Here is a 105,637-nt window from a genome sequence, read left to right on the forward strand (position 1 = left end):
TGCTTTAAAATACCTGTTGTTCTCTTTCTTAAATCTACATCTTAATATTAAATGTTCTTATTGTTGGCTATTTTGTTTTCTCAGAATCACCCAGGGCTCAGATTTACTGGTAAAGTTTGAAAAATTCTATTCTGAATTTTCTGTTGATGTCTGACCCAAGTACTGAAATAAAGCAAATTCGCTTTATAGTCACATTATATATAGAATAAAACAGTTGCTAAGTTGTGGCGTCATTACACAAAAGGATACCTCCACAGAGAAATACGGTGATTTGTCCAAGCCATTCAGCTAGTTTAAAAAAATCAGAGAACTGGGCTTCCCTGGTGGCGCAGTGGTTGGGAGTCCGCCTGCCGATGCAGGGGACACGGGTTCGTGCCGCGGTCTGGGAAGATCCCACATGCCGCAGAGCGGCTGGGCCCATGAGCCATGGCTGCTGAGCCTGTGCGTCCGGAGCCTGAGCTCCGCAAGGGGAGAGGCCACAACAGTGAGAGGCCCGCGTATCGCAAAAATCAGAGAACTCAGAGCCCTAGTGTCCTGATTGTTGATCTCGTGATCGTCTCATGACACCACAGTGCAAATGTGCCTGAGAGTTTGGCATGTGTTTGTTGTTGGGAGTTGAATGAAGAGGCTGGAGTAATAGTAAAAGGGCCAAGCACCCAGGAGATGGAAGCAATTATTCTACTCAAAGCTTCGCAATAGTAAAAAGGCTGGACATTCACAAGAAAAATTATTAAAATACTTTGAACTCCAACAAACATCAGTGGTAAGTGAAAATCTTTCCAGGAAGCCCTTCTTGAGTGCTCCGCATATTGACTTTGGGGCACATTTTAGTGAGATAAACCAGTGTTGACACGTTTGAATGTAATCACAGAATTACCATATACAGACAGTTCTGTTGTTCCTCACCACAGTCCCCAAAATGAAAAGCAGCAGGTAACAGGTAGCCAAGGCCACCTGACTCCTGGCTTTTTTTTGCAAAATAACCAAATGCAAACCACTGTTTTTCTTTTTGATACTTAGCAGCAAAAGGAAAAAGAGGTAAGGAAGGAGGCTGCCACCAAAGGCTGCTTGTGAGTTCAAACACAGTGGGACCACAGAATTTCGATGCATGGAACCTGTACTGCCTTTCTTTCGATGTTCATTTTTTAAATGAAGCAAAACACATTAATAACTTTTAGAATATCAGCATAATGCAGCCTATGTTGTGAAACAATCTGTTGCTAAAACAATGTCCAGATGTTTTTTCCTACTCTATACTGAAAATAGGCTATACATCCACATTACAAGTGGTATAATTTGCTCCTCTGGTAGCTAGAGAACTTGGTAGAAGCCACACACCATCAAATGTAGACAGAATCATATCACACTATCTCAATTGATTCCAGTATTTCTAACTCCCAGACTGCTAAAAAATCTTCCCCACCTGTATAGCATGCTTTGCCCCCAAGATTCACTGCATTTACTGTTGAAAAGTAACTTCATGGTTTATGAAATTTAGAATACTGCAGGATCAAAATTAATTACTTCAAATAGCTTTTAAACCAATACTCTGTACCCCCTTAGTGAAACATGTTCCAAGAATAAGAACAATCACAACTTTTACACTTAAATTTTTGGTGGTGATTTTGGTATAGTAATTCTAAAATAATTTTACATGTCATGTAGAATCAAGCAAATAAGTCAATATTAATGTTCAGAACCAAAGTTCTCACCATGGGAGAAGGAAGATACAAATATGGAACAGGGAAGGGTGAGGAAGATTAGTGTTAAATTTGAAATCAAAGTATCAGAATGAATTCATGATTTATAAAAAATGCATTTGCTGGCTCTGTTCCCTGAACGGCCCTAGGAGCAATGACACCCCAGCAGCACCCAGATCTTGATTTCCAAATACCATTCCCCATGAAAAGAAACTAGGGCTCCTTGGAGAAGAAGCCAATTCCCAGGCTGGGGCAGGAAAAGTGTATGATAAATCTAGAACATCTTGATATGGCAAAAAGCAAGAATGTGCTCAAAGACTAATAGACACAGATCAAAATGACCCATAAGTAAGCTTAAAGGTGCTTCCACTGGCCAAATACAGACCATTTAGAGTAACTAATTGAATTTTTAAAAACAACGAGCCCATACTGATACTCAAAAAAGTGCTTCTTTAGTAAAAGAATGCCAGCCAATAAATGCAGACAGAATGCTAGATTTAGAAAGTTCCTATTTGCAGCCACCAATGTAACAAAATAATGGATTCCGGCAAGGATTATTAATGAATGCTAAAATCATTAAGTGAACAGGATATCCAAATGGTCTCCAAGTATCTCCTCCCAAATTATTTGCTTAAGAAAGGGATCTTAAAATAGAAAATCTGAAAGAAACCTAGTGAGCAAACATATATTGGCAATAATGTGACAATGACAGTATGTGCCTTGTGATGTGATGCGATGCGATGAATGGGACACACCACATGCCATCTATGGAGTCTTCTGCCAAAACATTTATCCTGAACCTACTCATGAGGAACAATCAGGGAAGCACAGAATTCTACAAGCTAACTGGCCTGCTTTTTCAAGTCAGTTTCATAAAAGATAAAAAAAGGTGGAAGGATTGTTCTAGAGTTTAAAAAAACCTACAGATGACAACCAAATGCCATGGGTTTGGATTCTGCATTTTAAACAAGACAAACGCTTTAAAGTACACTTGGGGGGAAACTGAGCCTCAGGTTTGAATGTGTACTATACATTAGATAACTATGAATAATCAATTCCTTGGGTGTGACAAGAGTATTATGATTGTGTAGGAAATGTCCTTATGTTTTAAGAGAGACACACTGCAACAGTAGCAGGTGAAGTACAACAATGCCATTTCTCTCAAAGAAAAATGCTTTTTATATAGAGAGATGTGACGCAATAACAATTGCTGAATACAGGGAAAGGATATATGGTTATTTCACTGTACCATCAACTTTTCTGTAAATTTGAAATTTTCAAAATTAAAAGTTGGAAGTAAAAAAAAGAAAAAACAGGGGAGGGGGTAGGACAGAAATAGCTTACAGATACCAGGAGGGTGCATTTGGGGGCTTGAGCAAACTGGAGCATCCCACTCTCAAATTTAACCAAACTCAATGAAAAGCCAGAAGTGGTGACAGGACAAACTGAGGAATCAAGCTAAGATGGCAAATTCCTAAACACCCACTTCCTGTTAATTTAGACATGTGGATGGCAAGTAATATAAAGGTGCTGGTGAACGGGTTCTAATGTACCTTTATACATTTTACCAGCAAAAGACATAAAATGAAAATAAAAGGCAAACACCTTTCCCTTCTAAATTATAATTCCAAGGGGGATGAAGGACTGTCAGGGGAAAAGAAGGATTATTTTAACGTTAATACAAAAAGTAAAAAGTTAACACACTGACATTTTTGAGAAGTTGGCAGAATGATGAAACTACCCTAGATGTTGTCTCATCTAAACCTACTAAACAAACATTTGTAATCAGACATATATAATTAGACTAGAGGACATATTGTTTTAAAATCTCCCAAACCAAGAAAAGCATCATCACCAGTGTGGTGTTTATCTTTTAACAGCAACAAAAAAAAACTACCCACCAAGACTTTTTTTCTTTGAGCTTATTTTCTAATAGTAGACACTGAGTAAGCCCACACTGTTAATTCCACTATCAGTACATAAAATGCTGCCTTACATATGCAGCAATCGCCACCTTAAACTATCTCAGAAATATGGTTGCATTTCAAATACTGCTGGTAGACTGCTGAACTAAACACAGTACTGGAATTTGTATATAGACATTCAACTTAAAAAAGTATTTTTACTCAAATTTTATTTTAGATTATGAAATTAGCCTCCCCATTCCCACCACTTCCTTCTGAAATCCCCAACAAATACAGCAAAGTTAACAACTACATGGTGGGATAGTCATTCAAACTTTTTAATCTCCCTTTACACATTATATTAACATTCATATTGCAAGGCATTCCATTCACAAATATTACAGTTTGATAAAAAACTTCACACACATACCAGATTCAGCCACTTTACTAAATCATTAAAATAATAAAAGTAATGAAAACATTATAATTCCTTTAAAGCAATAAAGGTCTGAGGCACTCTGGGAAAGATGTTCTCATACAAATGTAACATGTCAGTGGTATCGAATTATCTTAGAATAAACTTACCAGATACCTAGTAATCAAGTACTCTCTAATGACAATGACCTTGATCTGATATGTCTTCACTGGATGCACTCCCATTTGGACTGAACTACTGAAAGGAACACAGATGTTGGGCAGCTGAGGTCATTTCTAATGAGGTTCCCAACTATGTAAAGGAGAATTGTGGTAGCACACCAAGGACAGCTGCATCCCTGCAAGGCAACAGTCCAATTTCAAAGAAGTTCCTTTCTCATCCCCACAACGTTTATTAAACATTAGCATTTCCAGACTCCGCTCACTGATGGAGAGATTTCAGAACTGTCTTTCCCCATCAACTCCCACAGTGCAGCCTCCACCCTTCTCTGAATATCTCCAAGGTATGCCTTTGAAATAAGAGAGAAGGGAGCGTTTTTCCTACCATTATGACCAAACAGAGGTCTGAAATAGCAACGTATTACAAAAATCCCATTCTCTGCAACAGCCAGCTTCCGCTTGGAGCGTGGCTATTTTTGCCATAAACTAGATTTTTTAAAACCTGATCATCTTTTTCCAAAGTGAATTTTGCCGTAGCCATTCACGCACACAGAGTCCACACTGGAAAGTCTCACTGACCGAGTGCTTCCTTACACACAATTACGAGGGTAAATTAGCAGGGGAGGAGGGAGGCTAATTCCCAGCTGGGAATTAAATCACTGCAAATGACGGGTCCATTTACGACAGCATAGAACCCTGTCAGAATCAACACAGACCCCAGGTCACATAGTGTTTGGTAATTACATATATGGAATTTAAAATGTATACGTATATATTTCCATACATATATAATTAAAAAAAAATCGGGAGCAAAATATGTTGCTAAAGTTTCAGGGATTCTCATCTCCAACATTCACCTGGAAAGCAGGTGGCTCTGAAGGCCCGGTTGTGGCAGTGATAAAAGCAACTAGAAGCAGGTTTAAGTAAAAGTGCTCAAAGGGCAAATGAGAAAACAGGGGTGCAGAGATTTTTTGTGTGTGGGGAGAGGGGAGCATTGAAAGGAGTTGAGAAAGCTTCCTTTATTCTTCTTGGCTTTTTCAGACCCAAGACAAGTTCTTGAGGACACACATCAAATGCTGTAGTCCTTCCTTATCTATAGTCGAAACAAAACAAGTTATAAAAAATGTCCTCTTCCATCCTGTACTCTCAATAAAACGCCGAGTACAGCCAGAAGGTATCACTGAGATGTGCCATCTCGGGAGAAATTAAAATTGGGACATGAAGTGAGGCCGCGCGCTATCGAGTCGCCGGGTTAGGATTTCGCAGCCAGTGTCCGTGACCAGCAGGGTGTGCTCGAACTGGGCAGACCGTTTCCCATCTCTCGTCACTGCTGTCCAGCCATCCGGCCAGGTTTCATCCTGCCATCCGCCTTAAACAAACAAACACCAGTTCTTAATTCTATCACTCAGCTTGTTTTCTTAATAAACTCTCTAGGCAAGTGTACTGGCCTGTACTCCTATATCCTTGGATATCTCAGAAAACTAATTTTAAAATTCACTATTAAGATTTCTATTTACACTTCAACTGTTTAAGCTAAAGCCTTTTCTATTTCATTTTGGTCTTTAGTCCAACAAAGTAATAACAGTGTTTAAATTTTAAAACTTCACATTTTGTATACTTCCCAAATATTAAATCAAGTTGGTATTTCCAAAACAAAGGCACTCGGTTTCATTTTCAGAAACGTAACTGATAACCACTCATCACAGAACTACAAGGAAGAAACTGAATTAATGAATTTAGCTCTCTCCTGGTATAACTTTGGAATCTGACTGAACTATAGCCGATGTATATTGTGAAGGAAATAGAGTAACTTCTTATACTTTTATTATAGCATTTAATTCCTGATATAATTTTTAAATGGCAGGCACAAAGATGGTGAGAACAGATTATACTCTGAAATTGTTATAGGCCACACCCCTGTAACCAGAAAGAGGGCAGAGAAAAAGAGAGATTGGTGAGAAAATTTTAAAATTATTGGGAGTTCCCTGGTGGTTAGGATTCCAGGCTTTCACTGCTGTGGCCCAGGTTCAGTCCCTGGTCGAGGAACTGAGATCCTGCAAGCTGTGCAGTGCGGAAAAAAAAAAAAAAAATTACGATGAGGGAGAATGGGTTAGAGAGAGGATTAGAAAGGAAACGAAGGGACAATGAAAAGAGCTGGGAGACAACACAGGAAAAAGAGAATGGGGGGAGGAGCAGGGCAGGGGAGGAGAGGCAACAGTGGAATGACAAAGTTCTGCAATTCTAGATACTACTATAAAAATGTGTTTACAGAGACTTTCTTATCTCCAAATTAGATGTAAAAAAAAAAAATCAATATTCTTCATTCTGAGTAATCTTTTTTGCCTTGGGGGTGGGGGGCCCACACTTCGCAGCTTGTAGGACCTTAGTTCCCTGACCAGGGATGGAACCCAGGCCCACGGCAGTGAAAGCGCCGAGTCCCAACCACTGGACCGCCAGGGAATTCCCATTTTGAGTAATCTTTACCAAAGATTAGGTCTTACTGCCTCAGACACATCCCAGAGTACAAAGTCTGCAGTGAAGTAACCTACTTTTGCAATATTAAACCCCAGTCTAAAAAGAAAATATGAGGTAGCTTAAAGAAAGTTAACTCATGCTTTGTCAACCATCTAAAGATGAGTAAACAGATATTTCTCAATGTAACGAATGATCTTTTCACAAACGGATTTAAGACATAATACACTGGGGTTTTTTAATAAATTTTTTTTTTTATTTATTTATTTTGGGGCTGCGTTGGGTCTTCGTTGCTGTGCGCGGGCTTTCTCTAGTTGCGGCGAGCGGGGGCTACTCTTCGTTGTGGTGCGCAGGCTTCTCATTGCGGTGGCTTCTCTTGTTGCGGAGCATGGGCCCTAGAGCACACGGGCTTCAGTAGATGCGGCGCGCGGCCTCAGTAGTTGTGGTGCATGGGCTTAGTTGCTCCACAGCATGTGGGATCTTCCCAGAGCAGGCCTCAAACCCATGTCCCCTGCATTGGCAGGCGGATTCTCAACCACTGCACCACCAGGGAAGCCCGACATAAATACATCTTTAATTTTATTGTCATCTGCTAAAACAGATCCTTTACTAATGTCAAGTTAAATATATTAGACTACTATTCTAAGGAAATTCAAATTCTTCTTTGGATTAGAGACCTTCCACTAAGAAGCTGGGATTTAACCTAGCTGAGTTACACTGAGGTATATTTGTTATAATCTGACGATTGTCTGAACCAGCTCAACACTGTGTTATTTGCTTACTCCCGGAAATACCACTTCATGTCTCACCAGCTAAGTGCCAGTTAATGGAAATAGGTATGTAACCAAAATGACACTTTCCTCTCACTGTCTTGCCTTTCTCTGCTAATATACTCAATGCTCTTGCAATGGGTTACATATGATCATTATTCTTATTCCAGGGAATGACAAAACAATACCTTACATTTGTACAGCCCTTTAAAGGTACTTTGTGTTAATACAAATCATCTCACTTAATTCTTACAGCAGCCCTGGGGATTCAGCAGGATAAAGATTGTAACTTCCATTTTACAGAAAAGGGAACAAAGGACCAGGTTAAGAAGGCAGCCTCTAAAACAACCTCCAATGCTCCTCTCCCCTTGAGTGTGGGCTGCATTTAGTGACTCACTTCTAAGGAAGAAAATCTGGTAGAAGTGATGGGATATCACTCCGAAGATTAGGTTATAAAAAAGACTGGAAGGATCCCAAGGAGACGCATCCTTTAACACAGGGACCAGGACACAAGAGCCCTACTACTGTTGCCCCACTCTGCATCCTCCAATCCCAGCGAAGAACTGGCAGAGAGCAAAGGTGAAGGCCTCATGAAGGAGGCCCCAGTTATTATGGACAGCCTCAGTGGGGGGCTCCAATCATGACACCAACCATCACTGCCATGTGCCTGTCACAGTGACCAACAGCGAGGACACAGAACTGCCAGTGCTGAGTGTGTCTATGCTGTGCTTTTTCCACAGCAGTTGTATGACACCACCTGACGATATGAGTGCAGACCCTCAAGCGGCAGAATGGCTCATGAGTTTAGAGTCCCACAGATTCTGCCACATAACTAGCTAAGTGACTTTGGGCAAGTTACTTAACCTCTTCAAAAATCAGTTTGCTCTTCTGTATAATGGGGATAGCACCTACCTCATAAGTTGTGGAGAATTAAATTATATAACTCTGCCGCAAAACGAATAGCTTGGACTTCCCTGGTGGCGCAGTGGTTAAGAATCCGCCTGCCAAGGCAGGGAACACGGGTTCGAGTCCTGGTCCAGGAAGATCCCACATGCCGCGGAGCAACTAAGCCCATGAACCACAACTACTGAGCCTGCGCTCTAGAGCCTGTGAGCCACAACTACTGAGCCTGCGTGCCACAACTACTGAAGCCCGCACGCCTAGGGCCCGTGCTCTGCAACAAGAGAAGCCACCACAACGAGAAGCCCACTCACCGCAACGAAGACCCAATGCAGCCAAAAAATAAATAAATAAAAATTAATTAATTAATTTAAAAAACAAAAAGACAAAAAAAACCCCAAATAGCTCTAGCTTCTTTTTTCCTCCTCCTCCTCACCCCCATCAAGACAAGCAAGAACTTCTGCACAGGCTTGATGGAGGCGTCTAGTTATTACCATGCTCCCTTTGACAGGACCTTTATGAAAAGGGACCAGGACTCAAGCACTTCAGCATCTACGGACAGCAGGCAAATTACCGTGCAGAAGGTATTGCTTTCTTGCCAACCCTTACAATTTTCAGTTCTCTAACATGATACTGAATCAAGTTAGAGATAGGACGGGGAGTGGAAATGAAGCAAAAAGAAAGCAGAGCAGACTACTAATCTGATCATGAGTAACCAAAAGTAAATAAAAATTCAATTAAAGAATGTTACAGCATCCCTTTTTTCTCACCTTCACAAATCATTGGCTCAATTGTAAATACGTGGCCGGCCTTCATCACTCCAACTGCTTTATTTTCTGAAATTAAAGAAAAAAAATCTCAGAACACAGCAAAAAAACCTACAGCATATTGTTAAGCAGCTCCCTGGGAAAAGTACACAACTTATATTCCCATGAGTGATTCTTAAATTAATGACTTTCTCCTCTCCTGATTCCCCTTTCTTAAAGCAGATCATTCAACAAACAGGGATTTTACTGAAAACCACCTACTCTGGGGCAGATACTGTCCTAGGCATATTTCATTTTGTTTACGTCTTCTCTAGGAAAATACAGAGATGCCCTAGGCTGGATCTCAGATGTGGTTATCGCTTCTATAAAAGGAAAAGTGCCCCCCCATTTATGTTATAGCAGGGTTAGAATTGCAACCATGAAACCCAGCAAAGCGCCACACTCATGGAGGTACGACGCGTTAAAGAAGAAGACATTTCGAATTCCACCAGAAGCCTCCTACCTCCTGGGTGCGTGTAGGGGTGTGGATGCGGGTGGAGATGGGGGCACAGCCCAGAGAAACAACTGCACCATTTTTAAAAAGTTTTGTAAATTGTCTTATCTTCGGAGGGGGACAAAGCCCCGCACACTAACCTACTTTTCTTTAATGCTGACATGATTATTCCTTTCTATTGGAAACAAAAATTCCATTTCTCCCTCCATAGACTTTTTGTCCAAGTTCACCAATACAAAAGTTATTTTTCAGGATCATTGTGAGAAACTCAACTATCAGTGCCCAGGCGTGCCATCTCCCCAAGAAGGCCAAAAATTTTAAACGGGATAGGCCTTTTTAGACAATCTCAGACGAAAATGGAGAACCAGTTTAAAGTTCAAACTGTCAATAAAAACCAAAAACTGGTAAGAGCATCGGTAAACAGGTGACTGCACTTGCGCTGCCGGACCACCAGGTGGCGAAAGCACCGGCTTTCAGGGGTTTTCTGTGTAAGGCTGCGATTCTTCCGGATGGCAACCCATGGGTCGACAGAGGCCGACCCTGCTCAAGCTGCTCTGTCTAGGTACGGTCTAACCTCACCCGCACGTTTACACTCCTGCACGCCCTTCCTTGTGAATAGCTATCACGCTGCTTTCCGCTATCTTAGGTATTGCCAAAATACACTTATCCTACAGATTCCAAATCAGGAGTTTCTAAATTATTATAAAACTCTGAGGGGCAAAAATAATCTTTACTTTTTATTTCTAATTTCATGAACTTTCTCTCCAAATGACATGCAATTTACTACATATATAGACTTGGTCATATTCCCTTGGGGATATCAAACAGAAAATGTCAAAGAGAGTCAGTGTGGTGTCATGGAAAGAAAAAAGGATAAAGGAATTGATAGCTGTGCTGTCCAGTAAGGCAGCAACTGGGTGCATGAAGCTCGGCACTTAAAAAATGGCAAGTCAGAATGTGCATGTAAAAATACGCCGATTTCAAAGACAAAAACAGCATGTAATATATCGCAATTTTTTTTACACTGATTAAATGTTGAAATGCTAATATTTTTAATGTAATGGATTAAATAAAATATAAAATTAACTCCATCTGTCTCTTTTTACTTTTTCAATATGACCGCCAGAAATCTTAATATTACATATGTGCCTCACACACACTGGACAGCGCAATACAGAGAATCCAAGTTCCACTCCTGTTTCTGCCATGGATTCATGGTTGTAGAAGTTACAACTCGCAGCTAACCTTGACTCATGGTTTCAGCTTCTCAACAAGGCTCAAACATACATCGCCTAGCGACTACACTATAGCAGATACTACTGCTGAGTGCTTTTACAAAAGTGTGTACCTGCTCTACCGTCTGCCTCCCAGAATTACCGTGATATATATTCTAAAGATAGGGTAGTATCACCTTTACTTCCGAACCATAATGACAAAGAAGCACACGAAACTCTCATCTAACAAGGACTTCTCTTACACGGAAGGAGGTGGAGGGAAGTTACACAACAATTTCCTGGTTCTGTGCTCAGGTGCTTAGGAATGTGAAGTCACAAGCCAAAGCAGGGATCATTGACATTTCAAAAGGCCTCTGCAGTACAGAGACTCTCAGCAGCTTCCTTTAACACGTCCCTAAAGGGACCACACATATTTTGTTTTATCTAAACCCGATTAACACTTGACTTTTCAAAAACGTATCAGTTGGATGAAATGAAATATACCTAGGTCCTTGTTTCTTTTTTCAGAATTTTTATTTCTAATTAAAGAGTTTAACGTGAAACTCAAGCGCCATCTCTTGTGTATGGGTGGTATGGTATTTTGCTGACACCATCATCACTGACCTGTATCTCCGTCTCCCATAAATTCTATTTCCTTCAAAAAAAATCTCTCTTTATGACATATGCACACTACTGTGTATTGATATAAAATCGATAACTCCTCAGAGCCTACTGAATAGCACAGGGAACTCTACTCAATACTCTGTAATGGCCTATATGGGAAAAGAATCTAAAAAAGAGTGGATATATGTATATGTATAACTGATTCACTTTGCTGTACAGCAGAAACACAACAATGTAAATCAACTCAACTCCGATAAAAATTAATAGACATAGACAGATAGACAAAAAGTCTCTATCTAGTCCATTACCTAAACCTAAGTTTGTTACCTCTGCAAGTAAGGGTGCTTTTTTCATTCCCTCCCTTGCACACTCTTGTTCCACACACAAAACACACACACGTACACGTGTGGCACACGCCAGTGTCATCAGAATAGCTACTTCCGTTCTGTTAAAGGCAATGCACATCAGGTGATCACAGGGCTTACCAGGAAGGAATGAAGTTGGCTACCTATTTTCTATTGCTAGCTTTTATTTCAAGCACAATTCCAGCTGAAATAAAAAGGCCTATGTGGTCTGCTAATAAATGCTTATTGATTTATGTCCAATGCTGTGCCTTAAGTGCCTTCTCTAGCTTCTCCTGCTAGACGTTTCTCACTCATTTCCCTTTCTCCTCACCACTACTGACGTCTTGGATTTTACCTCACATCTGGATTACGACAACTGTGCACCAGGCTGCCAAGCCTGGCTAACTCACACCGGCAATACATTCTAGACACCGCTGCTAACTTTTCTTCCCCAAATGGCAATTTCACCCTGCCATTCTTCTGCCAAAAAATGTTCTACAAATCCCTAAAAGGAAGTCAACTATCCTCGATCTGGCACTGCCCATTTCTAGTCCTTAACACATAATTCTCAGCCCAAGCTTATCTTGTCTCTGTTCAGTCCCAACTTGAAGCACCTATTCATGCTTCCCCACCGCCTGGAATGCCCTTCCTCATCTCTCCAGCAAACCAAAATCTCAATCTTTATTTCTCCCACAAGACGCAGCGCCAAACTGCTTCAGTCCTTCCTAGGCAGCATGGGAAAGACTGCCTCTAGAAAGCCAGACAGAACCTAGGTACCAATCCTACACTTGACGTTTATTTACTAGTTTGTGTGGACTTGAATACACACACCACTTCCCTAAACGCAGAATCTGCTTTTTAAAAATAGGGCTGAGGGCTTCCCTGGTGGCGCAGTGGTTGAGAGTCCGCCTGCCGATGCAGGGGATGCGGGTTCGTGCCCCGGTCCGGGAAGATCCCACATGCCGTGGAGCGGCTGGGCCCGTGAGCCATGGCCGCTGAGCCTGCGCATCTGGAGCCTGTGCTCCGCAACGGGAGAGGCCACAGCAGTGAGAGGCCCACGCACCGCAAAATAAAAATTTTTTTTAAATTAAAAAAAATAGGGCTAAGAAATTATTCATAGAGTTGTGATGATCAAATGAGATAATGTATAGCATCACCATCATTATCATCACTCTAAAAGTTAACATGCATTATCTCACTTAATCCTAGTAACACTTCTAGGGTAGGTACCATTCCCTGCTATTGTGCATGAGGAAAAACGTAAGCACAAGGAGGTACATGAAAGTATCTACATAGCAGTGGCTCCTACATATTTGTTAAATTCCTTCTTAGGTCACTTATTGTGGACGGCTTTCCTTTCTAGCACTAAATAACAGACTCACCCCTGCATGTCTTAACTCTCCAAGAGAAAGGTTTCTGTAAGACATTAATCGCCCAAAACTTCCTTTGTTAATCTATCAGACAGCACTCAATTTGAGAAAAGGTACTTTTTTTTTTTTTTTTTTTGCAGTACACGGGCCTCTCACTGTTGTGGCCTCTCCCGCCGCGGAGCACAGGCTCCGGACGTGCAGGCTCAGCGGCCATGGCTCACGGGCCCAGCCACTTCGCGGCATGTGGGATCTTCCCGGACCGGGTCACAAACCCGTGTCCCCTGCATTGGCAGGTGGACTCTCAACCACTGCGACACCACGGAAGCCCGAGAAAAGGCACTTTGTCGATTCCCCTCTATACCAACAAAGAATACAGTAGCTGACAGGTACTGAGAACTCAAATCAAACCCAGCTGAACCAATTTCATTTAAGGACTCAGAATACATGTGGCAGAGAGTACTGGCTGTCCACCAACATTACTAGTCTCCTCGTCTTCCCGAGTACGCAGCTGGATTACATTTCCCCACCTCCCTTGCAGTTAGTGTAGCCGTGTGACTGAATTCCTGCCAATGAAAAGTAAATGTAAGTGATTTATGCCAAGTCCAGGCTGGCCCATTAAAACCTCCCAAGCATACCCCTCCATGCTTCTCCCCTCATCCCCAATATCTGTACGACTAGGAGGGGAACCCCCAAAGTGATCTTGAAAGCTATAGGTTGAAAGTGACAAGAGCCTGGGTCAGAGAATAACTGTCCCACCCCACACCCCCGGAGTGGCCAAACACATATGCTGTGGACTGTTATGTGCCTTGTGTTTACATTCTGGGGGGTCTATTTATAACAACTAATAGATTACTTCAATAAATACAAAATAGTAGGTCCTGTTAAATGTTTGAATATTTGTTGACTAAATAGTTAGCAAATACCAAATCTTTGGACAGTACTTACTGGCATAGTGGGGTACATTGGGGGCCGTATGAAAAAGCTTGTGGATTCCATGCCCACAATAGCTTCGAACAACTGAAAATCCATTTGCTTGGGCATGCTTCTGAATAATGTTTCCCAATTCTCTGTATCGAACACCAGGTTTCACTGAAAGGAAAAGAGAAGACTCATGACAAAGAGAAAGAAAAACTAATAATTACTAAGCAATCGCTGTCTATGCCAGGAACCTTTCTGAAGGCTTTACACACCTACATTCCGAGACTTTCAAGATGAGGAAACCGAAGCACAAAGAGGCTATACTGCCAGGAAACGGCAAAGCTGAGATCCAAGCCAGCAGCACCTGGGTTTCCTCCTTTGCTGCAGAAGAAGAGGGCGTGTGCAGCAGTAAGGGGTTGGGAGAGGCACGGCTTGCTCTCTGAATAAACAAGAGAATGGAACACACACTTCTCTTCCTCGCCTTCCCTAAGGTCAGTGTGCTTTCCATGAGAGCGAGCAGAAGAGATAAGAGAGGAAAGAGCATCAGGAGAAAAAGGAATGTCCAAAAAGGAACCTGACTTGTCCTCAGTTTTAGTCTGGTCAATTTCTCAAAGAATTACTTCCCCTGGGCTTCTTTATCCCCATAAAAGTGGTTCTCAAATTATTCATAGTTGCCTCTGCAGAAGGTCTTAGGAGTAGGATGTAGAAAGGTACTTCTCACTGTATACTTCCAGCCCCGTTTAATTTTTATGACTTTTACCACTGTTTAAATAAAAACCCAAAGAAGCGGTTCTTATTGCTGCTACAGCTCTCCTAGCATGGAGACTCCTAGGGAACCCGGCCACGGTTCTGGGGGTCCTCCCACGCCCTACAGTCCCCTACTGTGCCTCTCTCATCTCCAACCTGAGGCGCAGGCACAACACATCCTCTCCCATCAATCAAATTTCCAGGTGAACGGCTCAAGGCATCATTTTCATAACATTTACTTGCTCTTAACCGCATGTTCCAGCTTGACTTTTTTGGGGGGGGAGGTGGGAGGTTAATGATTTTTGAGGAACATGCTGACTTGCATAATGATTTTCTTGCATTTCCATCCAAGCCGTCCTATCAGCCCCAGTCAGCAGGGAGGAAAGGAAAATTTTAACCATGGTGCACAACACACAAGAAACTGTTCAACAACAATGACGGAGGGTGAGAGAGGACACTTCTCCCCTCATTCTCAAGCCAGAGGGAATTCTGGTCCCAGGGAAGTACACTTCATAATATCTGGAGACGTTTCTGGTTGTCACAACGAGGAGTGGTGGTGCAAACGGCCTCTGGTGGGTAGAGACCAGGAATGCTGCGTAGCATCCTACAGTACACAGGACAGGCTCCCACAGCAAAGGATTATCAGACTCAAAATGCCATGAGCATGTAGACTGAGAAGCCCTATTCTAGAAGGCTAATTTCATAGCTGGTCAAGCTCTCTAGTGCTCTGCACCAGGGTGGGCAGCCAAATTACTGGAAAACAAGAGGCAGGAATGATACATACAAAAGTGTTAATAGCACTTTCCAGAGATGAAGCAACTTCTATTCTTTCCTGTCTACCTTTAATGAAGACTTTGGTTTCTTGTAGTTTCTTAGCAACTTTTATTCCTGTGTCACTGTAAAACAACATTCCAGCTGTCTGGTTATTTCAATCAACTCACAGAGAAGCAAAAGGGACATAAACATTGAACACAGAAACCCTAAAAATGATTTAAAACTAAAGCTTCCAAAATGAGAAACTAAATATTAAAGTCCTCATCTCACAATACCACAGAGAATATCAAAGTTTTTAAGTATAATCAACAGTGAAAAATAAGGAAAAGAATATCTCACACATTGATATATAAAAATAATCACATGCTTTCATTTTTCATTCCTCTGACTTCATTAAATTAGTAAAAATTGCATCATATCCTATATTTTTGCCTAAGAACCCTGTCCTGTCCAATACATTGTTGATGATATATCAGATTTATTTAACAGGGGGTAGGGGGTGGATAATACACTGAACAATAAGGTTGAAATGCTGTGGATTTTAACTGAAAAGTTATTTGCCCTCAAACTGTCCTTTGTAATAGTCTGTTAACATTTGCAACAAGACTCTCCTTCTCTTTCCTCACAAGATATGGCATAAATTTTAAAAAACCTGGATGAACTGTTGTATGTGAGAAAAATCCCACAGAAATACACCTCTACCCAAAGATATTATTCACTGCAATAGCAAGATATATGGAAAACACCAAAATCCAGTAGGGGAACAGTTGTAGAAATTTTTATACTGTGGAATATAATATACAGCCATTAAAAGAATGGAGATCTATGCATACAAGTACGTACGTATTCTAATATGGAAAGACCTCTAAGATATTACTGGTTGAAAAGTACCAAATTATAGAATACCGCAAATCTTATGATTCCGTTTAACCTAACTAAACACATACATACAGTTATGTGTGTTTCTATGTGTGTACTAACATACTGCAGAGAAAAAAACCTAAATGTTAAAAGTGGACACCTCTGGGGACTTCCCTGGTGGTGCAGAGGTTAAGAATCCACCTGCCAATGCAAGGGACACGTGTTCAAGGCCTGGTCCGGGAATATCCCACATGACGCGGAGCAACTAAGCCCGTGCGCCACAACTACTGAGCCTGCGTTCTACAGCCCGCAAGCCACAAGTACTGAGCCCATGTGCCTAGAGCCCGTGCTCCGCAACAAGAGAAGCCACCACAATGAGAAGCTCGCGCACTGCAACGAAGAGTAGGCCCCGCTCGCCGCAGCTAGAGAAAGCCTGCGCGCAGCAACAAAGACCCAACGCAGCCAAAACTAAGTAAATTTATTAAAAAAAAAAAAAAAAAGTGGACACCTCTGGAGAAGAGAGATTAAAAAACAAAAAAGGAGAGTCAAGCGTAAAGGAAGATCACTCATTTTTCTCTTATAATCTAACACACTCTTTCCCAAAATAATTAAAAAGTAGAAGAAAAGTTGCACTCAAGAACTATCCACAAGTCAGAAAGAGAAGAACAAATACTGTATGTTAACACATATATATGGAATCTAAAAAAAATGGTTCTGATGAACCTAGGGGCAGGACAGGAATAAAGACGCAGACATAGAGAATGGACTTGAGGAAACAGGGAGGGGGAAAGCGAACCTGGGATGAAGTAAGAGAGTAGCATTGACATATATACACTACCAAATGTAAAATAACTAGCTAGTGGGAAGCAGCTGCATAGCACAGGGAGATCAGCTCGGTGTTTTGTGACCACCTAGAGGGGTGGGATAGGGAGGGTGGGAGGGAGACGCAAGAGGGAGGAGATAGGGGGATATATGTATATGTATAGCTGATTCACCTTGTTTTACAGCAGAAACTAACACAACATTGTAAAGAAATTATATTCCAATAAAGACGTTAAAAAAAAAAAGTATCCACGCATTCCTCCTCATTTATCAGCCAGAGAAAAGGAAGATAAATCATAGAAGAGTCAAAGGAATAAGCAATAGTCCGGTCCATCCTCATCAAGGGATTCCCAAATCATCCTTAAACCTACTACTGCCAAACCCAAAGCTAACTCAGGGAGGGTAGAGGCACAGCTGGGAGGGATAAGGCATGCACAGTATAGTGACAGGTCACTCAAGGCCCACACCACACAGTAGCTCCAGCGGGTGCCCAGCACTGAGCCTGACCTGCATCAATGGCTTGCATCAGGCACTCATACGTGGTCTGAACCAGTTTCCGAGCTCCCTCATCCACGTCTCCAACAAAAAACGTCTCATTCAGGTCCCCATGATAACCATTGCGATAAAGAGTGATGTCCACTGCAAAAGAATGTGCAAACATAAAGACCACACTTGTTTTTTATCTCAAAATTGAAGTTAACTTTCTCCAACATGACAGAATCAAGCAGCTTAATGAGAGATAACTTCTGCATTCACAAGTGACACCAATGAATACATACTTAATGCCCAAGAGACACTTCTTGTCTGTAATGCAACTGAACTCACTGTGGAAAACAGGTCCGTGGTCTCGCAGCACAAGCCAGACAGTGGGCTTTAATACTCTTACAGCAGTGGTTAGATCGTTTACGGCAGAAGAAAAATGTAACCCCGGATATATTCATGCAAGATCAATGACCCAAGTTAAGAACATTAAATGAAGGACTTTGCCACGTTTTGACATTAAACAGGAAATACTGCTTTCATTAGTTATCTTTAATGACTTTTTCCTCGTCCTAGTGAATCAATAAATAGAAACATTTACACTATTCTACACTTAGTTTTCAAAGACTCATTTGCCTTTCACTGATTTGTGACTATTCCCATGTTTAAAAATACAGATTACCACTACACCACTAAACTACACTAAATGTATCCTACGGAGCACATTAAATGAGTATTCTTAAACCATACATTTTCAATCCACTTAAAATATCACAATATAGGTGTGTTGGCTCTAGCACAACACTCACGTTCCTGAAAAACCTCACACATTATGTGTGTAATAAAAATAATAAGGCTTATATATGAAAAACAGCATTGGGCAGACCCCTCAAAACTTATGGAACTTTATAAACAGATACTCTAACTGAAGCAAAAACAATTCATATAAAAACAGTGTCAGGGCTTCCCTGGTGGTGCAGTGGTTGAGAGTCCTCCTGCCGATGCAGGGGACACGGGTTCGTGCCCCGGTCCGGGAGGATCCCACATGCCGCGGAGCGGCTGGGCCCATGAGCCATGGCCGCTGGGCCTGCGTGTCCAGAGCCTGTGCTCCGCAACGGGAGAGGCCACAACAGTGAGAGCCCCACGTACCGCCAGAAAACCAAACAAACAAACAAAAAAAAAACCAGTGTTGGTCAAGTCCCCACTACCATTCACAGCCAGCATCACAGCTGGTCCATTCTCTGTAGCCTTTAACACCTGGGCTCAGGCTTCCTTGTTTGATATATAGATCCTTGAAGATATCTGATTACTAAAGAGACCAAGTTCATCAATATTAAAAATACCATCGAGGGGAGCCTAATTCATCAACATTTTTTCAATCACAGAGGAAAATGTTTTTTGCAGCTTCTTTCTCTGCACTTGGAGTTTCCCAAAATAGCTTAACACAGTGGTCCCTAAAGCCACTTTCTGAACTTCTTACATCAAGGACAATACTTCTGCAGAATTTTTAGCTTTTTTTCTTAAGAGCTTCATATATTACTAATGATTTCTCTTTATCTGTAAGAAAGCCTGCCCTGACTTCTTCAAAACCAATAGTGGACTAAAAGGAATAAGCAAAAAAAAATCCCACTTGAATCAACATTACTTCCACACTTCACTGACATCTTTCCCCTATTTACCAATCACATAATGATCATCTGCATTAAAGAACCTGTATCAAGCACATCATACTAGAAGCACCTTGAAAGCAGTTAAACATCTTAAAACCATAAAATAGGTTTCCAGAGATTTTCAATTTCTTTTAAGTTTTAAATATGAAAAAAGTAAAAGACAGGAAGCAAGTGAAGAAAATGCAAGTCACTATTAGACTCCCAAAGCCTTGCTGTTTCTTTGCTAACAGTGACAAAAGTCACACTTATTTCTTACCATTAACAATATCACCTTCTTGCAAAGGCCGTCTGTCTGGAATTCCATGGCAGATCACTTCATTCACTGAAGTACAACAAGACTTTGGGAAATTATAATAATTCAGGGGAGAAGGATAGCAATTTCTTGCAATGCATGCCTATAATAAAATAAAAATACAGAGAGAATAATCTGGAATGTGCCAAAGAAAAAGTTAATCTGTATACAATTAATCATTTTAAAATTTGAAAAATGTGGAAAATTTTGTTGTACAAACGCTCCTAATGAAGAACTTATTTAAGATTTTATTTTAGAAATACTAGTAGCTATTACCTTAAACAGTAGATAAATAGTAGGGTTTGTAAGTCAGACCACAGGCAAACCAGTTTACTTGATAATCGCAAAGGAAAAGAAAATTCACATATTTCAAATATTTACATATACAGATGTCACTATATGAAGATTTTATTTTAGAATTACCTACTCCTTATTAAAAACATATTATTTAAATTTTAAATTAATGTGCACACTTAATGTAATTATAATTTCTTATATAGAAACAAGCCTCTATCCCTAATAATAAAATAAAAGTAATAAAAATAAAAATAAATACTAGTAATAATTAAGAGATAGTAAAGTATTCCCTGAGACATTTTAACCACTACATTCATGTGGAACAACAAAAGAACCTCTAAGAAAATGATCTGGTTCCCCATAAATAAGTCTTATTTTACTTGGATGTTTTTATACAGTGGTAGTCATAGCATACATAATTTCTCTTTCCACATTGCCACAGTCTTCCTACAAATAATTTTTAAATAGTTGCCTAGAATACACTTTGTGGAATGCACTATAATTTTATTGGCAATTCTAGTATTGAAAATTTATATTAGTTTCCTCAATTACAAAAAAAATATTATGATCAATAACTACATGCCTATCATTTTTCCTTATATTTAATGATATGCTTCTGTATTTCTTACAGCAGTATAAATACTAGTTAAGAGCACACAGAAGCAGATTGCGTTGACTGAAAATGCCAACTCCATTACTTACAAGTTGTGTAACCCTGGGCAACTTAACCTCTCTCTGCCTCAGTTTCCTTATCTGTAAGATGGAGATGACAGTAGCATCTATCTCATTGAGTTGCTGGGGAAATTAAATGAGTTAATAAAAGAAGCACGTAAAAGAGCACCTGGCCTATAGGAAGCATTCAAACTGCTATTAATGCATACCACATACAGCTGACACGAACAACCTGGGGCCACAGGGGGTGGGGGAAGGATGGAGGGGGAGGGGCACTGACTCCCTGCGCAGTCCAAATTCCACATATAACTTGACTCCCCCAAAACTTTACTAATACCCTACTGTTGACTTTACCAATAACAGACAGTTTAACACATATTTTGTATGTGTTATATACTGTATTCTTTATATTATATAATTCTTTGTATTATATACTGTACTCTTACAATAAAGTAAGCTAGAGAAAAGAAAATACTACTCTAAAAATCGTAAGAAAAAAAAGAATGCCACGTGGTGAGGCCAAAGAATTTTTTTTAATTTTTAATTAAATTTTTTTTAAAAATCGAAAGGAAGAGAAAATACATTTACAGTAGATATATATATTTATTGAAAAAAGATGAAAGATCTTTTTCATCACATGAAAAGATCCATGCAGGGACGTCCCTGGTGGCGCAGTGGATAAGACTCTGCGCTCCCAATGCAGGGGGCCCGGGTTCGATCCCTGGTCAGGAAACTAGATCCCACATGCATGCCACAACTAAGGAGCTCACCTGCCACAACTAAGGAGCTGATGAGCAGCAACTAAGGAGCCCTGGAGCTGCAACTAAGGAGCCCACTGCAACTAAGACCTGGTGCAACCAAATAAATAAATAAATACTAAAAAAAAAAAAAAAAGATCCATGCAGTTCAAACCTGTGTTGCTCAAGGGTCAACTGTACTTTATAACATGGAACAATATCCAAAAATCAGGATTTATAAAATTCCAAATAAAAAAATGTTCTAAACATTTTTATAGCTCAAGACACATTGTCAAATTTCCTTCCAAAAGGATAGTTCCAATTTACAATACCACCACCATGCAAAGGAGTACCAATTTCACCATCTTCCCGTAGGCAATGGACATAAACATCTTTAAAATACTTACTAATTTAGTAGGTCTTTATGACTTGCATTTGTTTGATTACCAGAGCAGGTTTAATTAGTTTTCCATGTGATTTATTAACTAATTATTGCTCTTCTACTATGAACAACCTAATCATATCATATATGTACTCATCTACTGTAGGGTATTTTTTTTTGTTTTTTTTATGATCATGAATATTTATTTACTAAAGGGTTTTAAGGTCTCTCTTTGGTAGATAAGCAATCTTTATTTTAAAAGTATACCTATACCATATTTACTACAAACATGTATCTGGTCTGTTTGTGGCCTTGTTATTACAGATATAAAAAGGAAGATGTTTTCCTACTAATCTAGTTTCAGAAGTTATATTCTTTTTTATTTCAAAATATTTGATGCATGTGGTAGCGTGATTTACTTAAAGTGCTAATAAAGCTAATCATCTTATAAAAGCTAAACTAAAATGTTATGAAATGTGAGGTTTCAGAAACAAGATATTTCAAGCTTACCTCAGACCCCAATACCACAGATACTTAAAGATGGGAATAATGACTGTTGAATACTTTCTATATTTGAAACAAAGTGAAAACTTTGCTTTCAAATTAGCCAAGTGTAGATATTCAGAACTTAGGTTTACTTAATTTTTTACTTTAATGTTTTAGACTAAACATCTAACAGTATGAAAAATTTTTTCAAAGCATAAAATTAAAATTCTTACTAAGTGTACAGCATGATCTATTTCTTCAGTAGTTACACCTGGTTTAATCATATCAGCAGCAATGTCCAGTACTTCTCTGGCAAGCTGTAAAAGAGAAACACTTCATACATTCAAGAAGAAATGAAATAGAAATAGAAATCTGTACCCTTTGGACTAACTTAGATTTTGTAGGATATTGATAAGACGAACCTCACTTTGCATATTATAATCCTGAATTTTCAGTTTACAACCATTTGTATGTATTTCTAACACCCATTAATAAAAGTGTATGCATGTGTGTGTAAACATATAAATAAAATTGGGCTAACTAGAAAATAGCTTAATAAGTACGTCTGACTGATTTCTATGTGAAAATGTACATCCTAAGTAATCTAAACAATAATGAACTGATGAAGTTTGAAGCTTCTCACAATTCTACAACAGGGAAGGGAAGGGAGGGAAATAAAAGAATAGATGAATGATTTTCCTCAAAGAACCACAGAAAATAACTATTACATGTAGAATGGATGAACAACAAGGTCCTACTGTACAGCACAGGGAACTATATTCAATATCCTGGAATAAACCATAATGGAAAAGAATATAAAAAAGAATGTATGTATAACTGAGTCACTTTGCTGTACAGCAGAAATTAACACAACATTGTAAATCAACTGTACTTCAAAAAGTAAATTTAAAAATAAAGTAAATATGGCTAATCACAGTTTTACTACGTAACATTTGCTACTTTTATAAATGAGCAAATCATTGACTTCATGTGTTATAACTACTTAAACATGTTCTATCCCAAGGGGGGGAGAAAAAAACTCTTACCCTACATACGAGTCGCATCCCTTCTATATCTTCAGATGAGAGTAACTTAATTTGAGAAGTACCCTTAAGAGCCTGCTCAGATTCAGACATTCCTGGTAAAGAAAATCAGTAAGTAAAACCAAAATGAACAAAAAGACGTAGTATATATTAGCATAATTATCCCCTAGATGATATAATAATAGTCAGGTCTCACTATTTCACACAATGGTATTTCATAATATGGGAGGGTCCAGGTCAGGTTTTCTGAAAAACTACTTGCAACATGAAATTTGCTAAACAAACTGAGAGAACAATTTTAAAGAACAAATTTCCAAATCTATGAGAAATCATTCAAGATGGAGTACTTATTATTTGCCCGGGAGTGTGTTAATAAGGTCAGTAAATGATTCACATTTGAAGAGCACCATACAATTTATAACTGTTTTCATGATCATCATCTCATGAAGCAAGTAGATTATCAACAACTGATAAATTAATTACACTCATTTCTTTTTTGAAACCGGAACCTAAGTCAGTGTTCTTTAAATGGCAGCTTGTGACCCTTTAGTGGCTATTAGTGGGCTATGACTAATATTTTTTTATAGTAAACAAATGGAATAGAAAATAATAGACTATATCATACAGGGTAAGTAAGTAAGTAAGCAAGTAAGTGCTGTTGTAAAATGTTTGACTGTTGATTTATACACACACACATATACACAGATCATGCTATAAAATACAGTTCTCTGGGTCATAGTCAAAAAAGTTTGAAAAATACTGCCCTAAGAATTTTCACTCATAAAATTAGTTTAATTGAAGTTATTCATACATTTAAAAGCATTAAACCCAGTATAATAATTATTTCAAAATCTGACAAAAAGAATATAACCATAAACTACTCTTTTTATAAATGCTGATATAACAATACCAAATAAAATATTATCAAACAGAATCCTAAAAACATAGTACAGCATGACTTCAGCGAGATTCATATTGGAAAGGCAAGGATGGTTCAATATTAAACTATTAATATAACTCATCATAGCCATAGATTAAGTAATGAAAAATAAATGATCATCTAGAAAGATAATTCTGATACCATAGCCAGCTACCACTTTTACATGATAAATGTAAATCTCAAGCCAAGAACCAACATCATGGAATGCCCACTCTCAGCACTAGTATTTTTAGCACTGTTCTGACAATACTAGCAGATGTACTAAACGAGAGAAAGAAACAAGACATATAAAATTAGGAAGAAAAGGAAAAACTCCTTATCAATTTCAGATACAATTATATATCTCTAGAACAAGGGAATACCTGGTAAATGACTAGAAATAAGAATTCGGCAAGTTGGCAGATAAGAAAAATATATAAAAATCAATAACTTTCCCATATACAAACAAGCAAAAAATACAGAAGATATTATATTCACAAGAATAACTTAAAAAGATAAAGTATCCAGGAATAACTTAACATTAAAAGGCCTAATGAAGGAAAGAAAAACATACCCTGTTCTTGGATAGGAAGACTCGATACGGTAAAGGTGTCAATTCTTCCAAAATTACTCTATAAATTTAATACTATCCCAATAAAAAATGGCAACAGGACATTTTTGGGAACCAGACAAGCTGATTCTAAATTTCACGTGGAAAAACAAACATGCAAGAACAGCCAGGAAAATTCTGAAAACGAGGAAAGGCGGGGGCAACAAGGCCTATCAAGTATGAAAACATGATATAGCTGTAATAATTAAGTTTGGCAATGGCATATGATTAGACAGATGGGTTAATGAAACAGAACAGAATCCCAAAACCTAAAGACGTGAAGATTTAATATAGTGATACAGCTTGCATTTTAAATCAGTAAGAAAGACTAATTTTTAAAAATAACTCGTGATGTCACAACCAGATATTCTGCTGGGAAAAAAATAAAGTTGAATCCCTACTTAACTCCTAAAGATAAATAAGTTTCAGATGGACCAAAAATTTTATCACACACACTCAAGAAGAGTAAAACCATAGAAACAGAAGAAAACATGGGAAAATGTTTTTATAATCTCTGAACCCAAAAGGTCTTTCTAGGTCATAAAGCCATAGGCACCTTATAAGAAAACACTGATGAATTTTACTACAGAAGAATGTTGAAAGTTTGTCATAAATGTAATGTTACAAAGACAAAAATGTAACTGCTTGATTGGGAGAAAACATTTCATAGTACATACATCAAGAGATTATTTTCCTTAATATAGAAAGAGCATTTATAAGTCAGTATGGAGAAAACTAAGTAATCTAACTGGGGGGAAAAAGTCTAAGGATATGAATAGACAGTTCAAAAGGAAAAAAAATACAAATGATTTTTAAAAATATAGAGATGCTCAACCTTACTCAAAATGCAAATTAAAAAAACTGCAAAATACCATTTTTCATCTTTCAAATTAGCACAGATCGCAAAACTTGATAAGATTCTAAGCTGGGGAAGATATAGGAAAAGAGGACTTCCCAGGTGGCTCGGTGGTTAAAAATCCGCCTGCCAACGCAGGGGACACGGGTTTGAGCCCTGGTCCGGGAAGATCCCACATGCCAGGAAGCAACTAAGCCCGTGTGCCACAACTACTGAAGCCCACGTGCCTAGAGCCTGTGCTCTGTAACAGGAGAAGCCACCGCAATGAGAAGCCCATGCACCGCAATGAAGAGTAGCGCTCCGCTCACGGCAACTAGAGAAAGCCCGTGCGCAGTAACGAAGACCCAATGTAGCCAAAAATAAATAAATTTATTTAAAAAGAAAAAAAGATACAGGGAAAGCGACTCTCATATGTTTTTATCTGGCAAAAAAATCTCTAAGATTTATAATACCTCTCAAAATTTTTAAAAATGCATGTATCCTGTGATCTAGCTATTTCACTTTAGGCAATTAACCTATAGAAATACTCTCAACATGTGTACAAATATGTAATTATAAGAACAGTTCCTACAGTCAAATTGTTAGAAGTAAAAACCTGGAAATAATCTAAATATACATTAGTAGGAGTCTGGTTTAATAAATTGTAACATGTCCACATAATGGAATACTTCAGTCATTAAAAAGAAAGAAATGGTTTTATATCGGATTATATGGAATATTTACAACATAAAATATAACAGAGCAAGGTGAAAAGGTGTATATAGTTTGTTCGTTTTGTGTATAATTGGGTGGGGGCGTGTTAATGTGTGTACACACAACAAATATCTCTGAAAAGTTCTACAAGAAATCATTAATAGTGATTACTTCTGGGGAAAGGTACTCCCTTTTCACTGTGCAACATTTTATCCTATTACAATTTACCTTATCTATGTACTCTTTAAAAATACAATTTAAAACTATATTCAAGAATATTAAATACAGTGTAATGAAATTATACATCCTCAACAGTATTCTATCATTCAGACTCTTTTCTTTCAATTTATCTGAAATAGTGGAGTTTAACTAAATTTTCAAATTATATTCATAAGGACTTAATACAGTTCCCTTTTTTTCTTTGAGAAAAAAGCAAAGGTAGCTTAGCTCAGTAGATTAAACCACATTCAACCATTTTTGACAAGCAAACTCAGTAATTTCACATAATCCAACTTTAGCCTATGCTGTAGAGTACCTATCTTCTCTGCATGTCTCACTATCATTAACCATAAAGGGAGAAGACAATAGAACCCACGCAAGGAGTGTTGAAAGTATTAAATGGAGTAATACATGTAAAGAGGTTGACACAGTGCCTGACACACAGTTATGAAAAAATATCAGTTATAGAATCATCAGCATCACCATTACTACTATTATCATCACCATTACTACTATTTCTATTACTGCTACAGTCCAGAGTCTTTAGTTAGGCATGCATTCAAGGCCTCTACCATCTGTTATTTCCTAAATGGATATTATTTAATTAAGGTTGGAGAACATGCTAAAATCAAAACTATTTTTAAAATCTAGAATTTGATATAACAACACTAAATACAATATTATGTTGAATGTAGCCTTTAACAGCCACATAAACAATGTTTTCACAATTGATTAGATTTCTAATGAGAGGAAAGAATCTTTAATGCTCTCAAATGTTCTAGTGTGCCTTGAAAAAACATATTTACATTTATTAGAAATCCAGCACTGAAACTTTTCTACTAAGAAAGCACTCTTTTCCTCTGTAGTAGTCTGCAAGCCCACAAACTGAACTATGAAGAAACAGCATAGCAGAATTTACCTAAAGGGTGATCAGCATAGTCTGGTCTTTGAATATAACTTGGCACTGGCCTTGTTGGCATCTGAAAAAAAACGAAGAGGCTACATGGATCCGATTCAAACATGAAAGTAACTTTCATTATTAAAATCTACTAACAGGGCTTCCCTGGTGGCGCAGTGGTTGACAGTCCGCCTGCCAATGCTGGGGACAGGGGTTTGTGCCCCAGTCCGGGAAGATCCCACATGCCGCGGAGCGGCTGCGCCCGTGAGCCATGGCCGCTGAGCCTGCGCGTCCGGAGCCTGTCCTCCGCAACGGGAGAGGCCACAACAGTGAGAGGCCCGCGTACCGAAAAAAAAAAAAAAAAAATCTACTAACAAAGAAAATAAAAGTGGGGGAATAAACACCAAATTCAAAAGTTCATGCATTTCATTGAAATCAGGGGTCCCCAACACCTGGCCACAGCCACGTACTGCACAGCAGGAGGTGAGCGGTGAAGCTTCACCTGCCGCTCCCCATCACTCACAGAAGCGCCTGAACCACCCCCCAGACCCGGCCCCGTGGAAAAACTGTCTTCCATGAAACCAGTCCCTGGTGCCAAAAAGGCTGGGGACCGCTGACTTAAATGAAAAAACAAGTTTTAAATGACATCTTAAATATCACAACATATCTGTTTTGTGAAGATCGAGCCTAGTGCTAATGCCACCCCCTTTCCCAGGATATGTAAGGAGTGGGGAGAGTGACAGAAGCCATTAAAGATTTAAGATTACATGCAGACAAGGAAGGTGCCCGTGTTGCTCCAAACAAATTGGTGAACCACAATCAGTAACAAAATGATGTCTCAAAGTAAATGTACACCAATATGTTCCTGGACATTATCTCTGGGAGCTACAATTAAATTTTCTTATATTTTTGACATTTTTCCAAATTTTAAAAATTAAAGATGTATCTTTTTTTGTGTGTGGTACGCGGGCCTCTCACTGTTGTGGCCTCTCCCGTTACGGAGCACAGGCTCTGGACGCCCAGGCTCAGCTGCCATGGCTCACGGGCCCAGACGCTCCGCGGCATGTGGGATCTTCCCGGACCGGGGCACAAACCCGCGTCCCCTGCATCGGCAGGTGGACTCTCAATCACTGTGCCACCAGGGAAGCCCCGATGTATCTCTTTTATAAAAAGAAAACAACAGTAAAAAGAATTTAAGTATTTGAGAATGACAAATAAATTTCAACTTAAGTCAATTCCTAGGTTAAGACTCTGAAGTCAGTCTGCCAAGAACGCTGGAAGGCACAGTAGTGGCAGAAAAGCCCTATCAAACTTAAGGTAGAAGAATATCACACTGAAAACATTTTAGAGAAGTAGTAATATACACTACCATTATGTTGGCCTAAAAATATCTATTCTACCTCATTCTTTCTTAAATATTAAAGAATCCTTCATCTAAAATTTTTCTACTTCATCCATGATTGCCAATTATCCCTACTAACTTCTAAATAATGTACCATAAAAGTTAAAAAGCTAGAATGTAAACTTAATCCTGATCACATGATTCATAATTGGAATACAAATTATAAGTATCATTTTTAGGAAACTGAAAATTGGTTTAAAAGAATGTTAAAATTTTATTACCTTATTTACTCACCAGTGGATAATGTGGTCTGAGTTTACCAGTATATCGATAACCTGCCCATGGGTCAGTGTTGATATCACCTTCTACAGTCCAGGGAGACACAGATTCTCGCTTGGCCTTTTCATCTTCTGGGAGATGGACAGATGAATGAGAGAAAGAAACGCCTCAGTGGTCAAGCTACTGAGCAGCAGCATACTTTAACTATCACCATTTGAAAGCCAAGCCAAAGAGCCCAGGCACAAAATCCAGCAAACTTCTACCCTAACCTAAGTCACCAAAGCTACCGCTTTCTTGCCACAGCCCTATGACTCCTCAAAGATCTAAGTGTCTTGGGAGAAAAAGCCCAAACTAAACATATTCTCATTTTTTACACAATGTTGAATAGGAACAGCTCATAGCTGAACTCCTTTTCTCAAGTAAATACTAAATGTATTCTCTCTACAATGTCAATTTATAGGAAGCCTGCTTTTTGAAATACAAAATTTGAACCTGGGGAAAACTTCCCAACTGAGAGCAGATATTACAAATGGATTCTGTGCTTTTACTAAAAGAACAGATTCTAAATAATCCCAAAGCAAATTTAAAGTAAAAAACAAAAACTTCTCACTTAGCTGATGAATGACTTTCAAGTCAACATTTTAAGTTGCTTAGAAAATTTGATGAGTATCATTTGCCTTTTTTTCAGGAAGGAGGTAACAGAAAGAAGTAGGTAATAGAAGGAAGTAGGAAAAGGCAAAGGGAGGGAACAATCAATCGGAAGTTACTGAAAATTCATTAGAAAAATTAAGAACCAAACACACACCTTACTACCAGGTTAGTTAATAATATACAATGTTGTATTTACTGAAATACACCTAAAAATCTTCACACAGAACCTACCCTTAATGGTATCTGAGCACATTAACTGCAGTTCTGATCCAAAAACCAAAATAAAACTACTAACCTAAGAGTTTAAATGGCAGGAATTCAAATCCCTCCTACACCAAGTAGCAGCCTATACACCTCCCAATGCACACCAGTGTCTTCCTGATTATTGTAATGCTAGCACAGGTTTTAAAAGGCAAGCTCCAAATAATTTTAGAAGTGTACAAGGAAAAAACTCCCCCCTTTAAGCAATCTATTTAAAATTGATTTTGGACAGATGGAATCATGTCATCTTAAGCTAAAGAGGAATGGTGAAATGGGTGAAGGTGATCAAAAGGTACAAAATTCCAGTCATATGATAAATAAGTCCTGGGGATATAAAGGACAGCATGGTGACTAACGTTATCAACAACAAGAAAAAGACGATCTAATCTCATTTTCTCATTTTACACATGAGGAAACTGAGGCAATATGGTTCACGTGGGCACAGAAATGTGGAAATGCTGCTTCCCAGTCCAGTACTCTCTCCAAAGAGCATGTGGTCAACTTGGGATTGAAAGGCCCTTGAGGGGCAACTGAAAAGAATGCAAAAATACCACCAATCCATTCACATTATTTTGGAAGAAAATACAATTATAATATTGCATATAACGTAAAGGAATAGAGGGGACTTCCCTGGCGGTCCAGTAGTTAAGACTCTGAAGTCCCAATCAGGGGGCATGGGTTCAAACCCTGGTCGGGGAACTAATAAGATTCCCTCATGCCACATGGCACAGCCAAAAGAAAAAAAAGTAAAGGAATAGAAAGAGAGAAAGGAAAGCTCTACTACACTACTAAATTTTAGATATCTTTCTCCCCTATGAAATTCAGGAAAGTTTTCCTATTGACATTAACATTCACACGAAACTGTTTCTCATTCCAGGACAGAAATGGACTCCATTCACTGCCACTAGGGTCAAACATTATAGAAGATAGTTTAAAATGCAGGCCAACTTACACCTGCTTTAGCTGTGTGAAGCGCTTCTGTCTGAATCATAAACTTCTGTCTGAATCATAAACTTCAAGAATAATTTTCACCAGAAACAGGACAGAACAGCAATCAAGATGCAGGTTTTTTGCTTTAACATCATCCAAGGGAGGGTGAAAACGAAGGACGTAAAATCTTTCCTTCCTACTGATCTGGATTCTGAAACTTCCACAATCAATCTTCAAGAGAATTGAAAGCAGACCTCCAACAAATAATATAACCCAAAAGCTATCTAAATAAGAATGAAATATGGAAAGCTCTTTTCTAGTCTCTAGGTATAATTTACTTAGGGAAAGTTTCTCTTCCGAAGTAAGTTTTTCTTAATATAAACTATTTACGGATCAATTGATTCAAGCCCCTAAGTCTCAGACACATACGTAATAGAAACCTAATAAATATGAATTGGACTGGGGGTTGGTAACAAAATTGCATACTAACTGGTGTTTTTCAAATGACTGTGAAAGCACAGGACAGCATAAATGAACATCTGTAAGCTGTCTTTCAAACATCACAATGCAACAGGGCCAGGTAAGCTGCAGGTGGTGTCAAAGAGTACCTGATACGTGCAAGATCAGGTACCAAGTACAGCACACCTTTCTTTCTTTCCTCTTTAAAAGGTTCTGTGCAGGTGGCCTCAGCTGCCACAAAAGAACTGCCCATATCTAAGCTTTGCCTGGAACAGAATCTTCTGATCACAATCCTGACTCAGTTCTCCCAGAGGTGATTATTAAATGGCTACTGAGCACTTACTATGCACTGTACATACACCAAGCACTCTACATAGATTTGTTTATTTAACACTCAAAATAAATGCATGATTTCGGCAGCTTGGAAGTGAGGCTTAGAGTAATCCGTGCTCACAAAACTTGGTGGAACCGGTTTTGAAATATTACCTAATACCTTCCCTCCGCAATCCAAAATTCAAGCACACTAATTTGGAAGGGTAGAAGAGTAGAATAAAAAGTATTATTTAGAGGGTTTTTTTTGGCCGCGCTGTGCGGCTTGTAGGATCTTATTTCCCCGACCAGGGATTGAACCCAGGCCATGGCAGTGAAAGCGCCAAGTACTAACCACTGGACCACCAGGGAATCCCACAGAGGTTTTTCTTTTGTGTTTTTAAACGAGTTTTTATATCATATCTTTGGCTATTCAAAAGATACTTGTCGGGACTTCCCTGGTGATGCAGTGGTTGAGAGTTCGCCTGCCAATGCAGGGGACATGGGTTCATGCTCCGGTCCGGGAAGATCCCACATGCTGCGGAGCGGCTGGGTCCGTGAGCCATGGCTGCTGAGCCTGCGCGTCCGGAGCCTGTGCTCCGCCACGGGAGAGGCCACAACAGTGAGAGGCCCGCACACCACAAAAATAAAAATAAATAAATAAATAAAAAGATACGTGTCAACCATGTCCACCTTTTACTTTAGGAAAATGGGAAGCAAAGAAACACACTGAGTATATCAGTGGTGAGTGTAAAAAGTGTAGAATAATATAGTATTGAGATGTGAAGTGCTACAACTTTTACAGATCAAAGGCAATGGTACTGTGTAAACTCTGGCAGGAGATATGTGTAAGAAATATGCACCCAAGCATCAGCATTACATGCATTTAAGGACTTGACAACCTAACTGGTCTTCTTTACTAGGACACATAAAAAGTAAATTCTGCTCTTAAGTCATTTAACTCACACTTGAAATATTCCTAAGGCCTGATTAGCTTCTGCAACCAAGAAAACTCCTGGTCCAAATGATTTCACTGGTGAATTCTACCAAACATTTACAGAAGAAATAAGACCAATTCTACACAACCTCTTCCAGAAAATAGAAGCGGAGGAAATGTTTCCCATTCTATAGGTCCAGGATTACTCTAATGCCAGATCCAGTCAAAGACATTAAAAGCAAATTACAGACCAATATCCCTCATGAACATAAATATAAATGGGTCATCTTTAATTAGAGATCAGTTCACATGAACTGTTTGCTACATTATTTCACTATTATTTCTTGGAATGAGGTGCTATCTTTTAAGATGCCCTGGTTCCTTCCCAGCCCAACATTCTTTTCCCCTAATCCCTTTCTCAATACTCTTCTTAGCCCTGGAGATGACCTTTCCCCACACCATTCCCTCCTCTAGGACTGTCATCCACAATGGTAGTTGGGTTCAATTTATTAGGGCGTGAAAGACACAGGGCTGGCAGCTGAGGGCTGACTCTACCCAACACAGCCCAAAGTGATCAAGAATATTAAGCTCACCCACTGAAGAAATCATCCCCTAAGATCCAAGAGGGCACAGTCTGAAACACGGCACCATACTAAACTCTAGAGGTATAAGTAAAACACAAACCGTCTTAGTCCAATGCAGTAACGACTACTTAGGAAACACCAGCTGTTTAACTCTCTTGCAGTGTAAGTCATAATGAAATAGCTCTATCCTTAGAAACCCAATATTGAAGAAACAAGCACACTTCAATGAGTTGGCAAACACTTGCAGTAGAGACCCATTCTTTCTTTCTTTATTTATTTATTTATGGCTGCATTGGGTCTTCGTTGCTACACACGGGCATTCTCTAGTTGCTGCAAGCGGGGGCTAGTCTTCGTTGCGGTGCACGGGCTTCTCATTGCAGTGGCTTCTCTTGTTGTGGAGCACGGGCTCTAGGCACACAGTCTTCAGTAGTTGTGGCACGAGGGCTCAGCAGTTGTGGCTCGTGGGCTCTAGAGCACAGGCTCAGTAGTTGTGGCACACGGGCTTAGTTGCTCTGTGGCACATGGGATGTTCCCGGACCAGGGCTCAAACCCGTGTCCCCTGCATTGGCAGGCGGATTCTTAACCACTGCACCACCAGAGAAGCCCCAAGTTCTTTTAGTAACATACTCTTTCACCTCAATCCTTCAGTTCCCTGTGCTTTAAGTTCCTGAATATAAAATGTTAATAATTGGCTCAAAGAGCTCTAAAAATACCTAACACATTTGATATACAGTATTTAAAGTATAAGTGAATAAAATAAAATGGCATATTTAAACCTATCTCTACACTTTGCAGGTAGCAAATCCTGCCATTTATGCTTTTTAAACTCATTTATTCACATCATTTTTCCTCATCTCTAACCACATTTCCTCCCACAATAGCCTAGCATTTCCGTTAAATGTAGACTTTGCTTTATACAACCACAGAATATATGTCTTTTTAAATTTTTATTTCCTTTTCCTTGAAATGGTGGTTAAACTGACCTCAATGAGATTTTTAAGGTATATACACATATAAAACAATCTACCAAACTTTATTAAATCAGCAAATTCCTTAAAAATATAAAGTAGATGAAGTAAAAATACCAAGATCAGTAAGTTGAAAGAAAATCTTATACCAAGAACCACGTACTATCTGCCAATCCACCCATAAGGATGGCAATGCTATAAGAAAAAAAGCCCTTGTCAATTTGCAAGTAATTGTGACGAGTTGTCCTGAGCTAGCCACACTAACGGCTTGAATTTATAGGATGAGTCGCGAAAGCAGAAAAGGCCATTCGAATCAGCAATAGATCAGTGTGGTTGACAGCAATAGCTAAAAAGCAGCCAATAGTTTCACTTTGTGGTGTCTCAAAAAGGAAAACTAAACATTAGACTGTAAGGAATAACATTAAAACATCCAAAAAACAAAGTGATATAATTTTGAGTTAGACAGCAACTGAAATTGAAACTAAACAAGAACAAAAGCGATTTGATTAAATGAAGCCAGATAGCTCGTGCGCCCTTGCCTACAACACACAAACGCTTCTAGCAAAGGAAAGCGGGTGCCAGATGCCAAAAGTTTAGGATGTCCTCTGGTATTGCTCAAGCCAGATCCCACTCGTGGCAGCCATCTCATGTTACATATGTGAAACAAGATTAACAGAGATATTAGTCACGTTTTATTTAAATGATTACATACCACAAAGAACAAAAAATGTCCTAATTCTAGCTTTTGGGATTATACCGTCAGAACATTCAAATATACGCTTTCAGAGCTGGAAGAATTCTTGTCTTCTGCACAAAGCCACTTGTAAGAAAAATGGTATAGAGATGTGTGACTTTACTTACTTGCTTTCTTATGTAGTAACTTGTGAGTAGCCCAGCTTCCTTTAAAACATTCCTAAAAGGAACAAACATGAAAATTAGTGTCACACTTTCTTTTTTTTAAAAAAATTAATTTATTTTATTTATTTATTTATTTTTGGCTGTGCTGGGTCTTCGTTGCTGCACACGGCTTTCTCTAGTTGCGGTGAGCGAGGGCTACACTTCATTGCAGTGTGCGGGCTTCGCTTTGCAGTGGCTTCTCCGGTTGTGGAGCATGGGCTTCAGTAGTTGCGGCATGCGGGCTCGGTAGTTGTGGCTCACGGGCTCTACAGCACAGGCTCAGTAGTTGTGGCGCACGGGCTTACTTGCTCCGCGGCATGTGGTATCTTCCCGGACTAGGGATCGAACCCGTGTCCCCTGCATTGGAAGGCAGATTCTCAACCACTGCATCACCAGGGAAGCCCCCAGGCTTTCCTTAATTAGAAATATTTTAAAGAACTTTATATATAAGAAATAGTTATTGGAAACCTTATTTGCGAAAATCAACATCTGTAACTTCACTACATTAAATATTTGGAAAAGCTTAAAAATGATAATGCCTATTTTAAAACTCATTTCATAAAGCAACCTAATGGATTAGAGACCTAAATGTAAGACCGGACACTATGAAACTCTTAGAGGAAAACACAGGAAGAACACTCTTTAACATAAATTTAACATAAACATAACAGCAAGATCTTTTTTGATCCACCTCCTAGAGTAATAGAAATAAAAACAAAAAGAAATAAATGGGACCTAATAAAACTTAAAAGCTTTTGCAAAGTAAAGGAAACTGCAAACAAGCTGAAAAGATAACCCTCAGAATGGGAGAAAATATTTGCAAATGAATCAACGGACATAGGATTAATCTCCAAAATACATAAACAGCTCATGCAGCTCAATACTAAAAAACAAACAGCCCAATCAAAAAATGGGCAGAAGACCTAAATAGACATTTCTCCAAAGAAGACATACAGATGGCCAAGAAGCACATGAAAAGCTGCTCAACATCACTAATTATTAGACAAATGCAAATCAAAACTACAATGAGGGGGCTTCCCTGGTGGCGCAGTGGTTGGGAGTCTGCCTGCCGATGTGGGGGGCGCGGGTTCGTGCCCCGGTCAGGGAGGATCCCGCGTGCCGCAGAGCGGCTGGGCCCGTGGGCCGTGGCCGCTGGGCCTGCACGTCCGGAGCCTGTGCTCCACAAAGGGGAGGCCGCAGTGGTGGGAGGCCCGCGTACCGCAAAAAAAAAAAAAAAAAAAAAAAACTACAATGAGGTATCACCTCACACCAGTTAGAATAGGCATCATCAGAAAATCTACAAACAACAAATGCTGGACAGGGTGTGGAGAAAAGGGAACCCTCTTGCACTGTTGGGAATGTAAATTGATAACAGCCACTATGGAGAACAGTATGGAGGTTCCTTAAAAAACTAAAAATAGAATTACCATATAACCCAGCAATCCCACTACTGGGCATATACCCTAAGAAAAACCACAATTCAAAAAGGCACACGCACCCCAATGTTCATTGCAGCACTATTTACAATAGCCAGGTCATGGAAGCAACCTAAATGCCCATCGACAGATGAATGGATAAAGAAGACGTGGTACATATATACAATGGAATATTACTCAGCCATAAAAAGGAACAAAATTGGATCATTTGTAGAGACATGGATGGATCTAGAGACTGTCATACAGAGTTAAGCAAGTCAGAAAGAGAAAAACAAGTATCGTATATTAACACATATATGTGGAACCTAGAAAAATGGTACAGGTGAACCAGTTTGCAGGGCAGAAATTGAGACACAGATGTAGAGAACAAACGTATGGACATCAAAGGGGGTAAGTGGTGGGTGGTGGTGGGTGGTGGTGTGATGAATTGGGAGACTGGGATTGACATATATATACTAATATGTATAAAATAGATAACTAATAAGAACCTGCTGTATAAAGAAATAAAATTCAAAAAAAAAATAAAGCAACCTAAACTTCAGATTACATACTTCAAATAAGCCAAAAAACATTAGTCAATACTGTAAATAGTAGCCATAGTTATATTTCAATTTCATGTCATCAAATTATTTTGAAGAATTTGAAAAGAACTCTGAACCAATGAAGTAATCATACACTGCGGGAAATAAAAATAAGGAAAATTTTGCAGATTCTTCCATGATTTATAGTAGTTTGACTCCCAGTTAGTCATATCCACTTTGTTTACTATGTGCTGACAGCCCTACTAGACTAGACTGTAAGCTCCGTGAGGGAAAGGACTATGTCAAGTTTACCACTATATCTCCAGAGCCAAGCAGAGCGCCTGGCACATGGAGGAGTTTCAGTGAACACCTGCATATTGATCAGAATGGATAAATAAATAACTAGAAAGACTAGACTTTTCAGTTGGGAAAATACGTTCGTGTGACATAATTCAGACACCAGTAAGTAGTACTGAATTGGGAAAATGAATTCAAGTAGTAAATTGAATTCAAGTAATGAACTCAAGTAATAAATTGGAAAAATGAATTCAACCAGACATAGATTTTACTGATGCTTTGACTTTTATAGTCTTTCCTTCAAATAATTTAAAATTACTCAAATAAATCATTACAAATACTAAGAAATTTCACAAATCCCTACAAACGTTTTGACTTTGCAAACACACAAAAAAATCCAGGAATAAGAGGAAAGCTAAAGAAAAAATAGAAGGAGAAAAAAAGAAAAATCCCTAGGACTATGTAGTAATCAACACCCATTACACCAGTGATGCTAAAAGCTGCTTTCCCTAGAGATTTACCCAACAGCCTCGGCTGGTTTCCCCCTCCAGGGCCAGACCTTCACTACTTCCCCTTCACTCCCCTCGCATCTTCCGCAACGAGCAGCAGTTGAGTCAAAAATCCCAGATTAACCCATTACCTCCTACTACAACCTACAACCTCAACAGACTTCAACGGTATAAAAAGGTGTATGCAACATTAAAGACTTCTCCAGTTTTGAAGTTGAAACCGAGCTCAGTCTTTTGGGGAGGATGGGAGATATAGGAGGCAGAATAATGGTACCTAAAGATGTCCGTGTCCTAATCCTCAAAACCTGTGAATATGTTAGTTTACAACTAAGGTAAAGGGGAATATAAGCTGTTAATCAGCTGACTTCGAGAATGGGGAAGACTATACTGTTTACCCAGATGGGACTAATGTGATCACAGGGTCCTTAAGAGGTGGAAGAGGAAGGCAGAAGGAGTCAGAGAAAGATGTAATGATGGAAGCATGGCCACAGAAATGTTACATTACTGGCTATGAAGACAGAGGAAGGGAGCCACCAGCCAAGGGATGCAAGGAGCCTCTAGAAACTGAAAAGAGCAAATAACACATTCTCCTAGAGTCTCCAGAAAGGAATGCCAACCTGCCAACACCTGCTTTTAGCCCTGAGACCTGTGTCAGACATACTGAACCGCAAGATAACAAAGCTGTGTTGTTTGAAGCCACCAAGTTTGTTGTAATTTGTTTTGGCAGCTATAGAAAACTAACACAGGAAGGAAACTAGAGTTACCCCTATCTGTTGTCACTGCAAAAACCACTCACAACTGGCACAAAAATCAATTCCTCCCCACCATGGAGTTATAGGAAATTGGTAGAAAAACAAATATTTTTCTATGATTTTACCACAAAAGAGGATTATTAAGATTAATCGAAAAGTCCCAAGAACTAAAAAGGAATAAATTATTTCTTCAGTATTAACCTATTACATCGGGGTTGCCAACCCCCGAGCCACAGACCGGTACTGGTCTGTGGCCTGTTAGGAACCAGGCCGCACAGCAGGAGGTGAGCAGCGGGCGGGTGAGCGAATGAAGCTTCATCTGTATTTACAGCCGCTCCCCATCGCTCGCATTACCGCCTGAGCTCCACCTCCTGTCAGATCAGCAGCATTAGATTCTCACAGGAGCGCGAACGCTACTGTGAACTGCACATGCAAGGCATTTAGGTTGTGCACTCCTCATGAGAATCTGATGCCTGATAATCTGAGGCGGAGCTGAGGGGGTGATGCTAGCACTGGGGAGCGGCTGCAAATACAGATTATCATTAGCAGAGAGGTTTGACTGCACAGAGACCTTAATCAATTGCTTGCAGACTCACATCAAAACCCTATCAGTGAGTGGCAAGTGAAAATGACCTCAGGGCTCCCACTGATTCTGCATTATGGTGAGTTGTATAATTATTTCATTATATATTACAATGTAATAATGATAGAAATAAAGCGCACAATAGATGTAACATGCTTGAATCATCCCGAAACCATACCGCCCCCCCACATCCTGGTCCATGGAAAAATTGTCTTCCACGAAAGCAGTCCCTGGTGCCAAAAAGGTTGGAGACCGCTGCATTACATAAGACAGGAAAACTCAATGTTGAATTGTAATAGGAAGACAACCATAGTAAAAACTGTAAATTATCATTTACTAAATACATGTGCACTATACACCTATATCTCATTTCATCCTCACAAAAACCCTGCGAGGCAGATGGCACTGTCCCCATTTTACAAATGATAAAACTGAAGCACAGATAAACTAGATAATTTGTCTATCACATAACAGAACCGTACCTGGCAGAAGGAGGACTCAAAACCAGGATTACCTGACTACAGGTCATGCTTTCTCACTGTTTTACAGTGTGTGAATGGGCTGGGCGGGGTGGGGGGGAGGGGTGTTTTGCGCATACTCAATTCAAAGTACTGATTTAGCACCAAACCTGGAACTAGAAAACACAGGTGTGATTAAGCTATACCATGTGTTAGCTATACCATTATAAGCTCTAAAATTTTACCTTTAAATCTAGGAAATGATGACACTTACTACCAGTTTAATGGATCCTCAGTTGCTCCACCTATAAAGTGGGTTGATTTTCTCCAGGAGAAGATCACATAGCAGATTAAAGGAGATAATGCAACTAACATATATAAAAGTAGTTAAAGTGTCTAGCACGTAGCAAGTATCAACGTATGACATCTTAGTGCTTATCAGCATACCCAGCATTAAGCAGGTTTTCTCCACAACCGTTAGGGAAGAAACAAAGATAATGTGATCATATACACAAAAGCCTTCCAGGGGACTCCCTGGTGATCCAGTGGTTAGGTCTCCACGCCCTTTCACTGCCAAGTGCCTGGGTTCAATCCCTGGTGAGGAACTAAGATCCCACATGCTGCACAGTGCAGCCAATAAAAAAAAAACCTTGTAGGGGCTTCCCTGGTGTCGCAGTGGTTGAGAGTCCGCCTGCCGATGCAGGGGACACGGGTTCGTGCCCCGGTCCGGAAAGATCCCACGTGCCGCGGAGCCGCTGAGGCTGCGCGTCCGGAGCCTGCGCTCCGCAATGGGAGGGGCCGCGGCGGTGAGAGGCCGCGTACCGCAAAAAAAAAAAAAAAAAAAAAAACCTTGTAGCTGTAGAAGGAAACCTTTCACCACTTTCCAGGACAGATTGCAAGCTGCCTGATTCATAGCCATCCTCCCCTTTCCTCAACAGCCAAAGAATCCTGCTAGAGTGGAGTTGTGGGAACACTGCTAAAAACATTCCCAGCCTCCTTGAAGCTGCAGGTGGACACGTGACCCAGTCTGGCCAACCAAGTGTAAGCCCAGTTGTTGGGTGGGGCTTCTGCAAAGCTTCTGAGAAAAGAAACACCTATCTTTTACTCTTTGCCCTTTCCCCTCTTCAAACCCGGAGATGTTGCCTGAAGTGAAGTAGCAGTGCTGTGCCTGCAAAACGACAAGCACACCCCAAGAAGCCTGGGTCCCTAATGACTTTGTGGAGCTGCTGTTCCAAGTCCCAACACATCCACCTCCAGACTCCTCATCATAGTAGAAAAACAATAACAGAGACGTCAGTAAAAAACTCCACAACTTTAGTTTTGGTGGATATACTGGTTAGAAATTGCATTGGATTATGAGGTACGAAAACTCAAAGAACACTGGGATAAACAATCACTCACCTGTTTAATAAAAGACAAAAAGGGGGCTGGAGGAGTGATGGGTGAAAGCAGCAATAATAAAATCCCTGGAACCTGTAAAATGTTACCTTATTCGGGAAAGGGGTTGCTGCATATGTGATTAAATTAAGGATTTTATGATAGGGAAATTATCCTGGATTATGCAGGTTGGCCCTAAATGCCATCATCACGAGTGTCCTTGTAAGAAGGAGGAAGAGGGGGGTTCACACACAGAGAAAAGGAAAACGTAATGTGCCTAGGAGGGCAGAGATCAGAGTGATGTGGTAGAGCCCCTGGAGGGAGCGCGGCCCTGCCAGCACCTTGATTTAGGTTCAATGAAACTGATTTTGGACTTCTGGCCTCCAGAACTAAAAGAGGATAAATGTCTGTTGTTTTAAGCCACTCAGTTTGGGGGATTTGTTACAGCGGCCACAAGAAACTAATACAGTGACTAACAAGACATCAGGGCACACACTGAAACAGGGTGAGGGACTAACTACAGTCTTTCTGAAGCTTTTTCCACTTACATGTACTTATTTATGGACTCAACTCCCAATTATCCACGGTAATTTTTAAATGGGGCAAGCAAAAGCACATGACTTACTTTAAGAAACCTAACTTCAGTCAGCAATTTCAACCTCTTCTCTTCCTTCCCTCTCCAAACTATTCCTCCTCATAGACATGATTGGCAAAAGTGACAAGACAGACTGGAGCTTCTTGTTTTCCTTCTTCCAGTCTAGCCTACAGCAGAGATGTTTATGGTAGTAAGACTGTCAGCAAGGAAAAGGTCAGGGATGGAAGGAAAGGGAGAAGTTCAGGGCAGGTCCTAGGACTGCAGTCTGAGTCCACCAAGCCCTGAGGCAAAAATCCCACCATGGCAGCATGGTAGGCATGCTACTGCCATCCTTCACTTCCAGGCCTTAACTCCAATGTTTCCTGAACACCAGACCAACCATCTGCATACCAACTATGCTTGGTACAATTTTCAATTCATTTTCATTATGCCAGCTCAGAATAAAGCAACTGAATGTCTGCCCAATGAGAACTAAGTATGGCTAAAGTGGCTTACATGTCTCCTAGGTATTGATATAGCCAATACTACAGCAATACTGTGAATAGTCTTCCCTGAAAAAAATCAAAGATTCCAGCTAAATAAACCCCTTTAAAGAAGCTTAAGATATAACTGAATCAGGATCCAAAAAAAAAAAAAATCAATAGGTAATTTGAAAAGGAAAACAGTTTGAAAACTAGAAGAAATTTACAATTTTCTAGAAGATTAAATTTGCCAAGCAGCCAATTTCCCACCCAATAGCAACTCTACTCTGTCTTATATCTTATGTAAAATTGATAGAGATTTTTTAAATGCTACTATATTAATATATCCCAACACAAATAACCATTTTTAAAATGAATTTTATCTTCTACAGACAATGTACTAATTTTAAATGCTTGCTCAGGGCCATGTATAATATTTTGAATGTCCAAATATTCAAATACAGATTAGAAAGTGAACATCTTTAATGTATAATGATACCATCTAGGCTTGAGTATACATTTCACTGTATCAATTCCTATAGTACAAGACTTAACATTTTCAGACCACTGAAGGCTTTGAGAATCTTGGGAAAGCAATCATTCCCCTCCACAGAAAAAAAAATTATCCATGCACATATAAAATACAGAGTGCCATGTGGTTGTAATGTGCACTCTGTACTTGTATGTATGAATGAGTGAATGAACAGACTTGTATGCCCATGTTTATATGCGCATAGGTGCTGGGCATTCGGCAGTGAACAATATAGGCCTATTCTAGACAAATATTACATGGCTAATCACACAATTTACTACATAGTTTAAGTCATAAGGGCTAAACAGAAAAAATACACAGTGCTATGAGAAGAAGTAGAAGACAAGAGCTAAAGACAGAGGCAGAGATAAGAACCTGTTAAAAATTCTGGTCTATTGGGGCTTCCCTGGTGGCGCAGTGGTTGAAAGTCCACCTGCCGATGCAGGGGACACGGGTTCGTGCCCCGGTCTGGGAATATCCCACATGCCGCGGAGCGGCTGGGCCCGTGAGCCATGGCCGCTGAGCCTGCGCGTCCGGAGCCTGTGCTCCGCAAAGGGAGAGGCCACAACAGTGAGAGGCCCGCATAACGCAAAAAAAAAAAAATTCTGGTCTATTCTAATGACAACAGAAAAAGCCACTAAAGCGTTTTAAATGAAGGAACAACCTGATGAAGACTTGAGTTTACAGCATCCCTGATCTCCATCCACACACCCCAAATTAAAACTTTAATACACAGAATCATCCTGAAGAACTCCATAAAGCTGATTTTTAATACAGGCAGTCCTTGCTTTGCATAGTAGTAAACAATCATACAAGCTGTAACCGTAAAAAGCAATATTCAGGGCTTCCCTGGTGGCGCAGTGGTTAAGAATCCACCTGCCAATGCAGGGGACACAGGTTCGATCCCTGGTCCGGGAAGATCCCACATGCCACAGAGCAATTAAGTCCATGCGCCACAACTACTGAGCCTGCAGTCTAGAGCCCACGAGCCACAACTACTGAGCCCACGTGCCACAACTACTGAAGCCTGCGTGCATAGAGTTCGTGCTCTGCAACAAGAGAAGCCAATGCAGTGAGAAGCCCGCGCACTGCAACAAAGAGTAGCCCCCGCTCGCCGCAACTAGAGAAGCCTGTGCACGGCAACGAAGACCCAACACAGTCATGAATAAATAAATAAATAAACAAATAAATAAATGAACAAGATGTTTAAGAAAAATTCTCGTACTGTAGGTTATAAATATACAGGAAACTGAAAAAGTAAAACTAATATTTGTTTAGTATACTGTAATTTAAAACATTAGATATATTGAAAATTAGGGTATTTTATTTCTTTATTTTAAAACTTATCAAGACTAATTTGAACACGTGTGCCTTCTTCCCACTGTATAACTCAGTAAACAGAGTGAATATCTTTGTTATGCTTGGCAGATTGTCACACTCCTTTTTAGGTTTAAAACAGCTTCCAAATTTTATCCTTTGCACTCTCAATACCTCTGAGAGTTCTTTTAATGTAAAATTTTTTGTTGGTGTCACTTCCCCTGAGACACCATCATTCTTTTCATCACAACCATTTTCCTCATTTATGTCAACAAGTCTGTCCGACTTCCTCTGGCTGCATATCTATAGAGTCTCTAGAAAGGTGGGCAATGTCAACACTCCCCTGGGTCAGCTGTTTCTTCCACAACTCCATTTATGTTCCATTTAGATTTCACTTCTAGCATTAACACTTAGCACTTCTTTGTTGCACTTCCATCTTTGTTAGCCAATTCCTTCTTTCAATGATCCATTTTTGTAAAATGTCACATAAGTTTAATCATTGGGAAACAAGAAAGCTAGGCAACTACAGGCTCTGCTGTCTGCAAGAGAACCGAGTGACAGATGCACAGGGACCAATTGCTGACAGGCTTTGAACGAAGTGGAGGGACTGGTCACTCACTGATCAAGACGCACAGCTGTGATTTACGCAGTGATCTGAGGACTGAAGAGCTAGCAATGAAGTCTTATGTACTTCATGTCATTACTCATGTTGTTCGGAGACTGGTTTTAACTACTCTATGGTAACTAGATTCATGCATATCAAAACTGCAAAATAAGATCTGCCTTTATATAGCTGGCAACCCAATACAACCTATTTATAAACTTTTCTAAATAGGTTATGTGAACAAAGTACTTTTGCCTCACCCAGCATCTTTTTTTGACCTCACAGAAGCTGACACATATTTCCTTAAATAAAATAACATCTCTATCCCAACTGATTCATTTAGAGAACACAGAAGTTTACACACCAATTTAACTCAAGAAAGGGAGGGGAAAGAACGAACCATCAGAGAGGAGAGATACAAGAAGCATTTAAAATGTTAAAGAAAATTAGTATTTTCACCTAATTTTTTTAACACTACCAAAAAATCCATTGCCTACTTACTACTAAGGATAATTCATAATTCATAAAGGGTTTATAGGTAGGGACAACTCAAAACTCACATGATTTTCTAAATTAAGTGTAGGGCAGCAGCTAAAATCATGGACTTTGAAGTCAGACAGACTTGTCCCATAGTTTGATCATTTATTAGCTGTAAGGGGAAAAAAAATCTTAATATCTCTGCGTTCCACTTACTGCAATGTAGGGAAAACTGTGTAAAAATGTGTGGCCAATAACAGTTTTATCAATTTTATTATTTTTTTAATAGATTTATTTATTTTTGGCTGCATTGGGTCTTCGTTGCTGTGCGTGGGGCTTTCTCTAGTTGCGGCAAGCAGGGGCTACTCTTCATTGCAGTGTGCGGGCTTCTCATTGCAGTGGCTTCTCTTGTTGTGGAGCACGGGCTCTCTACGTGCATGGGTTTCAGTAGTTGTGGCTCACAGGCTCAGTAGCTGTGGCTCACGGGCTCTAGAGCGCAGGCTCAGTAGTTGTGGCACACGGGCTTAGATGCTCCGCGGCATGTGGGATCTTCCCGGACCAGGGATCAAACCCATGTTCGCTGCATTGGCAGGCAGATTCTTAACCACTGCGCCACCAGGGAAGTCCCTCAATCTTATTATTTTTAAAAGCAATTTAAACTTGAAATTTGAAAAGATGATGCACCTGTATATTTTTAACATGTCTGTGTCAACCCTGCCCTGAATTCTTAGCTTATGAAAACTTATGGCAGTTAGGCAGCTAGTGATGACTGTAACCTTTGTAGCTGACTAGCATCACTGTCCACGGAACCTGCGCATTGGGGAAGGGGATGCAAGAGTCGGGAAGAGGGACTTCCCTGATGGCACAGTGGTTAAGCATCTGCCTGCCAGTGCAGGGGACACGGGTTCGATCACTGGTCCAGGAAGATCCCACACATGCTTCAGAGTAACTAAGCCTGTGAGCCACAACTACTGAGTCCGCGTGCTGCAACGTCTGAAGTCCGGTCACCTAGAGCCCGTGTTCCGCAACAAAAGAAGCCACCGCAATGAGAAGCCCGCGCACCACAACGAAGAGTAGCCCCCTCTCGCCACAACTAGAAAAAGCCCACGCACAGCAACGAAGACCCAAGGCAGCCAAAAATAAATAAAATTAAAAAAAAAAAAAAAAGTCAGGAAGAACCTTAGGTTTGAACAGGCTCTCCAGCCAACACAGAGACCATCACAGAGAACAGCCTGCCAGCTCAAGGTGTGTGAGCACAACTTGTGACTAACCTTTGGCAGAATTCTAAGCTATTCAGACACAAAAGCAAACCTTAGGAAGCCAGGTTTTAGGGTTTTTTTTTTTAATTTTTTAAATTAAAGAAACACTGAGCAGAGACATCAGTAGCCACTGTAAAGGAGACAAAAGTCAGAGATTCACAGATTTAGTCCAACTACAAAACCCAAACAGAATGTATGGCACAGCTATTTAAGGAACCACTGAACTGGTGATGAGTCTACCATCCTCCCCCACCAAAATCACCAGGGGCAACATGGAAGTGCCCACTGGGGCACAAACACAGAGCAGTCCAGAAGCCCTCTAATTCTGGCTCAAGGAACAGGAAAGGGAACGCCTAGTGCTCAGAATACAGTCCACCTTCTTTTCTCATTTCTCTCTTCTCACACCCCAAACCCCAAGTGATCCTGAGGAGACCCACAATGTGAGCTCATAGGAGTCAAAGTTCTGAGGAAGAGGCATCTCCTCTCTCATCAGTGAAGCTGTGGTCCAGCGAGGGTGGGGTCGAACCCCATTACTTTCTTCTCTGTGTCCTCCTGTCATTTGGCCCAGACAAAGGCACCGTCATGAAGTATGCAGCAAAACGGATAACTAAAACCCCAGCTTTCTGGCCAGAGGACCAAAAATGAGGATTCCCAAGGAACCGGAAAGTACCAGGAAGAAGCACCAGAAAGTGACCCCATAAAGTTGTTCATAATACAATACTGATGTGTATGAGAACAGAATAGAGAGACCATCTTCCAGGTCTCAGGGACAGATCTGAATGGCACTGCTAGGTTTTGAAAACTGAACTGACACTGGACCCAAAGAAGGCATGTTAGAACTTGCAAGCTGAACCTAACCAGATTATTACCCAGATAAAACTTAAAATATCAACATTCTTCACAAGATTTAAACAAGACTCAAGATCTCATAATATTCAAAATCCCTAGGATACAATCTAAAATTATTCAGCATATAAAGAACCTAGACAATTTCAATTTACAAGGGAAATCAGTCAACAGACACCGATGCTAAGATGACACCAATGTTGGCATTAACTGACAAACACTTTAAAGCAGCTATTATTAAAACATTCCAACAATCAATCAAAACACTCTTCAATCAATGGAAAAAAAAGAAAATCTTCGCAAAGAAGATGTAAAGAAAAACCAAACGAAAATTTTAAAATTGAAAAATACAATGCCAAACTAAAAAATTAATTGGATGTGCTCAATAGCATAATGAAGATGTCAAAGGAAAGATGCAGTGAACTAAAAGATTGAAAGAAATTATCCCATTTGAACACAGAAAAGATTTTTTTTAAAAAAATGAACAGAGCCTCAGGACCTATATGACATAACAAAGAAAATTACTAAGGGTAAAGAGTTAAATTACAGAATGTTTTTTTTTAAAGGTCAATTAACTAAGATGATGTAACAGTCTAAACTGTATATATTAAACAACAGAGCTTCAAAATACATGAAGCAGAAAGTAACAGAAGTGCAAGAAGAAAAAGAAAAATCCACAATATAGTTGGAAACAAAAATCAACAACCATTCATTATAAAAACTCTCAGTAAACTAGAAGAGAATTTCCTCAACTTGATAATGATCATCTACAAAAAGTCTACAGATTATATCATAGTTAATGTGAAAGACACAGTGTTTTCTCCCTAAGATCAGAACCAGACAAGGATGTCTACTTTCAACATGCATATTTCAACATCATACTGGAAGTCTTACAATGCAACAAGGTAAGAAAAATATAAAAGGCATACAGACCGGAAAGGAAGAAATTAAACTGTCCCCATTCAAAGCTGACATAATTACCTATATAAAAATACCAAGGGAGGGCTTCCCTGGTGGCGCAGTGGTTGAGAGTCCGCCTGCCGAGGCAGGGGACGCGGGTTCGTGCCCAGGTCCGAGAAGATCCCACATACTGCGGAGCGGCTGGGCCCGTGAGCCATGGCCGCTGAGCCTGCGCGTCCGGAGCCTGTGCTCCGCAATGGGAGAGGCCACAGCCTTGGGAGACCCGAGTACCGCAAAAAAAAAACCAAGGGAAAAAAATCTCCCAGAACTAAAATATCAGTTTAGCAAGGCCATAAATACAAGGTCAACGCACAAAAACCAACCATATTTCTATAGACTGGCCATGTGTAATTGGGAATACACAAAGTAACACCATTTACAATCACTCCTCCCAATATTAAATAAATAGTATAAATATAACAAAAGACGTACAGGAGCTGTATGCTGAAAACTAAGAAACAATGATAAAAGAAATCAAGTAAGAATTAAATAAATAGACATCCTGTGCTCTTGAAGTAGAAGACTAAATACAGGAAAGATGTCAATTCTCCCCAAATTCATTTATAAGTTTTTGTTTGTTTGTTTTTGTTTTTTTGCAGTACGCGGGCCTCTCACTGTTGTGGCCTCTCCCGTTGCGGAGCAACAGGCTCCGGACGCGCAGGCTCAGCGGCCATGGCTCACGGGCCCAGCCGCTCCGCGGCATGTGGGATCTTCCCGGACCGGGGCACGAACCCGTGTCCCCTGCATCGGCAGGTGGACTCTCAACCACTGCGCCACCAGGGAAGCCCCATTTATAAGTTTTAAGCAATTCCAATCAAAATCCCAACAGGAGGGGACTTCCCTGGCGGTCCAGTGGTTAAGACTCCACACTCCCCATGCTGGGGGCTCGGGTTCAATCCCTGGTCAGGGAACAAGATCCCACATGCAGCAACTAAAAATCCCGCATGCCACAAGGAAGATCCCGCGTGCTGCAACTAAGACCCAGCATAGCCAAATAAATACGTAATAAATAAATAAATAAATCCCAACAGGATTTTTTTTTAACATAGAAAAGCATGATTCTAAAATTTATATGCAAAGGCAAATTAGAATAGCTAAAACAATTTTGAAAAAGAATAAAACTGGAGGTATCTTATACTTTTTCTTATAATAAGGACATAATTTTTTCTATTTCTACTCTTAAAATAATGTTATTAGGAACTGGTATTGAATCCTATCAAATTAATTTTGTATCCTGCTACTTTACCAAATTCATTGATTAGCTCTAGTAGTTTTCTGGTAGCATCTTTAGGATTCTCTATGTATAGTATCATGTCAGCTGCAAACAGTGACAGTTTTACTTCTTGTTTTCTGATTTGTATTCCTTTTATTTCTTTTTCTTCTCTGATTACTGTGGCTAAAACTTCCAAAACTATTTAGAATAATGGTGAGAGTGGGAAACCTTGTCTTGTTCCTGATCGTACAGGAAACGGTTTAAGTTTTTCACCATTGAAAATGATGTTGGCTGTGGGTTTTTCTTATATGGCCTTTATTATGTTGAGGTAGGTTTCCTCTATGCCCACTTTCTGGAGAGTTTTTATCATAAATGGGTATTGAATTTTATCAAAAGCTTTTTCTGCATCTATTGAAATTATCATATGGTTTTTATCCTTCAATTTTTTAATATGGTTTTTCACATTGATTGATTTGGTATATTGAAGAATCCTTGCATTCCTGGGATAAACCCCACTTGATCATGGTGTATGATCCTTTTAATGTGTTGTTGGATTCTTTTTGCTAGTGTTTTGTTGAGGATTTCTGTATCTATATTCATCAGTGATATTGGCCTGTAGTTTTCATTTTTGTAACATCTTTGTCTGCTTTTGGTATCAGGGTGATGGTGGCCTTGTAGAATGACTTTGGGAGTGTTCCTCCCTCTGCTATATTTTGGAAGAGTTTGAGAAGGACAGGGGTTAGCTCTTCTCTAAATATTGATAGAATTCACTTGTGAAGCCATCCAGTCCTGGGCTTTTGTTTGTTGGAAGATTTTTAATCCAGTTTCAATTTCAGTGCTTGTAACTGGTCTGTTCACATTTTCTATTTCTTCCTGGTTCAGTGTTGGAAGGTTGTGCTTTTCTAAGAATTTGTCCATTTCTTCCAGGTTGCCCATTTTATTGGCATATAGTTCTTGTAGTACTCTCTCATGACCCTTTGTATTTCTGGAGCATCAGTTGTTACCTCTCCTTTTTCATTTTTAATTCTGTAGATTTGAGTCTTCTCCCTTTTTTTCTTGATGAGTCTAACGGTTTATCAATTTTGTTTAACTCACAAAGAACAAGCTTTTGGTTTTATTGATCTTTGCTATTGTTTCCTTCATTTCTTTTTCATTTATTTCTGATCTGATCTTTATGATTTCTTTCCTTCTGCCAACTTTGGGTTTTTCTTGTTCTTCTTTCTCTAATTGCTTCAGGTGTAAGGTTAGGTTGTTTATTTGAGATTTTTCTTGTTTCTTGAGGTGGGATTGTATTGCCATAACCTTCCATCTTAGAACTGCTTTTACTGCATGCCATAAGCTTTCGGTCATTGTGTTTTCATTGTCATCTGTTTCTAGGTATTTTTTGATTTCCTCTTTGGTTTCTTCAGTGATCTCTTGGTTATTTAGTAGTGTATTGTTTAGCTTCCGTATGTTTGTATTTTTTACAGATTTTTTTTCCTGTAATTGATATCTAGTCTCATAACGTTGTGGTCAGAAAAGATACTTGATACGATTTCAATTTTCTTAAATTTACCAAGGCTGATTTGTGACCCAAGATATGATCTATCCTGGAGTATGTTCCATGTGTACTTGAGAAGAAAGTGTATTCTGTTGTTTTTGGATGGAATGTTCTGTAAATATCAATTAAGTCCATCTAGTCTAATGTTTCATTTAAAGCTGGTGTTCCACATTTATTTTCATTTTGGATGATCTCTGTCCATTGGTGAAAGTGGGGTGTTAAAGTCCCCTACTATTACTGTGTTCCTGTGAATGTCCCCTTTTATGGCTGTTAGTATTTGCGTTATGTATTGAGGTGCTCCTATGTTGGGGCATGAATATTTACAATTGTTGTATTTTCTTCTTGGATCGATCCCTTGATCATTATGTAGTGTCCTCTGTCTCTTTTTTTTTTTTTAATTTATTTATTTTTATTTTTGGCTGTGTTGGGTCCCCATTGCTGCACGCGGGCTCTCCCTGGTTGCAGCGAGCAGGGGCAACTCTTCTTTGTGGTGCATGGGCTTCTCACTGCAGTGGCCTCTCCCGTTGTGGAGCACGGGCTCTAGGCGCTGCGGGCTCAGTAGTTGTGGCACACGGGCCCAGCCGCTCCGCAGCGTGTGGGATCCTCCCAGGCCAGGGCTCGAACCCATGTCCCCTGCATTGGCAGGCGGATTCCCAACCACTGCACCACCAGGGAAGCCCCTCTGTCTCTTTTAATAGTCTTTATTTTAAAGTCTATTTTGTCTGATATGAGTATTGCTACTCAGCTTTTTTTTGATTTCCATTTGCATGGAATATCTTTTTCCATCCCCTCACTTTCAGTCTGTATGTGTCCCTAGGTCTGAAGTGGGTCTCTCGTAGACAGCATATATACGGGTCTTGTTTTTGTATCCATTCACTCAGTCTGTGTCTTTTGGTTGGAGCTTTTAATCCATTCACATTTAAGGTAATTATCGATATGCGTGTTCCTATTACCATTTTCTTAATTATTTTGGTTTTGGTTTTGTAGGCCTTTTCCTTCTCTTGTGTTTCCTGCCTAGAGAAGTTCCTTTAGCATTTGTTGTAAAGCTGGTTTGGTGGTGCTGAATTCTCTTAGCTTTTGCTCGTCTGAAAAGCTTTTGATTTCTCCGTCAAATCTGAGTGAGATCCTTGCTGGGTAGAGTAATTTTGGTTGTAGGATTTTCTCTTTCATCACTTTAAGTATATCTGCCACTCCCTTCTGGCCTACAGAGTTTCTGCTGAAAAATCAGCTGATAACCTTGTGGGGATTCCTTTGTATGTTGTTACTTTTCCCTGCTGCTTTTAATACTTTTTCTTTGAATTTAATTTTTGTTAGTTTGATTAATATGTGTCTTGATGTGTTTCTCCTACGGTTTATCCTGTATGGGACTCTATGTGCTTCCTGGACTTGGGTGACTATTTCCTTTCCCATGTTAGGGAAGTTTTCGACTATAATCTCTTCAAATATTTTCTCAGACCCTTTCTTTTTCTCTTCTTCTTCTGGGACCCCTATAATTTGAATGTTGGTGCATTTAGCGTTGTCCCAGAGGTCTCTGAGATTGTCTTCAATTTTTTTTCATTCTTTTTTCTTTATTCTGCTCCTCGGCAGTTATTTCCACCATTTTGTCTTCCAGCTCATTTATTCGTTCTTCTGCCTCGGTTATTCTGTTATTGATTCCTTCTACTGTATTTTTCATTTCAGTTATTGTTGTTCATCTCTGTTTGTTTGTTCTTTAGTTCTTCTAGGTCCTTGTTAAATGTTTCTTGTATTTTCTCCATTCTTTTTCCAAGATTTTGGATCATCTTTACTATCATTACTCTGAATTCTTTTTCAGGTAGACTATTTCCTCTTCATTTCTTTGGTCTGTTGGGTTTTTACCTTGCTCCATCACCTGCTGCGTATTTCTCTGTCTTCTCATTTTTTTTAATTTACTGTGTTTGGGGTCTCCTTTTTGTAGGCTGCAGGTTCATAGTTCCTATTATTTCTGGTGTCTGCCCCCAGTGGGTGAAATTGGCTTCCTGGTTAGGGGGACTGGTGCCTGTGTTCTGGTAGATGGGGCTGGATTTTGTCCCTCTGGTGTGCAGGGACACATCAGGTGGTGTGTTTTGGGGTGTCTGTAAACTAAGTATGACTTTAGGCAGCCTCTCTACTAATGGGTGGGGTTGTGTTCCCGTCTTGCTAGTTGTTTGGCATGAGTCATCCAGCACTAGAGCTTGCTGGCTGTTGGGTGGAGGTGGGTCTTAGTGTTGAGACAGAGATCTTTGGGAGAGCTCTCGCTGATTAATACTACATGGAGCTGGGAGGCCTCTGGTCATCCAACATCCTGGACTCGGCTCTCCCACCTTGGAAGGTCAGGCCCGAAACCCAGCCTGAGCACCAAGACCCTGCCAGCCACACGGCTCGGAAGAAAAGGAGGAGAAAAAATAAATAAAAAAATAAAAAAACGAACAGGGCTTCCCTGGTGGCGCAGTAGTTAAGAATCCACCTGACAATGCAGGGGACATGGGTTCGAGCCCTCGTCCAGGAAGCTACCACATGCCACGGAGCAACTAAGCCCATGCGCCACAACTACTGAGCCTGAGCTCTAGAGCCCGCGAGCCACAACTACTGAAGCCTGCGTGCCGAGAGCCCGTGCTCCACAACGAGAAGCCACCGCAGTGAGAAGCCACGCACCACAACGAAGAGTAGCCCCCGCTCACTGCAACTAAAGAAAGCCCATGCACAGCAATGAAGACCCAATGCAGCCAAAACTAACTAACTAAATTTATTTATTAAAAAAAACAAAACTGAACAGAGACTCAAAACAAATGGTAAAAGCAGACAAAATCACACAAAGAAACATACACACACACACACTCACAAAAAGAGGAGAAAGAAAAAAAAAGGAAAAGAGCAACCAAACATATAAACAAATCCACCAATGATAACAAGCACTTAAAACTAAGATAAAACCAAAACCAAAAATAGACATAAAACCAGAAACAATTAGACACAGAAAGCAAACCCCAAGTCTACAGCTGCTCTCCAAAGTCCACCGCCTTTTTTTGGGAGCATTCATTGTCTATTCAGGTATTCCACATACACAGGGTTTACCAAGCCAATTGCGGGCATTTAGTCCACTGCTCCTGAGGCTACACAGAGAAATTTCCCTTTCTATTCTTTGTTTGCACAGCTCCTGGGGTTCCGCTTTGGTTTTGGTCCCTGAGGGCGTGTTGGCCGCCCTCAGGCATCTGTTTCCTGCCCAGATAGGAGGGGGTTAAAGCAGTGGCTGATTAGAGCTCTCTTGCTCACTCAGGCCGAGGAGAGGGAGGGGTACGGCAGTCACAGATGGAATGCGGGTCGTGTCTGTGGCAGCAAAGGCCAGAGTGACACTGCAACAGCCTGAGGTGCACCATGTGTTCTCCTGGGGAAGTTGTCCCTGGATCACGGGACCCTGGCAGTGGTGTGCTGCACAGGCTCCCAGGAGGGTGAGGGTAGTGACCTGCGCTTGCAAACAGGATACTTGGTGGCAGCAGTAGCGGTCCGTGCCCGCCTCTGGGGTCCAAGATGATAGCTTCAGCTTGTGCCCATCTCTGGAGCTCACTTAGGTGGTGCTCTGTCACCTGTGGGAACACAGAGCAGGAAGCCCCTCTTCTCGCGCACTCCAAGACAATGGTCTTTTTCCTCTTCGGCAGCTCCAGACTTTTTCCCAGACTCCCTCCCTGCTAGCTGTGGTGCACTAGCCCCCTTCAGGCTGTGTTCATGCAGCCAACCCCAGTCCTCTCCCCGGGGTCTGACCACCGAAGCCTGAGCCTCAGCTCCCAGCCCCTCCCCCCATGTTGCACTCGTAGGTGCAATACAGGAGCACCTCAATATATAAAGCAAGTTTTAGAATACTTGCAGTGATTTCATTTATAAAAATCTCAAAAACACCAAAACTAAACAATGTATTATCTAAGGAATCAAACATGAAAAGCAAATGAATGATAAACACAAAATTCAGAATAGGGAGTTCCACTTGGGTGAGAGACACGTAAGAGCCTTCTGGTTTTACTTGCTTTACTAATAATGTTCTTTTAATAACTTAGGTGGTTAAGTATAGAGGCATTTACTATATCACGTTTCTTTAGATCCTATGGATGACTTACTGTTAGTTTTTTATGCTATTCAACATCTAATAAAAGCAAATGAGTAAAAAAAGAAAAAAAACTTATAGATTTTGACTTTAAGGTACTTAAAAACCTCAATTCAAAAGCAACACTAAATCACATAACTGCATTTATATTTTTCTCCACATATTAGTAGTGAACAATGCAGAGTTATCAGTATTCAAATAGTTAAACCCATCACTAGCACCAATTAGTGAAACAATCAGTAAGAAAATTAATCCCCATTCAGAGGGAAAAAAAAAAAAAGCCATGCCATGTCTAAAACCTAATGGTACTTACATTTACCTATTTTACTAAATGATTTGAGCTCATAGCTTGATCAATAAAGCAGGATAACCTTCAGAATCTGATGCAAAGGGCTGCCCTTTTTTACCTTTTATCAAGGCAGAACCAATAAATACAAGTTCAAAATATGGAAAAGTCTCTGTTGCCTCCCACTATATGATGATAAGGAAACTGCTAAAGTCACAAAATTTCACTTATACCCAAACCGCTCTTTAGAGGCCTGAGCCTATGACCCAGATAAATGTCACACTAGCCAACTCCAGCTGATAGGGATTTTAGGAATGCTTTCCAACAGACATGGCACAGCTCTGGTGTATCAGGAAGAAGTCCCCACTGAACTTAGCTGTAAAACAGATAGGTTACTAGAGACAAAAACAGGAAAGAACTTTTTTTTTTTTTAATGGTAAGAAGACTTTAACATGAGATCTACCCTCTTAACAATTGTTAAGTGTCAATAATAATTTACATTGGGACTTCCCTGGCAGTCCAGTGGTTAAGGCTCCACACTTCCAATGCAGGGGGCACGTGTTCAATCCCTGGTCGGGGAACTAAGATCCCACATGCTGCAGGGCACAGCCAAAAAATTTATATATGTATAATTTACATTGTTGTGGGTACAATGGTAAAGAGCAGATCTCTAGAGTTTATCCATCTTACTTGACTGAAATTTTATGCCTACTAATTAGTAACTCCCCATTTCCCCCTTCACCCAACCCGTGGCAACCACTCTTTGAGTGTCTGATTTTGACTATTTCAGGTACCTTTTGTAAGTGGAATCACACAGTATTTGTCTTTCTGTGACTGACTTATTTCATTCTGCACAATGTCCTCCAGATGCATCCATGTTGTGACATTGCAAAATTCCCTTCTTTGTTAAAACTGAATAGTATTCTGGGCTTCCCTGGTGGCACAGTGGTTGAGAGTCCGCCTGCCCTGGTCCGGGAAGATCCCACATGCCACAGAGCGGCTAGGCCCGTGAGCCATGGCCGCTGAGCCTGCGCATCTGGAGCCTGTGATCCGCAACGGGAGAGGTCACAACAGTGAGAAGCCCGCGTAACGGGAAAAAAAAAAAAAATTGAATAGTATTCTGTTATATATTTATACCACATTTTGTTTATTTGTTCATCCATCCATGGATATGTAGGTTGTTTCCACAACTTAGCTATTGTGAATGGTGCACAAAGGGAAAACTCATTTGCAATGAATAACTGAGGGGAATTTTCAGAGGGCCCCCTTTCCTAGGTTCAACTATAGCTGCTAAATACACACATTGCGAAAGGCAGGCCTAGCTTACAGGGTGTGTTGAATTGTTCTTTATTCAAAGCCAGATCCGAGATTGATATCAATCAAAGAAAAAAAAGATTTATAATTGTTGAGCTGCCCAAGCATGAATAAGCAAATGCTTCATGTTAAAACTGTGAGGTCAAGAGAGGTTCAGGATCAAGCAGAAAGGATAATTATATTTATATTTGGTTACATTAAAACTTTAATATGGAGAGAAATCCCAATGGTTGCTCTATAGAGTATTCCTGCCTATACTACATCAACTAAATGGATTTGCTATTAATACCAAAGACAATTCCTCATTTATAGAGAAGGAGCTACCATGCTAAAGCTCCTCCCTCCTGTCTAGAGCTGGGTATGTGTTTAGCAATGGGCTTATGTGTCTGTCATCCCCACCAAATTATTAAGACCAAACTAAAAATGTTGTAAGTATGCCAAATCTGAAACAGACTCACCCCCCCAAAAAAAAAAGTGACTAAAACTTCTACCACAAGCTATATCAATAGTATAAGATCACATCTACTTCCAATAGCCCTTCAATCTCTAAAACAGTAACTCAGCGTTAAAGATTTGTTCAACTTTTTACTATCTACCAACCAAATGATGCTTGGTTTTCACAAGTTCTACTGGAATAAAAGTATAATTCATGACAAGCATTTATAATACAAACATGTCAATAAAAGGAGATCTCCATTCACCACCAGAAGTTTCTCAAACTAGTAACAATCCATCGACTACACTGTGAGAACTACGAGCAGCTTGGGGTGCTTCAATCCTTGGTTCCTGGGTTCCTGTACCAGTCCTACTATTATCCTATACTCCCGAGTAAATCAAAATGATTTAAATTTCACAAGAACATTTATTGAAGAGCAGTTAAACAGTAGCTAAAAAAATTGAAAAGAAAGTAAATTCAACCATAAGTGAGTAAATAAAGGACGGTACACCGATCACGTTGTATATTAGTCCAGCCACTACAAAGGATAATGTAAATGTAGCTATTACAGACATTCCCAATGTATTAGTTAAGACGTAAAAGTAAGCAAATTCCCTAAGATTATGGTACCATTCTGACAAAAACACATACAAGTATACGCACATAAATGTATATAAGAATATATAAATGTGTTTGTAAGAATACTCATCAAAAAACTCACAGAAATAATCACTGGGTAACTTTTCACCTGCATTTTCTAATTTTTTCTACAGCAAAAGTTATTTTTGTTTAAAAAAAAATCACAACCTCTCTAGACCTTCATCCTATTCATTTTTTAATAAGAAGCTAAGACAGTTGTACCCAAACACCAATCTTACAACAATATCTAGGCATAGTGTGAGGTAATGTGAGGAATTTAAAGAAAATCCCTAGAAATAAAAAGTATAATATGGTAATACCTCCAAGGAGGATGAAGATGAGTTCCAGAAACACTCCGCATTCTCAGGAACTTTGTTACCAAAGGAGAAAGCGTCTTAGAGGGCAGGTCTGCATTTCAAAGATGCTACATGTTGGAAGGTCAATTCCTTCCTCACTTTCCAACTCCAACATACAAGATGCCCACCCACTTACTTACTGAAGACCCAATCAGTCACCTTACATCACCACTGTTTCTTTGAAAGAACCTATTGCAAGAATTTGTTCAAAATGTTCATAACAAACGATGCTTCTCCATTTCATAGAATATGTTTATTTACTGCTTATATTTTTATTTTTTTAAATACATCTTTATTGGAGTATAATTGCTTCACAATGCTGGGTTAGTTTCTGTTGTACAACAAAGTGAATCAGCCATATGCATACATATATCCCCATATCTCCTCCCTCTTGAGCCTCCCTCCCACACTCCCTATCCCACCCCTCTAGGTGGTCGCAAAGCAAAGAGCTGATCTCCCTGTGCTATGCTGCTGCTTCCCACTAACTACCTATTTTACATTTGGTGGTGTATATATGTCAATGCTACTCTCACTTTCCCCCAGCTTCCCCCTCTCCCCACACCGTGTCAAGTCCATTCTCTATGTCTACGTCTTTATTCCTGCCCTGCCACTCGGTTCATCAGTACCATTTCTATTTTTTTTTAGATTCCATATATATGCGTTAGCATATGGTATTTGTTTTTCTTTTTGACTTACTTCCCTCTGCATGACAGACTCTAGGTCCATCAACCTCACTACAAATAACTCAATTTCGTTTCTTTTTATGGCTGAGTAATATTCCATTGTATATATGTGCCACATCTTCTTTATCCATTCATCTGTTGATGGACACTTAGGTTGCTTCCATGTCCTGGCTATTGTAAACAGAGCTGCAATGAACATTTTGGTACAGGACTCTTTATGAGTTATGGTTTTCTCAGGGTATGTGCCCAGCAGTGGGATTGCTGGGTCATATGGCACTTCTGTTTTTGGTTTTTTAAGGAACCTCCATACTGTTCTCCATAGTGGCTGTATCAATTTACATTCCCACCAAGAGTGCAGCATTCCACTACACCCTTTCCAGGATTTATTGTTTCTAGATTTTTTGATAATGGCCATTCCGACCAGTGTGAGCTGATACCTCATTGTAGTTTTGATTTGCATTTCTCTAATAATTAGTGATGTTGAGCATCTTTTCATGTGCCTCTTGCCCATCTGCATGTGTTCTTTGGTGAAATGTCTATTTAGGTCTTCTGCCCATTTTTTGATTGGGTTGTTTGTTTGTTTTTTATATATTGAGCTCCATGAGCAGTTTGTATATTTTGGAGATTAATCCTTTGTCTGATGTTTCATTTGCAAATATTTTCTCCCATTCTGAGGGTTGTCTTTTAGTCTTGTTTATGGTTTCCTTTGCTATGCAAAAGCTTTTAAGTTTAATTAGGGCCCATTTGTTTATTTTTGTTTTTATTTTCATTACTCTAGGAGTCCTTAAACATTTTTAAACCTTCCTTATATCTGACTGTAATAGTATTAGACATAAGGCTATGTGTGTAATAAAACTATTTACTGAACACTGTGTGAGGCACTTCGCATGCTCTTATTCACCTTCACCTCAGCTCCATAAAGAGGGTGTACCATTAGCCCTCTCATAAAATAGGAGATGACTTACCCAAGGACATGGTCTCAAAAATTTTAAACCCAGGTCAGACTCCAAACCCAGGCAGACTCCTTCCACTTATACTATACTACCTTTTAAGTTCTTATGCCTTATGAAGGGCTGCAAATCACTCAGGTCCTTCTCAGCAGATCCTTCAACTAAGGACAAGATAGCATCTGCCCTGGGGTGTTCACTAAGGGCTTGATTGCTCTTTGCTTTTCCTTCTCAGGCCCAATGACCTTTCTTCTTTCATTTAATGAACTGAGTGCCTACCGTGTACAAGGCACTTAAAAGAAATACAAAAATGAGTACAGCACAGCCTCCATCCTCAAAAAACTTACAAACTGTTAGGGACTACAAGTAAACTACTAAACTACTATTAAAATTGGTCAACTACTATTGAATAAGATGGATACATCTATAAAGAAATACCATCAAACATCAGGAACTCCTGAAACGCTCGATTTCAAGTAAAACAGGTTTTACTCATTAAAGGACCAAAACTTTTCTTAAAATTAAGCATCCTAAATAAAAATATTTCTATCTTCTTAAGCATGAACTCAGTATAACAATAAAAAGAGCTAACACTGATGAAATGCACTGCTATGCTAAGTGTTTTACATACACTTAGTATTTAGTCTTTAGTATTTAGTACCAACCCTGATGTTGGTACTATTCATAGACCCATTTTAAAAGGCTATAACAAAAAACAAAGATTATCTACCTAAAGCACACAGCTAGTAAGTAATGGAGCTGTGATTCAAATGCAGTAGTCTACCTCTTTATTCTGCCTTTTGATACAATGACTCAAGCATTTATTGACCACCTATTGCATAGAGCATTGTGTTGAGAAATGAGGATAGGGAACTGAACAAGATAGCTTCTTCATGACTTCACCTTCTGATTAAAAGACAGATAAACAAGAACAAAAATGAAATAATTACAGATTGTATAAAATGTTATAAAGGGAATAAGGTGGTGTGACAGGGTAACCGGGAAAGGCTTACTTCTGTTACGGCTCTTGTAGTTTTGTTCGGTTTGTTCCCAAAGACAAGCTGGCCAGACAGCCAGGCTGGGGACCAGAGGAGCAAGGAGAAGAGAAAAGACAGACCACTGCTAGTGAAAATGATCAGAGAAGTGGCACGAAGCCCTAGTTTCATCACAAATGTGGAAACTCGCTTAGGAAAAGTTAATGATTGATCAAGGTCTCAAGCTGGGACTGAAAGAATAGCTGTGATTTCTGAAGACAGGTGCCCTGACTACGGGGCTAGAATCCTGCAAGCAATGGTAACTCTATTTGTTATAGGTGGCGGTAAGCATAGTCAGACTGTGCTATGCTAGGGGAGAAATAACTTCTGTACAAAAGGTTTTCTTCCTTTGATTTGTGTGTGTGTGTGTGTGTGTGTGTGTGTGGGTGGGTGTTTATTTGCAAGGTGGGAAACTACAGCCGGGAAATGAACTAAGAGAAACTGGTGAGAAATTTTTAAAACTGACTAAAGGAGGTAGTAACAGAAATGAAGAAAGAGACAGCTTTGAGCACCATTCAGGATATATTTGACTACAGGTATAACAATGGGACTAGAAATATACCTGCAGAATCCAACATGAAATACCTACTGTACTGAATAAACCCTGCATGTTTTCACAAATGTGTTGGCATTTTTCCATAAACCCCAATGAGCCAATGTTCTTTCTACTGAATAAAACCATGCCTAAGAGAATATCACCCATCCCTGATGAATATGGCTTCATAGTAACTTTTTAAATTCCCAGCAGGTAAGTCTGTGTACATATTAATTCATTTAACATTACCAAATGCCAACTAAATTTAAGCACAACATAAACCACATTAGTCTACTCATGCGGTACACAATTTCCAAAGATAAACTACTGTTTTTTTGTTTTAAGTCCAGGTCCCACACAGGCCTCAACAAATTATAGAATTTGAAAATTATTTTAAAGAAACAAAAGGACTCAGACCACTTTTAGCATGTTGAGTAGTCCCAATGCTATTTTTAAAATGAGCAACACTTCTCCATGTGCAACTTTTTCCAAATGATACTAACAAGGTCAAGGATCATATCCTATCTGAAAACAACACCTGTACAACATAGCTAGGATCTCTTACAACCGCTTATCTACAAGTGCTGGACCTTAAGGATTTTATTTATACGTTAATTTTACATACATCTTTATGTTTACACAGTTTATATTTGAAATATTTATATTATTGCTCTTATATATTTGTTTTCCTTCTATTCGTTTATATTTTTACATATAACAGTGCTACAGTGTACTGACGACCTTTAAAAAGAACCTCCTTAGGTTTTACCAAGATTTCACATTCATTGGATAATTTGGGCCTCAGAACAACCTTGTGAAATATGCAAGTAAAAGTATCATCTTCCCCTCTGCACAGAGGTGCTCAGCAAGATTAAGTAACTTGACTAGTTCAAGATCTCACAGTCAACGGCAAGGCCAGGGCCCTGACCGTGCCTTCAGACTCTTTGTTCATGCTCTCCTCCTCGCGGGACACTACCGATTTAGTACCTGAATATTCACGTGCCTTTCTTCAACAAATCCGGACTGTAACTAAAAGCCGTACCAATGCCGCCGGGCCAATACTCCGGGCGTCTAAATGCAGCCGGAACACTAGTGCTCTTCAGTAAACATAAACACCAGCACACGTTGCAGTCCGGACCCCATTCAGTGCTGGCTTTGCTCCACCGCACAAAACTTGTATTTTAATACACTACGGCTTTAAAGCATAACTCTTAATGGAACTGTCTTTTTCACTCAGTGGTAAGTTCAGTAAATCAGGGGTGACTCATACTGTTAACTTATGGTTTTGTAAATTAATAATTTTGGATGCCAAAGGAAAAGAATGAATTACACAGATCCCTCTCCATCCCCAACCCCAAAGTTGCCGAAGTGTCAATGCGCAGCAGTAAAACCTACGGACAGAGGTGGGTGGGGCTGGTATACCTCCTCTCTGCGACCCCCACCGTCCCAGGTAACTCACTCTTCAAAGGCCAGCGGGTTTCTTCCGACCCCCAATCCCGCAGGGACCAGAGTGACTACCCGGCCCCGCAGCCCCCAGCGACCAAGATCAGAGCCCCGCCGGGAGCTGCAGCTGTGACGACTCGCACAGCTGGGGCTGCCGCCTTCCCCCGGCGTCCCCACCTGTCCCGGGTAGCCCGCACACCTGGCAGCCCCAGCCCGGGCAGAGGATGCGCGGTGAGAACCGGCCCCTCAACGCGGGGCCCCAGCGCGGCCGAGCGACTCAGGGCAAGTCCGCTTCCGCCCCCAGCCCACATGGCCGCGGCCGCCCGCGCCAGTACCCAGCGTGCGCCCCGCGCGGCCAGGATCCGGTGGGGCCCCAGATCCCCCGGAGGAGACAGGGGGCGGCGGCGCTTCAGACTGTGGGGAGGAGGAAGCGCGGCCAGCGCGACCGCGGGGGTAAGAGGAGGAGCATGTCCCGACCGGCGGCGAGGTCAGGCGGAGAGGGGAGGGTGGGCGGCGGCGGCGCCGCTGGAGAGCGGGAGTCTACCTGCGAGCAGAAGTACGAGCCCTGTATCCCCAGCTTGATGCAGGTGGGACACTGGAGCTTGGCCTCACTGCTGCAACCGTCCGTCTCGCACACACGCGTCTCCACGGCCGCCATGCTGGCTGGCTGATGGAGGAGCACCTCACCGAGGAAGAGGGGGAGGAGGGAAGGAGGAACTGCTGGGCAGAAGGAGGGCAGGGGTGGGGAGAGAGGCCGAGCCGGGGGAGGAGCTCGGCCCGCCAGGCCTGGGCGCGGGAGGAGGAAGAGCACCGGGCCTGCCCAGACCACGCTGCGCGCCCCGCCCCCGCCCCCGCCCCGCGCGCGCAGCTGGAGCCCCGCCCCGCGGCCTTAGCCCCGCCCCGGCCCGAGGCCCCAGCCTTTTCGCGGCCCGCGTGCACGTGGAGGCCGTAAGGGTACCTGGCAGGGCGTTCGGCCCCTCCGTGCTGTCCTGCTTGTAGCCGCGGCCAGCGCGACCTCCTGGCGCCCGGCGGAGAAGGCCCGGTGCGGCCAACTGGGAGAGGCCCTCTCAGTTCCTAGAGAGAGCTCCCCAGTCGTCCCTTACTGACTGGATCCCAGGGTCCTGAACGTCTCCCATACTCTCAGGCGGTTGGAAAGGGCGCTCCATTCCTCTGTGTTGGTCCACCCGGCAACTCCTTGGAAAAGGAAAGTAATTCCCTTTTTAAAGTTCTGTTTCTCGCGGATAGTGTCTGATCTGAGGCCTGAGGACCACCGCTCATTCACAAAACAAGGAGCCAGGGAACTGTCAATGGAGAGGTGGGCTGGGACTTGAGTCTGGCATCCCTTGTGCCGGATTTTTTTTCACACCACCGCCCCTCCATTCACAATGTACAGTGCTACTGATGGTAACACAACTACTAGGTAGTCAATACAAACCGTAGTTTTTTGTATTATCCCAGTTGATAGTTTAAGAGGTAAATAGGGGAAAATTGTGTTGATCATGAAATGTCAGAGTTGATAGGAGCTTAAGAGTTCATCTAATACAAACCTCTTGCCTAAATCTCTTCAACTGCATCCCAGATCTGCCATTTTCTAATTTGTGCTTGAATACCTCCTGTCACCAGGGAAGAGAGAGGAACTAGTATTTTTTTTTTCTGATAAATTTTTTTAATAATTTTTATTGAAGTTTAGTTGCTTTACAATGTTTTTTGTTCGTTTCATCTGTACCGTAAAATGAATCAGTTATATGTATACATATATCCACTCTTTTTTAGATTTCCTTCCCATTTAGGAAGTATTTATTGATCATCAACTTGTTAGCGCAAGTTCGTGTACCCAACGCACAGTGAGGGCAAACACCAAAACGTGGGCGTTTGGAGCAGAGAAAGGTTTATTGCAGGGCCACAAAGGAGACAGGTGACTCATTGCTCTAAAAAAAAACCCAAACTCCTTAAAGGGTTTCAGCAAAGCAATTTTTAAAAGCCAGGTGGGGGGCGGGGTGGGGAAGGAGTTGCAAGGTATGTGATCAGCTCACGCACAATTCTCTGATTGGCTGAAGGTGCAGGCAACAGGGAGGTGTCACAGGGATTAACATTATCAGTCCTTAGGCTATGGGGAGGTCTGGGGCTATGTGCTCATGGTCATCAAGTAGTTAATACCTTCCTTTCAGTGGGGGGTTTTCACATCTGTAAAACAACTATGGAAATGTGCATGAAATGCTGTTATCTAGGTACTTCAGAGAGGAACTAAAGAAGAGGATATGAGAAAAGGCCTGTCCCAGGAAGGCCCCATAGGGTCCTGCTCCATTACAAACTAAGTGCTGTGAACTTTGTGTTATCTAATCCATATTTTTTAAAAACTTTCCATATTTGATAGATGAGAAAAGCTCTTTTTTTTAATTTTTATTTTTTTCTTGGCTGTGTTGGGTCTTCGTTGCTGTGCGCAGGCTTTCTCTAGTTGCGGTGAGCGGGCTTCTCATTGTCGTGGCTTCTCTTGTTGCAGAGCACGGGCTCTAGGCGTGTGGGCTTCAGTAGTTGTGGCATGTGGGCTCAGTAGTTGTAGCTCGCGGGCTCTAGAGTACAGGCTCAGTACTTGTGACACACGGGCTTAGTTGCTCCGCGGCATGTGGGATCTTCCCAGACCAGGGCTCGAACCCGTGTCCCCTGCATTGGCAGGCGGATTCTTAATCAGTGCGCCACCAGGGAAGCCCTCTTATTTAATTTTTAATTGCTTTGTTTTGTTATATAAGCAATAAAATAAATAATGTAATAAAATCAAATAATAAATTTTAAAATTTATATACACATGAGCAAAAAAGAAATCAAGCACCAAATATATGTATATATGTATATGTATGTGTATATGCACATATCCTACATATATATAGAATATTTTAAACGAAAACTGGACCGTACTTTGCAGAGTATTTAGTTACCTGTTTTGTTCAAGTTGTGAACTTCTTTTATTGCCATCAGATATACTTTCTTCCAGGGAATTCCCTGGTGGTCCAGTGCTTAGGACTCCACACTTCCACTGCAGGGGTCACGGTTTGATCCCTGGTTGGGGAACTAAGACCGCATATGCTGTGCAGTGCAACAAAACAAAACAAAATATATATATATATGTACTTTTTGCACATAATTTTAATGTCTGCATAATATTCCATTGTATAATTTACTGAGCCAAATTAACTAATAATAGACATTTAGGTTATTTTTAATTGTTATGGATTATAAACAAGGCTTCTGTGAGTACGTTTTTAGTTCAAACTTTACATAAATCCTTACTTACTTAGGATATAGTCTTAAAAGTGGAATTGCTGCATCAAAAGATTGTCACTGTTGTTTATTCTTTTTTATATAGTTTGCCAAATTTTTCCTCAGAAAATGTGTAAAAATTTACACTCTGGTCAGAACTGTATTCGAGATCTTATTTCCTGAGACCTTACTACTGCTAGGTATTATCTATTTTTAATGTTTTTCATTTTGATAAATATGTAAATCTATTTGTTTTTAGATTATAGTAAGGCCAAACATTTTTCTATGATTATAGCACTTCCATTTCTTCTTTTATGTGTTTGCTTTTGTTAAACTTTCTTTTTTGCAGAACAATACTAAATAAAGAGTCAACACAACTTGGCCACGGTAACATCGCCTAAACACATCAGTGTTTCATCTGTCCTAGTTACCTTCAATCCTTATTCACTTGCATAATAAATGTTTACATATTTGTAGTCATTGATGGAATATTTTGCTCTGCATTTTCACATAGCACTATGCCATGGATTACTCTTAGATTTAGAGAAACAGTAAGGCCCATTCCTCTTCTACACAATAGCTCTTTATGTATTTGGTACTATCATGTCTTATGGTTTCTCATTTCTTACAATATTCCCTTGTATTTTATAGTATCTTTATTTTATTTTATTTTATTTTACATCTTTCTTGGAGTATAATTGCTTTACACTGGTGTGTTAGTTTCTGCTTTACAAAAAAGTAAATCAGTTATACATATACATATGTTCCCATATCTCTTCCCTCTTGTGTCTCCCTCCCTCCCACCCTCCCTATCCCACCCCTCCAGGCGGTCACAAAGCACCGAGCTGATCTCCCTGTGCTATGCGGCTGCTTCCCACTAGCTATCTACCTTACGTTTAGTACTGTATATATGTCCATACCTCTCTCTCGCTTTGTCACAGCTTACCCTTCCCCCTCCCCATATCCTCAAGTCCATTCTCTAGTACGTCTCTGTCTTTATTCCTGTCTTACCCCTAGGCTCTTCATGACATTTTTTTTTCTTAAATTCCATATATATGTGTTAGCATATGGTATTTGTCTTTCTCTTTCTGACTTACTTCACTCTGTATGACAGACTCTAGGTCTATCCACCTCATTACAAATAGCTTAATTTCGTTTCTTTTTATGGCTGAGTAATATTCCGTTGTATATATGTGCCACATCTTCTTTATCGATTCATCCGATGATGGACACTTAGATTGTTTCCATCTCTGGGCTATTGTAAATAGAGCTGCAATGTACATTTTGGTACATGACTCTTTATGAATTATGGTTTTCTCAGGGTAATGCCCAGTAGTGGGATTGCTGGGTCATATAGTAGTTCTATTTGTAGATTTTTAAGGAACCTCCATATTGTTCTCCATAGTGGCTGTACCAATTCACATTCCCACCAGCAGTGCAAGAGTGTTCCCTTTTCTCCACACCCTCTCCAGCATTTACTGTTTTTAGATTTTTTGATGATGGCCATTCTGACTGGTGTGAGATGATACCTCAATGTAGCTTTGATTTGCATTTCTCTAATGATTAATGATGTTGAGCATTCTTTCATGTGTTTGTTGGCAGTCTGTATATCTTCTTTGAAGAAATGTCTATTTAGGTCTTCTGCCCATTTTTGGATTGGGTTGTTTTTTTCTTTTTGCTATTGAGCTGCATGAGCTGCTTGTAAATTTTGGAGATTAATCCTTTGTCAGTTGCTTCATTTGCAAATACTTTCTCCCATCTGAGGGTTGTCTTTTGGTATTGTTTATGGTTTCCTTTGTTTTTTTTTTTGTTTTTTGTTTTTTTTGCGGTACGCGGGCCTCTCACTGTTGTGGCCTCTCCCGTTGCGGAGCACAGGCTCCGGACGCGCAGGCTCAGCGGCCATGGCTCACGGGCCCAGCCGCTCCGCGGCATGTGGGATTTCCTGGACCGGGGAACAAACCCATGTCCCCTGCATCGGCAGGCAGACTCTCAACCACTGCGCCACCAGGGAAGCCCTATGGTTTCCTTTGCTGTGCAAAAGCTTTGAAGTTTCATTAGGTCACATTTGTCTATTTTTGTTTCTTTTTCCATTTCTCTACGAGGTGGGTCAAAAAGGATCTTGCTGTGATTTATGTCATAGAATGTTCTGCCTATGTTTTCCTCTAAGAGTTTGATAGTTTCTGGCTTTACATTTAGGTCTTTAATCCATTTTGAGCTTATTTTTGTGTATGGTGTTAGGGAGGGATCTAATCTTATACTCTTACATGTAGCTGTCCAGTTTTCCCAGCACCACTTATTGAAGAGGCTGTCATTTCTCCACTTTACATTCCTGTCTCCTTTATGAAAGATAAGGTGACCATATGTGCGTGGGTTTATCTCTGGGATTTCCATCCTGTTCCATTAATCTATCTTTCTGTTTTTGTGCCAGTACCATACTGTCTTGATTACTGTAGCTTTGTAGTATAGTCTGAAGTCAGGGAGCCTGATTCCTCCAGCTCCGTTTTTCGTTCTCAAGATTGCTTTGGCTATTCGGGGTCTTTTGTGTTTCCATACAAATTGTGAAATTTTTTGTTCTAGTTCTGTGAAAAATGCCAGTGGTAGTTTGATAGGGATTGCATTGAATCTGTAGATTGCTTTGGGTAGTAGAGTCATTTTCACAATGTTGATTCTTCCAATCCAAGAACATGGTATATCTCTCCATCTATTTGTATCATCTTTAATTTCTTTCATCAGTGTCTTATAATTTTCTGCATACAGGTCTTTTGTCTCCTTAGGTAGGTTTATTCCTATATATTTTATTCTTTTTGTTGCAATGGTAAATGGGAGTGTTTTCTTGATTTCACTTTCAGATTTTTCATCATTAGTGTTTAGAAATGCCAGAGATTTCTGTGCATTAATTTTGTATCCTGCTACTTTACCAAATTCATTGATTAGCTCTAGTAGTTTTCTGGTAGCATCTTCAGGATTCTCTACGTAGAGTATCATGTCATTTGCAAACAGTGACAGCTTTGCTGCTTCTTTTCTGATTTAGATTCCTTTTATTTCTTTTTCTTCTCTGATTGCTGTGGCTAAAACTTCCAAAACTATATTGAATAAGAGTGGTGAGAGTGGGCAACCTTGTCTTGTTCCTGATCTTAGTGGAAATGCTTTCAGTTTTTCACCATTGAGGACGATGTTGGCTGTGGGTTTGTCATATATGGCCTTTATTATGTTGAGGAAAGTTCACTCTATGCCTACTTTCTGCAGGGTTTTTATCATAAATTGGTGTTGAATTTTGTCAAAAGCTTTCTCTGCATTGATTGAGATGATCATATGGTTTTTCTCCTTCAATTTGTTAATATGGTTTATCACATTGATTGATTTGCATATATTGATGAATCCTTGCATTCCTGGAATAAACCCCACTTGATCATGGAGTATGATCCTCTTAATGTGCTGCTGGATTCTGTTTGCTAGTATTTTGTTGAGGATTTTTGCATCTATGTTCATCAGTGATATTGGCTTGTAGTTTTCTCTATTTGTGACATCTTTGTCTGGTTTTGGTATCAAGGTGATGGTGGCCTCGTAGAATGAGTTTGGGAGCGTTCCTCCCTCTGATATATTTTGGAAGAGTTTGAGAAGGATAGGTCTTAGCTCTTCTCTAAATGTTTGATAGAATCCACCTGTGAAGCCATCTAGTCCTGGGCTTTTGTTTGTTGGAAGATTTTTAATCACAGTTTCAATTTCAGTGCTTGTGATTGGTCTGTTCATATTTTCTATTTCCTCCTGATTCAGTCTTGGCAGGTTGTGCATTTCTAGGAATTTGTCCATTTCTTCCAGGTTGTCCATTTTATTGGCATAGAGTTGCTTGTAGTAATCTCTCATGATCTTTTGTATTTCTGCAGTGTCAGTTGTTACTTCTCCTTTTTCATTTCTAATTCTATTCATTTGAATCTTCTCCCTTTTTTTCTTGATGAGCCTGGCTAATGGTTTATCAATTTTGTTTATCGTCTCTAAGAACCAGCTTTTAGTTTTATTGATCTTTGCTATCATTTCCTTCATTTCTTTTTCATTTATTTCTGATCTGATCTTTATAATTTCTTTCCTTCTGCTAACTTTGGGGTTTTTTGGTTCTTCTTTCTCTAATTGCTTTAGGTGTAAGGTTAGGTTGTTTCTTCGAGATGTTTCCTGTTTCTTAAGGTAGGATTGTATTACTATACACTTCCCTCTTAGAACTACTTTTGCTGCATCCCATAGGTTTTGGGTCATCATGTCTCCATTGTCATTTGTTTCTAGGTATTTTTTTATTTCTTCAGTGACCACTTCATTATTAAGTAGTGTATTGTTTAGCCTCCATGTGTTTGTATTTTTTACAGATTTTTCCTGTAAATCATATCTAGTCTCATAGCATTGCGGTCGGAAAAGATACTTGATGCGATTTCAATTTTATTAAATTTACCAAGGCTTGATTTGTGACCCAAGATATGATCTATCCTGGAGAATATTCCATGAGCACTTGAGAAAAATGTGTATTCTGTTGTTGGGGGATGGATTGTCCTATAAATATCAATTAAGTCCACCTTCGTTAATGTATCATTTAAAGCTTGTGTTTCCTTATTTGTTTTCATTTTGGATGATCTGTCCATTGGGGAAAGTGGGGTGTTATAATCCTCTACTATGAATGTGTTACTGTCGATTTCCCCTTTTATGGCTGTTAGTATTTGCCTTATGTATTGAGGTGCTTCTATGTTGGGTGCATAAATATTTACAATTGTTATATCTTCTTCTTGGATCGATCCCTTGATCGTTATGTAGTGTCCTTCTTTGTCTCTTCTAATAGTCTTTATTTTAAAGTCTATTTTGTCTGATATGAGAATTGCTACTCCAGCTTTCTTTTGGTTTCCATTTGCATCAAATATCTTTTTCCATCCCCTTACTTTCAGTCTGTATGTGTCTCTAGGTCTGAAGTGGGTCTTTTGTAGACAGCATATATATGGGTCTTGTTTTTGTATCCATTCAGCCAATCTGTGTCTTTTGGTGGGAGCATTTAGTCCATTTACATTTAAGATAATTATCGATATGTATGTTCCTATTCCCATTTTCTTAATTGTTTTGGGTTTGTTATTGAAGGTCTTTTCCTTCTCTTGTATTTCTTGCCTAGGGAAGTTCCTTTAGCATTTGCTGTAAAGCTGGTTTGGTGGTGCTGAACTCTCTCAGCTTTTGCTTGTCTGTACAGGTTTTACTTTCTCCATAAAATCTGAATGAGATCCTTGCTGAGTAGAGTAATCTTGGCTGCAGGTTTTTCTCCTTCATCTCGTTAAATATGTCCTGCCACTCCCTTCTGGCTTGCACAGTTTCTGCTGAAAGATCAGCTGTTAACCTTATGGGGATTCCCTTGTGTGTTATTTGTTGTTTTTCCCTTGCTGCTTTTAATATGTTTTCTTTGTATTTAATTTTTGACAGTTTGATTTATATGTGTCTTGGCATGTTTCTCCTTGGATTTATCCTGTATGGGACTCTCTGTGCTTCCTGGACTTGATTAACTCTTTCCTTTCCCATATTAGGGAAGTTTTCAACTATAATCTCTTCAAATATTTTCTCAGTCCCTTTCTTTTTCTCTTCTTCTTCTGCAACCCCTAAAATTGAATGTTGGTGCGTTTAATGTGTCCCAGAGGTCTCTGAGACTGTCCTCAGTTCTTTTCATTCTTTTTTCTTTATTCTGCTCTGCAGTAGTTATTTCCACTATTTTATCTTCCAGGTCACTTATCCATTCTTCTGCCTCAGTTATTCTGCTATTGATCACATCTAGAGTATTTTTAATTTCATTTATTGTGTTGTTCATTGTTGTTTGTTTCATCTTTAGTTCTTCTAGGTCCTTGTTAAATGTTTCTTGCATTTTGTCTATTCTATTTCCAAGATTTTGGATCATCTTTACTATCATTATTCTGAATTCTTTTTCAGGTAAACTGCCTATTTCCTCTTCATTTGTTAGGTCTGGTGGGTTTTTATCTTGTTCCTTCATCTGCTGTGTGTTTTTCTGTCTTCTCATTTTGCTTATCTTACTGTGTTTGGGGTCTCCTTTTCACAGGCTGCAGGTTCGTAGTTCCTGCTGTTTTTGGTGTCTGTCCCCAGTGGCTAAGGTTGCTTCAGTGGATTGTGTAGGCTTCCTGGTGGGGGGGACTAGTGCCTGTGTTCTGGTGGATGAGGCTGGATCTTGTCTTTCTGGTGGGCAGGTCCACATGTGGTCGTGTGTTTTGGGGTGTCTGTGGACTTATTATGATTTTAGGCAGCCTCTCTGCTAATGGGTGGGGTTGTGTTCCTGTCTTGCTAGTTGTTTGGCATAGGGTGTCCAGCACTGTAGCTTGCTGGTCGTTTAGTGAAGCTGGGTGCTGGTGTTGAGATGGAGATCTCTGGGAGATTTTCACTGTTTGATATTATGTGGAGCTGGGAGGTCTCTTGTGGACCAGTGTCCTGAAGTTGGCTCTCCCACCTCAGAGGCACAGCACTGACTCCTGGCCACAGCACCAAGAGCCTTTCATCCACACGGCTCAGAATAAAAGGGAGAAAAAGTAGAGAGAAAGAATTAGTAGAAGTAGGAAGAAAGAAAGAAAGAAAGGAGGGAGGGAGGGAGGAAGGAAGGAAGGAAGGAAGGAAAATATGAAAGAAAGAAAGAAGATAAAGTAAAATAAAATAAAGTATGATAAAATATAATAAAGTTATTAAAATAAAAAATAATTATTAAGAAAAATATTTTTTTAAAAATGGACGGATAAAACCCTAGGTCAAATGGTGGAAGCAAAGCTATACAGACAAAATCTCACACAGAAGCATACACATACACATTCACAAAAAGAGGAAAAGGGGAAAAAATCATAAATCTTGCTCTCAAAGTCCACCTCCTCAATTTGGGATGACTCGTTGTCTATTCATGTATTCCACAGATGCAGGGTACATCAAGTTGATTGTGGAGCTTTAATCCGCTGCTCCTGATGCTGCTGGGAGAGATTTCCCTTTCTCTTCTTTGTTCTCACAGCTCCCAGGGGCTCAGCTTCGGCTTTGGCCCCACCTCTGCGTGTAAGTCACCGGAGGGCGTCTGATTTTCGCTCAGACAGGACGGGGTTAAAGGAGCCGCTGATTCGGGGGCTCTGGCTCACTCAGGCCGGGGGGGAAGGGAGGGGCATGGAGTGTGGGGTGAGCCTTCGGCGGCAGAGGCCGGCGTGCGTTCTCCCGGGGGAGTTGTCCCTGGATCCCGGGACCCTGGCAGTGGCGGGCTGCACAGGCTCCCCGGAAGGGAGGTGTGGATAGTGACCTGTGCTCGCACACAGGCTTCTTGGTGGCGGCACAGCAGCCTTAGCGTCTCATGCCCGTCTCTGGTGTCCGCGCTTTTAGCTGCGGCTCGTGCCCGTCTCTGGAGCTCCTTTAAGCAGCGCTCTTAATCCCCTCTCCTTGCGCACCAGGAAACAAAGAGGGAAGAAAAAGTCTCTTGCCTCTTCGGCAGGTCCAGACTTTTCCCCGGACTCCCTCCCGGCTAGCCGTGGCGCACTAACCCCCTGCAGGCTGTGTTCATGCCGCCAACTCCAGTCCTCTCCCTGCGCTCCCACCGAAGCCCGAGCCTCAGCTCCCAGGGCGGGTGAGCAGACAAGCCTCTCGGGCTGGTGAGTGCCGGTCGGCCCTGATCCTCTGTGTGGGAATCTCTCCGCTTTGCCCTCCGCACCCCTGTGGCTTTGCTCTCCTCTGCGGCTCCGAAGCTTCCCCCCTCCGCCACATGCAGTCTCCGCCCGCAAAGGAGCTTCCTAGTGTGTGGAAACCTTTCCTCCTTCACAGCTCCCTCCCACTGGTGCAGGTCCCGTCCCTATCCTTTTGTCTCTGTTTATTCTTTTTTCTTTTGCCCTACCCAGGTACGTGGGGAGCTTCTTGTCTTTTGGGAGGTCTGAGGTCTTCTGCCAGCGTTCAGTAGGTGTTCTGTAGGAGTTGTTCCACGTGTAGATGTATTTCTGGTGTATCTGCCAGGGTTGGAGGGTCTCCTGCAGAGGCGGGGCATGGCTGTGCTCACCATGGGAACAAGGATACTGGCAGCAGAAATTCTGGGAAGTTCTCCTTGATGTAAGCGCTCCCAGAGTCGGCCATTAGCCCCACCAAAAGGCCTCTATAGTATGTCTAGATCCCTTGTAATCTTTGTCCATCTACTCTGGAGAAATTCCAGTTTGTTGACCTCTGTTGGGTTGTGTCCAGGACTGAGCTAATCAAATAGAGGAACAGGAATTTCTGGAAATTCTAGTTCAAAAGACCCTCAGGGTTCTTCGCAGGGAGACTAGAAGCTCTCCTGCTCTTGCTGGCCATCTCCTCTGGAGGCTGCTGCTTCCTTGCATCTTTAGGAAAGCAGTGCTTGGGGCAGTTAAGAGCCCAGATGTTGTATTAAGATAGGCACACCTGGGTTGAAACCTCTACTTACATACCCCCTCCCTTAGTCATGTTTCCATGGGCCACTTGTTTAACCTCACTTTCCATATCAGAAAAATGCAGATTAGAGTACCTACCTCATAGAGTTTTGTCATAATTAATTTGGAAACACTTTGTGAAGTGCTTAAGAGACCAATAAGTTATAATTATTATCAATACTAGTTAGCCTTGCCATCAGCTCCTCTTTCTTTGGTCCCCTTCACCCCCACAAGACAAGCTATTGAGTGATATAAACTTCTTAAGACCACCTTTATGGCTGGTTTTGGTTTTGGGGTTTGTTTGGTCTTTTTTGAGGTTTTTTTTGGCTGCGTTGAGTCTCTTTGCTGCGCGCGGGCTTTCTCTAGTTGCGGTGAGCGGGGGCTATTCTTTGTTGCGGTGCGCAGGCTTCTCAAAGCGATGGCTTCTCTTGTTGCGGAGCACGGGCTCTAGGCACACGGCTTCAGTAGTTGTGTCACATGGCTCAGTAGTTGTGACTTGTGGGCTCTAGAGCACAGGCTCAGTAGTTGCAGCACACGGGCTTAGTTGCTCCACGGCATGTGGGATCTTCCCAGACCAGGGCTCGAACCCATTGTCCCCCTGCATTGGCAGGTGGATTCTTCACCACTGTGCCACCAGGGAAGTCCCTGGCTGTCCTTAAGATAAGCAATTTTATGCTTTTGTTTAAGCATGAAAAAGTGACAAAACATAGATTTTTATAAAATTATGTCGGACATAGTCCTGTTTTATTCTTCTCTTCCTTCTTCTTCTGAGATTTTTAAGTCAAAATCCCCATTGGACAGCAGTTTCTGTTTTAATTACCTTGGGCAAAGTTCAGCAAACCCACTTACAGGCAGAAGAATGGACTTCAGAGTCTCAGATGAGAATTTGGCATTTCTGAGAGTCCTTTGGCCCTGGAGGCACTTGTTTCCCTGGACTTTTGCACAGAGAAAAGCATTTTTCAGGTAGTATCTAAGCACATGCCCAAAACCATCTGCCTAACTTGCTATTCTGTTTCAAGTGTCCACAGACAGTTCACATTCAGCATGGTCAAAAATAAACAATTGTCCTCTATTTGGCACTTCTGTCACCCCCTTTAAATCTGCTTTTTCTCCTGAATTTCCTATTTTGTTTAGTGACATCCTTTCTACTGTTATCTCCCAAGTTAAAAATTAGGCTCTCTCAGGAGTTCCCTGGTGGTCTAGTGGTTAGGATTTGGTACTTTCACTGCCATGGCCTGGGTTCAATCCCTGGTCGGGGAACTGAGATCCTGCAAGCCATGCAGTGTGGCTGAAAAAAAAAAAATTAGGCTCTCTCTTCTTCCATATGCCCCTACATCAAATTATTTACTCAATCCTATAGGTTTTATCTTCTAAGTATTTGTTTTATGTGTTCTCTCTATACTTTGGCTTTAGTTTCAGTTGAGGCCGTTTTAAGCCTAAGCTTTACAGTAGCCTCTTAACTACCTCTAATTCCATTGAAACTGATCCCTGCCATCAAACTGATTGTTCTAAGAGACAAATCTGATCATGCCTTTCCCCTGCTTAACATCTTTCAGTAATATGGGGCCTATGGAGCTGGAGCCAGGGTCAGAGAGGTGACCAGAGCTTGCAGAATTGGGGCCAATGAAACAGTCAGAGCTAAGGGGATCTCTGGGACCACCAAGGCCAAAGCTAAGGAGATAATCAAGGATCAGAGGCTTGGTACATAAAGGGGAAATGAGAAAATAAGTAATTAAATTAAAGATACTGAGATTCAAATTTTTCACTGTCTAAGGAGGGAGTTTAAAATATGGAAAGGCTGAAGGCTAGAATGAATCATGTAGTGTTGTATTGGAATTAGAAGTATCAGCGTGAACTCAAATTTTGATACATAGATAATATAGACGTGTGTGTGTGTGTGTGTGTGTGTGTGTGTGTTTGTGTAAGTAATGCTTTACCCACTGAGAGGGCCTAATGGCAATGAGCACATCTGATTTCCAGATCTTGGTTTCTAAATACCATTCCCCACTAAAAGGAATCAGAGCTCCTGGAGAACTGGCTCATTCCAGGAGCAGGGTAAGTACAAGATAAGTCTGTAAAGTCTCATTGTACCAGAACATAAACTAAAGCTCAGAAATGATGGAGACCCCTGCAACTAAGACCCGATGCAGCCAAAAATATAAATAAACAAATAAATTTTTTTTAATAAATAAATGATGGAAAGTATAAAAAGGACATAGTAGCCAATTTGAAGGAGCTCCCACTGGCCAAACTGGAGACAATCTGAGCATCAGAATAAATAATGATAGTATCAGATTATAACCCATTTAAAAAATGGTCATCCATGAGCCCATACTGATAAAAACACATAAATAAACACACAAATGAGGGGCAAAAGTAAGCACTTCTTTATAATAGAATGTCGGATAATAAGTGTGGAAGAAATGAAGTCATTAGAAAATCACTGTTCGGCAACCATTATAGTAATACTTTTTTAGGCAGGAGCCATCAATGGGTGCTTAAACAATTGGGGGAGAATTTGTTAAGAAACAGGATATTTACATAGCCTCAGTGTAACTCCCTACAAAATATTTATCATTTAAGAAGGCAAAATGGTAACTTCAGAGCTGAGAAACATTGCAGGTGCTTTCTTAACTATGTTATCAAAGTTAAAATCACCAGGAAGAGGACAAATCAACTTTGTGCACCTCCTAATATGAAACACTGAGAACATGGTATATCTTTTGTGGTGTTCTTGCCAAAAATGCATAATTGGTTCTAATCATGAGGAAACATAAGACAAATCCAAACAGAAGACAATCAACAGTATAATTGACCTGTACTCTTCAAAATGCCAATGACCCAACAGGGAAAGATTTGAGGAACTATTCCAGATCAAAAGAGACTGAAGAGACATAACAATTAAATGTAACACTTGAAACTGGGTTGGATCTTGGACCAAAAGAAAAAAAATGTTTTTGCTGTAAAGGAAATGGGTTATGTTTGATCCCTATTTGATCTCTTGGTGAAATTATAATTCCGTTTCTTCAAGATCCAGCTCAGATATCACTTTACCCATTAAATTTTTGCTGACCTCCATAGCTCTAGTTAATCAGTGGCTTCCACAGTGCTACCTCTAAACCAGGTACATGGTGCTATTGTTGCCATTAAGGATAATTTTAAGTAACATTTATTAAGAACTTACTATATGCTAAGCATATGATCATATGCTTATAAGTAAGTATAGATACTAATGGGTTTACTTTTAATCCACATAAGGACCCTATGAGGAAGGTACTAGTACTAATCCCATTTTTATCTCTCTAGCCCAAGTTCACATAACCAGTAGGTGGCTGAGCCTGGACTTGAGTTCAAGTCTGTCTGACTACAAATCCCATGCTCTTAACCACTGTACTCGTTACCTTTAATCTTTCACCTGTCTCTCCTACTAGACTGTAACTTTCTGTGACAAGAGGGTTATATCTTATTTTTTTCTCTATTCCCAACCGTTAACCCTATCACAATTCTTGACATATAAGTGCTCAGTAAATGTTTTTCCTTCTTAAGTTTTTTGCAAATATGAATTATGTCAAATGTTCAAAAAAGAAGAAGGGTATATGTACATGTTGATTGAAAGAGAGAGAGAGTTGGGGCTGATGGGGAGAATACCTGTTCTATCAGAATGCAGAAAGAAGCAGAAGACACTCAAGCTGGGTAATTTGAGAAGAGTGAAGAATTTAATAAAGGAACTAGGGACTTCCCTGGTGGTCCACTGGTTAAGACTCCGAGCTTCCACTTCAGGAGACGCAGGTTCAGTCCCTGGTCAGGGAAGTTTCACAAGCCACAGGCGCTGCCCAAAAAAGAGGCAAACTATATACTCAGGCATGGACAGTGTCTTGGAAAACCAAAAGAAATACTACAATAACTGAGAGTTAACAATGAGGCAATATTTACATTTCTTGGTCTGAAGGAATAAAGGGAATGGACAGTAAGTTGCAACTGCCCTCAAAAATCAAAGCCACAAGTTTCCGTATTCAGATCCAGTGGAAAATGGATCAACTATATTTCCTCTTTCTGTAGTAGCATTTTCACTGATGGATGCTAAAGAATGCTTTGTGCCTGCTGAAGAAATATTTCTAGCCAAAATTAAGAAGTTTATTAGCATTCAGCAAAATAGTTTTTTGGTTCTGTCTGCTACCCTACATGGGGCCCGAGGAATGGAAACTGATGTTCAGGATTCAGCAGAGACTCCTGGGTAGTACCTTATTGGATACTTCCAGTACACTACACAATAAATGCAAATAAATGCAAAACCCGGAGTCAGCTGAGAGGAGAGGGCCTCCTAGCAGGAGCTGTGACTTTTGGTTAAGAGACCTAACCAACCCAAAGCCACCCCAAAATCAGGAATCTGGGACCTCATTCTCTTCCTCCCTTTCAATCCTCTAAAAGCTACAAGGATAAGGAGCCCATTGATCTACAGCGAAGCATACAAGTCAGCCTCAAAGGGCAGAGGACCAGATTGAGAAGGGTGGAAAATGGATGCAGAGGGACAAATGGAAAATCACCCAGAATAATGTTGTACCTACCACCTCTCTTAAGAAATGGAATACGGCCAATACGGTTGAAGTCCTCAGTGTACCCCTCCCCAGTCACATCCCTCTGCTTTCTCTCCTCCAGTGCTGCCATAAAGATTCTTAGACTTCTGCATAATATGTTATTTTTAAAATAAAATTAAATAAAAGAATTTTCTGAAAAGGACTAACACCTTCCTTGCTCTGTCATATTTTTATACTTGAGAAGCGTCATGGTATTATCAATGGGCTGGGAGTCAGAAAACTCTGATCCATGTGTCTAGTTCCAAACCCTTTGTCTTGTGCAAAGCAATTAAAATCTTTCAGCTTTTGTTTCCTCATCTGTAGAACATTGTTATGAAAATCAAATGAATTGGTACCTATGAAATCATTTTGTAAACTGGAAAGCACCAATGAAAGTAAACGATCGCCGTTTATGTCTGCCCCCCTTCTATATATAACATATCCTGTAAGAGCAAGAACCTTGTCTCTCTTGTTTGTTTGCTGTTGTGTCCCTAGTACCCAGAATGGGGGCTGGCACAGTATAGGCATTGCATTAGTATTAATCAGGGAATGCTAACTGCTGTAACAGACAATCCCAAAACACTCAGTGGCTTAAGAAAATCAGAATTTATATCTCCCTATGTCAGCATCAGTTGTAGGTCAGTCAGGGAAGCCTTGCTCTCTCAGTCAATCAGAGATTCCGGATCAATCATTTATCTCTACCACATCCTAGGTCCTTGAAATCCTTACCCAAGGATAGGCTGGCACAGGAGGTTTCCTGTGCATGAGATTTAACAGGCCACTGCTGGGAGTGGTGTAGTTCACTTTAGCTCATCCCAGTAGCCAGAAGTCAGTCACTGGCCACATACAAGGGATGCTAAAAAGCATAGTTTACCTGTAGCTTCAAAATAAGAGAAAATGAGTTTGATCAGCATCTAGCCAGTCATTGCTATGGCTTTCACTAAATACCTGTAGAATAAATACATGAAAAATTAATGAAATATATACAAATGAATGTAGCCTAAGATCCACTTTTGTTTTTTAGCTTCTCAGTAATGGTTTAATTTTTTTAAATTGAAATATAGTTGATTAACAATGTTGTGTTAGTTCAGGTATACAGCAAAGTGATTCATATATATATACACACACACATATATATACACATATATATATTCTTTTTCAGATTCTTTTCCATTATAGGTTATTACAAGGTATTGAATATAGTTCCCTGTGATATACAGTAGGTCCTTGTTTTTTATCTATTTTATGTATAATAGTGTATATCTGTTAATCCCAAACTCCTAATTTATCCCTCCCCCAACCCCTTTCCCCTTTGGTAACCATAAATTTGTTTTCTATGTCTGTGAGTCTGTTTCTGTTTTGGAAATAAGTTCACTTGTATCATTTTTTTAGATTCCACCTATGTGATATCATATGTTTGTCTTTCTCTGTCTGACTTACTTCACCTAGGATGATAATCTCTAGGTCCATCCATGTTGCAGCAGATGGCATTATTTCATTCTTTTATGGTTGAGTAGTATTCCATTGTATATATCTTCTTTATCCATTCACCTGTCTGTGGACGTTTAGATTGCTTCTGTGTCTTGGCTATTGTAAATAGTGCTGCTATTGAACATTGGGGTGCATGTATCTTTTCAAATTAGAGTTTTCATCATTTTCGGATCTATGCCCAGGAGTGGGATTGCTGGATCATATGGTAGTTCTATATTTAGTTTTTTAAGAAACCTCCATACTGTTCTCCATAGTGGCTGCACCAATTTACATCCCCACCAACAATGTAGGAGGGTTCCCTTTTCTCCACACCCTCTCCAGCATTTGTTATTTGTAGACTTTATGATGGCCATTCTGACAGGTGTGAGGTGAAATGTCATTGTAGTTTTGATTTGCATTTCCCTGATGATTAGAGATGTTGAGCATCTTTTCATGTGCCCATTGCCCATCTCAATTTCCTCTTTGGAAAAGTATCTATTTGGGTCTGCTGTCCATTTTTTGATTGGGTTGTTTGGTTTTGTTTGTTTGTTTGTTTTAATACTGAGCTCTATGAGCTGTTTGTATATTTTGGAAATTACGCCCTTGTTGGTCGCATTGTTGGCAAATAATTTCTCCCAGTCCCTAAGTTGTCTTTGTTTTGTTTATGGTTTCCTTTGCTGTGCAAAAGCTTTGAAGTTTAGTTAGGTCCCATTTGTTTATTTTTGCTTTTACTTCCATTATTCTAGGAGATGGATCTAAAAAAATATTGCTTCTATTTATATCAAAGAGTGTTCTGCCTGTTTTCATCTAGGTTTTATAGTATACGGTCTTGCATTTAGGTCTTTAATCCATTTTGAGTTTATTTTTGTATATAGTGTTAGAAAATGTTCTAATTTCATTCTTTTACATGTAGCTGCCCAGTTTTCCCGACATCACCTTTTTTTTTTTTTTTTTTTGCCACACAGCATGCAGGATCTTAGTTCCCTGACCAGAGATCAAACCTGTGCCCCATGCAGTGGAAGCACAGATTCTTAACCACTAGACCACTAGGGCAGTCACCAGCACCACTTATTGAAGAGACTGTCTTTTCTCCACTGTGTATTCTTGCCTTCTTTGTTGTAGATTGACCATAAGTGTGTGGGGTTTTTTCTGGGCTTTGATCTATGTGTTCATAGATCTGTTCCATTGATCTATGTGTCTGTTTTTGTGCCAGTACCATGCTGTTTTGATTACTGTAGCTTTTCTAGTTAATTTTTCTAATGCATAGTATGATAAAAATTTTTTTTTAGTTATAGGCAGAGCCAGTGCTTGACCTACAGGTATTGTAAAAATTGCCTGACCTATTTTGAGGAGACAGCTTGACCTTTATTAAAATGCTTTAATTTTAACATGTACACATTTTAATTCTACTAGAAAGTGGTTTCTACAATTAATATTAACATTGTACACACTTGTGTGTGTTTTTATGTGTATATGTACACAGAGTAGCAAAATAACAGAAGGAGGAGGTTACACAAATTCACATTTCAGCCAGGAACGACATAAAACATATCCCTGTGTGCTTCTATACAATATGTATGTGTTCATCAGATGATATTGTAAATTATATCTCCAATAATGATTTTTACTCATGAAATGAAATAGAATTAGCATTTTTTGCTAAAAACCTCTCTAAAAGTCAGTATATTCCTTACTGTGTTGCTGTAGATAGCTTTTCTGCAATATTCTTTTTCAGTTTATAAAGAACCAGATTATAACAGGCTGTTTACAATTCTAAGCAATGACATCTTTTCCTTCTTATTAAATTATAAAGCACCCAATGCATTTTAATAGATGCTTCGATTAAATTATGAGTATGAATAACAAAATTTCTGTTGGTCCTGATTTGCAACCAATCAGGATGGGGGAAAAATTCCCACATCTTGTATTTATACCTTGTACATAAATACAGAGGCTCTTAAAATATTTAAAATGAGACATTTGTATTTAAAACCGTATTTTAAATAGACACAATAAACATTATTTGATAAATATTTGTTAGTACTTTTAAGAGGGTGTTTTTCTCACTTTATCAATAAACATCTACTAGAGATAAACTAGAAAATATAACAAAAATATTTCTTTTATAAACCCAGTTTTAAAACTACCAACAAGTAGCTTACTAAGAAATGTATTAATATTAACAGGAAGAAATTTAGAAAATTTTATTGAGAGACATAAATAAATATAAAGACAATATTTATATATAAGAAGACAAACTTGTTTTTAATTGATGTATAGTTGATTTACAATTTGTGTTAGTTTCAAGCGTACAAACTTTTTTTTTAAATGTCAGTTTATCCCAAGTTAATATATAAGCTAGTTATCATTACAGTTAAAATTAGTGAGATGTTATTATAGTTTTGTTAATTATTGAAATTATTTTTAATTTTTTTTAAAACAGTCAAGGATAGGCACAAGATTATGGAAGAGAAATAATAAATTAAAAGGGAAGCCTAATTTTACCATATATAAAACAACATATGGTACCAGTATAATAATATAGTCCCATGGGATAAAATAGTCTAGAAAGCAGAGTGATAGAGCCCAAAAAATAAGAATAACTGAGTTCGAATTCTGATTAATCCCCTTTCTAGTTAGTTTCGCCTTGCCTGCCTTTTACATAAGAGAATTTATTCACATATGATGGATGAAAGTATTACAAATCAATATAGAGGGGAAGAATGTTTGACTAAATAATCTAAGGAAAATTAGGTGGCAATTTGGAAAACAAAAATTTTTAATGATAAATCAAGAACAAAAGTAAAGGGCTTCCCTGGTGGCACAGTGGTTAAGAATCTGCCTGCCAATTTAGGGGACACGGGTTCGAGCCATGGTCCAAGAAGATCCCACATGCCGTGGAGCAACTAAGCCCGTGTACAACTACTGAGCCTGTGCTCTAGAGCCTGCGAGCCACAACTACTGAGACTGCATGCCACAACTACTGAAGCCCACACATCTAGAGCCCGTGCTCCACAACAAGAGAAGCCACCACAATGAGAAGCCCACGCACCGCAACGAAGAGTAGCCCCCACTCGCCACAACTAGAGAAAAGCCCGCATGCAGCAACAAAGACCCAACTCAGCCAAAAATAAAATAATAATAAAATAAATTAAAGAACAAAAGTAAAAAACTAAAGGTAATAAAATTAGCCAAAGAATAACTGAAAGAAACAAAATTGGATATTTAGAAAACCTCTGAGAGATTTTCTAGATCTATGTTTAGAAATTATTTAAAAAAGAAGACTAAGTCCAAATTCAACTTTATCATGTACTTATTGAGCACCTACCATGTCCTAAGCATTATTATAGAATCTCAGGCTAGATCAGTAAACAACAGACAACACAGAGTTTGTATTCTTGAAGATTCCAGCAAGAATCAAATAAATATCAAGGATAAATAACTTCTTTCAAGAAAAATAAAGAACTGTGTGGTTACTGGCTTATAGACAGATGTATAAATCAGTGGAATAGAATTGAGAGTCCAAAAAAAACCCATACATTTATCTTCCAAAAAGTTGGAAATGACACAAATGTCCACCTACTGCTGAAGGAATTTTGTAATGTGTTGTATCTGTATACTGGGATAGTATTCAGCCATAAAAAGAGTGAAGTACATGCTACAACATGGGTAAGCCTCAAAAGCATTATGCTAAGTGAAAGAAGCCAAACACAAAAAGCCACATATTGTATGATTTCATTTACATGAAATGTCCAGAATAGGCAAAACCATAGAGATAGAAATTAAGTTAGTGGTTTCCAGGGGACAGGGACAAGAGAGAATGGGGAGTGACTGAGGATTTCTTTTCAGGTGATGAAAATGTTCTGGAATTAGTGGTGATAGTCTTACCGTTGTTCTTTTGAAAGTGATTATTTTTCCCTGTGAATGCTTTTAAGATTTCGCTCTTTGTCTTTGGTGTTCATTAGCTTTGCTATGATGTGCTGGACATGATTTTCTTTCTATTTGCTAGGGTCTAGAGTTTATTGACTGTACGGCTTGATATCTCTTGTTGGATTTTGAAAATTCTTAGTCAGTATCTCTCATTACACATATGTTAAAAGTAAATTTCAGTTACACATATATTCAGTTTCTTATCAGTGTCCCATATGATTCTTATGCTCTTTTTAATATTTTCTATTCTTCCTCTTCTCCAACTTTCTGTCTGAGTACAAGCCAACCCTTGTACTAGGAACCCAAAATGTTATTATTTGGTGGTTTTTTCTCCTGATCTTAAATCATTCAAGAAAATTGTCCTCCTATCTCCTGCCAAAGAGGTGTGTATATCTGACTGCCTTAATGCCCAGGAAAGAGTCTTCATATTTTCAATTTTTTTTAACATCTTTACTGGAGTATAATTGCTTTACAATGTTGTATTCTTTCTACTGTATATGCATATTTTCACTTTTTTCTCCCAGTCAGCTCCTGGAGACACAGCTTCCTCTTGTGCAAATCTCATGTTTTCATTCCCATTTTCTTTGATCTTGTGGGTTTTGATATATATTTTATTCTTTTACTGCCTCTTTATGAAGCTTTGAGTAGAAGAAAAAATAAGTGGTCACTCTGCCATGTTAAACAGGAAGTCATATGTACAGTACTATTCAGTGCTGGCAAGAGTGTCATAAAACAAAGCATTCTAATAGATTTCTAATGCTAGTGTCCTTTTTTAAAAAGGTCTTTAAATCTGATCTCTCTTCTGAGAAGAAAACCTAAATAAATCACCTAAAATTCAAAATTAAGAATATTTTCTATGCAGAAGGATATTCACAGTAGCATACCTACTGAAAGATAAAATTTAGATTAACCTAAATATCTAATGATCTGGTACTAGATAAATAAATCATGGAGTCTACATATAATAGAAAATTGTACAGCCCTTTAAAATTGTTTGTAAAGATACGTGTTAACATAGATAAATGCTATTACATTATGTTAACTGAAGAGGACAGAATTTTTTAAAACTTTACAGAAACAAACACAACTCAAAACAGAAGCATAGGGACTTCCCTAGTGGCACAGTAGTTAAGAATCCACCTACCAATGCAGGGTACATGGGTTCGAGCCCTGGGCCAGGAAGATACCACATGCCACAGAGCAACTAAGCCCGTGCACCGCAACTACTGAGCCTGCACTCTAGAGCCCGCAAGCCACAACTGCTGAAGCCCATGTGCCACAACTACGGAAGCCTGCGCGCTTAGAGCCCGTGCTCCACAACAAGAGAAGCCACCTCAATGAGAAGCCCGTGCACCTCAACGAAGAGTAGCCCCCACTCACTGCAACTAGAGAGAGCCCACAGTCAGCAATGAAGACCCAAAGCAGCCAAAAATAAATAAATAGATAAATAAATAAACAAATAAATTTTTTAAAAAAAGAACTACAATTCTGCAGCCTGTAGAAGTGAAACCACATTCAAAGAAAGATAGACAAAATATAAAGGCAGGGGACTTTGTACCACATGAAGGAACATGATAAAACCCCATTTAGAACAACTAAATGAAGTGGAGATAGGTAACCTTCCAGAAAAAGAATTCAGAATAATGATAGTGAAGATGATCCAGGACCTTGGAAAAAGAATGGAGGCAAATATCGAGAAGATGCAAAAAATATTTGACGAAGATCCAGAAGAATTAAAGAACAAACACCTAGAAGAATTAAAGAACAAACACGTAGAAGAATTAAAGAACAAACAAACAGAGATGAACAATACAATAACTGTAATGAAAACTACACTAGAAGGAATCAATAGCAGAATAACTGAGGCAGAACAGATAAGTGACTTGGAAGACAATGGTGGAATTCACTGCCACGAAACAGAATAAAGAATAAAGAATGAAAAGAAATGAAGGCAGCCTAAGACACCTCTGGGACAACATTAAACACAGCAACTTTCGCATTGTAGGGGTCCCAGAAGGAGAAGAGAGAGAGAAAGGACCTGAGAAAATATTTGAAGAGATTATCGTCGAAAACTTCCCTAACATGGGAAAGGAAATAGCCACCCAAGTCCAGGAAGTGTAGACAGTCCCAGGCAGAGTAAACCCAAGGAGAAACACACCAAGACACATAGTAATCAAATTGACAAACATTAAAAACAAAGAAAAAATATTGAAAGCAGCAAGAGAAAAACGACAAATAACATACAAAGGAACACCCATAAGGTTAACAGCTGATTTCTCAACAGAAACTCTACAAGCCAGAAAGGAGTGGCACGATATACTTAAAGTGATGAAAGGGAAGAACCTACAACCAAGATTACTCTACCCTGCAAGGATCTCATTCAGATTCGATGGAGAAATCAAAAATTTTATAGGCAAGCAAAAGCTAAGAGAATTCAGCACCACCAAACCAGCTCTACAACAAATGCTGAAGGAACTTCTCTAAGTGGGAAACACAAAAGAAGAAAAGGACCTACAAAAACAAACCCATAACAATTAAGAAAATGGTAATAGGAACATACATATTGATAATTACCTTAAACGTGAATGGATTAAATGCTCCAACCAAAAGACACAGGCTCACTGAATGGATATAAAAACAAGACCCATGTATATGCTGTCTACAAGAGACCCACTTCAGACCTAGGGACACATACAAACTGAAAGTGAGGGGGTGGAAAAAGATATTCCATGCAAGTCAAAATCAAAAGAAAGCTTGGAGTAGCAATACTCATATCAGATAAAAGAGACTTTAAAATAAAGAATATTACAAGAGACAAGGAAGGACACTACATAATGATCAAGGGATCAATCCAAGGAGAAGATATAACAATTATAAATATATACGCACCCAACATAGGAGCACCTTAATACATAAGGCAACTGCTAACAGCTATAAAAGAGGAAATCAACAGTAACACAATAATAGTGGGGGACTTTAACACCTCACTTACACCAATGGGCAGATCATCCAAACAGAAAACTAACAAAGAAACACAAGCTTTAAATGACACAATAGACAAGTTAGATTTAGTTGGTATTTATAGGACATTCCATCCAAAAACAGCAGATTACACTTTCTTCTCAAGTGCTCACGGAACATTCTCCAGGATAGATCACATCTTGGTTCACAAATCAAGCCTCAGTAAATTTAAGAAAATTGAAATCATATCAAGCATCTTTTCTGACCACAACGCTCTGAGATTAGAAATGAATTACAGGGAAAAAACGTAAAAAACACAAGCACATGGAGGCTAAACAATACGTTACTAAATAACCAAGAGATCACTGAAGAAATCAAAAAGGAAATCAAAAAATACCTAGAGACAAACTGCAACAAAAACACGACCATCCAAAACCTATGGGATGCATCAAAAGCAGTTCTAAGAGGGAAGTTTATAGCAATACAATCCGACCTCAAGAAACAAGAAAAATCTCAAAAAATCATCTAACCTTACACCTAAAGGAACTAGAGAAAGAAGAACAAACAAAACCCAAAGTTAGCAGAATGGAAGAACTCATAAAGATCAGAGCAGAAATAAATGAAATAGAAACAAAGAAAACAATAGCAAAGATCAATAAAACTAAAAGCTGATTCTTTGAGAAGATAAACAAAATTGATAAACCTTTAGCCAGATTCATCAAGAAGAAGAGGACTCAATCAATAAAATTAGAAATGAAAAAGGAGAAGTTACATCAGACACCACAGAAATACAAAGCATCCTAAGAGACTACTACAAGCAACTGTATGCCAATAAAATAGACAACCTGGAAGAAATGGACAAATTCTTAGAAAAGAACGTTCCAAGACTGAACCAGGAAGAAATAGAAAATATGAACAGAGCAGTCACAAGGAATGAAATTTCAACTGTGATTTAAAATTTTCCAACAAACAAAAGCCCAGGACCAGATGGCTTCACAGGTGAATTCTATCAAACATTTAGAGAAGAGCTAACACCTATCCTTCTCAAACCCTTCCAAAAAATTTCAGAGGAAGAAACACTCCCAAACTCATTCTATGAGGCCACCATCACCCTGATACCAAAACCAGACAAAGGTACTACAAAAAAAGAAAATTACAGACCAATATCACTGATGAATATAGATGCAAAAATCCTCAACAGAATACTAGCAAACAGAATCCAACAACACATTAAAAGAATCATACACCATGATGAAGTGAGATTTATCCCAGGGATGCAAGAATTCTTCAATACACACAACTCAATCAATGTGATACACCATATTAACAAATTGGAGAATAAAAACCATATGATCATCTGAATAGATTCAGAAAAAGCTTTTGACAAAACTCAACACCGATTTATGATAAAATCTCTACAGAAAGTGGGCGTAGAGGGAACCTACCTCAACATAATAAAAGCCATATATGACAAACCCACAGCAAACATCATTCTCAATGGTGAAAAACTGAAATCATTTCCTCTAAGATCAGGAACAAGATAAGGATGTCCACTCTCACCACTATTATTCAGCATAATTTTGGAAGTCCTAGCCATGGCAATCAGAGAAGAAAAAGAAATAAAAGGAATACAAATTGGAAAAGAAGAAATAAAACTGTCACTGTTTGCAGATGACATGATACTTTACATAGAGAATCCTAAAGATGCCACCAGAAAACTACTAGAGCTAATCAATGTATTTGGTAAAGTTGCAGGATACAAAATTAATGCACAGAAATCTCTTGCATTCCTATACACTAACAACAGAAGATCAGAAAGAGAATTTAAGGAAATAATTCCATTCACCATTGCAACAAAAAGAATAAAATACCTACGAATAAACCTACCTAAGGAAGTAAAAGACCTGTGCTCAGAAAACTATAAGACACTGATGAAAGAAAGCAAAGATGACACAAACAGATGGAGAGATCTACCATGTTCTTGGATTGGAAGAATCAGTATTGTGAAAATGACTATACTACCCAAAACAATCTACCGATTCAATGCAATCCCTATCAAATTACCAGTGGCATTTTTTACATAACTGGAACAAAAAAGCTTAAAATTTGTATTCAGACACAAAAGACCCCGTATAGCCAAAGCAGTCTTGAGGGGAAAAAAATGGAGCTGGAGGAATCAGACTCCCTGACTTCAGACGTATTACAAAGCTACAGTAATCAAGACAACATGGTACTGGCACAAAAACAGAAATATAGATCAATGTAACAGGATAGAAAGCCCAGAGATAAACCCACGCACCTATGGCCAACTAATCTATGGTCAACTAATCTAAAGGAGGCAAGGATATACAATGGAGAAAAGACAGTCTCTTCAATAAATGGTACTGGGAAAACTGGACAGCTACATGTAAAAGAATGAAATTAGAACCCTCCCTAACACCATACACAAAAATAGACTCAAAATAGATTAGAAACCTATATGTAAGACTGGATACTATAAAACTCTTAGAGGAAAATATAGGAAGAACACTGTTTGACATAAATCACAGCAAGATCTTTTTTGATCCACCTCCTAGAGTAATGGAAATAAACACAAAAATAAGCAGATGGGACCTAATGAAACTTAAAACTTTTGCAAAGGAAAGGAAACTACAAACAAGATGAAAAGACAACCCTCAGAATGGGAGAAAATATTTGCAAATGAATCAACAGAAAAAGGATTAATCTCCAAAATATATAAACAACTCATGCAGCTCAATATTAAAAAAACAAACAACCCAATCAAAAACTGGGTGGAAGATCTAAAGAGCCGTTTCTCCAAAGAAGACATACAGAGGGCCAAGAAGCACATGAAAAGCTGCTCAACTTCACATTATTAGAGAAATGAAATCAAAACTACAATGAGGTATCACCTCACACCAGCTAGAATGGGCATCATCGGAAGATCTACAAAAAACAAATGCTGGAGAGGGTGTGGAGAAAAGGGAACCCTCTTGCCCTGTTGGTGGGAATGTAAACTGATACAGCCACTATGGAGAACAGTATAGAGGTTCCTGAAAAATCTAAAAATAGAACTACCAAATGACCCAGCAATCCCACTACTCGGCATATACCCAGAGAAAACCATAATTCAAAAAGACACATCAACCCCAATGTTCATTGCAGCACTATTTACAATAGGCAGGTTGGAAGCAACCTAAATTCCCATTGGCAGACAAATGTATAAAGAAGATGTGGTACATATATACAATGGAATATTACCCAGCCATTAAAAGGGACAAAACTGGGTCATTTGTAGCGACGTGGGTGGATCTAGAGACTGTCATTCAGGGTGAAGTCCAAAAGAGAAAAACAAATATATTTTAACACATATATGTGGAACCTAGAAAAATGGTACAGATGTACCAGTTTGCAGGGTAGAAATAGAGACACAGATGTAGAGAACAAATGTATGGACACCAAGGGGGGAAAGCAGCGGGGGGTGGGGGGGTGGTGTGATGAATTGGGCGATTGGGATTAACATGTATACACTGATGTGTGTAACATTGATGACTAATAAGAACCTGCTGTATAAAAAATAAATAAAATAAAATTCAAAATTCAGAAAAAAAGAAAAGTATAGAAGAAACATTTCCAAATATGGACAATACTTACCTTAGGATGGTGGAACAATGACAAATAGGGTTTTTTTTCTATATACTTTTATATTTTTCCCAGTATGCCTAATGAATGTGTGCTTTCTTAAAATAAGGAAAATGGGGAAAACAGTATGTTTAAATGAAGAAACATTATTTCTTTAACTTACATACTATGCTATTTATAATAATATGAAACCCACATTATTTGTCCAAAATCTCCTATTTCTTTTTAATTCATTACAAGTTCTGGATTTCAGTTCAGTTATAAAGATGGGGATTTTTCAACATGAATTTCTTAAAAATAGTGTTTAAGTAAGAATTCTGGACTCACAAGCCTAAGAAACCCCTGGACCATCTTCTCTCCATTTCCTAGAAAACACGTTTCATTTACAGTTCAGCCTCAGAATGAATTGAGTTAAATTCTGTGCTAATACAGCTTTAAAATGCAGTGCCTCAGATAAATATCAACCAAGCACTACAAAGTTTAATTTGAGATATGTGTTCCACATTACGATCTGATCTCCCTCCATACTGTTTAACAAATTAAAATGGCAAGTGGCATCATCCCTTTCGAGGCAGCAAGAGATATTGAAGAGCTGCTTGAATTTACCTCTGCTGAAATATTCTACAATGTGTTCCACGACTGTTCTGAGACTGATTACACATACAAGTTGAAGTAAAAGTTAATTTTTTTTTTTAGTGGGTATAGAGATGCGGTGTAAAATAAGCACCATTCTGGTTTTCTGTTTTGAGTGCTTATGGTAAATTTAAAAGAAGTGAAATATTTGAGTAATTAGAATTAGGCAAGTATCCATAAATTGTGGAACATTTGACATATACATTAACGCCAAAGCCACATTGCAGATTCTGAACTTTATTTCTCATGTGAACTGTGAAAGTAATGCCCTGGCTAGCAAGATCTAAAAGAAGAAAACTTGATTACCAAGGAACATAACATTTATATGCAGGAAAATAGCCTTTCATATTCTGTTTATGTTCACAGCAACCCCTTTTAGCAAAGAGAGAGCCCCAGGAAAGAAGCAAAGTGAAGTACAATTCTTTTATATCTTTCCCTTTGGGCTCAAATTACACAGAATGGTTTGTTTGCTTTCCAATAGATGGTGGGAAAGACAACTGTAGTACACCAAACCAGTTTAGAAATGAAAGACAAGCATCTGTTTGTTTTACAGATTTATCAGCTTCTTTCCTGGTAGCTCAGTCAAGCTTCTTAGGAGGCCCCCTACAGCTGCCATTTTGCCCTGCTTGGTGGTCACTCACAAGAAATGAGCTTACTGATTCTTATGGCTTCCTTTCTTAGCAAAATGGTCCTTTCCTATCAGTGCTTTCCAAGTTACTCTATTTGCATAGCTTTGTGACTCTCAAAGGAACACATACCATGTAGCATATAAATTAGGAAATTTATAGCATCCATTCATGGATCTTGATTTATGGCAGGACTCCCATTTCAGCTCTATTCTGGGCATGTCTGAAAACAGTGCAAGAAGTGAGATCTACAGGGGCTAGCAGGAAAGGCTCAAAGGAGAGGTCAGACATGCTACCAAGGTCAGAATGTTTTTGTGGGAAAGCTGCCTCAGCTAGCTGTGAGTATAGCTGCTGTTGTGAGAATAACCAGCGTAACTGTGTGATGCTACTTAATTATCTCTGGATAATTCAAAAGTGTCAATGTACAACCTGGGATTGCATAATCTATCTACTTTGCTTCATTCCAATGTCATCAGCATCAAAATGAATAATGCAACTGAATGATGCAATTCACTCTTTCCCTATCTTACAGTTAAACCATTATTTCTTCTCAAGTACTTGGTACATTTAGGCAAGTTTTATGTTTCAATAATAGTATTTACAGGGACTTCCCTGGTGGTCCACTGGATAAGACTCTGTGCTCCCAATGCAGGGGGCCCGGGTTCTATCCCTGGTCAGGGAACTGGATCCCACATGCATGCTTCAACTAAGAGTTCACATGCCACAGTTAAGGAGCCTGCATGCCGCAACCAAGGAGCCAGTGACCTGCAACTAAGGAAGCCCACGAGCCACAACTAAGGAGCCCTGGAGCTGCAACTGAGGAGCTCATGAGCCTCAACTAAGGAGCCTGCCTGCCGCAACTAAGACCCAGTTCAACTAAATAAATAGATAATAAAATAAATAAATAAATACAAAGAAAGTATGCCTTACCATCCTGGCTATACAAACAGAATAACAATAATAATAATAGTCTTTACAACAAGAATATTAGTAATGCATCTCTAAGGAATCTCAAGTAATTTTATAATCATTACTGTTTTACCCATGTATTCTGATATATTTTAGAAAAATGAAGAGGATATGTTTTCAATGCCTTATGTCATTTCATCTTATTTAAAGCATTGATATTATCTATAAGTACTTGATTCTATAATTTATAAAAACTGAATAAGACATGACCATAAAATACTTTTGGAGAGTTCTCTGAAAAGTCCGATATTGGTGAGCCTGCACTTTTACAGCTTCCATCCTCTTTTAAAATAAAAATAGAGGTCCCCAACTAAATCATGTTATGTTCCTGAGAGTCTCAAATATTGAAGGAAAACATATTTGCCATAAGATCTCTCTCTTCGGGACTTCCCTGGTGGTCCAGTGGATAAGACTCCATGCTGCCAAGCAGGGAGCCCGGGGTTTGATTCCTGGTCAGGGAACTAGATCCCGCATGCATGCCGCAACTAAGAAGTCCGCATACCACAATTAAAGATCCCACATGCGCAACTAAGACCCGACGCAGCCTAAATAAATATTTTTTTTACCAAAAGATCTCTCTCTTCTATTTCACTTAGGATGAAAGATTTTGATGAACTCATGAGATTGTTGAAAGAATCTAACACTTAGTGATATTCAAAGATTGAAATGCAATCAGCTTAGTGGGGATATTTCTACTTATCTGAAGAGCTGGATTATTTGTCTCAACTCAGAAAATAAAGGATCAGCTTCTAATATACAGGGGTTTCATAGGATGCAAGAAGAGAACTCTTGCCTACGGAATTAGCAAAGTAAAAACTGTTTGTTTTACAAATTTAAAGATTGGCTCATGTATAAAGAATCCTGCCCACGCTGTACAAGATTACACTTGTGATGACTTAGGAGATTTCAAGAAGCAGAATGATGATTCTGAGGTTGTAGGGCCTTTTGGGATGTATTAGTTTGCTAGGGCCACCATAACAAAATACCATGGACTGGGTGGCTTAAACAACAGCTTATTTTCTCACAATTCTGGAGGCTAGAAGCCTGAGATCAAGTTGTCGACACATTTGCTTCCTTCTGAGGCCACTCTCCCTGGCTTGTACATGTCCACCTTCTTGCCGTGTCCACACGTGGTCATCCCTTAGTCTGTGTTGTCTCTGTCCTAATATAAGAATACCAGTCATACTAGATTAGGGCCTATCCACATGGTCTCATTTTACCTTAATTACCTCTTTAAAGGCCCTATCTCCAAACAGTCACATTCTGAGGTGCTGGGGGTTAGAATTTCAATAAATGAATTTGAGGGGGCACAATTCAGCCGATGACATCGGGAAATATGCTATCCTGGATGTGTCAGAATCTAGATCCAGGAAATGTGGAAGCAGTTCACAGTATTTCCCAATGTATGATCTTGATTATTCACATGATAATGCTAGAAGACCCAGGAGATGCCTCAGCATACAACAATATTTGCATACATGGTCACACATTCAGAATAGAAGAGGAGTCAGTTACTGCTTTATGTTTTAATTTTTCATAAAGATCAGTAAACAGTTACAATATTTTCTTCCCAGAACCTTTGTCAAAATTGTTTACATCATCTCACTTAATATCCGTGTCCAAAACATCTGTTTGGTTAGAACATCTCAACCATGTATTTATCAACAAATTTATAAGTTTTATCCAAGAAGTCGGTGTCTATATGATGTATTTGTCAGAATAGGCTAACTGCTGTAACAAACAACCCTCACATCTCAGCACATTAAAGTTTATTTCTCCTTCATACAAAGTCTAGTCGGTATTCCTGATTGTGCAGCTCTCCTAGGCAATTTTTCTCCAAGTGGTTACTCAGAGAACTGGGAACTTTCCATCTTATAGCACTACCATCTTAAATAGGTGGGTTCCAAGGTTTCCATGAGAGGGTAATAGAACATGCAGAAGGCACTCCAGATGTTTAATTCCTTGACCTGAATGTGAGAGCACATCACTTCTGTTCACGTTGGCTAGAACCAGTCATATGCTCCTACTTAGATTCAGAGAGACTGGAAAATATAGTCTTTGGCTGGACAGCTGCTTCCCAGTAACAACTCTCCACTATGAACACAGAATCTGAACATTTAGTTGTCAGCTAGCCCCCTCTGCTATGAACAGCAACTCCAATGTAGGTTTCTTAAAATTCAGTTGCATTGCAAATGTGGTGGCTAAAAGCCAGACTACCCAGCTAGAATCCTGGCTCTGCTGCTTATTGGCTGTGTGACCTTGGAAATACTGCTCACCCCTAACCACCTCAGCTTTCTCATCTGTAAAATGGGGATTTTATTCAGAGGTTTGACCTGACTCACTGTAAAGCACTTGGAATAATGCCTGGCCCGTAGCACTCTATAAATGTTACCTATTATTATTACTTACATGTCTGTCCCCACCACACTCCTTGTGAGATAGGCTCAGAAAGTTTCAGGAACCCATAGCCCTAAATGCAGCAGAGATGACCCAGGTGGCCAACAGAGGTGGCCCTGACTGAATGAATAGACCAATATTCTCTCTTGCAAAGGCTGAGTGTTTAACACACAGAGTAAGTCAGCAGTTTATCACAGGAGTGGAATTCAAAAAACGAAAAGAACAAAACCAAACACCCAGAGAAAAGGCAATGATCAGAAGCCATGAGACAATAAAAGCCAAGAGTCGTCAGACACCATGAATGGGAAAAGCTAGGAAAGACAATGGAGAGAATGGAGTAGCGGGTATAGTGGCTGCAGAGAGTAGCTGAGTCACCAGAATGGTGTAGGACTGCAACAGGGACCCGTGGCCTCATGAGAACACAATGACATGAACTGCTAATATCCCAAACGACCTTCCAGATTCATTCCAGCGGGAGGAGGGTCTGACTGTAAGACAGACGTTTGTCTTCCTTATTTTACAGCCCCATCACTTAAGATTTCCTAGCATGTCATTTTGGCTTGGGATTTGAAAAAGCCTGTCAGTATAGCCACTGTGATTAATTTGAAACTTAGAAGTGATCTTGGTACTCTTTTCTGATAATACAAGTATTAGTGACTGTGAATCTCAGTTCACAGATACAGATGTACAAAAAATGTTCTACAGCAAGGTGCTTCCTGATTCTGAGCCCCACCACCCCCTTCCACTGGTGTGTGGAAACTTAACCTTGTTCATTCTTAGAGCTTGACCCCAGCTTACCCAGGATTGTTCACAGTTCTGGTGTCTAATGCAGTGCCAAGGCATCCAGCAGGTTGGTCATCTCTTCACAGCCCTTGACCACGCTCTGTCCACATCATCCCTTCAGGTCCAGCAGCTCTGAGCTGCTTCTGCTCCAAGTTTGCAGCACGGATATTTTTACCAAGGCTGAGAATTCCATGCTTGGGGACTCGTGCCCTGCAGTTGTTCCTTTCTAGGGTCCGTCTTGCTCCCTCCCTAGCAATACTACCCGAAAGTATGATCCAGATTCCCATGTCCAAAACCCAAGTCCTCTGGCCCTTATTGAGCCTAAAGAATCTGTTTTCCTTTTCTTTTCTTTTCTATTTTTTAAATATTTATTTATTTATTTGGCTGTGCCAGGTCTTAGTTGCAGCACGTGGGATCATCGTTGTGGCATGCAGGATCTTTTAGTTGTGGCATGCAGGCTCTTACTTGCATCATGTGGGATCTAGTTCCCTGACCAGGGATGGAACCCGGGCCCCCTGCATTGGGAGCACAGAGTCTTAACCACTGGACCACCAGGGAGGTCCCAAGAATCTTTTTTTTCTTAACAGAGAGAAGTTCTTTTACTTCAACTTTCTCCAAGCCATTTTGTCCCTACCTGCACTTTCTCTCTTCTACAGAGACTTAGCCTTTTGAAATAAAAGCCAGAAAGTTTTCCAGGCGACTTCCATTTCCATCCTTACTACACACACTTCATCTTGATGAAGAAAGCACAGACCTGGCCACCTACTTATTTGAGAGGACAGGGAAGGGGGAAAAAAAGAGGTAAAAGTTAAATATCTCAAAATATTTTGTGTTCTTCCTTTATTTCTTTTTGCCATAGACACCTGGAAGCTCAGGTTCAAATTGTATGGTTAGTACATGTAACAATTATAGACCCTTGGAATGAGGATATTTACTAATTTATTTTTCTTATATTCTGATTTCTGGTTGTTCATTCTCATTTTATTATTTGGTATACCTTGTAAACAAATACATTTACCTACCTATTTAAATCCCCATATTGATTTTTTTTAAACTAATAAAATTCATTGCAGCAGTGTGGAGTGTAGCTATAGTCTAGCAGGTTACAGTAATAGAGACATACTCAAGCTACCAGAACTCAAGAAGAGAGAATATGGCCTGGGAAGAATATGGCAAGGTCCATCCTGATGTCCAGCAGTTCTAGTGACTCAGTAAGCTTCCAATGGTTTCCATTGTCTGCTCGCGCATAACAGAGACTCAGTTACTCTCTGTGTCTGATTGTCCTGCTCTAGATGCCACCAATTAACTGACCGTCTTTTTTCTCTCAACATAATGGCATTTATTTATTTTAGCTTCTCCTTATTGTTGACTTCTCCTACTTAAAGACTTCTACTAGTTACCTTTTCTCAATCTTGGTCTTTCAGTTTTTGCCTTTGCTACCGTTTGAACACCTCCCAAAGAAAGATGATGTTTATCAGACTAATTAACTGCAATTATTCCCAATTGAGTTTTCGTGATACATCGACTCATAATTTTTTTTTCTCACTAGGTTACTAATTTATTATAAAAGGATATTAAAAGATACTAATCAACAGCCAGATGAAGAAATACGTAGGGCAAGATCCCAAACAAAGGAGCGTCTGTCCTTGCGGAGCTTGGAGCCCAGCATGGTGGCCTGAGGAACCCATGTGGAAACCGGTTTCCCCACATGGAAACTCCGAAAAAGGGTCTCAACTCATAGGTTATTATTGACTAAATGGGTTATTGACTTTTCTTGGCTCTGGTAACTGCCCTTGTTCATGTCAGTTGTGGCTAAGGTATCAGGGTACTTTCATACAAGGAGAGAATTCTATGCAGAAATAAACTCTGGAAGAGGACTATAGAGAAGAACCTCTTAGAAGGGGCTGTGGGCAGACAGCTATCCTAAAACTTAACTTGTTCAGTATTACCATTAATTAAAGGTAGGGTAAAGGTATCCCTTTGGGGATAAAACCCCACCCTGACACATGCAGACATGGTTTGGCTCCATGATCTCTATGAGGCAATGACCAGAGTCCAAATTAGTATATTTCCCATAGTCTGGGTTATTTAGTCTTAAATAAGACCTTATACAATGTGGTAGCTTGTGACTACAAAATGGGATTACACTTTCTATTTGTCTCTAAATTTTTATAATACAAGTTCCCAAGTGGTCCTTTAAAATATCCCCGATAGGGCTTCCCTGGTGGCGCAGTGATTGAGAGTGCGCCTGCCGATGCAGGGTACGCCGGTTCGTGCCCCGGTCCGGGAAGATCCCACATGCCGCGGAGCGGCTGGACCCGTGAGCCATGGCCGCTGAGCCTGCGCGTCCGGAGCCAGTTGCTCCGCAACGGGAGAGGCCACAACAGTGAGAGGCCCGCGTACCGCAAAAAAAAAAAAAAAAAAAAAAAAATCTCCGATAGTTCTGATGATAATTTGTGATCTCTAGATTATTTTATATACCCATTTGACCAGCTCCCACTAGCTTATAGATGCAAATAAGGTCATGTTAAGCGGAATAACCAACTAGTGAACAACTGATGTCATCCCCTGCATAGTGCAGCACTCCAGTCCCCTTCACTTTCTTGAAGTGTTTTAGGCATCTTCAGTGGGTGTCTCACATATGCGCACAAACACACCCTGATTCAGCAGCCACCCACCGGGTATCACATTCGCTTGCTGGAACGTGGAGCTCTTCCACCAGCAACGAGTTTCTGCTGGCATGGTAATTTCTGCGGGGTTCCACTGATGTTCAGGGAGGCTTCTGGATCACATGATGGCCACTGCTGGCACGAAGTTCCCTGCAGACATTGCTCTGGTTCCACAGGGCCTCTCAGCTTCTGCTGTACTCCAGCAGGCATGGCAATTCTGGCTGGTCTCAGACACTGCTCTGCCTGGCAGTGTCTCTGACCAAGCACCACCCAAAGGCACTAAAGGAAAATGCTTCTCCCTGTCACTTCTCACAGGGGGAATCCAAACCAGCAGTGTCGGTATCTTACAGTCTTCAGTAAAACAGCACTTTCAATTTTTACTTAGATCCCTCTTTCTCCCTAGGTCCCAGCCACCCACTCGGGGGACTTGTAAATGAGAGTGTGCTTAATGACAGCCACCAGGCTGCCAAGATCACTATTCTTTTACTAAGGCTCTCTTACAAACTCAAGTCCATTGTTTCTGACTTGGTCTTTCTTCAAGGTGATTTCTCCCAAGAGGCAATTTTGTCCTCATCTAAATGATTCCTGGTGGGCCCACCTTACCAGTTTGCCAGACATTCCTGCTCTTACCTGAAACTTAACCTCATTTCAACTTGGGACTCCCTGCTATGCTTCAGTACTATTTGGTGTATTTTTCTTCCCCAGTTCTATCTGCCAGATTAAAATGAGATCTTCAGGTAATGTGCATAAATACTTATGCTCTTTCCACCACTAGAAGAAAACCAAGGCATCCCTATAGACATTGGCAAGTGCTAACACAGTGATAGAAAATACTGTAAAGATGAGAAAAACAAACCCAGTTCATGTCATAGCCAACTACTTAGTCTAATATATGTAATTAATTATAGACTTGCCAACTTTCAGCAATTTTACAGAAATTATTACACAAATAATGAATCATTGAAATCCAGAATCTCAGAATAATTAAGAAAGCTGTCAGTAATTCATGGGACTGAAAAACAAAGAAAATAAAGACCGAATCTGTCATGATAGCCTATTTTAGCTTTGCTTAGAGCAAATTTTTTATCTAAATTAAACAGAATTAAATAAAGAAAATAAAATGAAGTTTTGAGCTAATTTTGTTGAGAAATGCCAAAAGCATTCATAACAGATTCAAGAACAATTTACCATGAACTCGAAAGTTAATTGCAAATCTGATTATAAATCACTAATGTAATGGGTTGAACTATTTTATTTCATACCGATTTTAAACATTCTTCGATTTCTGTAGTACTTGTTGGTTATTTATTTGGTTGGTTTTTAATGTCTGTACCATTCCCAGAAGAGCATTTTTTTTCATAGTATGCACTCCAAATAGTATGATAAATGAAGGAGCAAATGACTGATTGGCATGTATAAGAGAAGGAATATTTCCCTTAAGTATTTTGGCTTGCCTTCTTGCAGCAGCATGTCAGAGTGACTAGGACCCACACCAGAGCCAGACAGTCTGGGTTTACATTCTGACTCTGCATCTGTCAGCAGTGTGAACCTGTACAGTGCACTTAACATCTCTGTGACTCAGTTTCCTCATTTGAAAATGGGAATAATAATAGTGCCTGTCTCAGGGTGTGGTGAGGATTAGATGCAATTTCATGTATAAAGTCCTTAGAACATTGCCTGACACATGATAAAGCATAAGTGATTTCCATTATTATTCCTTTAACACATATGAATACTCCATTTTAAGTAAAAAAGAAAAAGAAACTTTAAAGAATTTTGAACTTTCGAAACTATCTGTAATTAATTTATTTTAGGTAAGGTGAAGACTAAACCTTAAGAACTCCGCAGGATAGAAAATGTCATGCTTGCTGAAGAGAAACAGGTACTCAGGAGACGTGACCATGAAGTAAGAGAATTCTGAGGTTTGGGGAAAATCCTAGTGGCAAGAGATAGTACTGATGGGCAAGGCAGAAGCAGAGGTGAGAGGTCCCAAATCACAAACAGACTCAAGAAAACCAAAATAAATATTACCAGTAGACACACCACAGGTCTGGTCACCATATGAACATGATCTTAAAAGATTTCAACTCAGTCTTTGAGAAATTTCTTCCCTATGGAATCATTTATTCCATTTCGTAAATGGACAGTGTAAAGAGATACCTATGGTCACATCCCTGAGGCCCATCTCTGATTTGTTCCACAGATGGGGTTCTCAGTTACATGCAAGTTAAGACTCAAACTAATAGAGTCCCACCTCCAGCACACCTTGTGTGTATGTCTTTCTGCTCCTGCTTTAGCATCATGCCTGAAGGTGCAGGTGCCTGCTCGGCTGGCAAGTACCCGCATAGTTGCTGTCACTCTGTAGAGCTTCCCCCACTTTAATGCTGTTATCATTTGACATTTATCACTATATTTGCATTGCTGTGTTTCTTGTAGTAAAATTCAGAGGAAAATAAAACCTGGGTTTTATATTTCTTAAAAAAAGAAGATAGCATTATTCTTTTTTGCAGCAAAAAGTATTTTATTTTACCCTGGCTGTTACATGCATTTTTGCAAGCTGCCCTCCCTGGTAGGTATGAGTTTGTGGGCTATGTTCAGAAGCTTTGCTTATGTCGAACCTTATAGAAAGTCATACCAGCTATTAACTTGGTAAAGATTTCAAAAAGAATGGAAATACCCAGGACTGGCTTCAGATGTATGCCTGTAGTATTTTATTGTTAAGAATGGCATTGGTTATTTGTTTCAGATAAGTAATTACTATGATAAGAAGGGAGTAGACTGCAATTTTAGTTTGAATCTAAGGTGAGTACTGAAATTTTACTTTTTTTAATTCAGTATTTTTTAAACAAATTTTTAGTATTTATCTAGATGAGTCTGCAAACTTTCTCCTTTAACTGTTTATTTCTTTTTATATATATATTTCCTTTTTTTTTTTTTTTTTGGCTAGGTCGGGTCTTAGTTGCGGCACACGGGGTCTTTGTTGAGGCATGCGAGATCTTTTCGTTATGGCGCATGGCCTGCTTGTGTTTCTCTTTGTGGCGCTCGGGCTCTAGGATGTGTAGGCTCTGTAGTTTGCAGCATGCAGGCTCTCTTGTTGAGGCGCACGAGCTCAGTAATTGTGACACGCCAGCTTAGTTGCCCTATGGCATGTGGGATCTTAGTTCCCCCACCAGGGATCTAACCCGCATCCCCTGCATTGGAAGACGGATTCTTTACCACTGGACCACCAGGGAAGTCCTTTTTAACTGTTTATTGTCATCAGTTTTGTATACAACATACATAAATATGATAGGCTTTTAATAATTGCATTATTTTGCATTGCTGGAATAAATCTTACTTTGCCATGATTCATATTGACACAGTTAGTATATTTTTCTAATATTTTATTTGAAATATTTTTTCTCTTTTTTTTTAAATTGAGATATAACTGACAAGTAACATTGTGTTAGTTTCAGGTGTACAATATAATGATTCAATATTTGTATATATTGCAAAATGATCACCACAATAAGTCTAGTTAACATCCCTCACCATGCATAGTTACAAAATGTGTTTTCTTATGATGAGAACTTTTAAGATCTACTCTCTTAGCAACTTTCAAATATGCAATACAGTATTATTAACTATGATCTCGGGTAGCCTCAGCCTGCAGCGGCTTGAAGCAGGATTTCTGTTCCCTGCCAGAGACTGAGGTTGGGCAGTGGCAGTGAGAGCCCTGAATCCTAGCCACCAGACCACCAGGGGCCAGTGGCCAGTGACAACACCCTGGCCCGTCAGCTGTGTAGAAATGAATTTCCACATAGAGACGGAAAGTAGAGAACCGAGTGAAGTGTTTATTAGGAGGAAAAAGAGTACAGTATGTGTGGATAGTCACAGAGGTGGGCTCAGAGAGAGAGTCGCGTCCTCTTGGTAGTTTGAATCACTTTTATGGGGCATGTCTTCCGGGTTTCCTTTGGCCAATCATCTTGCTTTGCCTGTTTCTGAGTCCGTATCTTGTATATTTCAGGGTCCTCCCCTTTGTGCCTGCGCATCTCTTAGCCAAGATGGAGTCTAGCAAAGAGGCCTATGGGTAGTTGACATCACTTACTATGGGGTGGCGCCCCCTCCCTTTTTTGATCTCCAAGGAGCCTTTCTGCGCATGTGTAGTTGGGAAGGGCTCCTTGATTTCGAGAATGAGGAATATGTGGTCTTTTATCTTATCTGGGTAGGGCCCAGCCTCCTCCATCATACTGCTTTTATGGAGTTTCTGCTATTATGGAGTTTCTATCCACAGGGAAGAAACTGTTCAGCTTGGGGCCCATCTATCTCCTGCCTCAACTGTAGTCACCATGCTATGTACTACATCCCCATGTTTTATTTTATAACTGAAACTTTGTACCTTTGACCCCTCTCACCCATTTCAGCACTTCCCACCCCACTTTTTCCTCTATTTTTAAGTGATTATTTCTGTAGATTTAATTTTTAATTTTTGTTCTTTGTCTGTATTTTATGTCAGAATCAGGTTAGCCTCATAAAATGAACTGATAAATTTCCATTTTTTATATTCGTTCCAAAATATCTAAATATGATATGTAGTATCAGTTCTCTGAAATCTGATATAATTTATCAGTTAAACCATTTGGGCCTTTTGTTTTGGGGAGAGTTAACAGTTTGACCTCTTCTCAATTTCTTCTGTTGTTACTATTGTATTTAGCCATGACTCCTCTGGGCTAAATTCTTTAATTTTTCTTTTCTTTTTTTTTTTTTTTTTTTTGCAATAAGCTGTATATAACATACTCATGTAATTTTTAAAAATTTCTTCCAGATTTTTGGTTACATTCCCTTTCTTGTTTCTAATAGTATATTTATTTTTCTCTCTTTCGTTATAATTTAGTGTGATCAGGCTGAGAGTGCCTGAGGTACTCATCTAACAACAGGAATGGTCTTGTCAATAAATCCTCTCCACTGGCCATGATTCTTCCTCTCTTGGACAGTGCTTGGATGGGTACTGTCTAAATTTGTTTCCCTGACTCTTCTCATTCAGCACTTTTTTTTTTTTTTTTATTTTGCGGTACGCGGGCCTCTCACTGCTGTGGCCTCTCCCGTTGCGGAGCACAGGCTCCAGACGCGCAGGCTCAGTGGCTATGGCTCATGGATGGGCCCAGCCGCTCCGCAGCATGTGGGATCCTCCCGGACCGGGGCGCGAACCCGCGTCCCCTGCATCAGCAGGCGGACTCTCAACCACTCCGCCACCAGGGAAGCCCTCATTCAGCATTTTGATAACAGACCAGACCCCTGCTGTCTGACACATTCACACATTCTTCCTTTAGATATGTTAATGCTTTCTATCTTTACAGTCCAGTTTGGTTGGTCTAGAACCACTCTATTTAAGGTGACTTTACCTATTATTGGGTTTTCCTTTTAACATGAAAATAACATTTATTTTCTGATTTTAAAAACAATACAAGCTCGTTATAAAACATTTAAATATTCCAGATATTCCAGAATAGCATAAAGAATGTAAAATTGACCAGAGAACCACTAGCCAGTTAAAACCACTGTTAACGTTTTGGTAAACATCCTTCCAGATCACCCTCAATTAAAATGAAAAAAGTATCACATCATACATGACTTTTTATATCCTACTTTTTTACTCAACAATATGCTGTAGACATTTTTCCATGTCAGTAACTACAAATGTATGTCATCATTTTAACAGGTATGTATTATTGCACAGTATGTATGTTCCACATTTATTTGTGTTTAATTTTACATTTGAAGTATCAGAGGAAAATCTTATTTCCCTTATTTTTAAATTCTTGAAAGTTATCCCACCAGAATGTCCCCAGAACAAATACCCACTTTTATTTAAGTTTACCATGTGCCAGGTTCTCTGCTAAGACTATATGCATTGACTTAATTTAATCTTCTTACAAAGGCAGGGAGCCTGGAGTGAAAACCAAAATCATCAACCGTCTTCCAGGTGACAAGGTACAATAGATTTTCCACAAAAAGGTAATTTTTTTCCCACTTGTTTTCAAAGTGCTCTTGAAGACACCATTGACCTTTTAGGATGAAACTTCACTTCAACTGACATTTATTGGGCTGTTACCAACATTGATTTGAGATCTAGTTTCTTCACCTATAAAGTAAGATAGTTGGATTAGTTGTTTCCAGGACTTTTTTCCAGCTCTGAAATATTTGATTCTGGGTAGAGGACAGTGTGACAGGTGAGTTTGTGCGTTTTCAGGGGGAAAGGGTAAGACAAAATGATTGTAAAATATTCCTTACCATCAAAGTGTTTATATCAGAGAGGACAAATATATAGACACCTCTTGAAGTATCAAAGTTAAATCTTTTAAATGGAATTTTATGAGCACACATAGGAGAACAAATTGACTAAAGAAGGCAAAGAAGGCCTCATGGAAAAGGTGGAAATTAAGCTGGGCTTGAAGACTAGATAACAGCAAAATGTGCAGATCTACAGATGTGTGGAGATTTAATCTGTGATTTAAGAGGGAAAGTAGATGGGATGGAAGGTGTGTCAGATAACTTGCATTTGTTCCTTTGGGTCCCCTCTTCACTGTGCTCCACCTTGAGTCCTCCTGCTCTGTGCCTTGGGAAGTTTACTTGCAATGGTAGACTTGCTTTTCCTCTGGCTTCCGGCTGGGTTCAGCTAACCTG

General features: G+C 39.8%; 1 protein-coding gene across 1 annotated transcript; it reads right to left on the bottom strand.

Moving 5' to 3' along the window:
- Positions 1-3,445: 3,445 nt before the first annotated feature.
- METAP1 (methionyl aminopeptidase 1) lies at positions 3,446-63,323 on the bottom strand. The gene is made up of 11 exons (XM_082837842.1): positions 63,193-63,323; positions 35,110-35,161; positions 29,165-29,280; positions 27,550-27,610; positions 23,337-23,428; positions 22,524-22,607; positions 19,681-19,819; positions 17,782-17,913; positions 14,098-14,241; positions 9,111-9,176; positions 3,446-5,567 (listed from the first exon to the last, which is right to left on the bottom strand). The coding sequence occupies exons 1-11, from the start codon at positions 63,304-63,306 to the stop codon at positions 5,404-5,406; spliced, it is 1,164 nt and encodes a 387-aa protein (XP_082693968.1). The 5' UTR covers positions 63,307-63,323; the 3' UTR covers positions 3,446-5,403.
- Between the last annotated feature and the right edge of the window lie 42,314 nt (positions 63,324-105,637).

Source organism: Leucopleurus acutus (genome assembly GCF_964270905.1).
Source record: "Leucopleurus acutus genome assembly, chromosome: 4".
In the NCBI taxonomy this organism is placed as follows: domain Eukaryota; kingdom Metazoa; phylum Chordata; class Mammalia; order Artiodactyla; family Delphinidae; genus Leucopleurus; species Leucopleurus acutus.

What these genes read in the sequence shown, in the direction of transcription:
- METAP1 (XM_082837842.1), bottom strand. Translation starts at nt 63,306, where the DNA reads ATGGCGGCCGTGGAGACGCGTGTGTGCGAGACGGACGGTTGCAGCAGT. An exon ending in GGATGCGACTCGTATGTAGG is followed by an intron (nt 22,608 to 23,336) that starts GTAAGAGTTTTT and finishes TCTCTTTTACAG; the next exon opens with CTTGCCAGAGAAGTACTGGA. An exon ending in CAATGTACCCCACTATGCCA is followed by an intron (nt 9,177 to 14,097) that starts GTAAGTACTGTC and finishes CTTTAATTTCAG; the next exon opens with AAAATAAAGCAGTTGGAGTG.